This window comes from Polyodon spathula, chromosome 7 (genome assembly GCF_017654505.1).
Source record: "Polyodon spathula isolate WHYD16114869_AA chromosome 7, ASM1765450v1, whole genome shotgun sequence".
NCBI classification, from domain to species: Eukaryota; Metazoa; Chordata; class Actinopteri; order Acipenseriformes; family Polyodontidae; genus Polyodon; species Polyodon spathula.
In genome coordinates, this window is record NC_054540.1 from 45,504,606 (window position 1) to 45,648,784 (window position 144,179).

General features: G+C 39.5%; 3 protein-coding genes across 11 annotated transcripts in view; all 3 read right to left on the reverse strand.

The window, feature by feature from the left end:
* Window positions 1-8,082: 8,082 nt before the first annotated feature.
* LOC121318659 (myotubularin-related protein 1-like) lies at window positions 8,083-35,909 on the reverse strand. Of its 8 annotated transcripts, XM_041255566.1 has the most exons (19): window positions 35,562-35,909; window positions 33,400-33,505; window positions 32,785-32,808; window positions 31,264-31,287; window positions 28,412-28,435; window positions 27,112-27,177; window positions 25,553-25,628; window positions 24,640-24,734; window positions 23,791-23,898; window positions 22,568-22,669; window positions 21,807-21,890; window positions 18,461-18,610; window positions 15,034-15,222; window positions 14,450-14,635; window positions 12,399-12,605; window positions 11,869-11,961; window positions 11,079-11,192; window positions 10,131-10,307; window positions 8,083-9,753 (listed from the first exon to the last, which is right to left on the reverse strand). In XM_041255566.1, exons 1-19 carry the CDS (start codon window positions 35,705-35,707, stop codon window positions 9,589-9,591), a joined length of 2,136 nt encoding a protein of 711 aa, XP_041111500.1. In that variant the 5' UTR covers window positions 35,708-35,909; the 3' UTR covers window positions 8,083-9,588. The 8 variants fall into 8 exon arrangements, with proteins under 8 accessions (XP_041111500.1, XP_041111501.1, XP_041111504.1 ...); XM_041255567.1 differs by lacking the exon at window positions 32,785-32,808; XM_041255570.1 differs by lacking the exon at window positions 27,112-27,177.
* Window positions 35,910-43,646: 7,737 nt separating this feature from the next.
* On the reverse strand, window positions 43,647-94,989 carry LOC121318660 (myotubularin-like). 2 transcript variants are annotated; one of them, XM_041255575.1, is made up of 16 exons: window positions 94,913-94,961; window positions 77,182-77,258; window positions 75,251-75,336; window positions 72,238-72,310; window positions 69,667-69,761; window positions 65,736-65,846; window positions 64,769-64,870; window positions 56,435-56,518; window positions 53,832-53,981; window positions 53,060-53,248; window positions 49,931-50,116; window positions 49,286-49,489; window positions 48,389-48,481; window positions 47,479-47,592; window positions 46,346-46,522; window positions 43,647-45,799 (listed from the first exon to the last, which is right to left on the reverse strand). In XM_041255575.1, exons 2-16 carry the CDS (start codon window positions 77,195-77,197, stop codon window positions 45,632-45,634), a joined length of 1,848 nt encoding a protein of 615 aa, XP_041111509.1. In that variant the 5' UTR covers window positions 77,198-77,258; window positions 94,913-94,961; the 3' UTR covers window positions 43,647-45,631. The 2 variants fall into 2 exon arrangements, with proteins under 2 accessions (XP_041111509.1, XP_041111510.1); XM_041255576.1 differs by lacking the exon at window positions 77,182-77,258 and having other exon boundaries at window positions 94,913-94,989.
* A 15,722-nt stretch (window positions 94,990-110,711) lies between these two features.
* LOC121318661 (mastermind-like domain-containing protein 1) overlaps window positions 110,712-144,179 on the reverse strand; it is an 88,715-nt gene continuing 55,247 nt past the window's right edge. The window contains exons 3-5 of the mRNA XM_041255577.1: window positions 116,285-116,431; window positions 115,666-115,756; window positions 110,712-115,330 (exon numbers count right to left, since the gene is read on the reverse strand). Coding sequence (XP_041111511.1) covers window positions 114,390-115,330; window positions 115,666-115,756; window positions 116,285-116,431 — 1,179 coding nt within the window. The 3' untranslated portion in view covers window positions 110,712-114,389. The remainder of the gene's footprint in view (window positions 115,331-115,665; window positions 115,757-116,284; window positions 116,432-144,179) is intronic.

Genomic DNA, 144,179 nt, shown 5'->3' on the forward strand with positions numbered 1-144,179 from the left:
GTTTAAAGCATTTTTTTTTATTAATATTTTTCTTTTAGTGAGTGAACATGGCCACATGATGGCTGCTTGCTGTAAATATGTTATTTCAGTTTTTTTTTTCTTTTAATTTCTCTGCCTCCCCTCCCTAGTGAGAAAACAGCAGAATCCACAGGTTTTTTGAGGGGGCACAGTCTGGTAATTTTAAATGTAAATATTTTATTTTGAGAAAAGGTGGTGATGTTAATTGTAAGATTTAGACAGTTGGAGCTGAATAACACCAGTCAATGTACAGCATTGTTTTATCATTGCCTGCACGCTGCAGTCTGTCCTATGGGATCTGCCAGTGAAGTTGGTTTAGTTTGTGCATATTACTTGTTATAAACCCAGTGTGTTAGTGTCATGTTTGCCTAGAATAGTATGCTACTGCCACTGAGGATTTGTTTTTAATGCATTCAGTTGCGATTTCTCTGCCAGTAATTGAACACATTTTGAATGGCATCCACTTGACTTGGGGTTTGCAGCCCATTAAAACCACTGTGTTCCTGGCTTACCTTTGATTTAATTTTAGCAGGATGCATTTAGGAAGCTGAAAGAATTGTACACTGCTGTTCAAGTGCTTCATGCAACCTGTTTTGAATCTTGAGCTTAACGGAGAGTGTAGATAACATTTATAACCACCTACTTCTGCAGAAAAGAATTTTAAAGCTGTTCCCCCTGCAGCTAAACAAATTGTAATGAAAATTGGTGTTGAGCATGTGTACACAGAAGGCTAAGCAGATACCCTGAATCCATTGTAGCTGTCTTTCAAAGTGCTACATGGTTAAGCCCTTTAGAGTTTTCTTCTAGGGTGAAGCCCTGATAATGAAGATGGTATCGTTGTTTGCTTTGTTAAAGACAGCAAAGATAGGGCAGCTTGTTGCACCAAGGCTTTTAATCAGCAGCTTGTGTTTTGTTTTGGGGTCTTGTCCTGTGTGTTTCCCCAGCAATACAACTACCCCTTATTGTAATATGCAGTAGAAATGAACTGCGGCAAATATATATATATATATATATATATATATATATATATATATATATATATATATATATGACACACACACACACACACACACAGTGCCTATAGTAAGTATTCACCCCTCTTGGACGTTTATGTTTTTTTTTTCCTTTGATTTACACAACCTGCTCAACACTTTGAGGAGGCAAGAGAATTTTTATTGTGAAACAACAGTTAATGAAAAACTAAAAAAAAAACTAACTGAAATGTCTTGGTTAGATAAGTATTGAACCCCCTGAGTCAATACTTGATAGAAACACCTTTGGAAACAATTACAGCTGTGAGTCTTTTGGGGTAAGTCTCTGCCAGGTTTGCACATCTGAACTCTGCAATATTCACCTATTCTTCTTGGAAAAATTGTTCAAGCTCTGTCAAGTTGGATGGGGATCGTTGCCACAGATTCTCAATCGGATTCAAGTCCGGGCTTTGACTGGGCCACTCTAGGACATTCACTTTCTTGTTTTTAAGCCACTCCAGTGTCGCTTTGGCTGTGTGCTTGGGGTCATTGTCCTGCTGAAAGGTGAATCTCTGTCCCAGTCTTTTGCAGACTGAAGCAGGTTTTCCTCAAGGATTTGCCTATATTAAGCTTCATCCATTTTGCCCCGTACCCTGACAAGCTTCCCAGTCCCTGCCGATGAAAAGCATCCCCATAGCATGATGCTGCCACCACCATGCTTCACAGTAGGGATGGTGTTACCTGGGTGATGTGCTGTGTTGGGTTTGGACCAGACATGGCGATTTGCACTTAGGCCAAATAGTTAAATTTTTGTTTCATCAGACTACAGAATCTTTTGCCACATCTTTTCAGAGTCTCCCACATGCCTTTTTGAAATTCCAAGTGGGATTTTACATGGGCATTTTCAGAAATGGCTTCCATCTTGGCACTCTTTCACACAGGCCAGATTTGTGGAGTACCTCAGCTATTGTTAACACATGGACAGTTTCTCACATCTCAGCCATGGAACGCTGTAAGTCTTTCAGAGTTATCATTGGCCTCTTGGTGGCTTCTCTGACCTATGCCCTTCTTACCCGGCTGCTCAGTTTGGGAGGATGGCCTGCTCTAAGCAGATTCTGGGTGGTGCCGTATACCTTCCAATCTTATTGATCGACTTAACTGTGCTCCAAGGGATAGTGAATGCCTTTGAAATCTTTGTATACCTCTGATCTGTGCCTTTCCACAACTTTATCCCGGAGTTGTTTTGAAAGCTCCTTGGTCTTCATGGTAGTACCTTTGCTTTGAATGCACTACCCAACTGTGGGACCTTACAGACAGGTGTATATAATCTGAAATCAGGTGAACCACTTTTTTTGCACACAAATGGCCTCCTTTTAACTGGCCTAACATTTAACTGTAATGTTGTTGAAGCTGACACCCTGGGATCCTTCAGGAAGCTGCTTGATGAGATTTTGGGATCAATAAGCTACTAACAACCAAACGAGCAAGATGGGCCGAATGGCCTCCTCTCGTTTGTAAACTTTCATATGTTCTTATGTTCTTATTGTGTGAATTCTGTGTGAAAGTGTTGAGTAGGTTGTGTAAATCAAAGAAAAAAAACATTTAAATGCATCAAGATTTCAGGTTGTAACACCACAAACTGAAAAAGTCCAAGGGGGGTGGTTTACTTCCTATAGGCAGTGGTGTGTGTGTGTGAAATCATGTGGAATATTTATTTTCCTTTGCGGCTCAGAGAAATGTAAATGCAGCACATCTGATTACTGCAAAGTGAGCTACGCTGGCTAGGACTGCTGTCAGGTCATGTATCAATGCCCCTTGCATATTTAAATACATCTTACAAGACAGAGCAGGATTTGAATGTCAGCTCAGCTAATGAGTGACTGCTTTGCTTTTTTGCAAGATGAAGTAGCATTGTATTAAAGTGGATCACATCCACTGACAAAGCCTTACAACTGAGGGAGGTTTTTCTGTCTTTGGTAATCACTGACCCTTAGCCTGTTTCGAAAAGATTTTCTCCACAGCCGTGTTTAAAAAAAAAATCTGCCTCTTTATATAAACAGATTCTTGAGTTGCATTCAGTGCGAGTTTTCATCTGACTCTATTCAGGGACTTAAGAGCTGTGCAGCGCTGAATGAAAAGGCCCTGTCTTTCCTGCCACTCTCAGTCGCATTGAAGTCAAACTGCAGGAATGATGAAGCAGACTGACCTTCTACAGCAGCGAATATTTACATGAAAACGTGTTTCTGGACTCCAGTGTGAATATTCAAACAACTTTCCTGAATTAGCTTTGCTGAGCCTATTCTGCGTATTTCAGTTAATTTAGTAAGATCTTGTGTGACTTACTGATTGCCCCAGTGTTCTAATAAATACCAGTTTGGATCTATTAAGTGGCACTACTCAACTCCACTCCTGCTAAACCACCACCACTAGAGTATGTAAACCTCAGGAATTTGTGGTGAAGAGTGTTTGCAAAGTTTCAAGACAATTCAACAAGCAGTACTTCAGTTATATTTAGAAGTGTGAGGAATGAAGGTATCCCTGTTGCTGGGGATAGTGAATTTGGGTCACAATAGGGTAGGGGGCTATGACACAAACAGTAGGTTTGACAAAGGGGTCACTCCATGGTAATTACTGACTTGAAACCAGCGCTGCTTTCTTGTGCACATAAAACAGAACTCGCAAACACCCTCTGACTTGTGGTAATTAATTATGAGAGGAATTAATTCTTCCACTGATCTAGCAGCAGCGGATATACACTTAAGCAATACACCAAATTCCTCCTATTAAAAGGAGTATATTGTTGTAATGCGTTTTTGAAGTTACAAATATATAAATGTGAGGTTCACTATGTTAGATTTTGAGGGACAGAATTATGTTTTGCTTTCTGTTTTGCTCAGCGGGAAGCTAGATGACATGATATTGTAGTTCTATAAAAAAAAAAAAACTAATGATCTGTTGGGGGGTCATTTTTCTCTTTTAAGATTAATTTATTTTCCCTGAAGACTTGTACTAACTACATAATTTACAGCTGACTTTTTCTAACACTCCACTTGGTGCCTTTCTTATTAAATAACACCATATTTTGTGCTACACTTAACCTAGATAGTTAGCTAGTGCCTGCTTTGATTGTGTTTCCAGTTGGCCTCTTAATACTTATGATGTTAAAAAAAAAAAAAAAAAAAAAAAAAACCTCCACTGTGTGATGTGATAATAAAAACAAAAGCATGAGCTGTCTTTGAGATTGTAAGCACGGTACGGTTTTGTGGTATTTCTGAAAGCATCCAGTGACCTGAGTTTCAGACATCATACAGGTTATCTGGGTGAAGTAGCAGAGGGCCTCAGCAGGCAGCATCCCCTGTCTGTCTGTAGAAGTATTGCACTGTTACTGGATGGACCGGGCCAAAATAGTTCATATTCCTGAGGCAGGCCTTTTCATAGAGAGCTAGTCGCTCACAAATTCTCATATAATTCCTTGTTAGAATAAAACTAACATTGAGCAACATAGAGGTCCACCTAACACTGTTAATGCTGAGATTATAATTGACGTTCATGTGTCTAATACCCATATCCACATCATGTAAATAATGAACGATCAGCGCGCACTAGCAAAATAAACGGCAAGTTCAGATGTTTTGTGTCACTATGCCTTGATGGTAACTCGCAAGTCGCTGTCAATTCGTAGTAAGATTGGAAGTTGCAGTAAGACACGATCCTAAATGACTGCCTTTGTCAGTTTGTGTTTGACTGTTCCTTTTGTCTCTTGTATTTAGTGACGTTAATAAAGCACCCCAAAGGCATTGCTAAAAGTTGCCACTGTATTTAAATCATTAACATAGACCCCAATCTGTTCTGAACGTGGTTTATACTGGGAGACTATAGAAACACACCCCACTGCCTCCCCCCCGTCATGCTGCCAGTCTCTGCAGACCAGTGCTGTGAATCAGGTTGATAAATAGGAGGGACATTGTAATTCAGCAGCAGATCTAGCTGTGGTCGTTTGAGGAAAGTCATTAGTTTGGCTGCAGTTTTCCATTGTCTTGCATGTTGAGTCTGTAAACAGCTTGTTTGTACTCATTCCATCTTGCTTTTAATTTTTGTTAAAATGATTAATTGAATTACACATCACCTGTCACTGATGTATCACTGGAATGCATTGAATAAAAGGAGTCTTGCTAAACCAGACGCTCAAGCGGTTCTGTGGAATTCATTTCTCAGATACAGTGCAGTTGATCCTGTACTGATGGACCCCCCTGTCTGTACAGACCCCTGGTAATTACCTGTACGATACAGGAGATTCATCAGCGCTGGATATGTTCATGTCTGCCTTCACTGCCTGCTTGTAAAACCCAAACCAAAAAGACATGCTCTGCAATGTTTCTTCCTATGATGGGGTGTCAATACATCCCCCAGTACATTTCCCCAATGTAAAACAGCTTTGGGCCATTCAGAGTATTTGTCTGCATGTGACAATGTTCACACACAATTCACCAACAAGCTGAAAAAGTGTCCCTTTAGCTTAACAGCCCCATTGCAGACAGATCCCTAACAGTTCTGTTTATAAGACAGCATCTTTAAGCAGGACAGCATTCATATGTATCTATCTTTAAATACTTAATAGAACATCTATAGTACTACTAAATGGAATACAGTAAATGTAATGTTATAAATTGGCATTTAGTACTACCATATTTTTTACAAGCTGACCCAACAGTACCATGCTTGTAAAGCCTAATTTTAAAAACTGGCTCTACCTGATTTACGGTATGCCCTCCTGGGGAAGTTGCCACAGCTTCAGTTCCAGCTTGGGGAGAATGAACTGAGTGTGAAGAGGAGGGCCCTGCTTGTAAAGGCAAGTACCATTAGAGCCACACAATGTCCCTGTTTTGTGATTTTCATCAAGAAATAGTTATCCTGATACCCACGCAGGTACATACCTTTTTTTATATCAAATGCAATAGATACAGCAGTTCAGTCCCAAAGATATATTCATAGAAAAAGCTGTTTATTAGACTTTACTGGTGGAAAGAGAGAAGCTAAAAGGAATGCTTCAATATAACAGCGCTTTATGATTGAAAGAGCCCCTAACACATCTTCCTTTACTCCCAAGAGCATGAACACGGCCTGGGAGCTGCACTGCCAGCAGCCTTGCGTCTCAGCTGGTGCAAGGCTAATGACCTGAGAACTCATGAGTACACAGGTCAGTCCACGTGTGCAGAGTGAAAGAACAGAGAACTCAGCGTGACCCACACTGTCAGGGAGAACCATGGGATCCGCGCGAGGAAAAGCGCTACAGAAATGTGAATAGTTGTTAAAGTATTACAGTAAAAGCAGAGCAAAGTGTAATAAGGCACAATGACGCATAGGTAAACACTAAATCCCAGAGAGGTATTGCAAAGCATGTTAAAAACCAAAAAAAAAGGGCAACTATTGTAAATGCATAGTATAACCATGGGAAAACTTATAAGGGAAGCACATGGAGTAAATTTTCTATGAAAATAACTTTTCCAGTAGTAAATTCATTTAAACACACTAAAACTGTATCATACAATTCAGTACCAAATGATTTAAAAACATGTTCTTACAAATAACCTGCAAGAGAAAAAAATGAACATGTTTCCAGCAGATTGAGGCCTGTGTGAACAGTGCTGAGGCAGGAACAAAGATTAAGAGGAAAACAATACCTTGTGACACTAATGCTGTGAAAAGGAGCCCAGACTATCACACATTACATTGCGCTTTATCACACAGTAAGCATAAATGGCCACTCATTGCTCAGTCTCTTGTATATAGATAGCTTGCAGAGGAATGTATAGTCTCAGATCGCTTGCAGAAGAATGCATTCTGTCACAAATCCCTTGCAGGAATGTATTCCGTCACAGATCCCTTGCAGAATGTATTCTGTCACAAATCGCTTGCAGAGGAAGGTATTCTATCACAGATCGTTTGCAGAGGAACACATTCTATCACAGATCCCTTGCAGGAATGTATTCTGTCACAGATCCCTTGCAGGAAGGTATTCTGTCACAAATCGCTTGCAGAGGAATGTATTCTGTCACAAATCGCCTGTGGGAATGTATTCTGTCACAGGTTGCTTGCAGAGGTGCATTTTCCGTGTTTTAAGTAGTTGAGTAGACGTGTTACTGTTTGTTACTATTTGATTGTTGACTGTTTCACTGAATGTTGATTGTATTATGATTTGTATTTTATTTTTGTACTGCGTTTTATTGTGTTGCTGCTTTTCTTGGCTAGGTTGCACTTGTAAAAGAGATTTTAATCTAAATGTGCTTACTTAGTGAAATAAAGGTTTAAAAAAAAAAATCTGTCATAGATCATTTGCAGCTGAATGCATTCTATCTCGGATCGCTTGCAGAGCAATGCATTCTGGGTCCTGCGGATGGGTATAGGGAGAGCATTTAGGGGCAGGCTCACTGTTCTGAGCTATTGTTAAAAGTCTGAAATCATGTTGTACAAGTGCTTTTATGAGGCTAATTACAGCTACCACAGGAGATCCTTTGTAAACACGTCACAAATGATGGCTTTTCCAAGTGAACCACTAATCCAACTATCCGCAGGACCAGAAGAACACGGACAGGGGGGACGACCCCTTTGTAAAACAGTTTTGAACTGGGGACTAAAAACTATTCTATTCTATTCTACAAAATAGAAAGACTGCTGCAGTAAAAGCAGATGTCTGATGGACAGCTATACAATTTCCAGCAAACACAAATCGAAGAGCACAGAACATGATGTTAACTGCCAGACTGGCTTGTCAATACACTCCAGCCTATAGGACTGAACAATTCTACTATCCCGGCTGTCGATCAGGCAGATCCGACTGCAGCTTAAGTGTTAAGGTGAATATATTTGAGAATTGCTGTACAACAAAACAGGCTTGCAGTACTTGATTCAGCACACACTTAATATGTCCTTAAAAATAATAAAAAGGAAGACAACGGGTGGTGCAGTAACATACGGGACCCACACTGTTATATGCATCTGATAAATAACCCTGAACCCCAATGGTATCCATACAGTCTACCCGTACATCAACATTAAAAAAACAAAACAAATTGAAATCGCATACAAGAACATGTTTAAAATATCAAGGAATGTCTGAAGTTTTTATAATACTTTCTTAGAGTCTCAAAGATATGGCACATCTTTTTCTTGGGAAGACACACATTGGAAACATATCAGTACACACAGAAATAACACATTGTACATAACACATTAGGTGCAATGTAACAGTTAACTAAATATCATAAATAAAAATGAGCATATATTAGAATTAAAAATAAAAAAAGGAACTTGTCCCTATTTGCCAAGAGGTTCCACTGACAGAACAATTACACATTACAATGTGCTTGATTGACTACAGATAACATTTGTATTTGAATCACAAACACATACTGTTTATAACAATAGCCATAACACCCCTATACATTCCACTAGAACAGCTGCATTTCCATTTGCGTTCACTACAAAAGCGGGTGCTGCTACTGCCTTTAAAAATACTAATATAATATAGGTTTGTTAACCTGCCCTTCACTTCAAATCAAGGGCTCAACTCAGACCTGGAAGCTTCCTGTAGTTCTGGCGTCCACGTCTACTATTTTTGTAAACACTATTTAAACATATAGGCCAATGACCTTTACAATTTATTATTATTATTATTATTATTATTATTATTATTATTAGGCAACAAGTTCAGGGAATACCACTCTGTGTTCTTCAAGACTCTTCTGAACAAAATGCTAAACGAATATTTCGATAGATATTTGTGTGTTTCAAGCTTGACTCCCGATAATAAAAAGAACGGCACATGTGCGCACGTGTGGGAGAGGATACTGTAAAAGCACATCAAAGAAGGTAGATCACCTGCTCAGGTCATCTAGACAGCTGCAGATATAAACATCTTCACCATCAGATCAATAGAACAGTGCCCTTTGAGTCCCACAGTCTTGTGTAAAAGGACAAGGAGGACACTATTCACATGATTTAAAAAGTGGCAGCAACTTAATGCATCCTTTTTTCAAGATAAATACATTAAGAGAGTAGGGCATTTAACCTGTACATCAACAGCAGTGACCTCAACGATAGTGCGCCATGCTTATTCAGTCCAGGACATTTAAAGTCAATGCACTCAATTGCAAGAGCTTTACTAACACAATGCCAGCTGGCCTGTATTTTAAAGAAATGACTGCTAGTCATGACTTTTATCCCTTTGGCACTATCCCTTATTCTCAATAATGACTTCTTATATCCTGTAACAAAATAGAAATAAGCATGACAGAGTGAGCTTGATGAGTCTTGTACACAACACCTACTGCCAACACCCGGACACAAGCTGAATGATGATTTAGATAACAATATACATTTTAAATATACAGCCCACTTTAAAATATCCTCACTGAAGGATGTTACTTTTAAAATCTGTTTCTAGGAATAACTGAGTACTTCTGGCTTCTTTCACAGCAGTTTCATGAATAACCAAAAAAAAAAAAACTACTTTAACTATTTCATGAACCCAGCATGTCTCTTTGTTGGTCCTCTTTGCTATTGGCACAGGTGCGGCGGTGCCTCGGTGTGTCCCTGCCTGTCACACGGTGGTGTGCAAGGGGGTGGCAGAGTGGGAAGGGGATGAGCCCTGGTCGGAGGAGGAGGACAGGGAGCGGGTGCTGGCCTCTCTATGCAGCTCGTCCACCTTCTTCTGCAGCTCCGAGCGGATCGCCAGCAGCTCTTTCAGGTTCTGGTGAACTGGCATCTGTGTAAACCAGCAAAACCATTAGAGACTAAAGCAGGATACACCATGGCATCTGTGTGAACCAGCAAAACTATTACAATCTGCATCCGAGGGAACGTATCGCAGTGTAAAGTAGGGTACACCATGTTATTCTGTGAGTAAACCATGAACTGGTAACATGGTCAGCCCTGATTTACCATTGTTACTTTATGACCAAACAACAATCCATGTTCACACTGTTAGACCATACTGTAGTTAGAATATGGTTGTACAGCATAACTGGCCACTGCTATGCAACCATGGTCACCAATGGTACTGGGTTAAACTACAAATTATAAACATGGTCAGCCCAAACCTTTGTACACTTTGAGACACCCAACCCTGGCACCTCGTCTTACCTGTGGTCTCATGTGTGGATTCCAGCGCACGTAGTAATTGACCCACAGCTCAAGATGCCTCAGGCTGGCCACAGGGTACAGAACATGGTTCTCATAGTTCACATAGAAGGGGTTGGTGAACTCCTCTGGCTGGCTGTTAATGTAGGACCACAGGGACACTGTTTTAGTGTGCAGCTCCTAGAAGAAACATACCAGTGAAGGGAGAGTCAATGGGCAGCAGCAGTGTCACAGAGCTGTCTATCTTACAATGCACTCCTTACATTTCACACTGACTGGGAACGAAAACTTGTATGAAAAATCACAGCTTGACCAACTGAAAATAAACAGCTTCTTAAAATACACTAGGGGTGAGACCAGTTTTGAGTTTAAATGTTAGCCATGTGTTTAAGAGCTGTGCAAATATGCAGGTCAAATACAGTGGCGGCATAAGCCTTAGTGTCTACATTAAGTGTACAGTGTAGGCCAATTTATTCCACATTGAATATTTCTGAACTTTTCCCATATACTATTAAATGCTACACACATACAGGTCAATACATGGTGGATTATTTGTTATGATGGCTTTTCTGACAAGCATTCCCACATAAGTTTAGATGTTTAAATATTTAGAAATGAAACAGCTCTATAATATTCTGCTACGAAACCTACTTAACAAAACATTTAAGAGACACACTATAGGGTCTTAAGGGACATTTGTATTTACCAATATCGGAACCAGAATTCGTTTAATAAACACAATGCCAGGATAACAGAATGCTTGCGGTCTCCTCTGAGATATAACTGAAGTTCTAGAAGCCACAAATTTACTATTCTACTATCAGCTGATATCACATCACTTTAGCTTCTTTTATGTTTCAACTCATGACCCAACTGCTTGGACCCAGGTATTTCATTTGTCAACCGTTATTTCTGTCCATTCTGGTCCCCGTCTGAGAATTTGGTTCGTACCGCCTTAACTCTCTCCTGTTCAGAGTTATACAGGAATGTTCCAAAGAGGCAGCTGTACAGGTGGTCCAGGATAGTGATGAGGAACAGCTCGTTGAATTCAAACGCAGCTGGAAACTAAGAGACAGATTTCATTCAGGACAGTTATTCTAAACGTCAGCAGCTTTATCAACTTTATCATTTTGATGCAGACATTATTATTTTAACTTTCAGAATTCACGAGAGACAGATTTTTCAAGGTCAAAGTTAAACGGCTGTTTCCTGGTACCTCGTGACTTCTTGTGCTGAAGGTCACAGTACACCATTGAAGTAAAATGGACAGTGATAATGTTGCCAGTACCAATAAGAGGTCATTTAACAGTGCAATACATTTCTATAGCAGCTTTCATTACAAGGATCCCACAGCACTTCGCACACAAAAAAAGAACAACTAAACCATTCAATTAAAAACCACCTAATACAAAATTTAATGAATCAGAAATTTGAGACAAAAATGTAGGTTTATTGTAAAGTTAGAAAAACTACAATAAAAAGCTAGTTTGTTAAATAGAAAAATTGAGTCTAAAACCAAAACATAAAATTGGATAATTTTTAAATTTTTTAATTGTAAGATTAAAAAAAATATGATAAAAAGGCAGTTTAAAAAAAAAATAAAACAGTTAAGAGCAGTCTAATAAATAAAACAATTGGAAAATAAGAGAAAGGACAAAAATAAAATGCAGTCTTAATTGGAAAATTGGAAAATTGTCCGTGTATACAGGTACACGCAGGGGCACGAGGGTTAGTCTCTTACCTGCCTCATCATCTGCCAGACACAGTCTATGAACTGCACGAAGATGGGGGATCTCTCAGAGTTCGTGTGGTTCACATCTCCATGGCCGACACGCTGGAAACACAGTTCTGAGCATGAAGGCTGATCAAGCACTGCACACTCCTATCACATGCTTCTTAGTTTTACTAGTGCCAGGCTACTAGATACACAACTTATAACAATTGTGCATTATCCGTGCAGCTTGCCATTTTGTCATTCAGTATTTTATCTGAGACATTTTCATCATAACAGAAACAACAGAGTAACTAGAAACAGTGGTGTTGGAGCATTGTTCTTGATGTGTGGTGTGGAGAATCTGATATTTTCTCACTAAATTAATTAACATTGGAAACCACACGATTTGAATATGAAAAAAAATCCTGGTTTATTTCAGGAACTTGCAGTTTTGTTACTTATTACTTTTGTAATCTTTATGAATTCAGTAAAGCGCAGAAATGTAGTGTCTACACTGTAGTGTCCCCACTGCCTTTAAAAAGGAACCCCTTTCTTACCACTGCAAACCTGTGTCCAAAGCTGATCCACTCCTTCTCAATGAGCACCTCGAAGCCCTTGATGGTCCTATAGTAGCTGTCCAGCATGAGCATGGCCAGGGAGGTGAGCTGTGCCGTGCGGTCCCAGCCATCGCTGCAGTGCACCACCACCGAGGTCTTCCCTGACTCCATCTTATCTGCGATGCGCACAGCGCCCGTCAGAAGCAACTGGGTACAGAGAGAAAACCACAGGCATGTCAGTGATATTCCTCCCCCGCCGTGGCTGCAGACGAAATGATAATCAGTGACAGGAAACATGACATTCATTCAGACAGATAGGCATCTCCTTGCATGCCAAATACCAAGCAACTGCATTTACCACTGTGCTTAATTAACGGCAGCTGTTTTCTGAAAAGAAAGCCAGTGCACGCTCAGAGGTTCTCAGTCGAAACAGGACACAGGGATAGTGTGTGTTGTTAATATTGTTCTAAAATCCACAGTGAGTGTGGGTAGAGTTGAGCCGGTGAAACAGCAGTTTGAATGCAAGCACAAAGGTACAACATAAACATGAAGGAGTGAATGTACAGGTTACAAATATTTGTATGAAATCTTTGGTGAAGTTTCCTGAAGAACAGCAAAATGTTGATGTTAAAAAGCTTCAAATCAATAACCCATCAGGCTCATTTAAGAGGTCCTACATGAGATGTTCTGTGAGAGGTTTTTATGAGTATGAAACGCCAGTGCCACTTTTGCATGCTAACGGGTCCTTCTATTCTCTGAGCAACAGCTGTGTTCGTATTCTCGGCGTGAAGTCGAAATCGTTCAGTGTGGGCGCTGGACTCCGCCAAGGGTGCGTCTTGTCCCCACTCCTGTTCTTGATTTTCATGGCCAGGATATCAAGGCACTGCCGAGGTGTAGGGAGCATCCGGTTTGGGGGTGGCGTCGCTGCTGTTTGCAGACGACGTTGTTCTTATGGCCCCATCTGACTGATCTCCAATGCGCACTTCAGTGGTTCGCTGCTAAGTGTGAAGCGGCTGGGAAGAGGAACAGCACCTCCAAATCAGGTTCTCTCCTGTAAAAGAGCGGACTGCTCTCTCCAGGTTAGTGGAGGAGTTTAAGTACCTCTGGGTCTCGTTTGCGAATGATGGAAAGAGGGAGCGTGAGATCAACCGGCGTATCGATGCAGCATCTGCTGTGCTGCGAGCACTTTATCGGTCTGTGGTTGTGAAGCGGGAGCTGAGTTTTCGGTTTACATTTTGATCTACGTCACCATCCTAACCTACAGTCGTGAACTTTGGGTAATGACCGTAAGGACAAGATTGCAGGTACAAGCGGCTGAAATTAGGTTTCTCAGCAGTGTTGCTGGAGTTACTCTCCATGACAGGGCGAGGACCTTGACACTCCGGGACAGCCTTGGAGTAGAGTTGTTGCTCCTCCGGATCGAGAGGAGCCTGTTGAAGTGGTTCGGGCACCTGGTAAGGATGCCTCCCCCTCCCAGAGAAGCTTCCTTTGGAGATCTTCAAGGCAAGCCTCACTAGGCGGAGACCTTGGGGCCGACCCAGGATCTGCTGGAGGAATTTTTATCTCCCAGTTGGCCTGGGAGAGCTTGTGAATCCCCCAGATGAGCTGGAATCTGAAGCTGAGGAAAGGGAAGGCTGGACCTCCATACTCAGCATGCTGCCGCTGCGACACTTATCAGAAGAAGCGGCTCGATAATGAATGGATGTATAGCAGTTTGTTTTCAGTTTAACAAAAATAAATAGCGCAAATTTAGTGTGGTGGTAAATGCTTTGTGAATCCTGACCAGATACTCTCAGTAGCTTGGTGTAATAATGTTTAATCACACAAGCAGGTATACAGTCTGCTTCTATGTGGAGCTATTTTATAAAGTGGCAGAGACAGACGGATAGGGAAGCCCAACAGAAAGACTTGATGTTGTCTTTGAGGCTTAATTTTCACCGTCACAAATAATCATTCTGTGTTACAATGTCGAACACATTAACCATGTGCTGCATCCGCTCTCATCTTTCTGGATGGCTGCTTGAAAGTGTTGGCCACTAAATCTTGCTCACCCGTATGTACTCCAGCCAGTGGGTTGAATCCACGTTGGAGAGCCACTTGGCCTCGTCGATGACTGGGTAAGTTACTTCCTTCAGCTTGCGAAGGGACTCTCTCATCACGTGGATGTTGGGGATTTCTAAAAAGGTCAGCTCAGCGTTGGTGTAGAAACTCTCACTCTCATACCCGCCCTCTTTAGCCTGAAAAAATAAAACCTCCAATAAGGGAGCTGCAGCGCAAACACATTCTCACTCAGGGACATGCACTGAGCTGGCAGGATATGGGAAGAACTTCTGCAACAGCTAATCATCAAAAAAAAGAAAAGAAAACCTGATTGCCTGACTAACGACTAGCGCGATATATATATATATATATATATATATATATATATATATATATATATATATATATATATATATATATATTTTCTCAGCTATCAGTATTTATATACAGGGTGATTCGTTCTTTTCTGTGCTATTGCATCAGATGCCATGATGGCACTAGCGAGCTCAAAGGTCTGCTCTAATTCTATTCTGTGCTATTGCATCAGATGCCACGATGGCGCTAGCCTGCTCTTAAGCTCTGTTCCGACTCTCACCTTGTTTGTGTCCGCAACGCTGTTCTGCCTGGCATCAAAGATGGTGAGTTTGTGAGACTGGGCGTTAGCATCCATGATGGTCTGCAGGTACTTCTCATCCTCTATGCAGCGCTTGTCGCTGGGCCCCACCAAGGGTTGGCTGCAGCGGGTGATGGTAGCCTGGCTCTCCGGGTGGATCCATGATAAAACCTGCAGGGAGCAGAGCAGCCCTTTATCAGGAACTTCAAACACCCTTCAGAAATACAAAGGCAGACCAGCGAGTCTACACAGTAGGGTCTGTTTTAATGATCTAATAAGACATGAATCCCAAGTGTTCTTCCTTAGCCTGTCTGATTATTTGACCTCCTTATTAAAGGAAATATACAGTAGCTAATAATGCCAATTAAAAGGCTTTTTTCCTTCTCTGTTGCTCTAATTGGCTGCCTTATTGCCTACAGGCCTGTGTGGTTTTTCGCTTCCTGGTCTTGAGGAATCATGTAACATTGTGCTTCAACCTGCTTCTATATTTAACATGCCTCTTGAAAGGTCATAGTATCAAATAAGCAGTAAATACAGTAGTGCCTATAGAAAGTCTACACCCCCTTGAACTTTTTTCACATGTTGTTGTGTCAGTGCCTCAGAGTTTCATGTATTTAAATGAGGATTTTTTTTTCACTTATCTACACACCATACTCCACACTTAAGTTGAAAAAAGTTTTTATTAAGAAAAAAATATATATATTAAAAATACAAAACTGAAAGATCATAATTGGATAACACTCCACCCCCTGAGTTAATACTTGGTGGAAGCACCTTTGGCAGCAATTACAGCTGTGAGTCTGTTGGGATAGGTCTTTACCAACTTTGCACACCTAGATTTGACCATTCTTCTTTACAAAACTGTTCATGCTGTCAAGTTCCTTGGGGAGTGTTGATGGACTCAAATTTTTGATTGTATTTAGGTCAGGGGCTCCGAGTGGGCCACTCAAGGACATTTACCTTTTTGTTCCTTAGCAACTCCAGTGTAGCTTTGGCTGTGTGCTTTGGGTCGTTGTCATGCTGAAAGGCAAACTTCTGTCCCAGTTTCAACTTTCTTGCAGAGAAAGTCCCCTGTACTTTGGTCCATTCATTTTCCCTTCTATCGTGACAAGTGCCCCAGTCCATGCCGATGAGAAACATCCCCATAACATGATGCTGCCATCACCATGCTTCACAGTAGGGATGGTGTTCTTTGGGTGAAGCGCTGTGTTGGGTTTGCACCAAACCTAACGCTTCGCATTTAGGCCGAAAAGTTCCATTTTAGTTTCATCAGACCACAAAACTTTTTGCCACATGTCTACAGAATCTCCCGAGTGTTTTTTTGCATACTTCAAAATTCAAGGTGGGCTTTCTTGAGTAATGGCTTCCTTCTTGTCACTCTACCATACAGGCCAGATTTGAGGAGTGCTTGGGATATTGTTGTCTCATGCACACTTTGACCAATCTTGGCCATAAAAGCCTGTAGCTCTTGAGAGAGGCAATTGGCCTCTTGGCTGCCTCTCTGATCAGTCTCCTTCTTGCTCGGTCATCTAGTCTGGAGGGACGGCCTGATCTATGCAGGGTCTTGGTGGTGCCATACACCTTCCGCTTCTTAATGACCATCTTGACCCTGCTCCAAGGGACATTCAAGGGCTTGATATTTTTTTTTTAATACCCATCCCCTGATCTGTGCCTTTCAACAACTTTGTCCCGGAGTTCATTTAAAAGTGCTATGGTGCTCATGGTTGAGTCTTTGCTTTGTAATGATTTGGATTTTGAAGGAGATTGGATACATCTGAGCTAATTTAGGCTTGCTATTACAAGGGGGGTGTGGACACTTATCCAACCAAGCTATTTCAGTTTTTATTTTTAATTAATTTTCTACAAATCTGTAGAATATTTTTTCACTTGGAAGTTGTGGGGTAGGATGTGTAGATAAATAAAAAAAATATATTTTAATGCATTTTAATTCCAGCCTATAAGGCAACAAAAGGTGAACATTTTGAAAGGGGGTGTAGACTTTCTATAGGCTCTGTATTTAAAAAGGCAACTAAATCAAAACTCCAATGAGATGTTGCTGCCATCTGGGTTTAATGGAGATTATAATATAAATGGACAAGGGGTACACATTTGTCTGTAAACAGCAAGTATAACCCTTAATGTATAAACTCACAAATCATACTTCTTACAATGCTTTGGTGATATGCTTATTTGTAAGTGATCTGGATTCGACAGCCCTGTTTCTGAAACTGCCTCCCACACATTTCTGATTTCCCATCCAAATCTATGTTTCAACTCTGCTCAGGATTGTTTTTTTTATTATAGTAAATTGAAGTTTTTGTGCTTGTAAAATACTTCTGGGATCTGCATAGCATTTCAATCCATTCCTGGTTTTACTACGAGTTTAATAAGACACACCTGATCTTCTTAATTAAACGCTGTGGCTAATCAAACTCATTGTAAAACGTGGAATGGGTGAAATGCTATGCATCCTTGTACTCTGACAAAAGATTTTGTAAAGGCAGGTTAAATGGACTTCACCAGTACAAGTGAAAATAAAGTCTGGAAAACAAAATAATAATAATAATAATAATAATAATAATAATAATAATAATAATAATAATAAGGGTCCTGTAAGGGAGTTATTACCCCTTCACAAGACTCTGAACACAAATATTGTTTTCAGTTCTAATTTTGTCAAAAAATACTGGAGCAAAATGTCCCACATTGCTTTAAATTTACACTGGAAGAGCTGTACTGTGCTTCCATTTGCAAGAGACTGTAGGGTCCTATCACCGACACCTGGTGTCCATTTCTGGAACTACAGTGACTCCACAAACACAAGGAAACAGGTATTCTCAGTAAAGAAAATCAAAAGTGGGAGAATTGTCTCCCCACGGCACCCCACTAAGTACATTTATTCTCACATGGCTCTGAGCTATTTACTTTATTGGCAAATATTAGTCCAATTATGATCTTGTGCACACAACACATCAGAAGCAATGTGTGTAACCCCTTCTAAGGATATCACAAGTCTGACAACTTGTACAAAGTTACAAAATTCACAGCGACACAGCAAGTGGCACTTGAATACTGTGGTCAGTTTTCAATACATTAATAATTGCAATTAGCCCTAAATGTAAACCAGAGTAAGCTGGCACTAACAGACGGCTTTCTGGCAGTAAATCTGCCATTCGACAGCTTTTCAACAGAGCTCTGAACTCTGATTGACATTCTACCGAGTTTCAGGCCATTTTGTGAAAATGTTCTCAAATTATTACTGTGACTGGTGATTGGTGACAAATGATGGATGGATGGAGAAGACAATATAGACCCTCATAGGCGCGAGTGGTTAGTGTACTGTGAGGTTTTTGGATCCCTGGAGACTGTAAACGGACACTGTAAAGACTGCAACGAGCCCCTCACTCACAGGAATGCGATGCTTGGCTCTGAACGCCACCACTCTCCTGAGATCCTCGTCCTTGATGCTGGTGGGGATGACCAGGAGAGCAGGGTAGGTGTCACACAATTCATAGTTGAGGTTCACTTTACTTATTGTCCAGCTCTCATTCGGCAGACCCTGGGGGGGGATATCAGAGCTATGACAAGAACGAATATACAAGGGAGGTTACATAAATATTCTGTTTTTGAATTTTGTTATTTTCCATTTTTTTTCAATCGAGATTACAAAATGATTATAGAAGTAGGTTATTTTTCAAGCTACACAGAGCTGCAGACGTGACTGCCAATATCAAATTGTTAAGTTACACAATTTAAAGTCAAGCTTAAAGTTTAATAAGAAATCAACCAGTCTCACAGATAACGCATACATTCTCAAAGACACAAAACATATATACAAGTAATGAGCACAGAAGAGCATTTACTTTTATTTTGAGAAGATTACTTTTGCGCAGGTTGGGATTATACAAGTGCGTTGTTTTAAAGCTACACAGAGCTGCAGGCCAGACTAGAGTCCTGCGCGGGTCAGATTTTTACGACCCACTTCCGACCCGGACCCGCTACTACAGGGTCCGACTCGAACCCGCAACCCGCTGCAACACTGTCTTCTTACCCGCAACCCGACCCGACCCGTTTTAATCAGACCTGCAACCCAACCTGAACCTGCAAGTGTTTAACCTACTGCCGGCATCAATTGACAACTGACATTCACACAGATATCTCTACCATTCTCCACAGATTGAGTTTATATAATAGGCTATACAGCATTGTAGCTTTCTGTAGTGGTCTGGATATATTTGAACATAGTAACATATTAACTATCTCCACTTACTTTACTATAAAATACCTGTCTATTCCTTTCATGCCACCAGTTGAAAGGGAGCTACACCTGTGCTTTCACAGAGATGAAGTATCAGTTTTGTGGCTGTCGTTCACAAAAACATAATGACAGGTTTTACAAGCAACGGGTCCAGTGACGTGTTTATTATTTTAATTCACTATGATTCTAAAATAATTCCACACTTCTGATTTACCTCTCGAACTACAAGATATAAACCCTGCGCTATCTTTTGATTCACCTCGTTCAAACATTTTTAATATCACCATGCAGATGGGATAAAAAGTTGTTGTAACATATCAAACAAGCGAGAAGAACACTACTTAGTCAGCTGACTCCTCCCTAATCGCCTCCTGTTTTAGTGCAGGAAATATTGGTACATGTACCTTCCAATACATGAATTGGGAAAGGGTTACAGATGAGTTTTTTGGTTGTTTTTTTTCCTGCACCCGAAACGCAAACCACGAAAAAGTTCACATTCTGACCCAAACCCCACCTGCTTTTACAGATCACCCGCAGGCGCTGTGGGAAACCGACCCGATGAAGGACTCTAGGCCAGACCACCATTAACAGACCCGATGAAGGACTCTAGGCCAGACCACCATATCAATGAAACGAATTTAAAGCTGACTGCCTTATACATTTCTTACTTTTAAATAAAACACCTTCATTTTTATTCTATTCTAATTCTTCTAAGATGTAATGCATTGCAAGACAATGGTTTATTTATTTATTTATTTATTTATTTATGTGCTACAATCACTGATCCTGAGGAGATAAATCAAATCAGAGTTTTAGTAGTCTTTCAGCATCCGATGTAGAGATTATATATCTATGTTTTGCAATATTTCTCAGATAACAAAAATACAATTTTGTAATCTGTTTGATATGTTTCTCAAATAAGAGTAGTTGAAGAGTATACCTACATTTCTCATTTCTAGTACAGGTTCAGAAGGCAGTCTGCTGAAAGCCAGGTCAAATGATTCATGCTTATCTAGCTAGTTTGACAAACCCACTAACAAAATCTAATTTTTTTCTGACTTCAACATTAAGAAATCTTGAGACATTCAGCCCTTAATCTCAGTAAGACAGGATACTACACTGGTCCCAAAAGGGGGAACACCAGGTTTTAGAGACAAATGCAGCTGGGTGTCATCTGATAAAAATGGAAATTTACTGTTCATTGATAAGATCACCCAGAGGGAGCATATATATGGAAAATAATAAAATAACCTAAAATAGAGCACTGTGGAACACCACAAACTAATTCAGAGAATGCACATTTTTCATTCCCAATTAAAAGAAATGAGACCTATCAGAAAGATAAGACTTGAACAAGGATAAAACAACTCCTGATAAACCCACAAATTTTTGCAAGCGTAAGAGTGATCCACAGTCTCAATAGCAGCACTTAGCTCTAATAAAATAAAAACTGATAAATAACCCGTCAGTGGCAATTAATAGATCATTTAATACTCTAACAAGAGCTGTCTCAGTACTATGTGCATGGCGAAAACCTCACTGAAATTTTTCATAGATATTGTTTTGTGTCAGAAATGGATGCAGTTGATTTGCAACTACCCTTTCTAATACCTTTGCAAGAAAAGAAAGGTATGAAATAGGCCTACAATTATGTAGAATTGTTGGATCCAAGTTATGTTTCTTGATCATTGGCTTTATAAAGCACAAGGTAACTTTGGAGGTAACCCTGGAGTTCAACTGAAGTGCAAGGCAAAGAAAAAACAACTTGGAGCAATAATTTCACTACTCCTTCCTGCAAACTGTTTCTTGTACTCCCCTCTGAAAATAATGCTTCTATTGCACAGCAGTTTGAACTGTTCCTGGTTTTACTGTGCGTTTAACCAGACACACCCAAGCTTGTTACCTATACTCTGTGGCTAATCAAGCTTGCAGTAAAATCTGAAATGGGTGAAGTTGCTATGCAAAGAGTCTTATTTCCATCACTGCTGCTTCAAATTAGGGCCCTTTGGGTCAAGCAGAAGGTGCAGTGATGGGCAAAAAGCAAAATTACAGAAACAAAAGTGAATAATTTTCAGATTGCGCCTGGCAATAATCCGCTAAACTCTTGATTTTACACAAATCTTTGTAATCTTCAAGGAACTGTTCCCATGCGATTAGGTGCACCATCTGGATGTGTGGCATTGGGTTTCTATGCTAAATTAACATTTTGATGGCTTTTTTAAGTTTTTTCTTATTTATTTTTTTAATGGACCCCCTTGAAAATGAGATGGATCTCTCAATCCTGGTTTAATAAATGCATTGACTAGTCTCGGCACAGCACTTCATCCTCTGCATAGTACAATTCCATTATTATTATCGTCAGGGTCCACGTGGGATTCACACTCACGCTTCGGTCAGAGCCACTGAAGTGGAAAACTGAGAGCCACTCAAATCAAAGCACTCCAAACCCTTGAGAGGTCCCTGAACTTTCATTAAAATTGCTCACTGGATTCTTTACCTGTCTTTTATACTCAGCTACAGGGTCGTACACTTTCCAGCCGTCAACGGGAAACTTCTCCTTATAGAGGAACGCAAAGAGGGGCTAAAAGACAAAAACAAGGGTTGTGTGTGTGTGAGATAACCAACAGGTTACAGTCAGCCAAGAGAGCACTGAAACAAGGTAGTTCTCTACAATATTAATGTTGACTTCAGAAGCAACAAGATTCACACATTTTATACTGATGGGTCTCGATATTCAAGTGAAACGCTAGATGCCATCACAGAGACTGAACAGAAGGCGACATTACTAAAGGAAAACTATCCCAAATGAAGACTGATTGAATCTCATGTAATAGGGTCGTTTCAGCTCAACTGGACCAAATCCTGGAGAGGGTTTTCCTCACTTTAAAGCTTGTTTCAAGAACTTTCCAACAAATCATATTTATTTCCTGCAAGATGTCGAGTAACCCGTTGGCCCACAATTTGCTTGGAAATGTCCAGTTCAATAGTTTCAGAAAAAAGTTACGTGAGTGTTGCTTTAAGTTGCATTACATATCCTCTCCTTGTTTCCTGGGCCATCAGAGATTGCATAACAGCAATAGGGTGACAAGCAGATTACACAGGGAGGAGGAATGGTGGCCCTACCTTTGAGAATGGAAACTGGGTCTGCTACCTCACACAGCACATGAGGAATTGGATTGCAATGTGAGGTGCTCTCTCGAGTTGCTGTTCCGTCTCTGGAATCAACTCCCTTAGTGAAAGAGAGACCCCTGTACTCACTAGGTTACTGGAAACAGGAAACGCATGTTTGTTGAGGTTTTCAAAGATCTCCAGTTTGCACTGCTCTTCCTGTTTGTAAGCGAAGCGTGGGTTTCTCATATCCTGTCAAGGTCAGAAAAGAAAATCAAATGTACAGAGCCATACAGTTTTTACTGTGTGTAACACAGCCCTATGTGAAATGGAAGTAGCACTGATAGTCTGCAGTAAATAGGGTATGCCATATCACACACACATACATGTATGTGTATATATATATATATATATATATATATATATATATATATATATATGTCGTATATATATATATATATAATCTATTATATATAATATATATATATATATATATATATATATATATATATATATATATATTGTTTCTATTACTCCAAAGAGTTGAGGAGGTATTACTCCGGCGCTGCACTACAGGAATACATGCGCATTTCAAAACACATCCTGATATCTGTACAAGTCGTGTTCAAGGTGTTTCTTTAACACATAAAAAGCAAGCCCTATCTGCTATGCACGGGATGACATATGAACACAGCATGGATGGAAAGTGGACTCCCCTTGCATAGCAGTTTGATCCATACCTGGTTCGACTACAAGTTTAATAAAACAACCCTGTTAACTATACACTGCAGCTAATCAAGCTTGTATTAAAATCTGGAGTGGGTGAAACTGCAATGCAATTGGAGTCTCATTTCCATCCCCGACACAGGTGTAATGGAATCCTGACAAAACCTTAACAGCAGTCGTCTGATTTCTGCGATTTATAATAAATATATATAATATTGTATGCACTGGTGAAGCAAAATAATCCCATGTTACTGTTTTCATGATGTTATTGAATGCTATGATGCTTAACTAACCCTGCTGAAAACAAAATGGAAGTGAATCATATATCCAGGTGGCACAGTTGGCTAATTTAATAGCCTTTGATGCTATCAACGTTAAGCCCTCAATGGAATCAACATTACACATTGATCACAATTGCCACAGAGGGCTTGGTCAAAAAGAGAGACCAATGATTGGAGAGGCATGGAGGCTGACCTGCTCCCCCGCCCCTAAGATGACAAGCCCATTGAGGAAACACAATGAACCAGTCAATGTGTAAGGAATACAAGCAGTAGTACTGTAGGGAGAGCTCATATTAACACGAGAGAGCACACGGCCTCCAGCAGCAAGCACAGCACAGTGATTCTTGCTACAGCGCTGTGCTGTACCTTGCACACAATCTCCATCCCACATGAGTTCTCCCCATGGCTCTGGACTCCTATGGTTTCCAGTCGACTTATCACTCCCAGATTAACCTCCAGGATAAACGGTGGCTCCTGCGGGGGAAATGCTTCAGGTTAAGGTTCAAACTGCTTAACACACTGTATATGAATAAGGAATATAGTTCAGTTGTTTTCTATATGGTACATTCTGCAGAATGAAGCTTAAAACAAGCATGACAGTGACTATTATCTACTGTCACTGCTGTACAATCTAGAGCCATCAGCACGACTGATGCTCACTGTACACTACGCATGTGTGAAAGTGTAAGTTTAACAGGGTGCCTCCATCTCCATACAGAGCTATGTCCTTATCCAGTTTCAGCACACTTAGATAAGCGGTTCATCATATAAATATAAAAATGTACAGTACTGTGCAAAAGTTTTAGGCAGGTGTGAAAAAAATGCTGTAAAGTAAGAATGCTTTCAAAAATAGACATGCTAATAGTTTATATTTATCAATTAACAAAATGCAAAGTGAGTGAACATAAGAAAAATCTACATCAAATCAATATTTGGTGTGACCACCCTTTGCCTTCACAGTATATGCATAAATGTGACTAGGTTCCACAACTGCATTACTCGTTCAGTTTTTAGCTTTTTCAATTGTAAATGTTGGTGGCTGTTTCTGTAAAGTGCTTTGAGATTGACAGCGCTGCATGAATGTTATTGATTGTGTGCTGCATGAATGTTACTGATTGCTGTACTGGTATGACGAGGAAATGCATCGCAAAAGTTACTCTATCAATAAAGTAGAGAGGCTGCAGAGGAAAGCTGACTGCTTCACTGGGCGCTTACCCGTTCCAGGCTCTTGAAGTAAAGTTTGTAATCAGTCACAGTGAGTGTCCCACTAACCGCTCCAGTGAAAGGGCAGATATACATCACATCTTTAGCTGTGGAAAGAAAACACATTACCGCTTCCAATATGTTATCAAAGAGAACTTTTCTCCTATGCATATCTTTTAATAAGATCAGCAGATGATTATAAAATACATTAGCTTTCGAGACCACAAGGGGAGTTTCAGGAGAGAAGTGGAAACTCCAGGTTTAAAAACCTCCTCTACAGGTCAGTTTATCCTCAGAAAATAAATGAAAAGGAATATTTAGTTTAACAGATACAACTTTCTGAACTTTATTATTTTTCTATAAATATAAAAGTCATTTTATAAAACATTAGCAAGCTATGTCTCTGCCGCCCCCCCCCCCCTGACCAATTGTTGTGGGGGGGTGGAGTCATGGCTTGCCAATGTTTTATAAAAGAAAGCTTACTCAGAGAATCAAGAGAATCAGAAAATCAAGACAATACTATAAATATGCAAATATAACACCAAGCCTAGGGAGTAATAAGGCCAACAGGACAGTTTTTTGTTTTGTTTTCTGGAACACAAATTAAATTACAATACTACTCTTTTTAATAGAGTCTGACATTGATACAGTAAGGTTTTAAAAAAAAAAAAAAAAAAAGGTTGAAGTCTACTGCAAATTAAACAAAACAGTTATTTAAAATATACTGGCTGATTCACGGATTAGACCTAATTCTAATGGCTGGTTTCCTAGACCCCAAGTATCACTAAAGTTATTTTAAGATAAAAGTAGTCCAAGACTGGTGCTAATCAGTGAAGCCAGGAGTTAGACTCCTAACATGACCTTAGACACAGTAGTCCAATATGAATCCGGGTTTGTGAATCTAGCTGTCAAAGAAGGCACTCACCGATGGCTTTGATGGACTCCCCAGGAAAGCATGGCGCCTCTTCCATTTGTGCCAGTCTGTTCCCGTCCCTCAGAGCCTGACATTGATTTAACCCACAGTTGAATCTCAGTCTTTTATAAATCATCACTACACACACCCCCTGATGTATTCCATTGCCTTTGTATTCTCACAACACAGAACCACGACATGCACACACACAAAAAAACCCTGTTGTTTCTGAACAGCCTTCAGACACGCTTGGTGAACTCAGCAGAGAAACAGCAACAATCAGCTATTGAATAGACAAGCAAATTCTACAGAGCAGTGATCAGTAACCGCAAAGAGGATACTGTCTTGTAGGAAACTGGGAAAGAAACTGAACATAAACAGCTGGTTTCACTGACCCCAAGTGACACTCACACTAAGGTTAGGCAGTCCAAGATAAGTGTGAATTAGGGTCTGTGAAACCAGCCACATAGCACAATATTAATATGTGCACTTAGTTTCACTATGTTTCAGAATATTTAAAAAAAAAAAAATTCAAAATATACTTCATTATTTATTTCTATTTATGTACATAATCCAACAAACTGAACAAAAACAAGATAACAAGGTTCCTAACACTTAATAAAAAGTGCTTTGTGATGGTGATCCACTATGATAGATTGATTGATTGATTGAATATTTAATTTCTTACTGTTTAATAATGGTTTCATAATGGTGTTCTTAATCATTCTCTTCTGTTGTCTCTGCAATGTTCATTATTCTCTATGCTTACTACAGGTAGCTATTCCAGCAAAAACAGCTTCCGAAAATATTTCTTCAAACACATGTTCTGAAGTGAGGCGGGGGAAGCATATCAGTGTAACACCGTTAAAAAGCTTCTCCACTTCACTTCCCCACAATCTGCCTTGAACTGTGACGGCAAACGTTATAGCAAGGCAAGACAAAGGCAAAGACAGTCTGTTGTCTGGCTACATGACAAAGCGCTTGAATACAGTATGTTAGCAGTAACTTGATTAATGAGTTAGTTTTTATGAATAATCATGTGAAATTTCAAAACCAAGGCCGGGTTAAATTTGAAATCATGGCGGTGCTATCACTATATTGACTTGAAATGACTGTGGTAAAGATAAGTGCAAGTGTATAACACAAAGTCTCAGTCTAGTTCCAAATATGGAGAAGTACCTTAGATTGTCATATGACTAAGTAGTAAGTAGCTTCAAATGTCATTTCAATTACTGGTAGTTGGCAATGTGTTCCACTCTTCAGTGCTGAGTTATTATAATGTTTCTGTCTCGGAGCCAATATTCATGTGACAAGGCAGAACTCAAATAAGCTAAAAGCAAACTCAGAATGATAATACTACAGGCCCATAGCTACTGCTGTATATCAAGCAGAAACTGTGGTATCAGTTTCTATTTGTTTTGTTTTGTTGGTACCTCTCAAAATCCACTACAAGGACAGCAGTGCCATATAAATTTAAACTGAACTACAGCCTCAGTCTGCAAGGCACATCACAGCACATGCTGCTCAACCCAAAAGGAGAAGCCAAGCCAAGTAAGGAAGTATCAACTTGCCAAGGTTTGAGTTGCGAGCTCGGGGTCAGTGTCTGAGTGATAGCTGTTGGGTCCATCTGGACAGTCCTGGACAGGGAGGGAAGGAGCACGGCACAGCAGAAACGAAGGAGAAAGGGAAAAGAAAGGAAAGGTAGAGTGGAGTTGAAAGAACACCCAGGACAATTAAAAACATTAAAAAAGGCAGCAACAGAAAACACCAGGTTACAGGAAAGACTGGAGGTTTGGAATGCGATCCCACAAGCACTGCAGCCAGTTTCAAAAAGCCATTCGTTTGTTTGTGTGAAATGAAATGAAGGCAGTTCCAGAGCACAGACCAAAGACTTGTTTTCAAATAAAAAACAATGAGCTTTTTGTTACTTGTCGATGACATTTCTTGTAGTTTCCAAAGATTTCATTCAAATTAAATATATTTATTCACCTGCTCTTCAGTAATTTCTTTGCATTGAATATATAGGTGTGTCTAAAACAATCTGTAGTGCAATGTATTGCCCCACTAAAAGATTACTTATAGTGTGAAAAGAAAGGGAATTATTGTTACAGTAATCACTAAAGCTGACAAGCCCACACGTGTACACATGCTTCAGGTCAGCTATTTCTAATGCCTTGTTTCTACTGCCTTTTCCCAGATATAGCTGAACTGGCCGGTCTGGGCGAGGTGCAGTTAAAGATTGCTGTCTGCGTTCCGATGTCATTCTGTCAGGTATAGTTGACCCAGGAAGTAGTAATGAGGCAGTAAAAGGTCACGTTGGATTGTGGGATTGATTTAAGATATGCAAACATGCGAAGATGGACGAAGTTGAACATGTGTGGCTGTTTTTATATTCAGTCTTTACACAGCCATCACTAGTCTTATTAATTTGGTTTGTGAAAATAAGAGAAAAACATCAGGGCTCAAAACAGTGACAGTTCAGCACACACCTAGCAATGACGTTCTTCCATAAATCAAGGTTTGTCCCCGTTGGGTATGAGATATGAAACTGTGCTGCCAGAGGTGTAGCTAAGGTATAGTTGAGCGTCAGTGGAAACACATGTGAACCATCTGGTAGGCCAACATTTGGTTTATGAGAAGCCTAAAGTGCCCAGAAGGTGAAACTATGGAAGAATGCATACATTACAACTGAACAGGTCTCTAAAGCATTTCATTGATTGATCATCCTATATCATATCTGCAGACAGTGGCAACTCTCACTCAAACGCTGCAATGGCAAACTGAAGTCACTCCCAAAAAACACAAAGCAGACGGTTCAATTTACCACAACAGACAAGACAACAAGGAGCCCAATACTGTTGTCATTCTTACCTGCAGAGGAGGCCTCTTGGGTGCCTGTTTGTTAAAAAGAATCAAACAACTGCATTAATTATTTTAAACTCCTTACAGGAGAATCAGGGAAAATACAGAAGCTCTACTGACAAAAGTGATTATATTGCTGAAAAGACAACAGCATCCATAAGATTGCTACCACTCTGAACAGACTAACAGGTTGATTTGATGAACCTGTACCTTCCTGCTTTTATTAGAGCATTTTACTGCAGAGGATCTTTGGGGTTATCCTGGGTTTAATAATAAAAAATACAGTAGAGGGCTCGTGAAATCCTGGAGGGGTGATACCTGGCAAAATCTAGCTATGGCTAATTATGGCAGTGCTGTAAAATGATCTACTAAAATCCAGGGGTGGCTTATAAATTGATCAAATAAAACCCATAGTTGGAAAACTAAAACAATCTGTAGTGCAATGTATTGCCCCTGTTTCTCCCCAATAAAACTGTATTTACAATGTGAAAAGAAATGATTACTATATTGGTATAGTAATGACTACTGTTGTCAAGTTCACACGTGTCGACACGCTTCAGGGTCAGCTATTTCTAATGCCTCGTTTCCATTGCCTTTTCCCAGGTATAGCTGAGCTGGCCGTTCTGGCAGAGGTGTATTTAAAGATGGCTGTCTGTGTTCCAGTGTCATTTTGTCAGGTACCGCTGACACAGGAAGTAGTAGTGCGACAGTAAAAGGTCTTGTTGGATTGATTTCATATATGCAGAAATGCGAAAATATAATGATCATCTTTATTTTTATGCAGCGCCTTTCATAGTGCACCACCATCACAAAGCGCTTTACAAGATACAAGACTAGGGTGTGTGAACTATACATCAGCTGCAGTGTCACAAGGTTGAACAAACATGTGTGGCTGTTTTTATATTTAGTCTTTACACAGCTGTCACTAGTCTTATTAATTAGGTTTTGTCACATAATGAGACAAAAGTGTCATGACACGTGTGTGTGTGCTGTCGGAGGTGTAGCTGCGGTATAATTGCATGTCAGTGGAAACACCTTCTTAGCTACACCTCACACAGAGCATCCAGCTCAGCTATACCTGGGGAAAGGCACTGGAAACAGGGCATAAATCAGTTACTAAATTTGATGTTAGTTGTTTAAATTCAAAGATTACTGCAAATTCCAATTAGAGCCACAAGTAACATGAAAAAGCAGTTCACCTGTCCTATATCTACATGTAAAATGTGAGTTTGACAGACAGATGTCTTCATACACACTCAGATTCTGATACTCTCAATAACCCTTCCATTTCCTTAAGCACAACCCCCCCCATTCAGAGACATAGAGCCTCAACTGAATTGCAACAAGAATCCTTAGCAGTTTCCATTGCCTGTTTTGTTAAAAGTTCCCTCCAAACACAAGAGACTGCCTCTGCTTCAACCCCTCCCTACAGCAGCGTAGCTGTGGAGTGAATGTGTGACAGCTGGAGCCACTGCCTCCTCTCTACTCTATTCACACCCCCGTGACTGTGCTTGCCAACAGGCTCCATGTGATAGGAAAATGCAACCACATGAATCTGGATAAAAAGAGACGTCTTGACAAAACGGATTTCTACCAGTCTGTGGACCAAAAAATTATTCTAATAAGTAAGGCATTGTTTTTTTTTTTCTTCTTTTTATTTATGTCACAAAGTGTTACATGAACTAAAGAAAAATACTTATCACTAAAGAAAGGACGAGTGTCATTAGAGGTCGTTATACTATCATGCCTGGAAATCAGAAAATGTGTACATCAATGGACAGTCAACAATATGCCCTTGATAGGAAGAGAATCACTTGAAGCTTATTTTTATCATTGCACTAAATAGATTATTTCTGCACAGACGTTTCTGTCCAAACATGACAGGCAAACAATCTCTGTTACTGTAGCCATAGAGGGTGTCTTCAAATCTCAGCTCAGAGAAAAAAAAAAAACAGACTGCCGAGCCGAGCTGTAACAGCAGTGCTGCATTAGTAGAAAAAAGCTAAATTATTATTCTCTATGAAAAAAATATTATCATCAATTTACATACTAATTGACTTTTCCAAGCCAGCCACGGGTTAACCAAGACATTAAATACCTTTAATAGAAGAAGTAACAATGCCTTTGTAAACTACCTCGGAGAAGACTGTGAACCCAGGGATATTCAAGCTGTCAGACCTCTTCACATTCAAGTGAAGCACAGCTGGTGCCTCTTTACCATGCACTGTGACAAATAAAACACACGGGCAGCACAGGGCTGTGTTTCACCTCAGGCCTTGGTGACTCAAGCGTGGCTCTCGTAGCTTATTTAACCAGAATCTCTGAGTCTCACTACTGTAAGTACAGTACAGCTGGGGGAGTATTATTCTTTCAGTAACACACGGCTAGACTGGAATATCTCAGCAGAGCACTGCATTCAGTCCTTCCAGTGCTGTCGGTACTGGGCAGTATGTCTCGATTTCACTGGACACACTATAATCTTTGTCAATCAGTTTCATTGAAGCACTGTGGCACAGCGTATCTTCAGTGGAGTTCTATAGGAAACCTGCAGCTGACACTAGCTGAGTGAACCAATTGGTATGCCAACATTTGGTTTATGAGAAGCCTAAAGTGCCCAGAAGGTGAAATCATGGAAGAATGCATACACTACAACTGAACAGATCTCTAAAGCATTTCATTGATTGATCATCCTGAATGAAACCTATTCATACAGAAGTCTATACCATATCTGCCAACAGGGGTAACTCTCTCTAAAGGCTGCAATGGTAAACTGAAGTCACTCCCAAAAAACACAAAGCAGACAGTTCAATTTAGCACAACAGACAAGACAACAAGGAGCCCAATAGTGTTGTCGCTCTTACCGGCACAGGAGGCCTCTTGGATACCTGTTTGTTAAAAATAATTAAACAATTGCATTAACTCCTTACAGGATAATTGGGAAAGTACAGAAGCTTACAGAAGTGATTATACTGCTGAAAAGACAATAGCATCCCTAAGACTGCCACCACCCTGCACAGACTAACGGGTTGATTTGATGAACCTATATCTTCCTGCTTTTATTAGAGCATTTTACTGCACAGAGGATCTTTGGGGATATCCTGGGTTTAACAATAAAAATACAGTAGAGGTTAATGAAATCCAGGGGGGGGGGGGTGTTATCTGGTTAAATGCTCTTAAAAAAATAATCAAGTTATGGCTAATTATGGCAGTGCTGTAAAATGCTCTACTAAAATCCAGGGGTGGCTTTTAAATTGATCAAATAAAACCCACAGTCGGAAAAAGAATTAGGTCAAAGTGACTGTTGTGTATTTGCTGCATATTTCCATTTCCATGGTCCTCCCTTGAATTCCTGCCTGTTGTTTTTGGTTGTACGTTTACTATAAACAGTGAAACCCAAATATGTATTTCAATTGAATGCAGATTTGAGTGAGGAATCCAAAATAGCACCACTTGATTGGATTACAGAACAGCTCTTTACGCTCGAGTCTCTTGCCCAAATTCAGTCAAAAGCAATTTGTATCAAAATGAATTGTGATTTGATAGCCCTGGAGGTCTTAGCAAGCCCATTTAAACTTGCCTAACAGGAAAAAAAACATGTAAAAACTGAGTTAGTGTATTTGAAACCTGTATTATCCCAACTAGCAATGTAATAGCTAAAATAATGTTCCCGATCTGGAAACGATTGCAATACGAACCCTGCCAACATGTTTAATGTGCTGCACTTCAATGCACCACACGTCTGGTTAACACGTTGTCTTGGATAATCAAGATTTTGCTGTAAAGCATCTGCAAGTCTGGAGCATGTTTAAAGTGTTACTGAAGAGATTGTAGGGTTACATCAACACACATGACTTACTGCTGCTGCATACTCAATGAACAGATGTACTTTTACAACAGATTTTCAATTGGTTTGATATTTTTAAACAGGGACAGGTGGCTCATGCAATGTAAAATGCTCTAATAAAATACTGCTGTGGATTATCACAGAGAAGTTGATCAAAATTACCCCCAATTCACATAACGTTTTGGCGGTCATTGAAATGCACAGCCTATGTAGTGTGAAAAAGATGAAAATGCTGCAGAGAGTTTTGATGACAGTTACGAATACCCATATTGGAGGTACATCCTCTGTACACAGAGTAAGCCACAGTATGTATAGGACGCCAGGTATAAGGTGTATGTATAGGAATACATACAGCACAGCAGGCAGTACAGTAAGTTTTGTTTTAAACCTTACACCCTATTCAGTAACACTTTTAATCAGAGCCTGTTCGCTGGCTTAGAGAAGACTGCAACGAGACAGGAAGGGGAGGCTGCACAGTGGTTAATATACTTTAGCATAAGACAGGAAGCAGCTTGACACACTGCAGCTTTACTCTTACCCTCAGATCAGGCCTCCAACCAACCTGTCAGTTAGAAACACAAACCAATTAGAAATCTCTCCCTGGGCTGCTGGGGGCCCACAGACTCACACAACATCACAGAGAAGGAAAATTCAAATGTCATTTCCATGTCCTCCTTGCTCTGGTGTTTTCAATCATTGTAAGTGACTCTTAGTTACGATGCTACAAAATATTATAATGATGCTGCTGAAATATTATAATATTGCTCTAGTTCTGCCTTTGCCTGAACTTCTCATTCCATTCCAATCATGCGACAGCATGACCCTTCAACTCTGCCAGTCCCAGCTACTTTAACATGCGCTGATGCATCTTGATGCAGTTATACACGACATGGGCTTCAAATGGGAAGAGTTGAAGAATAGAAAATGGTTAAAAAAGTAATGTGGTCTTTTTATCAGTTATCAAACTTCCCATGCTGAACCAAAGAAGGATTGTAAACAGCTTAGAGGAGTAAGGGGAATGTAGAAAAAAGGACATTTAAATGAAATGTGCGCTCCATTTAACGGTGCCCTATTAATCAATCTTTACAAAGAGCATCACTACAGATTGGTAGCTTTAAACTGCCATTTCTGGGGAATAAAATAAGGTACAAACCTTGTAATCCCGGGAGATTGCCTCGGACGACACAGGGCCAGCGATCTGACTGGAGATTGTGGCTGCTATCAGCTGTCTACACCATTCCACATGTGATCCTGGGGGGCTGGAAACAGAGCCATTAGATTCATACCAAGACTTCACAGAGTGTTTAAAAGAATGTGTTTATACCCTCATTCGAGGCTGTAAATCAACATTCAACAGAGGAAACCTTTAACCTGTGTAAATGGTCCTTTACCTTTTAAACCAGGGGTGGGGAACCCTGGTCCTGGAGGGCCGGTGCCCCGCCTGCTTTTTCTTCCAACTGTGCCCTAAATTACTTAACTGGACCAATTATTGGCCTAATTAGGTATTTAGGGCACAGTTGGAGCAAAAACCAGGAGGTGCATTGGCCCGCCAGGAAACATGAATTCCCCACCCCCGTTTTAAACGATCAGGCTCATTTTCAAGGAAAAAGTACTTGATAGTCCTCTTCATATTTTATTGTAGTATTTATTTCAATTATTACAGTGGTTCACAGTGCATCACGACATGGTAATGAAAGTCAATGCACGACTCTCACTAACAGCTTTGGTTAATGTTTTGTAAAATACTATGCAGTTAATCATTTTTATTTATTTTTCCCTTACTTTTCAGTTAGCCTTACTTTCACCCACAACACTCAATCACAACCTCAGAGTAGAAATAAAGAAACATCTTAGTCTAGCACACACAAGCGTGTCTTTTTCAACGTCTGAATTCATCCTGAGGGTATAGGTTTCTGCACTTTCATCCACAATAACAGAGATGTTTACAGGTATTGGGTTACTGAAAAACCAACGTTTCCAAAGCTGGGGGACAAAAATATTACTGTTATGTGCTAGGAGGTATTTTATTCAATAACTTGCTGTTTTATCATCCATTTACAATCTCTCACTAACAGTAGGCTTATGTACACTATACTACAAAATAGGTTGTTGTAAAAGCTAAATTTGACTTTTCTATTGACTCATTGGGTGGGGTTCCTCAGTCAGTATGTAAAATATGACAGGCATGAAAACCTGTACTAGGCTATGAGGTTTTTTTAGTATTATATTTTATCACTACAAAGGCACTGTGACTTTACATAGATCACAGTAAGTGTAAGCATGACAACCCAAGCATGCCTTTTTCCAGCAACAATCTTTCTAGCTAGGTGTCCATAACACCAACCCATCTACCCACAGCAGGAGGTATACCATCAACTTAACAGGACAGACCACATTCAGAATGCCACCTTCTCAAACAAGGCAGAAACAGCATGGTTTTCTTAAGTGTGAGTCCTGGAATAGTTCACTATATCACTATGTAACGAAGTCTACATTTGAATAAAAGTGTCCCTTTTGAATACTCCACAATCATTGTTCAAAACCAGTTTTTAAAAAACAACCTAGTTCCCTATTCCTAAAATTAATGAATTAATCCTTAGAGATGAGTTGGAGTTTACTTCAAAGGTTTATAAACACTCTTCAAAACACAGTCCTTCATTTTTTTGCCCAGTAGAAAATAATTCCGTAAATGAGATGCTCCTCGTTTATTTTGTTGCACTGCTGCCCTGAGCTACAGCAAGCTTGCAAGTGACACTCGTAACCTCCTGCTGCTACAGGTAGACCACGAGCAAACCTGTCCACTGCACAGCGCAACTGAACCGTTTACAGTAACTGCATTTGTGTAAAAATAAGACACTATACATGTCTATCATCACAGTGCACAGGTATGCACTATAAACGAGTGTATATCGTGCAAAGCTAAAACCATCTCAATTGCTACAAAAACACTTTTTTCACAATATGTGGCAATGATGATGGTTTTACAAACTGGTGCAACTCCATAAACAAGTAGTTATATTGCTTACACAGTAAACCCTATTATGTTTGCTATTGTTATAAAATATGCAGCACTGGTAGCGACCTGATTCAAAACTACAACGCAGGTGCATGCATGCAATAATAATATATACAAGTATTAGGCATACAGTATATACCGTGTAGTATTATATGGTATAGTGTACATATTTATTTAATGATGCAATGCAAACATCTCAAGACTAGAATTAATAAGAGACTGCACGGCTTGTTAACTGGAGCACGGTGAGTCCGGATGCAGTATCCGTTCTTCGCGGGTATTGGTCCAGGTTTGTTTACCTCTCCAAGGTCTCCACGCTGGGCTGCCTGGATGACCCCACTCCTGCTCCTCGTGGTCTGGGTGGTTTCCTAGCGACTCCGGTAACAGCTGATCCCTGCTCTGAGCTATAGCCGCCTCCTCCGGCTCCTGCAGTCAGCTTTTCCATGTTGTTTCAGTTTCCTATTTCCTTTTCAGTCTGTTTGGTGGTTAATAGCCCCAGATGTCTTCGGAGAGACGGGCGTTTTAGTTTCCCGGGGCTGGGGCTTCCTGTGTTTGTTTTTTTAACAACGCAAAACGCTTCCGCCGATTACCGTCTGAATAAGGAAGCAGCCGTATCTCCCTCCAGTGTCTCTCCACTGCTGCGATCACCCAGGATGCAACGGCGCTAATAACCTAGCAATGCCTCAAACACACAAAATACTGTAGCTGTGCCAAAAATAATAGCTGTCTATAATCTAAAGAGCAGCTTTCTCTTTTCATTAAATAAAGAATCCATTTTATGAATTTATTATTATTATTATTATTATTATTATTATTATTATTATTATTATTATTATTCAGAGCATGTGCACGGCTGCAAAATGCAGAGCTGTCTGACCATTTTGGCTAAAACCCGAGCCATGCCAATTACGAAGGAGTTCTGAGAGCCCTACAAAACAATGACAGAAAATAAAAAAAACTTTAGTTTACTAAAACGCTGACTAAATAGTAGCAACTACACAATTACACCACTTAATTTTCTGCTTATAAAATTATGCTGCGTTTACCTAACACGACTGACTGTCCTTGCAGTCTTTTCAACCCCATTAAGAACCGTCAAAGTGATGCTTCAAAAGAGTCATACTGCGGAGAGCAATGAGCCATGGTTCAAGATCATCCCTTGAATAGACCCAGGCATTAATCACATGCTGGTATCTTAATAACTGAGCCCAGGAGATATAGTGCAGTCACCAGTGGTCTGTCCCTACCTTATTTTATTACATTTCATTAAATTGAGGTAGGATTGAGTTATTTTGATAGCTGAGTGTAAGAACGACTTTACCCCTCACCTTCAACCTTCTTCACAAATGCAATACAAACTTGACTGTGTTCAATATATATATATATATATATATATATATATATATATATATATATATATATATATATATATTTTTTTTTTTTTTTTTAATAAGTCACTCTCAAATGTCATTCTAATGATGTGGCACTCATAATTGTTACTTATTTTCTAGTTGTAATTTAAAGTTTCACAATACTCCACATTGTTTCATGGATTATTCTACATGCACAAAATGGCAACATTAGTAACTGTTATTACTGTAGTTTGTCTCATTCTGTTTTTCTGTTTTCTCAGAGACTGTGTGCAGGCCTGTCAGCAACATGGTGCTACGGCACACGTGTAGCGACTGCAGCTGCTGGGTTCAGCAGTATTGCGCAGGACCAAGATACTTGCTTCGGTTGTGGTTGCTTGCAATCACTCCCACAGTATCTTGATGCCGTTTTAATAACTGCTTTTGCATCACCATTACAAGGGTTCATTCTAACAAGCAGGCTTCCCTCAGTCTTGTGTTAGTATTGACTGGGTGGTTTTGCCAGTGGCTTGTACAGGTGGGCATCCCTGTACGTTACTACCCACGTGAGACATGCAAGGCCAGTCTGCCTGTTGAAGACAAGCACAGCAAATGTTCTTTCTGCCTGGGGCCAGAGCATGCCAAGGATGCACTGGTAAACTGCATTTTCTGTGAGTTTTATGTACATTTCTCTAAGCACACACTGGAGAAACGTCTCTCCTGCAGCTCTACAGAGCGCTCTTCCCTATCACCCTCTGTTAAAGAGGCGCTGTGTCCTCACCCCATGCAGTGAGTAGCCAGTCCGAACTGAACTTCACTGCACTGCAGGTTCCCCGTCCCTTTCTGGGCGTGATTGTAACATCAGCCATCGACCCACAGAACACTGATGTGGTGTCTCATGAGGTAGCAGGTCTGCTGCAAAAAACGAGCTATTCGCATGTTAGACCCCCTCGAGCTGGAGGTTCTACTCCAGGTACTTCCTGGTGCCCAAGTGGGATTGTGGCCTCAGACTGGTCATCTACCTCAATCACATCAAGCTGTTTCTAAGCTGAAGGAGGTTCATGATGTTGACGATGCAACAGCTGTTGCAGTCAATCAGGCCAGGCGACTGATTCACCATTGTCGACCTCAATAGATGCCTATTTCCACATACCCATAAAACCAGTGCACAGGAAGTATCTGCGGTTTGTTTTTCAGGGAACAGCATATGAGTTCTGTGTCTTGCCATTTGTCTGTCCGGGGTGACAAACTGATGTGTTCGACCCCATGACCTGTCCTGTGGCAGTCATCGACATAACTAGCTATGAGAACACCAAGGTCGTGTCCTTGGTTGTTTTTTGCATCATCAATGTTGATGCTCATGTAAAAATTCCATTAAAGTACAAGAGACTCCTTAATTTTGTCTGTTGGTTTGCCGTGTAACATTGATTTGGAAGTTGAATAGTAAATACCAAGCAGTCATAAATATATAAATACTGCCAGCTATAGCTTGAAACCTAAGTTTGTCAGCTCTGGTTACAACACTGGTGGCAGTTAGACTGCAGTTTTTGCAGGACCTGTTTGATGAGGGGAACTCTCCCTCTACATTAAAGGTCTATCTGGCAGCTATTTCAGCTTGCCATGTCAAAATACTTGGTCTCCGCAGGAGCTCTCTTCCTAGCAGGGCAATTTTTGAAAATGGCCCGACTGCTTCAGCCACCTATGAATGACTTTGTTCCTCACTGGAGGCTAAACGTGGTGCTACACTCATGAACCCTCCATTTTAGCACATGCATTCAGCTGAGCTGATATATTTATCGCTCAAAGTGGCTTTTTCACCTCCACAAAGCAGAGGCCAGGACAAAGGTTATGCTCCGTACCAATTCTGCCAAAGATGATCTCAGCATTTCATGTCAACAAGTCTGTCCACCTCCTTTCCAGTCTGACAGAGTGACAGCTCCCTACACTCTGCCCAGTGCGGGCCCTGCCCAAGGACATTTGTAATGCAGCATTGTGGGCTATTTCCCATACCTTTATTAGGTTCTATAGATTTAATGTATAGATGAAACTAGAGTGTTAAAGGTAGCTTCTCAGTTGAACCTTACAGCACAGACAAAGGTGAGTTTCTCCCTCATTTTTTTAGCCTAGCTACTTGTTACTGGGGTTCTGCCTAATAACGTACAAGGCAGTCTCTCGGCATAGCCTTAAAGCATTCTCGTCATTCTGCAATATTGCCCTTGCGAGAGCTTTGGTATACTCACCTGTGCGGTAATGGTTACATTTCGTACTTGAAAGGGAACGTTAGGTTACTATCATAACCCTGGTTCCCTGAAATAGAAATGTAACCATTAACCTTCAAGGTTGCTGAGTCCATGATTATAGCAGGCTTGAAGGAAAAATTACATTCAGGTCTGTGAGCGCAGTATATTTACAGTGAACAAAAATATAAATGCAACATGCAACAATTTCAAAGATTTTAGTTATAGTTCATACAAGGAAATCAGTCAATTGAAATAAATTCATTAGGCCCTAATCTATGGATTTCACATGACTGGGAATACAGATATGCATCTCTTGGTCAGATACCTTAAAAAAAAAAAAAAAAGGTGGGGGCGTGGATCAGAAAACCAGTCAGTGTGACCACCATTTGCCTCATGCAGCACGACACATCTCCTTCGCATAGAGTTGATCAGGCTGTTGATTGTGGCCTGTGGAATGTTGTCCCGCTCCTCTTCAATGGCTGTGCGAAGTTGCTGGATATTGGCAGGAACTGGAACACGCTGTCGTACATGTCGATCCAGAGCATCCCAAACATGCTCAATGGGTGACATGTCTGGTGAGTGGAAGAACTGGGATATTTTCAGCTTCCAGGAATTGTGTACAAATCCTTGCGACATGGAGCTGTTTCAGCATGATAATGCACATGAGATGATGGCGGCGGATGAATGGCACGACAATGGGCCTCAGGATCTCGTCACGGTATCTCTGTGCATTCAAATTGCCATCTGTAGCTTATGCCTGCCCATACCATAACCCCACCGCTACCATGGGGCACTCTGTTCACAATGTTGACATCAGCAAACCGCTCGCCCACACGACACCATACACGCTGTCTGCCATCTGCCTGGTACAGTTGAAACCAGGATTCATCCGTGAAGAGCACACTTCTCCAGCATGCCAGTGACTATCCAAGGTGAGCATTTGCCCACTGAAGTTGGTTATGACGCCGAACTGCAGTCAGGTCAAGACCCTGGTGAGGACGACGAGCACGCAGATGAGCTTTCCTGAGACTGTTTCTGACAGTTTGTGCAAAAAATCTTCGGTTGTGCAAACTCACAGTTTCATCAGCTGTCCGAGTGGCTGGTCTCAAATGATCACGCAGCCGGATGTGGAGGTCCTGGGCTGGTGTGGTTGTGAGGCTGGTTGGACGTACTGCCAATTTCTCTAAAATCAGCATGCCAATTGCACTCTCCCTCACAACTTAAGACATCTGTGGCATTGTGTTGTGAAACAAAACTGCATATTTTAGAGTGGCCTTTTATTGTCCCCAGCACAAGGTGCACCTGTGAAATGATCATGCTGTTTAATCAGCTTCTTGATATGCCACACCTGTCAGGTGGATGGATTATCTTGGCAAAGGAGAAATGCTCACTAACAGGGATGTAAAGAAATTTGTGCACAAAATTTGAGAGAAATAAACTTTTTGTGTGTGTGGAAAATTTCTGGGATCTTTTATTTCAGCTCATGAAACATGGGACCAACACTTTACATGCTGTGTTTATATTTTTTATTCAGTGTATTTCATGCATCACAGGCTCATCGAACGGCTTTGATATATCTTATCCAGGTTTTGGTTACACGTGGTAATGGTTACATTTCTGTTTCAGGGAACCAGGGTTATGATAATAACCTAACAATCTGTAGAATAAATATGCTAAATTTTTCATGAATTTAACTGTTCCCCATAGAAAATGCTAATAGTTTTTGCTTTTGTTTTTAACAGTGAAAAATATGAAAAGCAGTAAAGATTACTTGAGTAGTTTCTAAAAATGCGTTTTCAGTACATAAAATCAGAGCCAGGGTTAGACTCGTGGGCCTCTCCCTCCTCCAACCCACACTTTGGTTGATTTCCATTGCTACTTTGCTTGGAAAAGAACTCCTAAAACCGTCTCTGTATAAAATTAGATTCATCGATTCATCTCAAATGTTAGCTTGGGTTTTTCTGCGTTGTGGGATTTTCACTTATTTTAAATGGGACTACATTTGTAAATAAATCATTTTAAAATTCTTAATAGGACTAACAGTCTTGTTTTATGTAAGGGAAATGTTTTCCTATAGACTATCACAGCATGGAGATCCCAAGTTTGTTTTACAGTAATGCAAATGAAATATCATCATGGAAATGATAAACTGGGGCAGACCACTTTCAAGTCAACACTTGTCATATTACATATAGGCAGTTAAAGAAACAAAGGATAAAAAGAAACTAGAGATGCTAGTTAAGCGCCACAACTGAGACGCTAGGCTTGCAGCTCCCCAGTATCCAGGATTCCGTTCTCTAATTTACAAAAAGGAAGAACTGGTTGCAAGTAGTCCATGATAATGGATAAAATAAAACTCAACACGCAGGGACATGCGATTTGTTCATTATTATGATTTTTTTTATTTTCAACAATTATCATACAAAATTGAGCCAACATTTGCCACAAGTAAAATGTATTTTTATGTAGCGTAAAATATCTGCATGTATACAGTACACTACAAAACACATTATTTAAGCATCTGCGATTGCAATGGGAAATACTACATTCTTTCCGATAGTGATACATTGCAATGGCCAATAAGTCAAATGTCTTAGTTAAGCATAGCATGGGGATTATATGTTCTCTCATGCTCTGTACTGAATTTAAAAAATGTATTCTGAAATGGTTTGAAACCCATTTCCATTTTTTTGCATCAATAAATCCATGTTCACTGTTTCACTCATCATCATGGATTAATTTCTATTTTAAATGGTTTTATCTAACTAAACAGTTACATTAATCTCAACTGTCGCCATGTAGGTCTGAAATGTTCAGTTTTTAAATGAACTAATTTTACATCAGACATGTATTTTCATTTTTAAACATGATCTCTGGTGCTACAAAAAATAAAATATGTTAATCAGTTTGCTTGTCTTATTTTGGTAGTTTTGCACTTCTTTGGTCCTGTCACCAGGACGCAAACCAGCCTGCAGCTTCCCTTATTGACTGGCATGCTTTACACCAGCCTGCAGCTTCCCTTATTGACTGGCATGCTTTAGACCAGCCTGCAGCTTCCCTTATTGACTACCATGCTTTACACCAGCCTGCTGCTTCTCCTATTGACTAGCATGCTTTACAGCCACTAACATGCTTTCACCTTGAAGAAGTCCACGATGGGTAAGGTTTATGGGATTCTTTTGTTAAGTACCCCTACTTTAAACAAGGATACAGGGGCAGTGAAAAGGGGTATACTGCTCAACTTAGAGCAGGATTTTAAAATCTTAAGGCCTACACATTGAGGTTAAAGAAGCAAAGAATATTAACAAATACCAATGCTGTTTATCATATTCACCCGATCACACCCACAATCCCCCTCCAGTGAAACGTACTCACCTGATCACACCCACAATCCCTCTCCAATGAAACATATTCACCTGATCACACCCACAATCCCCCTCCAATGAAACATATTCACCTGATCACACCCACAAACCCCCTCCCCTCCAATGAAACATATTCACCTGATCACACCTACCCTGAACACCTTGCTTTTTGGATTCGGTTAGAGGACCCACTTTAAGGTCAAGGCTGTACTTTATCAGTTGTCTAAATTAAGCTGTTTTCTACCATCTAAAAGCTCGCAAGAGCACATGCAAGCTTTAAAATCCACTTTCTTACTTTTAACATTAGTAACATCAGCATTGGTTCCCTCGTCATGCTGAAGAACCTTTTCTTTTTTTTTAATTTGCATCAAAAGGCGCAGGGATTGTCCACAGACTCAGTCATCACATTAGTTCCTAATAAAATTTTGGCTACAGAAGCACCTGTCAGTCAAGTGCATCCCACCAGCCATCAGATCTGTTGGGAGATGATGCAAGTATCCGTTTGTAGGACATATGAATCCGTCATGTGAGGGACTGGGCAGTATGTGCTTTACATTGTATTATACAATTTTATTATATTGCAGGTGTGTAACCCCTGCTAATGCTGCCACCATTAAAACCAGTCCCTCCATGGTTTTGCACATACTTGCAATCGTGGTATAGAAAGAGGGCTGTGTGATTTAAACTGTGGCGGAATCTACAGCAGCCACTGTTAAGAGCCCTTTTTTAAAAAAAAATTGTAAAAGACAGATTTACAGACGAAAAATTTTTCCAGCCGAAAGCCTAATGGAAAAAATCAACGCAGCTCCAAAATAGGAACCTGAACCGCTCACGCTGACAATGTGACTGAAAAAATAAAAGCCACAACTTTCAGTATGCTTACAACTTTATATAAAATAAATAAATAAATAAATAAAATTCGCGGAAGACAATATTTAGACTTGGTTAAATTAAAAAAAAAAAAAGACGCTGGGGTTTATCAAAATGGTGTTTACTAATTCTCCCCAACAATTTCGCCCACTCCTAAAAAAAAAAAAAAAAAAAAAAAAAAAAACATTCCTAATAAAGCAAACAATCAATGCTTTTGAAAAGTAACATTAAGTGGACAATTTAGATGAAGGGCTAAAAAACAGATTTGTTTTAATGGTTTGTATTATAGCGTAAAGCAACTGTTTGTTCTGCTGTCATAATTACAAAACAAACACAGCCATTGGATAGCTTATGTCTCTGCTTTGTTCTTCATAGTTCATAAACACAGATTTAGGATTTGGATATACATATATGTCAAGTATCAACGGCCACTCCTAACCATGTAATCAGGCACTTTATACCACCCCTGGTAATAAGGACTGTCCATTTCATTTTTCTTACGTATGTAACACAAAACAATAGTAAAAAAAAAACATAACTAAAAAGCCGTGACTAGTATGCAAGTTCAATAGCAGGCTTTTAATGAAAATGTGTTAAAGGCCAGAGAGAATTCTCTGTAGTAGCACAGTTAGTGCTTGGCAGAGACCAAGATCCACTTAACAGCATATGCAGTCACACACTGAAACTACTTTTTGGCACACACTCATGCTCATTTACTGTACACTGCTTTTGAAAAGCTACCTTAACCAGTGAGGACTATGAATAATTAATGCTGGCACAGATGTTCAAACTAACATTTATTGAAAGGTCTTCAGTAAGAAAAAAAATACTGTTCTACAGTAATGCACCAGAGGGAAAAAATTTAAATAATATGCTTGGCTTGACCACTTTGACTTGCTTAAATTGCTTAAATATTACAGGACTGTGTGAATAAAAAGTCCACTTGTTCATCAAGATTGTACAGTACATGTGCCATGACTGTACTCTTCCTGTGGTGCATTGTTTCTGAAACACCCTGTATACTGGTAAAACAAAAACACTTTCTAAAACCTTCAACTCTTGCGTTAACTGACAGCTGAAATAAACACACATTGTACTGTATGGAACAGTGTTCGTCACTTGCTTTGTCAGGTAATTTGGTGGGTTTATTTTACTGCTGATATATGGTACTGTTAGAATTAAGAAGAAGCATTAGAATGCCACTAAACATGACATGCATCAAGCCTAGTGTTGGCTATATCTAAAATTGTAGTTTTCATTCAAACAGGTTTATATCAACGGCCACTCCTAACCATGTAAGGCAATACCAGTGTGTGCCCAGTGTGTGGTTCTGCAACTCCTAAAAGTTCATTTGTTTTTTGGTTAAGGTGGCTGGAATTTAGGTGCCATTTTCAGGAACAACTCCAGTGAGGCCCACAAAGACAGTGAATTGAATTGCATATATTTTCAACTACAAACCTTAACAATATTTGAATATTCTCTAGTTTGTCCCTTCATTAAATGACCTTTGTTTTTTTGTTTTAAAAGCTGCAATCCACGCCACATTATGCACTTATGTTTTTCACCCCAAACACAAAGATCATGTTCACACAAACCTACCATCTCATTCAACATTAGGAGCTGAATGCACTGCAGCAGAATGAGGCTCTGGCTTCTCCAAAATTTTCATACCAAAGCTTTAGATCTCATTACAGGCCTCTTCAAAACAAACTAATCCTTCGTACTTTTAAATTAACTTCAATCAGAATTATTTACAACATCCAGGACCGCCTAACAATATAGTACTTCTAGTTTCATTTTACTATAACGCAGAATATACTCTCATTAAATGGTAATCTTACGTAAATATACAATTTTTTAAATTCCACAATCCCACCCCCCCCCAGAAAATAAATGAACTAAATAGCTACTGTTGAACCTGCTGCCCCCCTCAATTGAAATCACCAGGGTCCAGCAGCACTTACACAATCCATTAACCATCTATCATTTTAATAGGGGTATTGGTTCTATAACAGTACATTTACAAAAAATGAATTATATTTTATGCCTATTTTTTAAAGAACCTAATATTTTTTTTTTTTTTTTTTACAAAACTATTGAGCTTTACACTTGACACTAAATAAAATACCTAAAATTTACAAACTACAGAACTTAACAGTAAATTACTGAGGTAAATACAAAATTATTGTAAAAAAAAACAGTTTCCCTATCTCACCACTCTGCCTAAAACAGCTTTCCAATTTATAATAAAGAATTAACCTTGGGCTACAGTTATATTGTGCAGGGGGATCTACCTAAAATGTAAATTCTTCTCTATATTACTGACAGCCCCTCACTCCCATTATATTTAAATACAACTTTAAATAACCCATTAAAAAGGTGGAACTGAGTGAAATCAAGATCAAGGCACAGACAATCTAGTGCAACTCAAGGTCCTTCTTAAGTGAAGAAGACAATGTTTTTTGTTTTAAGGCTTTTTCTTTTTGTCTAGATGTGAAGGCGTATAGAGTGATGTATTGCATGTTATTTACAGGTTTGCACTTTTTCAGAGCTGAGTCTGCACGTGGTGGACCAGCTGTGTTGGGGATGCAGGTGAGCTGGAGTTGTTGGCAATGCGGGGGGAGTCTGAGGTCTGGAGCTCCTCCAGCTTCTTCAAATACTGATCTCGGAGAGCCAGCATTTCCATGTAGCGCTGCTCCACTGGGTTCTGTTGCTTTAAAAAACAAAAGACAGACAGGCATACTGAAATGATTTCCACCAGCGCACCCAGGCTTGGAACCAATTCAAACTAGTCCCTTAACTATAATCACTACAGACTTCTTCCATTCCTTTCTCAAGTAGCGAATAACAATATTTAAAATCAGGGGCGGGCAGCTCTGACCCCTTCAGGTGTTTGATCCAACCCTGTTCTTAATGGTTTAATTGGACCACTCAATCCTCCACACAGGGAATTGTTCCATTATACGTGTTAACCCTGGAGAAGATCGGCCCTCCAGAACTGGAGTTGTCCAATAAAAATGTTACTCACCGGTGACCTCCCTTCCCACTGTCAAGCCCATTACCTCTTTCACCCGCCCCACTTAAGGAATGGATGTTACCAAGCTAATTAACTTGTCCAGTTCTTGACCAGCAGGGGTCACTGATGCGCAATGAGGTCAATTATCCCCAGTTTTCCTTACATACCAGTAAGCGTGCATACCTGCAGGCACCTAGCCATCATTGGCAACTTTAAGACAAATCAGGGAGGCGCTGTTCTTACCTGCTGTCTGATCCTTGGGTTCCACCGGATGTAGTAGTTTACCCAGAGCTCTAGGTGGCGCATGCTGGCTACAGGGTACAGCACCCGGCTCGATTCCTTGGTATAGAAGGGGTTAATGTACTTTCCGTTTTCACTGTTGATCATAGACCACAAAGAAACGGTCTTCTCTTTCACCTCCTGAGAGCAAACAAAAGATGTGTGTCAGAAACACGTCTTTTTGCAGACAAAATCAAATCGAAGCTAATCAGTCTTAGCCCCAGCACTCCCAGCAGGACTCTCTGAAAGCGAGTTGCCTCCATCAGTAGCAGGTTTGAATTAAGGCAATGTCACTCCTAGTTAGGGGTGTGAGTTGGCCAAAACAGTTTTCTCCTTATCACGTTAAAAGGAGGAAGTGAACATGTTTAACATTACAATTCCAAGCAATGGTATGTACAATTCCTAAGACATATTTAATGGTTTTTGAAAATGAATACAAGCCTTCCTGATTATACAGATACTGGGCAGGTCCCAAACTGGTGTTGCAGGGAAGATGGCACTACAGTTAGGGTTATTAAAAAAAAAACAAAAAAAAAAAAAAACCAGCAAAATCAGGAATAAACTTATTTTACAGTACAAAAACTTAGCTATTTTACAGAACAATAATAAGTAAACAATTTGATAAACAACACAAAGAAAAAGTAGTTGAGTGCACTGGCAGATGTCGGACAACAAGAATGGTGGTATGGTGTTGGTTACTCAAAACTAAAGAAGTTGATTTGATTAATCTACAACACCAAGATAAGCCAGATAAGAGAGCTGCACAGCATGGGGAAATCACCCGAATAAAACTCAATACAACAGTCAATGCTATTGGTGACAATATACTGCAATGACACACAGAGAAGAGAAAAACACAGGAAAAAAAACAATTCATACTGAAAAACAAAGCAAATGTTTACCAGACCTACAAGCCTCTAAAATTGAATGTTTGATATGTATTATATATAATATTATGTAACTGGCTGTTTCCCCAACGTGTTACTGGAACAAGAGGATACAGTGATTAAAGCAGCACAAGAATTAATCAAAACCTGGGCAGAGCCATCAGCATGCACCCACACTCATGGCAACTATAAAGGGATATTCATCCTTACCATGTTGTCTCTGACACTTTCACAGTTGTACAGGAATGTCCCAAACCGACAGCTGTACAGGTTATCCAGAATTGTCATCAAGAATAGTTCATTGAACTCGAACGCTGTAGGAAACTAAAAAGAAAGGATATGGAAATCAGAACCCATACTGTGGCACAGCAGGCCAATTCACTAGCCTCTCATTCCTGGAGGCCATTTCAATAACCTCTCATTCCCTGAGGCCAATTTAAGAGCCTCTCATTCCTGGAGGCCTGGGGTTGAATCCAGCGAAGGTCACAAGTGGAATGAGTTCTCCAGACAGGTGCCATGGTTTCATGTCTAGTCAGGCTGTACACGTAACTTTCATGATTTACAACCATGTTCTGAAACTTCATGGTCTGACAATGGCAATGTGTATGGTAGCAATGATAAATCAGGGCTGACTATTAATAGTTATTGTTTAATCTTAGATAAAAAATATATATAAAAGACACGGTGCAAATATGGTTTAAAAATGTGTTTGTTTTATATTTACAAATATCTGTGTAGGTGTTCTCAATCTACCCCCAGTAGACATCAGTGTATACCAAATACCATACCAATGGTTACTGGCAGTTTCTGCTTGGGAGAGGCCAGGGTGGCCTTTGTAGCCTTGCTGTGTAAATGTTTTGTTAAGAAAGTAAATCAGAATTAAGAAGTCGGAAACAAACATTTCTCCTTCAGTGTCCTGCAATCATTCAAATTCTACACTAATATTAAATTCTGTGTGCTACATTCTTTCAAAATGTTCGCTTTCTATCCACTGTACTTCACAGTGACAAGTGAATGAACTGTTCACCAATGTCTGATCAAAGTACCTGCACGCTTTCTCTCCCTTGAAGCCTGTAACTTGACAAAAGGGGATCGCTTTTTTCTCCCTTGTTTTTGTTACCTGTTTTGTCATCTGCCACACACAGTCAATAAACTGCACGAAAATCGGAGACCGATCTGCATCGGTGTGATTCTTGTCCCCATGACCAATTCTCTGTAGAGAAATCAAACAAATGCTTTATTTCTCCATCAAAACAAAGTTTTTTTTCAAAGTATCCCATAAAGTTTCTGTGAACTCAACAGTGCTCCATTAATCATTCTTAGATACAGCATTAAAACAATATCTCATAAATAACCAGCTTGGGTCAGTGCAGATACTCGGAACAGGTTATTCCCTTTAACACGTTTAAAGTTGTTAAGTATTCATTAAGAAATACTAAAAGAAACAAAAATTCAATGACACATGTTTTGACTAGAAGTCAACCTTCTAGTCAAGATGTTTGTCATTTAATTGTAGTTTTCTTTAGTATTTATTAATTCAGAACTATTGAGTGTTTCACAGTTATTGATGGGTATTACTTAAATTGAATAATGACAACACAAAACAAAGCATTCCCTTAGTTTGCTCTTGTTACGCAAGTATTGAGTACCAATCAATCAGTCCAACAGAATTATTTGTTATAGAACCTGTCATGATCAAACTAACTAAAATCACATTTTATCTGAGATTATTTGCCTTTAACCAGTTTGACACAAAATAACTGATTGTAGTCATGGGCAAGATTCAACCTCTGATTAAACAACAAAAAAATGAATGAGTTGCATTTGTTTTCTTTGCTTGTTTTGCTGTTGACCGGATTGGAACAGAAACCCAGCCTGCACTAGATCTCGATGGCCAGTGTTGTGCACCGCTGCAGTATCCAGTGTCATTGTCCCTCACCTTTCACAAGGACTACATAACAAGCTTGAACAAATCACAACATTGTTAGATTGATTCCATTTTAGAAATCCTTCTTACAGAAGAAAATTTGTGTCCAAAGCTGATCCACTCCTTCTGCACAAGCACTTGGAAGCCAATCATGGTCCTGTAGTAGCTGTCCAGCATGAGCATGGAGAGGGAGGTGAGCTGTGCAGTGCGGTCCCAGCCATCGCTGCAGTGTACCACCACCGAGTTACCAGACGAGATCTTGTCTGCCACCTGGATAGCCCCTGCCAAGACCAGCTGGAGAAAAAACAAACAAATTAAAACAACAAAAAGGAGAAAAAAAAACAACATTCAGTAACGTTTAAAAAATCAAAACAAACATTGGCGAGAATACTGCCATCCTAAATTGTGAGGAAAAATAAAATACCTTTTTTTCTATAAAGATCTGTTTAGTAGTTAGTGCCCTCAAAAATCACGTTTCAGTTCAGTATTAAAACTATTTATTTACGGGGCAGTTTCACTTAAGTAGTCCAAGATTAGTGCTAATTGGGATCTTTGAAAACTTAGGTACAAGTACAATTTGCCATATACATTCACACATACATATTACCTATGCCCTCCAGTTTCTCTACAGCCAAACAGAAGATATTTTCCATGGAAAATGACAGACCAATGCACATGATCACTGCAATGGAGTGTAACATGAATGCTATGGATTGAGCTGTTGAGCAGGTGCACCTTGATGTGTTCTAGCCAGTGCGTGGACTCCAGGCTGGAAAGCCAGTGTGCCTCTTCCACCTGTGGGTAGACAATGTCCTTGAGCTTCTTCAGCGACTCCCTCATGACGTGAATGTTGTGGATATCCAGGAAGACCAGCTCTGCGTTCTGATAGGCGTCATCCCCTTCATACCCGCCCCCTGTGGCCTGGCACACAAGACAAGCACTGCCGTTACTTACTGAGCACGTCTACAGTACATTACACTGACTGGAAAAAACAGGTATGCACATAAAATCTGCACTGGATCCAAATAAATGTATTCATATAAAGACATTTACAACAGGGGTTCCCAAACTTTTTTTTTTACCTGAGGCCCATCTGTTCAGCTGCATTAGGCACTGTGGCCCACTATTAGCACTCCTTGGGGAAAATGTCAAATTAAAAACATTTTATATGTTTAAACCTGTAAAATTAGAAATAAACCTACTCTAAACTGTCCTTTATTATTATTTTTTGTAAACACTTTAATTCTAGTAAATAAATTGCAAAAGCTAAACAGGTGTTTTTTTGTCAAATCCTTTAAGTTCTTTGTATCTTGTACAACTGAAAATTTTAGAAATGCAGTTTTTTTTTTCTTGGTCATCAAACATGAAACAAGTGCATGTCTCTTATTATTCCCATTCATAAACACCTGAACGGGGAAAACTTGAGTGTAAAACCAGTACAACGTGTACAAAAACATAACTCTGAAATCCGAATTTCTGAACACAGTGTAACTAAAACGTCCAGCTATTACCTCTCATGCTGTCACTGTCATGCACAGAAAAGAAGCACAATACGGAAGGAAACAAGAGCCTTGCATAAGTTACTTTTTTCGCCGCTACTCTGTACAACCAAATACAACTTGCAAAATCACATTCAGTTGGCTTGCAACACCCCCCAGACCTAAAAATTAAAAAAAATTAAAAAATCGATGGCCAGCTGCGCCACTTAACCAAAAGAAAACTTATGAAAATAAATCCATCTACTGCGTAATTTGAATCAATCAAAAAATGTTTTTATTATTATTATTTTCCATCAAAACATATTCTAGCATTATTTTAAGATGACTGTGAACAAGCCAGTAATCAATAAAATAGCAGCATATCCAAACATCTTAATAAATCAATTACCGGTATGTAATAAGATTTATCAGGGTATGATTAATAACTTGATTTAGTTAATATTGAAACATACATCAAAGTACTCAATATTTTAAATGTTAACAGCTAATTAGTCACAAAAACATATTCATCATAGACATCAATTGAATTTTTAAATGAATGTTATCAAGTACAAACGTTAGTAGGAAAACGTCTCTACAAAAGAAAAAAACCCATTCCAGCACCTCAAAGCTGAGCCCACGGTACAAATGCATTCAAACTCCTGTAGCTGCCTTTTTTGTTCTTTATACTTTGCAAAATGTATTAGTGGATTAACGTTAGCGGATTTGACATACTGTAATTTTATTAATACTAAACTCACTTTTTACATCTGTCAACAGAGAAATCACATGACCTTGCCCTATTGTCAGAGCTCTCACTCTACATCCCACCTACAGGTAGGCAATCTGAGCTCTGATTTGTGACTTTCTGTTTTGATTGACAGTTCGCCAATACTGCCTTGCTACACTTTATTTTTCTATAGTTACAGCTGCTGTCGACGCCTGTTTTTCACTACTAATAGAAAAAAATACATAGAATGTCATTGCTCCTCCGGGACTGTGTGGGCCGCAGACCACAGTTTGGGAACCCCTGATCTACCAAATCTGTATACAAGCTGTGTGACCAACTATTCAGCAATAATATGGGAAGCAGAAAGATCTCAGGGGCATGATAGTGGGAGCCAGTGAAGCTACATTAAAATTGACCCTACTTTTTAAATTGATACACATATATATTTGGACACTGATTTGCTTTGATATTGGCCTGCAATTGTCTGCACCACCAGGAAGAACAGTCAGTACGAAGGAAAATTAGGTCACCCTGACAAATATCCACAGTATGTAGAAACGGTTTTGAAAGGCGTCTAGAAACAAATGTCTATGCCAAGTTCAATCAATTTCAGACAAGTGGCTCTGAAGTCAGAGCCATTCTAGCCCATTCAGAGAACAGATTACTAGGGGGAAAAAAAATTAAAAAAAAGTATAAAACATCACTCTTGGATCTTAACGCACTTGTGCTTAGGAATGTCCTTACCAAGTTTCCTCACAATTAGATGAGCCACTGTCAATATGTAACAAAGTAGAAGTACTCTATATCCAAGCGAATAATAAAGGTCCGTTTGTTTTACTGCTTGGTAAGTATTTCAATAACTCAGCCTTATTAGATGCTGTACATTTAAAAATACACTTTATAAATTAATGATTATTAAACAGCAACATGTGCACTGCAGGTCTGAATTTAGTGTAAGGTCTTCCAACCTTCTGTTAATCACTCCACATTGTCCATTTCCCTTTACATTAGCACAGCAAAGCAAACCATTCAGATTTACACCCAGCTGGCCTTGCTCCAGGTACTGTATTCTCTGTTAAGTCAACATGACCAGAAACCCTACTTATTAAGAAAGTGGTTATGTGTGTAGAATTCCATCACTCCTTGCCACTGTCCCTTATTTACTTGTCCTAGATGTCTGGGATGCACGTAAGGAATATATTCTAAAACGTCTGTAAATTGGTGCTGTGAAGGTTTACAATAAATATATAGATTGTTTCAATGAAAATCAACTGTTAATCAACAGCTGTTGGATGACTGATACAATAAATAAAATAAAATACTAAAATGAGAAATGTATTGTCGAAATCAAAGAAACAGCTTTCTATAAAAGCAGTTGTCATAATAAGGTATTGAGGGCTGCACATGTGGACTGTAACTAAATTCAGGTTACCGATGGGTGAACATACAGATGCTTAATTACTTGCATAAGGATAGAAGGTTGACAGTATGAAAAAAGCAAGGAGTGACAACAAAGGCATATACTTTACAGCCAGCCAGACAAACACATCGATATTTCTCCCCAGATTGTGATACTCTCAATAACTTGTGCTAGACCATTTCCATTTAACACAAGCACGTGTTTCTCCACTGTATCCAGACTCTCTCCTGTGTTACCTTATTGGCGACTGCGTTGACATTGGGCCTTGCATCGTAGATGGTGAGTTTGGTGGTCTGTCCGTTGGCCTCTCTGATGATATCCAGGTAGCGCTCATCGTCTTTGTTGCGCTTCCCACTCATCCCCACCAGGGGCTGGCTGCAGCGCATGATAACCGCCTGGTTCACAGGGTGAATCCACGACACCACCTACAAGCAGGAGAGCAGACACATCATAAAACAACTACCAAGGAAGGGATGCTAAATACAGAAATACTAAAAATGGAATATGTTCAATGCCAAACAATTTGACAAGAAGTCTTACTCAATGTCTGATGTTTCTTTTGCTATTTCTAGATAAAGCACCAAGAGCAACTCGGCTTACCCTATAGGCAAACCCTGTATGTTTAATGATTTTTACAGTGAAATTCCTAAGGTTTGCAAAAGCTATCTGTTTATAATGATTCTTTCCCAAAATGTATCCTATCAAGCATGTGATTAATCCATGACTTCACATTCAATTGATAAATTAATAGAACAACAAATCATAGCATTTCTTTTAATATAAGCCTGTTTAATAAGGTCTGTGTATTGAGAGCTACACACTAACCCAATATTATTTTGCAAAACTGGGAAATTATTATTGTTACTATTTACTACTACTACTACTAGTAATAATAATAATAATAATAATAGTTTTTTTAAATAATAATATGCAAAACTATGAAAAACTAAGTTTGCAGGAGGTTGTAGTGTTTAATTATTGTATGTTTTGTGTTTGTTTCATACTCACAGGGATCCGGTTTCTGGACCTGAAGGCTGACACTTTCCTTAGGTCTTCATCAGTGGCTTTGAAAGGCACCATGAGGACGGTAGGGTAGGTGTCACACAGCTCATACCGCTCATTCACAAAGGTTATTCTCCATTTGTTGTTGGGTAAGCCCTGTCACAAAGAAATTAGGGGGAAATTTAAATTAATTTAGGAGAAATTATGTTAAGAATTATGTTAAGAAGAGCCTTTTAACAGTGTTTTTGTTATAATGCAGTACCAATATTGTAACAAAGTGTCCACCAAGCCCTGCTTGTTATGACTTGTTATGACCACAGTGGGGTGCTAAAATGCCTTTAATAGATGGAGCCTATCTATTAAAGGCTGGAGCAATCAGAGCCTAGATGTGAACAACAGTTAATTGTTACAATAGTAAAGAGTCCTAATTCTAACTACTGCTATACATCACATACAGGAAATCAACCCAGGGATGTAGTGCTGTTATCCTGTGCACTCAACACACAATGCTAGTTAAAAAGCTAAACACCACCACCACCTGTTATACTCAAAATCACTTCCCGATTGTGACGTTTGCTTTAGTGATTTATAAGAAGTTACTGTTTAGTTACTATAAGTAGACATAGGACTGTACAAATGACTGTTATACACTAAGAAATACCCTACACTTGATCAAGAAGAAGTACTCAACAAGAAGAGACAAGGAAGAGACACATGTTCTCACCAAGGCACCCCAAGCACATGTTATAGTTCATCATTAAATATTTAGGATGTGACTCACACGAAAAAAAACAAAAACAAAACCATACAATATGCTATCACCAAGCACCAAATCTGAGATGCAAAGTAAGGATGTACAAAAACAGGCAGAGGTTCCCAAAACATACAGTATGGAAAAACCTGAACTCACTATGAGGGCTATCCAATTGACAAAAGAAATGCTGTCATTTAACCTCATTTAAATAGGACAGGAATAAACTAAAGAGCCGTTTGAGTTTAATAACCTTGGGCCCTTTATTACCTATATAATGTTTCAATAACACCTCTTAAAGTACTGGTGTTATTTAGCTCCACTGCCGGGTTTAAATAAATCCAATATAGCTCACTGTGTACTCAAGCGGCTGGTTTCCCAGACCCCAATCAGCACTAATCTTGGACTACCTTACCCAAGCTAACATTAAAAGTAGTCCAATATTAATTTTAATCTGATCTGTTTCAGTGAAGCCAGCTGTAGGTGGTGCAATAGTTTAGATGGAAACTGCCTATCCACCTAGGGCTACAAAGTCAGGAAACTGCTTTTATGCTAAACTGGGTCTCCTGTGAAAATCAATCATATGGACTTTCAAACAAGAGATGCCAGTTGAGTTACTGCATTCATGCATATATAAATTTTATGGGAACAAGCACAACTTTACTCCAACGAACCCCACTAGCCAAACTAAAACTGGCATCGACATGACTCACAGAGCCTTTACCAAGAAATAAAAAAAAAAAAAAAAAACAAGAAATAACCAAACTAAAGCATGGTAAAGTAGTGCTATTCCTTTAAGAAAACAGTCCTGTTTAGAAGTCTCTTGCAAGATCACTGAAGGTGCACTTCAAGCTGTCACAGTACTTTGTAATAGTTAGCAGATAATGTTAATCCTTAACTTGAAGTACAAGGCAGCAATCATGCTTGTGCAGCATTACTAGAAACAGATGGACTTTGGGCTACACTAAAGGAATACTTTCCCAATGTCATTCTCTTCTATAAAAACAAAAGGGCAGTCAGTGTCCACATCAGTTACTAAACCTGTAACCTGATCACTGCCCAGATATAAACAATGCAGCTCTCCTTGTTTAGATACATCATTGAAACTGCGCCGGTGCCAGGAGTTGGATGCCCCTGGTAACCCTGCCTGAGCAGCTGACACTTCTCACAGCAATTAATATGATTCACCTGCGTCTGTATGCTTGCTATTAGAAGCTGTTCACATGGGAACAATTATGAAGCAGGGACCACATTGCTTCTTCGTTCTGAAAGCCAGGACAGGTTGCATGCCTAGTTTGAGTTTCCCTGAATATATAAATGCATCCATTCATTTCACTACATTAACAACTGCATTCCAGATTTGGTTTAATTTCCCCTCTTTCTGTCGTAGTAGTCTGAAGTTTTGAGCATTTATTTTGCTTCATTTCAGTCCACAAACTGCCAACAATGAACCATACTAAAGCACATTTAAATGTATCTCAATAGCTGCTGATGTATATACCATTACTGTTTAAATCATGAATATGGCACAGGACCCTTTCTGGCACATTTCTACAAACTGCAATGCACTGAAGAGACTCAAATGACCGGTTTGACGTCTGATTATCAGAAACTTGGTTCAGAAATGGCTTTAATGATTTAAACAAGGACAGGATTTAGATCTATTATATTAATAAAACACTGCAGGGAATTTGCATCAGCCAGTGCATGGCCCTTATTCATGCAAACATTCAAACCAGTTCATAGCAGATATAGCTGGAGCAAGATTAAATCAGATTGATAGCACCAGATCCTTTTGGTTAGAAACCTCAGTAATGGAAAGCAAAAAATTAAATCTCAAAAAAGCAAAAACACCCACCTGTCTCTTATACTCCAGAACAGCGCTGTAAACTTTCCAGCCATTTTCAGAGAACTTCTCCTGGCTTAAAAAGGCAAACAATTGCTGTAAAAAACAGAAGGCAAAAAAAAATAAAATAATTTAAAGTGTTGCATCAAGCACTTTTTATACATCATGCAGTAAAACTCGAGTAACATGGGCTGCAGTTTGACAGGTCAGACTCAGCTATTGCAAGTAACACTGAGGGAACAGCTCTGGAGCCTGTACTTGTGTACTAGTCCAAATACATTCTTGCAAGATATGCTAATATCTCATTCCATCATTTACATTTTTCTAAATAGTTAGGGGATATATTGTGAACTTGCATCTCACTTTCACCAAGATCCCATGGTTTGCATTTTTTGTGATAAGTTACTGAAAAACTCCTGGATTTATGAACAGTTTATAAAATCAGTTCCCTCCCACAATTTGGGCCACTGAAAACATGAGACAATTATTTAGTTATACCAAAAATATACAGATGTAGACCTGTGACAGAAAGACAATGATTCTTGGTGGTAAATCTCCCTCTCGACTTGCGAGGGCACTAGATAACAGGAAGAGAATACTCTGGACTGCTTGACCTGACACTTCGTTCTGAGAGTTAAAAGGAAGTCGGTCATGTAGAAAAGAGACAGAGCTTCGGCACACTAATTCATTTACCCCGAAGGTAAATAATGTGGATTGTATAATAAAAGTACTTTTCTAACAATTACAAATCTGTCTGTTCATTGCGCAATGCATCACTCCTGCACCTGTACACAATCAGCCACTTTGCCACAAGACCTTAATCACTTTTTTTTTTTTTTTTTAAATATATAGCTTGCAACACATGTACATTCTGTTGCTGTTTGGTAGCATTAATAACTACAATTTAAAAGGTCCCACTAAAATGTGCCAGCTGCAAATACTTTATAAAGAGGCTTGTGTCTTTTCAGGGACTCTGGTTCTTTATCGAAACATCATGAAACCTGTTCATTGTGCAGCGAGTTGCAGGGACTTTGCTACTTAATGCTGACCAAAGTCAGCCAGGGCAGAGATATCCAAGCTAAGAAAAATCACAGCACATGAAACAGCTTCCTATTGACTCTGGATGCCTGCATCACCACCCCTCTCAATCACGGTGTGTCATCAGCTCAGCTGGTCAGACAGGACTCAAACTGAAAGTGGTGAAACTCGTTGTATAATTAACAGATTTCATGGTGCCATTCTGTCATCTTCCCCCAAATAACTACCAGACAAGGTATCAATTGATATGTCAAATTGTGCAAGGAATTACTGTCCTGTAGGTATCTATTGATTTATGAAACACCAATTTAATTTAATCAATCAAAACACTGATCAATCATTAATGACACTGAAGGAACAATTCAATAATTGATAATATCTGGGTTGATTAGTTCTGTCAATAATAATATTTAAATTGACGTGTTGCAAAGATTGAGGATTTACTATGAGCACACATTCACGCGCAGACACAAGGAATGGTTAATCAATAGTAGTATTTTATTAAGTACACAAATAATAAACAGAAATCAGAAATGTCAGAAAGTAAATCTCTTAGGCATAAAACACAATTCCAAAGCTCTCACTACATTGATACTTGACTAGAAGGCAGTTGAAATATGACACCGCCTGTCTCCACACAAACATCAGCAGCATGTGACATAGCTTGTCTCTCGCACGCACACACACACGCCCACAACAATGTACAGAGTACCTCTGAGATAATGCAGACAATCTTAAGAATATATCACATTAAGCTTATTAATGTTGTATAGATTAAGCATATGGCAAGTTTACTTTTAAAGGAATTCTTTATATAACAATATGAGGTAGATTACTTATAGTTACTTCATCAAGTTTCACTAAAAGTTATTTCACACACAAAGTGCAAACTAAATAATTAATAGTTCAATTCTATGTGAATGTGTTACAATTAATTAATTTAGTTCCATGAAAGGAAAATGCAACTGGAATTATAATCAACGGTTCCTTGAAGCTTAGACTTCTGGTCCGCTGGTTTGGAATCTGTTGAAGTGTCCAGTACAAACTCTCCTCTCAGCAACAAGTCTTCAATCCCACTTTTAGTTCAAACTCTGCAACAAAGTTTCAATTCCCGATAGAATCAACAAACATCTGCAACAAAGGCTCCAGTCCTCGGTATAGGATTCAAAGCAGCGCCCGAATGTTCTGTCCTCTTCGTTGAATGTTTAGCTGCGCAGATAGTGGTTTTTAGGTGTACAGCAGACCCAGACTGGTTTGTCTGATAACAGGTCAGCAGTCTTCTTGCCGGACCTCAGTCTCATTGCTTGTAGCAGTTGACTCACTTGCAGTTTGCTTCCTCGTCTTGGGTCCGTTCTTAGGCAGAGTCCCGTCTTGGTTCCGTTTTTAGTCCCGGAGTTGCAGCTTGCTTAGCAGAGTGACAGCATCTGGTTCAGCATTTGATGTGGAGTGCAAATTGTTCAGTTTCTCTTTAATATTTATAGTCTTTTTCACTCTGCTGAGTAGCCTCTTTCATGAGGTCATTTGTGTACCCTGCCTCTTTAAACTCCCAGTCCAGTCATATTTTAATGTCCTTTTCCACGGGGACATCGCTAGTTTATGTGTTGCTTGCGTCAAAACAATTATTGTTGCACATGTGAATTATCTATACATAATTCAACTGTCCGCTCAGCCTAATCCAGTTTAGGTGCCCGTCCTCTAATCAGTAGGTCATATATTTCAGTCTGTCTGCAAACCAGAGGCCCCTTTCAAGACACAGCAGTTTGCCCTGTTTCTCAAGACACACGGTTTCATTAATGAATCCAGTTACATTTCTAATACACGTTCATGTCTTATCATATTCAGGGAATATGTCCTACAACACATTGGGCCAAGGACTGTAATTTATTTTCCATTTCCAAAGACTATGCTACTATTTTCTAAACAAAACTAACCATATTGTTTGTGGAGCTCCAGGCAAGTTCAGCATCTGAATTATTATTCTATATGTATTAGAAGAACACATATATAAAGTCATTGCATCTGCCTTTTTAAAGTGACACCAGCCCAGCAATAATGTGCTATATTCAAAGCATTACACTTTATACCGATTATTTTAAATGCTTGTGAAATTTTATATCAGTAGATAATGGCATGATACATAAACTTTAAACAAAATGTCTTCAAAACAGTGAATATTGTCCATAAGGCACTACCTGGGCTTATCAGTGATATCCTTCATAATTGCCCGTACTTACACTGTGCTGTTATTTCCAACATGAGATTTTAAATCAAACTGTGTTTATGGGTATATTTCTATATCAATAAACTGTTCATCTTTCCATATCCCTCAAATGAGTTCTGCCATTACTTGGAATTCACAAATTCAAACGGCTTCACAGCTTCATGAAACATTTCCAAAAAAAGCACATTCCAATTGCCACTGAAATACACTTTGTCAGTTTAACACAAAAATAAAACTAATTCTAGCACTGCCTTTCTAGCTTGAAGCAATGGTGTACAATGTGCTATGCCTGGACCCCCGCCTCCCTATGCTGTGAGCTTGGTATACAGCCCCAGCGGGAGGGAAGGGAACACAATACCCAGCACTGATGAACACCTGCCCCGCGCTAATCTTAGCGCTCACAATGTTAACATTGCAAATTCATCTTGTCTGTCACCACAAAGCATGAATCTGCTGCCTGGAATCAAAAGGCAAAGGCAATGTGGAAGTTCCATGTCCTGCTGTAAGCAGCAATGTACACAACAACGATCACACATTCTCCAAATTACAAAACATACCTAACAACTAGAAGAGCATCTCCGGTGGGCACAATGTACGGGAATGGAATCTCTATTGGAACAGTTGTAACTAGAAAGTACTTTGTTTCTTGAAGTTTTAACTTAGAATTGTGATTGAGTGCCTTGAGGTTATGGATGTTAAGATGAATACAAATTAATATGTGAAAAAATATTTATCACTAATATGGCCAGCTCACTAATATGTTACAAGCTCAGATGGTCTCTGAGCCTTACCCTAGCATCCATGGGAAACTGCTGTACACTGGAAACAGTGGAGTCAGTATTACTTGTAACACAGGAAGTGGATGTTTTAGAGCAAAAAGAGGCAGTTCTAGGACAATTTAAATACAGTAAATCTGCCCAGGGGCTAATCATCTTTACTTATTCATGACGTAATCACATTTCCAGACTGTTTGTTTGTGTCTTTCTTGGTTCTAAGATCTCTTGAGGCATTGGAAATTGTGTATGATTACAATTTGTGTGTACTTTTTATGCATCTATGTTCCAGGCAGCCCTTAAAAAAAAAAAAAAAGAAAAAAAAAAACACACAACAACGAAAAACAGTATGTTATTAACATACAATCCCTGTGCAAAAACTGAACTCCAGCTGCTATGTCAGTATCAAAAACGATATCAAGGGGACCTACATACACTGCATTGTACATGGAAAAATGAAAGTGGGATATTCGTACATACACAAACACAGGAACTTCCTTATATAGCCAGAATGACATACTCACAAGTTAAGCTAAAGAATACCCCAATCAAGTTTAACCACAACTGGAAAAGCTTTTCTCTCAATTTTAAGTAAAACACAAGTGAAACATACAGGTGTGTGGTCTACTTCAGAAATACATATACACACACACACTGTAAAGCCATAAATATTTGCGAGCCTTGTATTATGCGTTTTTCGCATATGAAAAAAAACTGCAAACATTTTTGCCATGAATATCAAATTCCACTAACAATACACACTTCGTACATTGCAACAGGTCACCAACATTTCTGCAGAAAAACAGGTTTTATGGGTGTGAACAGCCAAATATTTTGGGTTCAAATATTTATAGCTTTACAGTACATAAGTTTAATCACAATTGGATAAGCGCGTCACTATTTTATACATACAGGTGTACGGTCAACTTCACTAAGCACTGTGTGCATCTCCAGCAGAAGAGACATTTAGAAGGACTACAGAACAAACAAAAAATTCTCACAAACAGAAAAAGCCCTTTTCTAAAATAGTTTTTCCCGCCACCCTTAAAACTGGCTGGACAACAAAGAAAAAAAAACAACAAAAAAACACCCACAACTGTGAAGGAAATGCTTGGTCCCACCATTAACCCATATTACACATTCTCGCATACTTCAGAAACTATGAACTGATTCATAAAAAAAGACACTTGAGGAGAACTCCCTTCATTCCAGGTTTAACTGGATTACAAGTGAAAAATAGCATGCATCAGAAAACCAGTTGTGAATACTTTTAGCAAGTTGCACTGCAATACACGCCACCTAGCCTCATGACTGAGTCTGATCATTTCCTCCAACCTCTATTGACTGAAGGAATGCCCACTGCATTGTTACAATTAAGGTGTGGATTCTAAAACAATGTGAGCTTCTTAACCAGCTGTCCTAAAAGTGTAAGTAGATTGCCTTCTCTTAGCTACCATTATCTTTTTATGATATTTGCAATTATTCTATACAGTTTTTATCGCAATTAAACAAAAAAAAAATTTGAGTATTATTATTTTCGAGAAGTCTGCGGTAAAGTGACTAGGCGTTCAGGATTTCAGTTCTGCCTGCCATAGACATTGTCTCGATCAGTCACATTGTCTTTATATTTGTAAGCACCAGCACCATCTAGAGCACAGCTGGGTACTTCCAGCAAAGCAAAAAGAAACATATTCAAAGTGCTAGTGCTGGCTCTTGCTTCTACAAGAGACAATTGGTCTGAACTAGCCTATGTTACATGTATCTATATCAGTCAACTAGAACTGAATAGCAGCTGCTAAACTCAGTATGCAAGTGCTTCCAATCGGAACCACCATGCAAACATCATCCTAAAAGAAAAACAAATGTAAAGCCAATTGCCTTTTAGTCTCTCACAAAGTTTCAATTCTTGTAATCTGCACTCATGTGCAAGCATGCAGATGACTTGTATATTATTGCATGTGGAGGGGGGGTCAGGAAGCAAAACAAAAAAACAGAAGCTTGTGGTTTTGTAGGTATTGTTTTTGGCAGACTGATTATGTCTTGTACTACTGTAAAAATAAAGTAATACAGCCCTGTTACGGATTTTGTTTTTCTCTCAGTCATTTAATTAAAGTAAAAAAAAGGTAAAACTCGAAATGCGAGTTCTTGGAAACAAAAAACAAGCATCCCTGAATGGCACAGCATCTAATGAAGAATGTCAAATTAGATCAAATGGTCTGTAAACCTGAAGAAAAATGCACATGTGAAAAAGATATGGACACCTGGTCTGTCCAGAGGTTGAAACATTGAGGCCATTTCAACTGAACACCACCTGTAATGAAACTTTACTGGGAGAATCAAGGAACACAGCTGTGTACCAAAACAAGAACTCAACGTTCCCATGTCACATGGAAGGAACTGAACTTACTGTGCTGTGGAAGAAAAAAATAAACCTTTTATGAAAAAATCTACAGCAGAACAACGGCCATGTGAGGAGGTTATTATGGTAATGTTTTTAAACATCCTTGGTTATTTCAACTTTAACATCTTAAAAAAGGTGTCACAGATGCTTCCAGGTGTAAGATGTGAAACTTGTCAAAGGGCTGTGCTACATTAATGCTGCACCTTAAACTAAGGGAGGTAGGTATTTATTGTAAAGGACAGATTTAATGAGACTGTAGCACCCATAACAATCTGCCACTACCCTCTGTTATTGCAAGTCTGTGAAGGACCCTCTTGTGGTGCTTTAACAGCCAGAAGGCATTGCCAGCTGGTAACTCACTGCATCTACACGGCTTAAAAGCAAAACGTGTTGATGCTCTACATGTCTAAAAACTGTGCCGGAAGGACTCAGAAATGGGAAGTTTAAAATTTACATCTAACTGGAAGTATTTATAAAAAAAAAAAGAATAAATAATAATTTTTTAACTTAATGCGATAGCAGCTGTAAAACTAAAATAAATAATCCACATTTTTTATATATATATATATATATATATATATATATATATATATATATATATATATATATATATATATATATATTCCATTTATCTACACATCCTACCCCACAAATTCCAAGAAAAATAAATACTAAAAAATTTTAGAAAAATAAAAAATAAAAAATAAATAAAAAATTTGTAGAAAATTAATTAAAAATAAAAACCGAAATAGCTTGGTTGGATAAGTGTCCACAGCCCTTGTAATAGCTCTCCTACATTAGCTCAGGTGTAACCAATCTCCTTCAAAATCACACAGCAAGTTAAGTGATTCACATAATTTCAGGATAAATTCAGCAGTTCCTGTAGGTTCCCTCTGCTGGGTAGTGCATTTTAAAGCAAAGACTTAACCCTGAGCACCCAGGCACTTTCAAATGAACTATGGGACAAAGTTGTTGAAAGACACAGCTCGGGGAATAGGTCTAAAAAAAATATCAAAAGGCCTTCAATATCACTTGCAGCAAAAAAAAAAGTTCAAGGGGGTATAGACTCTATAGGCACTATATATATACACACACACACACACACATATATATATATATATATATATATATATATATATATATATATATATATATATATATATATATATATAGACACACACTTACAGTGAACTCCAAAAGTATTTGGACAGTGACACATTTTTGTTGTTTTGGCTCTGTATTCCAGCACTCTGTATTCCATATTTGAAATGATACAATGACTATGGGGTTAAAGTGCAGACTGTCAGCTTTAATTTGAGGGTATTCTTATCCATATCGGATGACCCGTTTAGAAATTACAGCACGTTTTGTGCACAACATGTGTGTGAGTGTGTGTGTGTGTGTGTGTGTGTGTGTCTATATATATATATATATTTGCATTTTCATTTGTATCACATACACAGCTTGGAAAGAAACATGTCAAAGCAAGCTGTATTTTCATTTAAAAAAATAATACTAAGAGTTTTGATTTTTCCATGCCTTACTCGCAGGAAATCTGTTAATCTGTTAAACCTAGGTCATTTTACCTAAGCACAATAGCTTTAAGGAATTTTTTTTTTTTGTTTTTTTTTTTTATTAGCTACAGTCACTTTGAGCATACAGCCTAAAGCCTAACAAAACAGTATTTTTCATATAATAAATGTAGTATTTCTTTTGTCAAATGAAGATGCACATAATTGTGGCAGCAACAGTGATTTTGGACAAATAAAAAGCACAATAAATACAAATTCTTACATTTGTTTATGTTGGGAGCCTCGTTCTTTATATAAAAAAAAACACACATAAAAAGAACGAATGGGGACACTACAGTACACTTTACTGTATAATAAGTGGTTTTACTTAAAGGGACTCACCAAACCATGTGACAGAGGAAAGGCGTATTTGAAGAGGATCTCAAAAATGTCTCTCCTGCTGTGTCCTTCTTGTTTCAAGGCAAACCTCAGGTTCCTCATATCCTATCAGACACACACATTAGAGCCGTGGTTAATCACGTGTAGATTACGCACATACACATACATGAGCACATACAGACACACTGCAAGCACCTGTCCTCAGAATATACAAATCATTTGGAAAAGACGACATTAGTTATTGAACTGCTTCTTCCTGCAACTGGTTTCATACCGGTATAATTCAGTTCCTTCCAGAAAACAAGCATTAGTTTAAAAATAGGCCTGAATTGTTTTCATTCAAATTATTCTTGGTGGGATGACTAGGTGTCACAGCAGCCCTTCACCTTTGATTCTGAATTCAAGTTTGTTCGTTTCAAACTAGTCCTCAGTGTACAGTAGGTCACACCACAAAACCACCAAGCAAATCAACACAACCAGCATAGAGGGCATGAAGATGGAGAAGCCATCATTTCATACATCGTACTCAAAGCAGATTGTGGACAAGCATTGTGTGGATTCAGAGTGTTTTTAAACCGTTTATTTTAGAAGACTAAAGCCTTGACAAAGAGATGCAGTGGCATTTTACAGACCTTTAAGAGTTCAGATTGTCCTGTGATTCTAAAGCTCACGTACCACCAGGCAACATCAAGCAGCTAGTCATGTGGTGCATGAGCTTCACCAAGAAGCTCAGATCAAGATTGTTTGAATATTCCCTCATGTTTCAGATGCTTGAGTGTTTTGTATTAATGACAAGTGCCAGGTATTCTTTTTACTCGATCCTAGTAGGCTGGAACGATGAAATTCGATAAAATTCGATAGAAATGTAATGAAATACTGGCAATGTCTTTTGATGGCAGTGTGTTGGAGTTGAATTGGCTACATAGCCATTAGCTGGAGCACAGTAACGAACACACACAAACTGCAGTACCTTGCAGGTGATGTCCAACCCGTAAGAATTCTCCCCTCGACTGGAGGCCCCGCCCATCTTCTCAATCCGGCTGATGACTCCAAGAGGCACGTCAAAGGTCACGGCGGGATCCTGATGTTCGGAGAACAAACCGTCAGAAGGAAACATGCTAACAGTATTACGAAGAAGAGCACCACGACCACTAGTGCTAACAGCTGATCAATACTCGGTTACATTCTACACACATACAATATTCTACACACACATGTAGCAGTAATTAATTTAAAAAAATATGGTTTTTCTGATTGGTTATAAACATTCCCAATATGTTTAACGGTTAGTTTCAGAGAGGCTGATTAGTACTAATTTTGGATATCTTTACCTAAAATAACATTATGTAGCCCGGGATTAGCACTTAACAGTCTGTGAAACTAGCCATTAAATGTTCAAAGTGTTTAATCCTGAATTTGAAACACTTAGGAAATTAGGTAACATTAGGTAACTCCCCTGATCACCAGCATCTACATCAGTGTAAACATGTACTGTATTACCTTGACTCCAAGACAAAATTTTTTATAGTGATGCTTTTGCCAAACCCTCTGGGGATTTCAAAATAATAGTTCATACTGGCACCTTGCAAAACTGGCATTTAGGCAATAATACCTGTTTTGATTAAGGGTTGAATGTGACTTGCAGTAAAAATGTGTTACAATTTACTGTGTCTTGAAAGGTGTTTATATTTTTTGTGTCCATGTCTAGTCTAGCTTTGATTTTGCAGACAGCTACATAAATAAATCCATAGATACTCCATCTCTGTCAATTGAAAACTTAAGATCTAAAAGTTGTGCATTTAAAATTATTTTAAAAAATAAATAATTCCTGCTTTAAAATTTAAAAGTGCCAAAATGCAAAAATGACATTAAAAGACCCTGACAATAATGAGCATGCTTTACAGTAAGTAAATAGGAAACTGGAAACATGTGGGTTAGGGCTAGGGTGTGGGTGCTGCCCCAATTTCATGTAATGTGTATTAAACAGAACAAGCACAAGTAAAGGACTAGGCAACTACACGACAGTCACAGTGTTGTTGCTCCTGTTCAATGTCACAGTAAATGAAGGCTGTGCCACCTGGTTGTCCATTGTTAAAAGGGCAATGATTACATCTATTACAACAAGTACAGCCTGTGGATAAAAAAAAAAAAAGGAATCCATAACCAAAAACACTGTGCGGTAGGGCACATGGACCGTCAGAGTGAAACCTATTCATCTAATTCATCTTTCATGTTTTGCTGCGTTTTAAATCCTTAAAAACAGAGCTCATTATGGTGCCCCTGCAAAGCCTGATAAGATGATGCCTCCTTCAAAATGGAGATTGAAAGTACCTTGAACTCCCGCCCGTCCCCAGCGCCGTCTCGCACTGTAACCACTCCACTCTTAAGGGACTCATGGAGACGAATATCAGAATGGAGAAGGATACAGACTAGTGTGAACTGTTGTACACTGAGGGCCAATGCAAAAATCAATGTATTCTAATTCTGTCAGACAGATATCAGTGTAATCTGATATTAATGGAAAGTAGTCTGAAGGTACAGCAGCACAACTACCTGAAGGGATCCTAAGCTGTTCAGAAGAAGTTAGTTGGATATAAATCGTTAAAAACGGTAGTTAGAGTTAGACCACTAGACAGAAATTGAAAGTCCACACAAGACGTGATCAGGTACAGGAAGACATAGCTAGCAATTCATTTCTGTAGAGCTTTATTTGAAATACCTACACGTCTTGAATTAAAGACAAAGGACCAAAAAGATTTTCAATACAAGAAAAAGGTGGGAAACTGTGAATGTCTCCAGCGCTAATATGAGAAGAAAATGGATTTTAAAATGTTGCTTCAAAATGGTATTCCTTATATCCCTTATAAGCCCATATTGAAAATAGTCTTTTCACATAAACAGTAGGGTTGATTGGATCACCCTATACCCTGCTGGGATAGTGGGATTTTGTTTGGGAACCTTACAGATCCAGGAAATCCCCCTAGATTACAGGGGTAAAATGGTTAATGTAATCCAGGGAGATTCCCCAGTCCTGTCAAAATATGACTGGGGCTTAGTCCCACCAGGGTATAGAGACATCAAATCAATCCCCAACCCAAGCTGACAAAAGTTCAGCTCATGACTTCACTGATGAACGTCTGTCTGCTGGACTGGAGTAGCTTTAGTCTTGATATTTATATGTGTGTAGTAAGATAAAAGATCATTACATGATGTTTCTAGCATTTGCACAAAACAGAAGAGTGTGTGTATGTGTATGTATGGGGGGTGGGGGTGTTAAGTGCCACGTAATAATGACTAATGACTCAGAATTCAAATGCTTGTAAACCAAGACTAAAAAAAAAGCCATGAAATGACATTTGAATTACTCCAACACTAACAGCATCCAAGCAGTATCTAGTACAAAATGGTATTGTACTTTGTAAGGCAACTTGATCTACAAAACAGAAACCACCTATTCGGTAAATATGTCACATCTTCACATGCTTTTTGCACCTCTCCTATGAGGGATGTATGAAATGACACTCCTTGTGTTTCCCTTGTATATACTGCATTGTCATGGCAATGAACTTTAAAACCTAAAGAACAGAAGTATCCTCCTGTTTGGAAGGCACATTGCCAAAGTCAGAGATGCCAGCTCATGAGATGAGTGTTCTTGAGGTGAGACCAAAATGATCTCACTTACTATTAAAAAGGAGTTAGTTTAATAAGGCCTCATCTGTGTAGAAACAAGATTACAGTATTATCTTGTTGCTAGGAAGACAAACAATTTATATTGAAATGAGACCCAACTTTGGTGGAACTGCATTTTCTCACAAATGAGCTGATAAAGTTTGAAAAGGTTTTTTTGGTTTGTTTTAGTTTTTTAAACAAACGTGTTAGTAAAATTAGAGCAATCACCATGACTGCCAGGGATATTGATCACTTTTTTTTTTTTTAACAGTCTGAAACAAAATATTTTGTGCATGTAAAAAAAAAAAAGACGCGAGCACGTCCAATTGTTGTGATATTTAGGAGAAGAAATTGGAGAAATTGGATAGACTAATTAAGTTTAAATTTTCAAGCACGGCATTCACTTCTGCCCACACTATACTTTCACAGTTTCTGCATCATTTTTCAGCCGCATGATACAAAATAGATCAACGGACAAAATTCTCTAGGTGTTTACAGTACAACCGGTGAAAGGGAAAGTAATTACATTATAAAACTGCCAAATTGCCAAACTTTTTTTAGAACTTATTTAATCACTCTGAGTTGCTAGTTTTGTAACATAACACTGAAGGACACGTGCCTACTTTATTTTATTTCCATCTTTAGCTTTGTAACAAAAAATTGTGCAAAACAGCACTAAGTAAACAAGTGTTTTGATAAATCTGGCCATAGTTAAGAGTCCTGAGCACCTAACAGGACAGTGAGCTGCAGCAGCTGCTCTAAATGCTTCAGCCTCCAGCCCTGAATACTGGGCACATTAATGGAATGTAAGAAAATTACAGCCAAAGTAACCAGATCCTTCAAATAAAGAATCCAAGTGTTCCTGAAACAGCATACCAGCATTTAAATAGGGGACTTTGCTTGAGAAAACAACGCTAGCTGTTATTACTTTTCAGGGTAAAAGAGAAATGTCTGATGGATTAATATATTAGTACACCGAACTGTTTACTACTGGTGTGCTGTGTGACACTATCTAAACTGCAAGGCGAAAGTTATTTTTAATTCATTTTTTCACAAGACATTTATTGATTTTTCTAGTTTTTAATAGATTAAACAAGGGAGAATTTGGCTGGAAACAGCTCACATCAAAATTAAATCCTATTTACATCAGAAATTTCACAGTAATATTTACTGTCTTACATAATAAAATAATCTACTGTAAACTATCTCCAGAGGTCCCCTGTGCAACTTACCACTTCAAAACTCTTGAAGAAAAGCCTATAATTTGTAATGGACACTTTCCCTTTGACAGCACCATTAAATGGACAAATGTAGATGATGTCTTTATCTGTGAAGAAATTAGAAAAACAACAAGTTAGAATGTGCTGGAGAGGGGACAAATCTCGTAGCCCGAAACGCAGGATGAAAACACACAAAATCAGCACAGTCCCAGTCTGGACAGCCCTCAGTGGATGAACACGTTGGAGTGGTTCAATGACTGTACTGGAAAGACCAGGCATAGTAAGCTGTTGTAGACAAAATGTTTCTCACATAGTTTCAAATTGGGGATGAGGCAGAAGGTTGACAGGCTGTTTCCCTCTGAAGCAGCTATGCTTGACTGCTTCGGTTAAAACGACACCCAAGTGGGTCTCTAGTTAACTTGGTAATAATTAGTGAACCTGAACTCTACACTCAATATACAGGTTGCACACAAAGTAACTAAGTACAATTTGTTCCACTTTGTCACAACCTCCACTGCATCACACAGGAGGCGCTGATGGAAAATCAGCCCCTGCAATGGTCTGCGTCAATGCAGACCACATCATGTGGAAACTCTACTATCAATTTTCAGTGCTTTGTGACCTTTCCTCCACCAGTGAGTTTTAGTCCCAAGTCATTGTAATCAGTCTGTAGGCAGGGAGATATTTTGGGAGACTGGAGAATGATGCTCATGGATCTCTACTGCCCTGTATACTTTGTGTAACACCTCACAGCAGTGTGCCTCTATATTAACACTCTGCTGGGGGTATTAAGCTCTGGCACTGAACCAACAACACTAACTCACTAGTCCTGCATACAAGACCTGACCAGGCCCAGCCTTGCTCAACTCAAGATCAGCCCCCACCTTTGGTTAGTGTGGCATTCATAGATCTCCAACTATAGAACCATTTAGAGTTCTTAGTTGAGGTCACGGTATACAAAGTTGTGGACGTTACTGAAAAAAAGCAACTTATTACTCGCTACTCATTTCTTCAGAAAAATCACACAATGCCCTTATTACTTAATAAAAAAGTAGCAAGTTGTATTACTCTATACTTCTTTCTCTCGTCTTGTCCTGTGAAACAGTTGCTATACTATTGTTTATTTTATAACTACAGCATGGGTCTGGTAATTCATTTATTAAATGTGTTAAACAGGTTTAAATTTTTTATAGTATAAATACATTGAATTTTTGGCAAACAAAACAATGTACTGTGTATTTCCTATTTGCATTATGAACAGAAAATCACACAAACGTTCCAATTCAATAAAACCACTAATAGCAAATCAACAACAACAAAAAAGTCTACAGAAAAAAAAAACAAAAAAAACTATATGGTGATAAAGCAGTAAATGTAAAAATGATGGGGTGATGCAAGAAATGTGGCCACCCCTGTGTAAGCAAGCAAACAAGTAAAAGTGGTGCGTACAGTCCAGTGAGCCTCCTCTCGATCATCCTATACACTTCAGAACACACAGTGGCAGATGCGTTTCCTGTGTTTTTGAAGGGTATCATCAAAACTGACTTATTCAGTGACAAGGCTACAAATACTCATTTGATTGCCCCACAGCTGCTTATTGCCGCAAGACATCCTGGAAGAGATCATGTCATTGGTGGTGAGGCACCAATATTAGAGAAGCCTGCCTTGTCAGGGTTAAAAATGAAAAGACCACCAATGAAGGTGTACAATGAGACAAACTAGTTACTTTTTTGTGAAAAATAACTAATGTTATTACTTGGGTTACAAATCTAACGCGCTATATTACCTCCTTATTGACAAAAGTAATATTACAGTAACACTTTACTTACATAGCTAGTTACACCAACACTGACTCTAACATGGGTAAAAAAAAAATATGAAAACCACACATGCATGTTGACAAGCAGTAAAGAACTGATAAAAACAGAAATCACATCCACACATAGCTAGTGCATTCCCAGTGGGGGATAAGCTCATGTTCCTGCAGTGCTAAAAATACTGCTTAAAAATAAACCACATAGGATTTATTTTATGAGACTCCTTCCCTTATCATTTCTTCTCCCTGAACTGCAACGCATTAACAGTAGAGAAGTGGCATTACAGCATTCAGGCTACTACAGTACTCTATTTTGGCCAAATTGACCAAATACTGGTACAGCAGCTGCTTTCACATATCATTATTTAACTGCAGTCAAAGTACAGTAAAAACAGGTGATGTGTGCATCTTAACCGCCATCATACCTGTGCTGACAGTGACACTGTGCCTCGATCTCCTCTATTCCACTCCAGGTTCTATAGGTGAAACTATATAATGGAACTACTTCAGGGTCTGGATGAGGATTTACTTGGTTCAATTAAACAATTTAGAACAGGATTGAAACAAAGACCAGATGGGGAATGGCCCCCGTTAGCTACCTCTGATATAAAGGTTGACCCATAAAAAGTCTGGCATCATAGACATAATTATTAATATTGGTTGTCCCTCTTTCTTTGAGGTGTGAATATTATTTACCAGTCAAAGTGAAAATAATGTTTGGAAAATAAAATAAAAGCAAAACAGTGGTAATGAGACACAGTGCTTACCTGTTACTCTTTCTTCCCCTGGTAACTGTGGCACGTCCACTAGATGTTCCATTCTGAGACTCTCTCTTGATGCCTAAAGAGCAGCCAGGAACACAAGCACACCGAGGGGGAAAGGTACAGAGCTGGATAAACTGGTTGTTCACATGCAGCAAATTCCAGGATTATCATTCAGACTAGTTTCTATATAAGGATCTTCAAGTTCAGTGTGTTCATAACGATAATAATAAAAACTCTGTTTTCCTTTTGTAATCCTCCCCACCTTGCAAAGACCAGCCCTTGATAGCTGTGTTTCAGCAGCTCTGCCCAGGTCACTGGAACACTCCCTCTGTGGTTACTAAGGCAGCCAACACCCTTTCAAGTTCTGTAACTTATGCAGTAAATATGGCTTCACACAATGGTACAGCATTGTTTAAAATACTTTATATAATCTGCATTTTCCAAACACTGAATTTCGTACCTTTTTAAAAGTGCATAGAAATAAAAGAATTGTGATAAATCTTACATAATACGTATTATCATAATTTTGCTGCTGTATATACAAGTTAAATTGCACATTTCCGCCATTTACTGTTGGAGGCCCAACGTTTCTGACAAAAAGCCAACATCATCATACTACACTACTGTGTCACAGGAAACTGAGAACACAGACACTAAACAGAAGGCATTTAAAATGGCAGAATACTGCATTTCACTCATACAGTATTAACTGTATTGATTGTGGGTTAGTGTCAGTCATTAGTATTGATGGTGGGAGAGTCACGATTGCCAGGTTTGCGCCAAGTTGCTAATCCTGGCTGGGGGCCAAAAGGGAGCGCTGTTCAGCTTGCTTTGGTTCAGTGAGCAACTGGCTGTCAGGTCGCCCTCCATAAGGGTGGCAGTGGAGAGATGACAATCGAAATTTCAAATTGAAAAACAGGAATAAGACAACATCTAAAAAATGTGGATTAAAAAAATTAAATAAATAAAAATTTAATGCTGTTTTGTGTTTTTTTTGCGTCGTGACAACTCAAATATATTTATTTGTGGTGTCCCAGACCCGGAGTGGGGAGTCGTCCTTTGCACACGTCATTTTTACTTTCGGAAGTTTTGGTGTTCACTACTATATATATATATATATATATATATATATATATATATATATATATATATATATATATATATATATATATATATATAGTGGCTTGCAAAAGTATTCAGACCCCTGACCAATTCTCTCATATTACCGAATTACAAATGGTACATTGAAATTTCGTTCTGTTTGATATTTTATTTTTAAACACTGAAACTCCAAATCAATTATTGTAAGGTGACATTGGTTTTATGTTGGGAAATATTTAAGAAAAATAAAAAACTGAAATATCTTGCTTGCATAAGTATTCAACCCCTGTGCTGTGGAAGCTCCCAGTTTGCACCGATGAAAGAAATTGCCCAAACGAGGACACAATTACCTTACCATTGGCCTCCACCTGTGAACCATTAAAGTTGCTGTCACATTTTCTGGATAAAAACCCCACTGTTGAAGGATCATTGGTAAGGCTGTGAATCTGAAGGAAAATGAAGACCAAAGAGCATTCTACAGAAGTTAGAGATAAAGTAATACAAAGGCATAGATTAGGGAAAGGGTACAAAATAATATCCAAGTGTTTGGATATCCCAGTGAGCACAGTTGGATCAATAATCAGGAAGTGGCAGCTGCATCACACCACCCAGGCACTGCCAAGAAAAGGCCGCCCCTCAAAACTCAGCGCTCAAACAAGAAGGAGACTTGTGAGAGAAGCCACAGAGAGGCCAACAATCACTTTGAAGGAGCTACAGAGTTCAGTGGCTGGGAGTGGAGTAATGGTGCACCAGCCAACCATATCAAGAGCTCTGCATAACACTGGCCTGTATGGGAGGGTGGCAAGAAAGAAGCCGTTACTCAAAAAGTACCATCTGAAAGCACGTCTGGAGTTTGCCAGAAAGCATGAGAGTGACCCAGCTGCGATACGGGAAAATGTTTTGTGGTCAGATGAGACTAAGATAGAGCTTTTTGGCCAAAACTCAAAGCGCTATGTGTGGCGCAAACCTAACACTGCCCATACCTCAAGACACACCATCCCGACTGTGAAGTACGGTGGTGGTAGCATCATGCTGTGGGGATGCTTCTCATCAGCAGGGACTGGGCATCTTGTTACAATTGAAGGAAGAATGGATGGAGCAAAATACAGGAAAATACTGCAAGAGAATCTGCTTCAGTCCGCTAAAAAACTGAAGCTTGGGAGGAAATTCACCTTTCAGCAGGACAATGATCCCAAGCACAAGGCCAAAGCAACATTGGAATGGCTCAAGAACAAAAAGGTGAATGTCCTACAGTGGCCCAGTCAAAGTCCTGATCTCAATCCCATTGAGAATCTGTGGCACTATTTGAAAATTGCGGTCCACAAGCGTCGTCCCACCAACCTAAACAACCTGGAGCAAATCTGCCAAGAAGAATGGGCCAAAATCACTCTGACACTGTGTGCAAAGCTGGTATATACTTACCCCAAAAGACTTAAAGCTGTTATTGCAGCAAAAGGTGGCTCTACCAAATATTAATGTGTGGGGATTGAATACTTATGCAAGCAAGATATTTCAGTTTTTTATTTTTCTTAAAAATATTTCCCAACATAGAACCAATGTCACCTTACAATAATTGATTTTGAGTTTCAGTGTTCTAAAATAAAATGTCTAACAGAACGAAATTTCAAATGTACCATTTGTAATTCAGTAATATGAGAGAATTGGTCAAGGGTCTGAATACTTTTGCAAGGCACTGTGTATGTATGTATGATATATATATATATAGATATATATATATATATATATATATATATATATATAGATAGATAGATAGATAGATAGATAGATAGATAGATAGATAGATAGATAGATAGATAGATAGAGTAGTTCTTCTGAGTGCAGGTACGGGTTTGGGGTTCTCTGTCCACCCCTAGTCAGAAAAAATAAATAAAATTATATATAAGTTCTCACTTACATTCTTACTGCTGTTGTTTTCCAAGGAGTTGGAATTATTATATGTCGGTGTTGAAGTCGAAGCCATTATTTCAGTTTTAGACGGAACTGAAAATGTCAAGAAAAGAGTAATTAACAGCTGATTAAAATGCAAAAGATAGACAAAAAAAAAAGTGAAACATTTATCGATTCAGGTTTTTTTTTTTTTTTAAATCAACTCTTTCAGCTGTTTTTGAAGTCCAGTCTGTTTTCAGTAAAACCAAAAAAACAGAGGGAACGTGTGCAGACAATCAAACAGGATTCCATTAGTGCACACGTTATTTTGTTTTTTAAACTGTGGCAAATAAGCTCAATAGAGTGTGATTGCATCACTCATACAAATGTACTGTACAATTAGACACAATGTAGAAAGAATAAAATAATGCAGCTCATAATGGTTTTCGAAATTGAAATGATTTAATCACCATGCTGGCTTTAAAGTGACTGTGATGGTTGGCAGCATTTTAAAATAGTTTCAGATGAGGAAACACTTCTATTTTAAAATGTCATCTAGATCTCTGTCAGCAAAAACACTGAAGCTAGAACTCAGGCAGCCTTCAGCCTATTACTATAATACACATGCCTAACGATACAGATAAGGCCCTGGCACTTGAATTTAATCAATATGTAGATAGAATGCACAACAATGTAATCAGACAAACAAAAACTAGGTTCAGTACATGCAGAGTAAATGAAGCTACCTTAATGAAGACCTTATTTAAAGCAGCTTCCAGATATTTGCACCGACCCCATGCGTTAGGCTACAGTGCCCATTTGAATCCAGGTGCTTAGTACAGAGTGAGCTTGATACTCCTCAAATTACTATCAAGCATTCCTTTTGCTTGTTTTGCCATTTCTCCCAGTTCAGTGCTTATCCATTTTCACTATGGTTCGGGAACATTTCATTTTCTTTCACTACTTTTGTATTTGCTGTTTTAGGCAGTCTAATGTTACTATAAAAAGTCCAAATTATGTCTACAAAGAGCAATTGAACAGACTCAACAACTAAATTATTATTATTATTTTTAAACTCAAACTTCCATCTTCAGTTTTTCACTTCTTAGCATTTAAAGGAGGATCTGATTAGGGTACCCAGGCTGAGTGCTTGCATATGCCTGTTAGTACTAGCTCCTAGGGCTGTGTCTGAACGTTCGTTCATTAGCCAGGGATTCGAAGATTGTTTTAAACCTTCGAAGGTTCGTCAGACAGGTTCACTCACTGTATTATTATTATTATTATTATTATTATTATTATTATTATTATTTATTATTTATTTTTTTACTGTTAACAGAAACTGTTAGAAAATGCATGAATACTATAAATCACACACTAAATGTCACTCACATGCAAGATTCGATATTTTGATTTGTACAGTGCACATTAAGTAGTCAAAAGTTATTAAAATCCACTACCAATCGTTATACATTACATACAACTCTACTCATCGCCACTGCAGTGTGTAGAGCAGGGCATAGTATCCAAAGCAATGGGCTCATACCACTAGTGCCTTCAATCTTGCTGCATTATTTAGAAGTATTGTAGCGATCTCGGTTCCCGCAGGCAGCCGCATCACACAGGACGAGGCAATCCACACACAGGCTGAGGGTAGGGTGTGAACCCAGGACCTCTCGCACTGAAGCATAGTGCCGATACCACTGTACAAAAGAGCCAGCTCCTTTGCAAGTAGCGTATATCGGGCTTATGTCTTTGTATGCGATTATGTCACCTACCAGCCCTGCTGCTGCCTTCCCCCATGCACACTACAGTATAAATACTGCGGTAAACATACATAACAATCACAATACTCACACTTTGACAGTTTTTGTTTTATTTCCCTTTTAAAAAACAACCATTTCAGAAATCACCTCAAGCGAAAATACACATTTAAGTGTATAGTAATTGAAGAAGACATACCATGTCCATTATACATTTTTTACGAGTGTATTCATCATGACTTCACTCCACATCTCTGCTGAAACTCAACATGGCGACTGCACTGACGAAGAAAGAAAAGCAATGTTTTAGTAAGACAGAGCTAAAATAAATCTGATTATCTATATGTGGACGGTGCAATAGCATTCTTAAAGTTTTGCTGTATTTCGCGTGATCATGTATGAGTCAATACCATTAAATATCAGAATGCCAGTAGTAAACACATAGACAATAAGAAAGCAAATAAGACAGCAACAATGGCAAAGCACTGTATTCTTGAGCCAAGTGATGTCTATAAACATAATGACAGGTTTGAAGTGCCTTCAGGTGCTTTACTTACTATTACAGCAACAAGAGACTGATTGAACAATAATTGTGGTAATATTTATTAAATGTATCTGTTTTAAATATCAACATTAAATTTATGTTCATATGCCATGTTTAATTATTAATATGTTGATAAAAAGTGGGAAAAAATGGAATTGGCCATTTTTGAAAAACAGAATTTGGTATTCCCAAGAATGGATCGATTAGTAGCCCTAAAGATGGTTACAACTGAAGGCAGTGCAGACGCCAGTGTTTAATGCAGGCCACCAGTTAAGCATGCAGTCTATATCTATAACAACCGACAGGGCTGCATAGGATCAGAGGATGATTCAAAATCACAGTCTGAGCCACAACAAATATCTTGTTTAAATTGAAAGTAAATTATAAAATTGTTGAGATACTTGTGTCGGAATATTGTTTTTTTCGAAATTGTATAATGCAACAAAAATATATTAAAAGGGTTAATGCATGGCCGAAGGTTTCTCACTGATACTGTACCCTTTCTCAGTCAAAACGGCAAGTTTCTCAGTACTTGTATATAAAAAGTTTAGAGGGAACACTGCAAACGAGCAAAAAAAAAAAATAATTAATGCAAACTGTGCAAGCGACTTAAAAATAAACAAGTAGCTATGGTGATGTCACCAATAAATTATGCAAATGAGTACCATCAAAGGTTCAAAACTCCCTTCGGTAATGTGTTTGGAACCTTCGAAGGTCAAAATGTACCCGTCATTGCAGCCCTAAGTAGCTCCAGCACCTTTCATCAACAAACCTAAAAAGAAAACAGCCCTAGTCATTTGAGCACCAAGGCTAAGTATAAAGCTGTGGTTATCCCTACTGAGGGCTTTCAGAATCAAATCAGGTACAGTAAGCCTGGTCATAACTTGATTGATGCTACTACTGTATATTATTTATGCTGCTGGCTTACTGTTGAGACTGCCAACGCTTTCTCATTGTAAAAAAAAGGTCAGGTTTCGGGGGCTTTTGAGTGGCGCATCCGGTAAAGGCAAGCCGCCCTATTGCTTGGAGAGCGTTAGTTCGAATCCAAGCTATGCCACTGCCAACAGTGGACGGACGGAGTATGGGTTAGGTCGGCTGGGCAGTCACCACACAGCAGCGACCTCTGTGGCTGGCCGGGCGCCTGCAGGCCGGCCTGTACACAGTTCAGAACTGCACGGTCCTCCGATGCTGTAATTTCTGATTATGGCTGCTCAGTTTCAAGGATGCGAGTGCTCCCGGTGAGCCAGATTTTATAATAATTGGACTTTCCAAACTGGGGAGAAAATTGGAAAATGAATAAAAATAATTGTTGCAAAAAAAAAAAAAAAAAAAAAAAAAAAAGAAGTCAGCTTCAGTTTTATCTTTTGTCAGTATTGTTTGGTTTGGAATAATGACAATTTCCATTTGAGAAAATCATAACTGCTGCATCAGTTCATTGTAGCAAAAAAGATATGGACAGCACTTTAAACAAGGAAAACATTTTGTGAATGAATGGCACCATATGTAACAAAAATTGAATATTTGAGAAAGATCTGTATCATGACATAGACAGAGGTTCAAGCAATGGGGCTATGTGTTTTTACTGGACTTTACTGAGAGAATCATAGACTACAGCTGTGTACCGACTGTGAAGTAGTGCACTGTCTCTATACTGAAGAAACTTAATAATCATTACAACAGCCATATTAAGAAAGAGGTCAATGTCAAGGCCAATTTTAACACACATTTACAGAGGAGTTAACGCAAAATAAATCCATTGGACAGAAAAATCCTGTCTCTTGCGTTCACTGGACGCACCGAATGGAAAGGGACGCAGGCGTGCACATTCATGGTAATCTATGCACCAATGACTGTAAACTACTTCCTTGTTAAAAAAAAACAAAAAACACAAAAAACTGTTCTGCAATATTACAGCATTGATTAAGGTACACTCCAGTCCTGTAGGTGGCAGCAATAAGCCTCATATTACATAACCGATCTCGAGAACACACTACATAACCGATCAAGAACCATACTCAAAAATGTTTTAATTAATCCAGCTCAAACTTTAGTACTGAAGTACGGTTTCATGTTTAGTCGGGCGTAATGTGTACACACACTAATACTATTGAAATAGTTTGGTTAGCAGCCAATGAACATTGAAAATTAATACGATAGTATCCCACCATGCACTGCATTTTATTTTAAAATAATGTGTTATGCCCCATATTAACAGAGGTACACATTGCTATGAAATAAAACAAGTATTTTGGAAAAGTGCAAACTCACACACAAGTAGGGCTTGACGTTTTCTGGTTTTATTTGTCAGGTGACAAATTGAGCTGATTCTGCCTAATAAACTCAGAAAAAGCTATTACTTGCACAACAATCTTTGCTTTTACCTTCATATCTTGACTGAGCCCAATGCCGGTCCCTTTCATTTTATTTCAAACAGAGCAGACAAATTAAGTGAATTGTTCATCCCCGAGCCTACTTTTAACTCGCATTTCATTGCAGTCAACTAATTTAACGTTGTGCTTTTGTTATTTTCCACACTAGTTTAACAGGAGTTCCCTTAAGAAAAAAATGAATACCTAGTGCAGAGTGTACACTGACAGCAAGTCAGTTGTCAATCAGAAGTTTTTTTGCTAGAAGTTTTTTTGCTAAGCAGTCAGCATCTTCAGGGGATTCTTATGAAGAAGATTGCTCATCTGCATCTCAGCCATCTGCTTCTGACTACGAGTACTACAGTGACCGAAGCAGTTGCAAGCAGTAGTAATGCACAAAAACGCAAACGAAAAATACATTCTTATAATTTTGAATGGGAGATGAAGTAGCCATGGTTTATCAAGACAGCAAGATGTACTGTGTGTGAAAGAGCTGCTGGGCAAAAAACATAGGCACGGATGCACAGTTTTTTCAAGAATCTTTGCTTAAAAGACATGGTGATGCTGTTACAGGAATATTACAACACACATAGATGAAGGCAACAAGCAGTGCTTAGAATCCTATCCAGTAGTCATGTGAACGGTCTACTATTAGTATATATAACAAAGAAAAAAGTGTGTCTGTCTTTTTATATATATATATATATATATATATATATATATATATATATATATATATATATATATATATATATATACACACACACACACACACACACACACACACACACACACACACACACACAGAGACAGATTTTTTTTTTTTTTTTAAAACTACTACATGCCACAGTTCAAAAGTTCATAAAAATTCACTAAAATGCACAGTCATGGAGTTTCTTAGCCTTTGTGTTAAAATGTATATTTGATAGATGGAACGCAAAATTTTGGGTATGTGCATTTCAGGAACGCATGAACAGAAAAGCTAGCGCTACCTCTGCATTTAGCATACAGTATTTGAAGTCTATGAATTCACTACCTCAAATAGTGTCCAAAACATTTAATACAGGGCAGTGGAAACTTTGTAAAATTATTGATCATAATATACAGTAGCACCTTCGAGCTACTATACTGTTGTATAAAAACTTAACTAAAACACACGCATAGAAATGTATAGGTCCTTCTATCCTTCTATCCTGGAAGACAAGACTAAGCATAAACCTGTCCTACTGCCACTCCCATGGCTGATTAAATAGCAGGCTGCTTTGATTTTTCTGTCCACAAATTAAATTTTGCTTGCATGCAGACTGAAAGATCATGGAATTTAAAAAAAACAAAAACAAATGACAGATCTGCAGTTACGGTAAATTTCCCCTTGGCTTTTTATCCCTTTCTAATAAACAGTCTCTCTGCTTAATAAACAGGCCCTGTACCCGACACTGCACAGAACACCACAGTAAGCTTCACAGTGAAAAAGGCAAAGCTGCTTTAATTAGTTCCACATGTGATTTAAAAAAATAAATTAATAAATAAATAAAGAACCCTTTGTCTTAGCAAACTCAGGGCAAAAAGTCAAAGGCAACAAGCACAGTACTGTTTGGTTAATCAAGGGGTACAGGTGATGGATTAAGTGCACACAAAAGGTAGGACAGACTCTACTATAAATTCTTTACATATCCAAAGGTCAGCTACAGAACTGTACACATCCCAGGCTCAAAGTACCCATAATTCACCCAGGTGCATAAGTTCATACTGCAGTAGGTACTATTTCCTCACTGAACACCACAAGGAGACAGGGTACAAAGCAGGCAGCAGTGGCGTCAATAGAATTTCTCAGCAATCAGCTTTATCTCATTTGTAAAATGAAAACCTTCAAGCCATGTCAGATTTGGAAATGTTCTTTAGCTAAGGCATGAGACATTATGGCATTGCTGCCAACAGCCTACAGGAAGAGTCTAATTTACAATCCTTGTCAGACAGACCATCAAGCTACAGATCTTTATCAGTATCACAAAAAAGCAGTTAATCTTACCTACAGTACATGCACATTTTATAAAATAACAACCTGACTGAACTGCACCAAAATAAAGCCAAACTATTATCTACATATAGGCCTATGGTATGTATAAATAATAATACTGAGAGTCATGGTATAACAGGAACAGTGTGCCCTGGACTGGATGGTTTGACAGTTCATTCCAGGATCAGTAGGAAGTCGGCCTTCCAGAAAGGGGGTGGAGCCACAATACTAGAAGTTATCGCCTTAATGCAGTAGGTGATGTGTCTGTCACGGATTCGAGGATACGTGATTGGACTCGCCACTGAAGGAGGCATGACTAAGGGCATTTCAGGGGATGAGGCCAAGCAATCTGTTCCTTTGTTATGGTTACGCACGGAGCTGTAAGGAGTACAGAGATAAGATAACCATGAGTGCTTTCACTGTCAAGCCAGCATTAAAACCCAGATTAGAACTACTGCACCAAGTCACTAATCACTGTGTATTCACCACCAGCATGGGAGCACTGTGAAAGGGCACGGAGCCCTGCCGAGAGATTACCTTTGTTTATTATTGTTTCGGGACTGAAAAGCAGTATTGTTTCGCTGTGCAAACTACACACTGCTGTGTAGTTGCCAGCGCTATTACTGAATGGTGCAAAACCGGGAAAAATAAAAATAAAATAACTGTTTGCTCCGTGAACACTGTGTGTGTTATTGTTGGAGCACAGCATCAGCTCTGCACTATAAATCACTTTGCCACACGGACATGCAATATGAACTCTACATATGGATGAATGCTGTACATCCCATCACTGGAAATATACTGTACTGTAAACTCCTGCAGAGGAAAAAAATCTGTTTATTAATTTCTCAAATACCATATGCTATTGTAGGCTAAAGATAGTATTTTTTATGTGGTGGCAGATTTGTATGTTATTAATACAAGAACTTTCATAGCCATCATTCTGTATGTGTGTAGTACAGTGTGCCTGTTTCTTCACTAGGCAGAAAAGGCGAAGTTCCAGGCTATAAATACATTGTATGTGACCTTAACTAACACTGCACATTAACAGCTTTGAATGAATTTCTCCAGTCTGGAGTTCATAAGTTTACTCAACTTTCTGACCAATAGCTGTTTGCTACGGATCCCAGGAGTGGGTTCAGTCTGAATGTTGACAAATCAATGGCTCGGAAGGGTTGGAACAAGGAAATTCCTAGAGATGGACAGCTATTGTGTTAACAATGAAGCAGTATAGCTGTGATGTGTTCATATTCCGAAGGTTGATAACTTCAATCACTATATTCCACCTCGCGTCTGGGTCGATAGGCGTTCCAAAAGTCAGAAAGCTTGAGTTTATCATTCAAGATAACTAATGGTGTTACGATAACCAATTAACTTTTAATTCGAACAATGTTTTTGTGTTTCTACCTAGCAACACGACCTGAATGTCGTAGATCCTGAAAGAAATAAATCGGGTTGTCGACAGTTCAGTTTGTGTGAGCCATAACGTCTGAAAAGAACGTTCCCTGAAAAGAAGACAACCATTACCGAATGGGAAGAGCCTCTCTGACCTGTCAATTACTGAGCATATATAAAAAAGCTGCCCTATTAGGGCCATGCTGTGAGAAGGAAGTCCCTCCCACCTCCTGCTGAAGAGGAGCACCCTCACAGTAGCATTTCTCCATTTTTGAAATCGAAGGTCAGCTGGGGACACGACCTTAAATGGTAATGGTTGCCATTCTTTTCAGGGAACCAGGGTTATGGTAATAACCGTTACGGTAATAAAAAAAAAAAAAACATTCCCTTTCAAGAGGAATGACAACCATTACCGAATGGGAAGCTGTACCAAAGCTGTCGTGACTCCAGATTACTGACAGCCCAGCCCCACGGCAAGATTCTCAGAGCCCTCATGATGGCTAAGGGCATGCCACCTGCAACACCCTAGAACCCAGAGAGGGCCTTGCTCAGTTTGCAACATCAAGGCGGTAAAAACGCACAAATCTCTGAATACCTGTCCATGTAGCAGCACTGCAAAGCTCATCCAAGGAGGCGCCATGAAAGAGAGCCCACGAAGTCGCTTGGTCCTTGGAGGAATGGGCCATAACGTCCCCCGGCATGGGGGAGACCGTCTGTTCATACGCCAAGCGTATGGCATTTGCCACCCAGTGTGCTAGACATTGCTTCAACAGGGCTTGACCTCTACAGCGGGAACCATAGCAGACAAACAGCTGGTTGGACTGCCTCCAGGACGCTGTCCTATCCAGGTAACAGCGCACAGCCCGGACCAGGCAAAGCGTGTGCTGTCTACGGTCCTCCTCTGACTCATGCGGGGGAGCTCAAAGCTTCCAAAACCACTGGTTGATTAATATGAAATGAGGAGACCACTTTTGGCAAAAAGGCTTGGTGTGTTCTTAACATTACCTGCGAGTCATTACCAGTGAAGGCCATACATGTGTCATCGATGGACAGCGCATGAAGCTCACTTACTCTTCTGGCAGACGTAATGGCTAATAAAAACACCACTTTGAGGGAAACAGGGTGCAGCTCTGCTGCCATGGGCTTAAATGGGGGACCCACAAGGACCCCCAGCAACAGCTCCAGATCCCACATAGGGACCATGCTTTTCATCGGAGGACGAAGCCTCCGGGCCCCTTTAAGAAATTGCACTGCCAGAAAGTGTGCCACAGGGGACACAGTGTCAATTTTGTCATGGCATTCTGATATTGCTGCCAAGCAGACCTTCAGAGTAGATGCAGATTGTCCCGCATTAAACAGGTGTTGTAAGAAGGTTAGAATTGTCTCGGTAGGGCAGGTCACAGGATCGTGACCCTCAGCAATGCACCATGGATCTTGGAAAACCTTTCATTTATATGAATACTGGGCTCTAGTGCTAGGCGCCTTAGCAGACTGTAATGTCTCCACCACTGCATCTGGCAAACCTCGGCTAGACAGATGGCTCAGTTCAACCGCCAGACCCAGAGTTGTAGCTGGGCTGGGTTTAGCTGCCATAATAACCCCTCCACTAGGCTCAGGAGGTCCCTGTGGAGCGGGAGCTGCCACGGTTGGCCCAACAACATGTTGGAGAGGAGAGCAAACCAGGGGCACTTCGGCCATCTGGGTGCAACCAGCTAAACCTGGGCTCTCTCCACCCTGATCCTCTCTAGTGTCAGGGGTAATAGCAGTAGTGGAGGGAACGTATACAAGAGCCCCTGTGACCAGGGGTGAGCCAGCGCGTCTACTCTCAGGGGGCCGCCGTCTCTCCATAGAGAACTATAGGGGGCAATGAGTGGACTCGGCTGTGGCGAAGAAGTCGACTCGTGCTGTACAAAACCTTTCCCAAATGTTTCACAGCCTGAGGGTACAGTCTCTATTCCGAGTTGCCTGGGGCTCCTCTAGACAGAAGGTCTGCTGCTCTGTTATCCACACCGGGGAGGTGGACTGCCCTGATGAAACGTAAGTTTCTGTGCATACAAGACAGAAGTCTGTGCACTGCATGGTGAAGGCCCGGTGAGCGCAAGCCGCCTTGGTGGTTTATGCAGGCTACAACTGTCGTGTTGTCCGTCTGGACCAGCACGTGTGTGTGCGATAGCTGCTGGCGAAAATGAGATAACACCAGGGCTACTGCTTGCAGTTCTTGGGCATTTATATGCGCTTGCTGCCAAGGTCCCTTCCACTGACCTCTTATTCCTCTCCCATTCCAGACCACTCCCCAGATCAGGCTGTAGGCATCCGTAGTGACAATTGCCCTTCTGCGAGCGGAGCCGAGGGGAGATCTAAGACACAGATTGCCAGGGCGGAGCCACCACTCCAATGTCTTCCAGGATTGTCTGGACACTCGCACCAGCCGGTACCAATCACGGATCGGGTGCACATTGAGGGTATATACCAAGACTTAAAGCAGGCGCATTCTCAGCAGCCCTAGGGGAAGGATTCTCGAGGCGGCTGCCATCAGCCCCAACAACCTTTGAAACATTATGACCTGCAGAAGAGCGTCCTTTCTGAATTGGGAGAGCGTGACCGAATCCTGTCTTCTGACAGTGAGGCAAGCATGCTCACAAAGTTCAATTTGACCTGCACAAATACTGTGGACTGAGGCGGTACGAAGTTGCTCTTCTGTTGATGTATGGAGAGCCCTAACTTCGTCACATGATCTATGACCTGTCTGGTATGCACCTCGGCGCGAGCTTTGAATGCGCACAAACTAGCCAATCGTCCAGGTAGTTCAAGCGAGCACCAGCGAGAGGCCAAACGGAAGCACAAAGAATTTGTACGTGTTGCCTTGAAAGGCGAAGCAGAGATATTTTCTGTGAGTGGGACAGTAGGAAATGAAAGTAGGCTGGTCGATCAGTGTGAACCAGTCGCCCGGCTGGACGGACTGGAGGATACGCTGTGCGGTCAACATGTTGAACTTCTTTCGTTTCAGGAACATGTTGAGGACCCCGAGGTCCAGAATAGGTCTGAAACCACCGTCCCTCTTGGACACCAGGAAGTACGTGGAGTAGAAGCCGCTGAGGGCATCACTTGGGTTTACCAAGTGCACAGCGCTCTTCTGTTGAAGACTGGCAATCTCCTGTTGAAGGAGTATCACGCTCGCTGGTTCGACGGTGGTAAGGAGCACACCCTTGAAGGGTGGCGGACCTAAGCAGAATTGTAGAGCTGTGTCTCACTGTCGATAGCACCCAGGAGTCCTGGGTGCAGCCTTGCCATAGGTCGTGTCCGTTGGTCAGTCCGGTTGTGAAGGGGGTTGGTGGCAACCAGGGCCCTGGCCTGCGGTGGTCCCTTGCCGCCGGCTCTTCCTCTGCTTGCTTGTTTGTTCTGGGGTGGTAGGCGGCATTCAGGCCCAGTTGCCCCTGCAGGCTGTGAAGACCACCTTGGTCACTGGCGGTAGGCAGGAAGGCGCGAGAATTTCGAATTGACCTCAGTGGCCTTGTGGGACCTCTCAAAGCTCACATCAATGATCGCTCCGAATGTCTGCCCTGGTGTAATGGGTGCATCTAATAGCGCTACCTTCTCGGCATCCACAACCTTGGCCTGGGTTAACCAAAGGTTCCTTCGAGCGGCTACCAGCGCTGCTAGAGACCTGCCTGATGCCTTTTTCAGCATGGCGTCAGCCGTTTTGCACGGCTTGGACAGGCAGGTCGGGTCTTTGTCCCCTCTGGTGAAGGTAGATCCCTACACCAGTACTGTGACCATGTCCCTGATGGTGGGGAATGTGCCTAGACCCGCTTCTTGGGTTCCTGCAGTGTGTAGCAGAGCCTCTGCATTCTAGAGGCTGAGGGGGCGGATGCTGGGTTGCTCCAGGATGAGCGAACCAGCTCAAGAAAATCCTGGCACAAGGGGAGGGCATGCTGTAGGTGCCCTTTCTGTTTCAAAAAGCGGTTCCCCTTTCCCTCCTGTCCTGCCGCCCAGAGAGCGTCCGTGGTAGCAGCTGCACACTGCCTCAGGGACCAGAACTCCTCCCTCTGTGATACATGCGACAAGGACAGTATGGAGCCCCCCGCTGTGGCCTGACCAAATGACTTGGCGGGTTCAGACAGATCCAACCTCAAGGCTGTAAAAGACAGCTCGCCTGGGCTTGGAGGTCTAGGTGCTGGGGATGGAGAGCGTGAATAGGGGGGGCTGGGGCTGCCCGGTAGTAGGGGGCACTCAACCCTGAGACTTAAGCAGGGTCTCCAGCATGGTCTGCTGGGCCCTCACCGTCTCTGCCAGCTCTCAAACGCCGCGGTCGGTGCCGAGCTGTAGTCAGCGCCGACCGCGCTCCTTATCGGCACAGATTGACTCGGCACCGACCGCGCTCTACGTGGCATCGACTCGACGCCAACCACGCTTTCTCGGCGCAGACGCCGATACACTCAACACCAATCCCGCCTGTGCTAATTGAAGCTCGGTACTGACGCCCGCACTATGTCAGTGAAGATGTTCTCACCGGGGGCTGAGTCAATCGGAGCCGGGGTCAGCACTTGAAGGGTGTTCCAAGCCGGTGCCAAATAATCAGAGTCGGGGTCTCTGCTGAAGACAAACAGTCGATGCCGAGCTGGTGTTGCCGAGTCAATTGGCGTCAGCGCCGTGGGCAAGCGCAGCCGTGCTAGGAGAGCCAAAGGCTTGAGAGGGGCGAGTAGTCCCAAGCTGGAAGGTCACTGAGGTAAATCGGCGTAGAGGACGATGCCGCAAGCCTTTGGGGTCACCCTACAGCACCACAACAGCTCAAACAACGGTAAAAAAAACTAGACAAAGTTGTGAAAGAGAGAGTAATGGCTGTTTGCCAATCTCAAAGAGGGGTCAAAACCAGCTCTAATCAGTAAACTGACGTGAGACTAAGGCAAGAGCACTCTCAACAAAAGCTCAAAAGTGTAATTTTGCTGTGTATTTATCAGATTTGTAGGTTTAGAACCAATAAATCAGACAATTTTGGACAAAGACCCACGAGGCAATCTGTGACCTGTCTTAGTGAAGTGAGAGAGAAAATGGAGATATGCTACTGTGAGGATGACCCTCTTCAGTAGGAGGTGGGAGGGACTTCCTCCTCACAGCAGGGTCCTGATAGGGCAGATTTTTTTTTTTCAGTTCCAGGGTAGGTGTTGAGTGCATACAAAAAGAGAAGTGTGAATGGTCATAATGCATTTAAAGTTTGTAAAAATGCCAATTCTGATTACTTGTTGCTCCATAACATCAGTGTCATTTTAAAGCCTGTTCCAACAAAAACAAATGAGTAACTAGAATAACCCCATACAGTAACTACATATGCACTACCAAGAAATATTTACTGTGCCACTCTGCAGATCAGTCTGATAAATTGTGAATGGAAGAGAAATCTAGATTGTCAAGTTTAAACCGTTCTGAAGAGCCCTCTGTAGAACAGTAATCAGGTGCTTGGGAATGCCCTGTACTGTATGCCCATGACAGAGCCAATGGCACTAATTAGGCAGAGACCAACAGTGGCAATTAGTGTGGAATCCACTACACAAGTGAGGAAAAACGCAGCATGTGTGAGAGACTACTATACCTTAGTGCTTGTTTCTTTCTGTGGTTCAAGTAATGGCTCAGGTTTTTATTTAGTTGTTTCTTTGTCTCTTGTATTGCATATTACCCTGCTCTAGAACAAACACTACAGCTGCACAATGTTTAAACTCTTGGAGGCTGTCCATCTGTAAGTATGGTAGTACAATAAAAAAGCACATACACTGTAACCCTGCAATGTGTATTCACAGCCATCTCATGCTTTAATTATCACAATGTGTTGTACATGTACATATTGTGGACTGTGTATGGAAAACACATTTTATTCATTAACACTATTGTAATCTATTTAATGCTATGCTTAGTGCTTATTTTGTCAGGGTATTGGTGAATTCCTGAGAAGTCCGTTTTGTGTCCCTATTGATCAGTCCCTCTGAAGTTATATTAAAACTGTCTGACTGTACTACTGAATACATTATAACAGTACTCCTGTTCTGTGCAACCAGCTTTGTGAAACACAAACGTGGCCATTCATACAGCACCACAAAGCCACAAGCTCTTTAAATTACAGTACTAGTACAACTATAATTGGAACAACCACAAGGCTCCAAAAAGAGTCAGAGCGAATGTCAACAGTGTGTGCTGCACCCTTCTTCCTAAAATGCATCCTTCTGCTTAATATTTCCTTTTATACTGAGAAGTGATATGAAATGTTTCTGTTACATACTGTAGCAATCAATACAATTGGAGTTCAGACCCACCAGAGAGCAAAGACAGAAATAACATCAGCCTGGTCAAATAAGAGGGACACTATTTATAACTTTGACAACTCTAGCTCGGTAATAGAGCACTGCTTACAGACTCATCACTTGCTGGTTTAAAAAGGACCCCTTTGCTTTCTGAGCTTACCTTGGCTCAGACTCAAACTTTGATGAGTCAAATGTTGATGCTTTTGAGCGAGAACAATACATTTCACTTTGCCAAATATTTAATTAGCAACACGTTGAGAACATTGCCAGTCTCTTGCTTCTTCCTCGTCATATCCTCGAATTAGTTTTTCTAGCAACACCTTTTCCTTGCGTTGAATGGAATCCTATTAACTTCAAATGAAAAACAATGTTGATTTTTCTTTGAAAAACCCAGAGCTTTGAAGTTAAATGTCCAACAACAACCACATCTAAAAACCAACCAGAAAACAAATGAACTGAAACAATAAAACTAAGCAAATCTAATAAACTTAAATTTAGCCAACAAGTTACTGTACACAATGAACTTCAGAAAAGCTGTGATCACCACATCAGATTGATAAAAGCTTGAACTAAAACACTTTTTATTTTGCTACTGTCTGTATGCAGTCAAGCAGTAAAATATCATTGACAAGTGAGCATTGACAAGTTTTCATTCTTGCGTGTTTTTTTTGGGGGGGGGGTTTAAAAAAATTAAAAAATTTAAAAATTAAAAAATAATAAATACTGTGACATTTACTGTCATTAAAACCGGCAAAGTACACATGGATTTTATATATATATATATATATATATATATATATATATATATATATATATATATATATATATAGTGGCTTGCAAAAGTATGTAGACCCCTGACCAATTCTCTCATATTACCGAATTACAAATGGTACATTGAAATTTCGTTCTGTTTGATATTTTATTTTTAAACACTGAAATTGTAAGGTGACATTGGTTTTATGTTGGGAAATATTTTTAAGAAAAATAAAAAACTGAAATATCTTGCTTGCAGAAGTATTCAACCCCTGTGCTGAGGAAGCTCCCAGTTTGCACCGATGAAAGAAATTGCCCAAACAAGGACACAATTACCTAACCATTGGCCTCCACCTGTGAACCATTAAAGTTGCTGTCACATTTTCTGGATAAAAACCCCATGTTGAAGGATCATTGGTAAGGCTGTGAATCTGAAGGAAAATGAAGACCAAAGAGCATTCTACAGAAGTTAGAGATAAAGTAATACAAATGCATAGATTAGGGAAAGGGTACAAAATAATATCCAAGTGTTTGGATATCCCAGTGAGCACAGTTGGATCAATAATCAGGAAGTGGAAGCTGCATCACACCACCCAGGCACTGCCAAGAAAAGGCCGTCCCTCAAAACTCAGCGCTCAAACAAGAAGGAGACTTGTGAGAGAAGCCACAGAGAGGCCAGCAATCACTTTGAAGGAGCTACAGAGTTCAGTGGCTGGGAGTGGAGTAATGGTGCACCAGCCAACCATATCAAGAGCTCTGCATAACACTGGCCTGTATGGGAGGGTGGCAAGAAAGAAGCCGTTACTCAAAAAGTACCATCTGAACGCACATCTAGAGTTTGCCAGAAAGAATGAGAGTGACCCAGCTGTGATGTGGGAAAAGGTTTTGTGGTCAGGTGAGACTAAGATAGAGTTTTTTGGCCAAAACTCAAAGCGCTATATGTGGCGCAAACCTAACACTGCCCATGCCTCAAGACACACCATCCCTACCGTGAAGTATGGTGGAGGCAGCATCATGCTGTTGGGATGCTTCTCATCAGTAGGGACTGGGCATCTTGTTACAACTGAAGGAAGAATGGATGGAGAAAAATACAGGAAAATACTACTGCAAGAGAATCTGCTTCAGTCTGCTAAAAAACTGAAGCTTGGGAGGAAATTCACCTTTCAGCAGGACAATGATCCCAAGCACAAGGCCAAAGCAACATTGGAGTGGCACAAGAACAAAAAGGTGAATGTCCTACAGTGGCCAAGTCAAAGTCCTGATCTCAATCCCATTGAGAATCTGTGGCACTATTTGAAAATTGCGGTCCACAAGCGTCGTCCAACCAACCTGAACAACCTGGAGCAAATCTGCCAAGAAGAATGGGCCAAAATCACTCTGACACTGTGTGCAAAGCTGGTACATACTTACCCCAAAAGACTTAAAGCTGTTATTGCAGCGAAAGGTGGCTCTACCAAATATTAATGTGTGGGGGTTGAATACTTATGCAAGCAAGATATTTCAGTTTTTTATTTCTCTTAAAAATATTTCCCAACATAAAACCAATGTCACCTTACAATAATTGATTTTGAGTTTCAGTGTTTTAAAATAAAACATCGAACAGAACAAAATTTCAATGTACCATTTGTAATTCAGTAATATGAGAGAACTGGTCAGGGGTCTGAATACTTTTGCAAGCCACTGTGTATATATAAAATAATTCCATCTAGCATTTCTGTAATGTCATAAATTACCAGAGATGGAATTGTTTTCCTGTAACTCACTGAAGAGGCCCATCTATATATATATATATATATATATATATATATATATATATATATATATATATATTTAGACACACACACACAGTGGCTTGCAAAAGTATTCAGACCCCTGAGTCTAGAGGAATTCACTTTCTGATGTCACTACTGTGGCATTATGCCTTTTTTCCCCTGAATGGCTCAGGATGCAAATATAGCCTTCATTCATGTATTTGTGTGTGGAAAAAATCCTCATTTTAAATGTCTGAAATTCTGAGGCACTGCCACAATAAAATGTGAAAAAAGTTCAAGGGGTCATAGACTTTCTATAGGCACTGTAAATATATATATATCAATTTCAAGCATTTAAAATGATGATTTGTTACACTTATCTACACAACATACTCCACAGTGTTAAGGGAAAAAAAAGGTTTTGAGAAAAAAATTATACATTAAAAATACAAAACTGAAAGATCATAATTGGATAAGTCACGCCCCCCACCCCCCACAGAGTTACAACTTAGTGGAAACACCAATGGCAGCAATTATAGCTGCGAGTGTGTTGGGATAGGTCTCTACCAACTTTGTACACCGATTTAGGTTGGGACTCTGACTGGGCCACTCAAGGACATTTACCTTTTTGTTCCTTAGCCACTCCAGTGTAGCTTTGGCTGTGTGCTTTGGGTCATTGTCATGCTGAAAGGTGAACTTCTGTCACAGTTTCAGCTTTCTTGCAGAGGGCAGCAGGTTTTCCTCAAGGACTTCTCTGTACTTTGCTCCATTCATTTTCCCTTCTGTCCTGACAAGTACCCCAGTCAATGCTGATGATAAACATCCCCATAACATGATGCTGCCACCACGATGCTTCACAGTAGGGATGGTGTTCTTTGGGTGATGCGCTGTGTTGGGTTTGTGCCAAACATAATGATTTGCATTTAGGCCAAAAAGTTCCATTTTAGTTTCTTCAGACCACAAAACTTTTTGCCACAGGGCTACAGAATCTCCCGAGTGTTTGTTTTTGCATACTTCAAAACAGGATTCAAGGTGGGCTTTCTTGAGTAATGGCTTCCTTCTTGCCACACTACCATAAAGGCCATATTTGTGGAGTGCTTGGGATATTGTTGTCACAGGCACACTTTGACCAGTCTTGGCCATAAAAGCCTGTAGCTCTTGCAAAGTTGCCATTGGCCTTTTGGTAGCCTCACTGATCAGTCTCCTTCTTGCTCGGTCATCCAGTCTGGAGGAACGGCTTGATCTAGGCAGGGTCTTGGTAGTGCCATACACCTTCCACTTCTTAATAATCGTCTTGACCATGCTCCAAAGGATATTGAAGGCCTTTGATATCTTTTTAAACCCATCCCCTGATCTGTGCCTTTCAACAACTTTGTCCCGGAGTTCTTTTGAAAGCGCCTTGGTGCTCATGGTTGAGTCTTTGCTTTGTAATGCTCTATCCAGCAGAGAGAACCTACAGGAACTGTCAAATTTATCCTGAAATCATGTGACTCACTACAATTTAACATAGATGGAGGCGACTTAACTTGGTGTGTGATTTTGAAGGCAACTGGTTACACCTGAGCTAATTTATGATTGCTCTTACAAGGGGGTTGGGCACTAATCCAACCAAGCTATTTCAGTTTTTATTTTTAACAAATTTTCTACAAATTTCTATAATATTTTTTTTCACTTGGAAGTTGTGGGGTAGGATGTGTAGATAAATGGAAAAATATATTTTAATTCCAGGCTATAAGGCAACAAAAGGTGAAAATTTTGAAAGGGGATGTAGACTTTCTATAGGCACTGTATATATATATATATATATATATATATATATATAATATATATATATATATATATATATATATATATACACATACACACACACACACACAATCACTTTATTTATGGACACCATACGAGAAAGATGAGGCCTGTACAACACATAATGCAACCGTTGCTCAAGCACTGACAGCTTACTGCTCATATTTAAAACACATGTTAAGACATGCATTTAGAAAAACCACTCAGGCATTAGAATTACTCAAGATGTATCGAGCATTTACTGATTCTGGAAGATCTTTTTATGATCTTTGCTAGCATCAAAGCACAACGATTTTTTGAAAGAAGCCTCGTCCAAGTACCACTGGAAATTCAAACTTTAATTTACGATTTAAGCAAGTAACTCTGCAACTATTTATATTCAGCTTCCCATTGTAGACACAGACCGAAGTCGAAAGATGGTACTACACTACACTTTATATATATATATATACAAATATCTATATATATATATATATATATTTATGTTTTTATAATATCTATATTATATATATTATATATATATATATGTTTATATTATATCTATATATATAATATATATATATAGTATATATTTATAAAGATATATTATATGTATATATATATATATATATATATATATATATATATATATATATATATATATATAATTATAATATATATATATATATATTATATATATAAACATCTATACAAACAGCAATGCGCAACGACATTAACTAACTCTTTGTCAAACGTTAACATTATCATGCAACGGCAACCATGTTTAAATGCTTAATTTAGCCTGTCATAAAAAACTTTAAGAAGTGCTCTCCTGGCTCACACTTCAAAAGCTGCGCCCCATTATGTGTTCCATGAGCTTTTCTCAACCAGGAAATAACACAGGCCCGACTGTGAATCTGTATGCTTCCGAGTTCTCGCTTCAACCAGTAAACCGAAAATAACTGCGGCTGAAACAAAAAAGAACATATATGCAGGCAATTTGCTGTGTACAAAAAATCAGCCACTTACCCCGAACTCTCCCAACCTATGACTCAGTGCAAGGTCTTAGCTTATGCTTTTTTTTTCCACCGCTGAAGGGATTTTACATTGTCATGTGACCTAAAACCTTATGCAGAGATTGGTTCCCAAGGAAGCAGTGCTCTACAATGCACTGTGGGAAAGGTAGTCTTTTATGATTTATATGACCCATTTTTTTTTTTTTTAAATATAATTGAAATTGACGGGAAAAGTTGGTGTGTTTTCTTCAGATTTTAGCTGTTATATGTCGATGGCAGATTGTAAATGGGTAAGGAATAGCTTAAATGTAACAAAAAATTTGTTTAAAACGATAAAACAAATATGTTAGCACTACTATGTTAAAATATTTTATTAAATACATAAACAATCCCATCTGAAACAGTCCTTTCCTAATAGTTACTGCTCTTTCTGTCACTAGGAGTAGCCATTGACTTAAAACATCTACCTTCTTTCTTCTCTCTACAACCACACATCAGTGGTCCCTTTACGTTGTAGCTCTTTGCATCTTTATTTACTTCAATTTGAGACATTCTACAGCAGAGGAACTGATTAATTGAACAGTAACAGCAGCAGGCAATTTCAATCTGAAGCGTTGTACTTGAAACATCTGCATTTCACAAACTTGCTGTTGAAAAATACCAGGTCCAATATGTCACCCATATGTCTCCAGCCCAGGAGATATTTGGCAGGTTGTATCTAGGTTAATAACTGTTGTCTCCTTTGCTTCCTGTTTACCTAGGAAATACTGTAGGGCAATGGAATCATTAAAGGGATGTTCTCTGCGATGATGTAATAGCAGCTTCCAGGAATGCTGGACTGGAAACTCAATGACAGAGAGCTTGCGAGGCATCTCTCATGCAGCAGGGCGGATTCAAACGTCTCCTTGTGTTGTCATGGAGAGATGAGAGCTGTGATAGGGCAGAGGCAGCCAGTAATACAGATGCTGTTTTATGCAAAACTACAGGGTGTTCTCTTATTAATATGTACCAGTTAAAAACTTTATTTAAATGTACTATGTATAATATCTGCGCAGAATCCTTCAGAATCTCTTTGAAATCAAAGATAACATGTAATTATTCAGAACATGTGGTTATAACATTGATATAAACCTGATAAGATATAATCAATAAAGTTCAATAACACTGTGTAACAATTTATTTTATTTTTTTTGAAAAATAATCCAAATCGTAAATCTCAAAAAACTACTCACTTCTAAATCTTTTGTAGTCATTTTTGTATTACTTTAGTATAAATACATGTTAATTTGGATTCATATGTTGTTTTTTTCTGACTTTATGTGAACGAAAAGACACACATTTGTCCGTTTTCCCATTAGAAATAGTGATATTTTGAAATATCACTGTCCTGGTCACAAAAGCAAAGTTTGTGGGGAATAATAGCCATTTTCTATACTTTTGAGGCATAAGCAATTAGGAAATAACACTTACTACCCAGGAACAAAAATTGTGTTACATAGTGTAATTAAAGTAAAAGTATAGACGGCTGCAAGTCACAGCACTTGACCTCAAGAATGTTAAATGTGGCTATATTATAAAGGATTATGCATATAGTTATACACTGTTATGTAGCCTTTATGAGGAAGTTATGAATGGTCAGTAGTGTACAATTCTAATGAAGTGTTCAATATTGTTTACATATAGAAGGTTATGTATATATATAATCTATCTCATGTCAAGTGAGTTACTACAGTTGACTTACTGACTTACTTTCAGGTAGTCTGTTTTACTTGCACTTCCTAGACTAGCTTTAAATAATACATACAAGCTGTTGCAAGTTCTTTAAAAAAGAGATCCATAGCTAGGGCCAAAAGTTTTGCATCATCTAGAATTTTAGGATTGAGACATAATAAACAAAAAAAATCCTGATATGAACGGAATTTAGATCTTTTATTTAACATCATGTAACCAAAGAAACTACAAAATGATTTCGCAAAAGTCTACCGGAAGCCGTAATAGTAGTACTGTACAGTATTTCATGTTGGATTTCAGAATGTCACATTTTTACATTTGTCAGTTTTTCATTAAGTATATGGAAAACTACAAAGTAATTCAATATGTTAATGGAACATTATTCATTTGACTTCATGAAGCTATATTAGTTCCTTCTATACGGTGATGCAAGACCTTTGGCCATAGCTGTATATAGCACCAGTGCACAATTTATAAGAATAACAGAATAATAAGAGACCTTCAATTATATTATACAACAGCTGGACACTGCGCTCCTTTTGTTTTCTGAGGCCGTCAGCATTCTGTTATTACATAATAATAACAGCCCTACTTTTGAAAAATGAATTCCTTCAGGGGGCTGCAATGATGATTTCAGACAAACAGGTAAATACATTTTAAACTGTTGTAGTATAATACATACACTGCTGTGGTGTGTTCCTCTTCAATAATGGAACTCCCTCAGGACTCAGGAGTTCCATTATTAACTTGTAATACGTCATTATCCCTACAAAACCATTATCACTACGTTATTGTATGTTATTTGTTTGGTTCCAGTTTTGATTATATTACACATTATATTATTCATTTTAAGTTCATTTTTTTTTTGTTCTACTCTTTGAAAAGATGCAGCCCCTCTCCCCTCGGTTCCTATGCTGTTCCACTGTAGCTTCTGCATCTGCAATTATTTCAATTTAATTCCATAGAGATGCTGCTCCTCATTCTCTGAGCTGTCATAGCAACAAGAGGGGGAGACAGTGCATCAATCACAGTGGAAACAATAATGACACATTAATCATGTAAAGCTCCAAGCCAGGCGAGTGGAAAGGCCAGTGGGGACAAATTCAAGGCAGACAATTACTCAAGGTGTTTGACTGATAGATGAGATTCTATCATGCTCAAAGACAAATAATGCAATATTAAGATGTGTTTCTAGGAGTGGGATTGTATGTCGCTGCTGTCTTTCAGGCCACAGCAGATAGAACAAAGCTTGTAGAGACTGAAACAAATGGTGAAAACTACCAAAGATTTCCTTCATATGGTTGTCATGCTCACTCTCTGACATGCTTTGGGGTAAGTCACATACTTTAACCCTGCAGACATCGCTATGGTGAAATTACTCTGGACCTGAAACATAACTGAGAGACAGGGAAGTAAACTGACAACTTCCTTCAGAAGTACACAACAGGGATTTAATTAACTTCAATCACTTTAGACTGTGACTGGAAGAAAATTAATAATATTACCAATTTCAGAATCTTTATTGCTATGAGAACCGATTAAACATCTGTTGCTTTCTCTTGTTTTCTTTCAAGCACAGAGAGTGGAAATGAAAGGACTTCTGAACATGTTAGCTTGCAGAACATGAACACAAAACACGGGAAATTGGTGTGAACGTGTTGAACTGTACAGTGTACTTCAGAAACTCGATTTGTTTCTGCATTTCATTTGATTTGTTCTGTTCTGCACAGTTTGATGCAGATGGTTTGTTGGAAGAGATCCCTCTGATGTTATCGTTAGAAGTGTAATGCTCAGTTCACCCAGCTTGCACGTTATCACGTCAGCAACTACTCTGATATGCCAGCTTTGCTCCAATCGAGGCATCAGAACATCAATTGTTCCCTTTATCACAGTCTTCCCAATCCACTGAGCTAGGCAACCAGCAACTAGGAAAAGAGCACCATGACAGTTATTTTAGTGGAAGATACAGTACACACTACAGACACTTTAGTTTCCATAGTTCACCGATACTGATTTTGTAGTGCGTTCCACAAGAAGGTGCTGCATCATTCCAGAGAAAACTATGAAAAAATGTACAGGGGGTCAGAAACACCAATCATATCACTGTCAAAAAGGTGCAACTCTGGCCCTTGAGGCTCATTACAGTCCAGGTCAAGTAAGAAAGTGAGCAAGGGATCTGTGGGGTTAAAACGGGCAGCCCCCAGAAGTTTTCTGCAGGCCAAATGCTTTTCAGAAGTTTACTTTACGGCCAGTATGTCCACCTGAAGCAGGTTCTTTCTAGATTTGTAAAATTACCAGTCGTTTTTCCTCCTCTCAGAGAAAACCACTTTTCAAAAAAGCACAGGCTCAGTAAACCAGTGCCAAAGTGAAAAGTCAGCAAGTGCACCCAAGTAAACATTGTGCTGCCTCATCAGCCTGCTGCAGTAAATCCACTGCCACACTTTATTATTATTATTTTCATCAATGTTTCTGCAAAGTGAGTAATTCAAATAAAAATTAAAAATGACTTAGGGGCCCTTTGAAATGATGTGCATGTGTCTTGACCTCCCTCTAGCCTGTAAGAAAGGAAAAGAGGACATTGCTAATATTTAATGTGACTCAGGAAAACTGAAGGTCAATGGGCATCCTTCGATCCCAGGACCAAGCCAATTGCCTCTTTACACCCAGAGACTGGATGTCAATGAGCTACCGGTCTCTACCAGCCCTGCAGTCACCCACTGGAGCTCACCAAGTGCCTGGCCTATAATGGTCCGCTTTAGTGTAGTGAGAAGAAACAAAGCCAACGAGAAAGTGCCTATGGAATCCCCAGCAAAGACCGGCGACTTAACACAGCCAGGACCCAAACCTGCGCTCCCCTGACTGTATGAGTCACACTGCACACCACACAGCCGTGCCTTCACCAAGTGAGCCACTCAGGGACCCCCTTAAATATGGACACTTGTACCCTATTCACACTACCCATGTAATCTCACCAAATTTTCTAAATAAATGGCATCCATGTGGTTTGTCCACGTTAGGTGGCGCCGCAATAAACAAATGTGCAAGAAAAGAAGAAGTTGCATCACATTCTTTGTTTTTCCTAACCCTAAATTCAGCTTTAATTAGGCAAACTTCAGAACCATTGACTAGCTATTTCAGAAGACCTGTAGAAAGTATAGTTGCCATGAATCCTGAGCTGCTGAATGTGGTGAAGCAGCAGCAGGGAGACTGCACTCTTTCAGGGCAGAGCTGTTGGATTAGTCCTTGAAGTATTAATTGTAGCAGAAATCGATCAGTTAAATTGGGGTCCCAGATAAAGCCAGCCTGGAGAACCCTGCTCTGCATAATCTAATTCATTCTTGTGGACAGGTGGAAGGCTGCAATGCTAAGATCATACAAAGCTTTTAGTTGACAATGCAAATGCTCCATTTTTGAGCTGGCAAACCATTTTAGCAAAAAGAGCCACACTGCTAATCAACTGAATAATAATTACACATTTTCATAAATAAGTTGTAAGTTAAACACAATTTCAACCCACAATGGAATATTTAAAAACATTGCAGGCACATTCAAAGGGTACTCCTCTAATGAAAGCTTACCATAGCAAAGGAATAGCAAAGTGTCACAAAGAAGGCTGTAGTGGGTGACGTCAGACCAGAAACAGGAACCAGGAAATAAACAACAGGGAAGTGGAGTTGGGTGGAACTGAGCGATTGGTTTCACTCAGCATTTAATGAATGAACAGAACAGTAAATAAAAAGGTTGTAACAAACAAAAAACACAGGACATGGCACTTTTGCCAGATTAAAGAGACAAACAAAACTGACTACACAGACAAACACGGTGATCTGATATTTTAACTATTAAACTATTATAATAACTTCCATCTCCAATCCCGTTCTCCACTCATCGAACACTCAACCCTGAGTGGGTGAAAACATGTTGTTTTATGCAGCTGTACCGTGACTCGATTGCTAATCAATCACTCAATTGGAGTCTTGGTACAGCTGCACGTGAATTAATAAAGTGCACTTCCCCGTGCTCACATATTATTACATTTTACTTGCACGTGAAGTGCTGTGCAATCCTCGTGCCTAAATACAAATATACATTTTAAACACTCGTGTTATACAAACCTGTTTATATTCCGTGTACCAATGACTATACACCAACATTAACACACAACATACAACACAAAGTAAAACAATTGGAAAAGCAAGGAAGTCATTAGCTGCCATGCGGAGCAAAAGAAAAATCAGCACATATAACGTTAGAACAAAATAATTATGTTATTACGTGATAATGATGACGGTTTAACAAAATAATGATTATGTTATAACTTACAACGTAATAATTATCTTGTGAAAACAGGAACAAAACTAGTTTTTTATCAGTCTCAAATCTCCACGTGATTGATCCCATTCTTGATTTCACAGCCTCCATAAAATCACTTACGATGACAGCTGGTGTACAGTCACTGTATTCCTGCCCATCAGAATTTGACAGCTATAGATGTCACAATTTGCCTCCCTATCAGAAATTGCTAACCCTGGGTTGTTTTTTGTTTTTTTTACAATGGGTAAAAAGATGGAAATAAAGTCCAATGGATCGTATTGGGGTGTCAGATACTGCTACCCTTGATTATGCAATGAAGAAAGATGGCAATAAATTCCATTGGGTCGTATTATGATGTCAGATACTGCTACCCTTGTTTATGCAATGAAGAAAGATGGTAATAAATTACGTATTTTCATTTAAGTGAAATAATCTTAGGAAGCTAGCATTACCCATGTTGGAAAGATAGTCAACAGTAATAACTGTATCCATTTATACTTAATACCAATAAAGCAGGGAGCTTTTTTCTGACAGTAGGAGAGAAGCGAAGCACAAAAAGAAACAAAAACTGATAAGAAGCAAAAAATGACAGAACACCAGATCACTGATAGTTGCATATGCTTCTGAGCAAATTATGTATCTAGAGTGTTCATCAGCTGCATCGTTAATGCAGATTGCACAGGGTTTCAGTTTATCATAGGAATAAAGGTGCTGTAGAAATCTAGGGCCTGAGCGACCTATGTTCTAATGCTAATAACAATTCCATCCAAATGTGCTAAACATTCCAACATTTCCTTATTGGTTCAAGTCTAATCCACAATAGAATCACATTTTGTTTACTACATCAGCCCAGCGTCCTACCTGATATATGAATTTGTACTGGTGCCAGTGAAATATTGCAGTGGTCTGCGTGATGTTCTGAAGCCTGATAAAATGTGGTTTCTGTTTCCATTTTCAGAGATAATTATCACATTTCAATGTAATAATTATTTTGCTCAAACATTATATGTGCTGATTTTTTGTTTGTTCCTCTACATGGCACTGTGACAGAAATAAAATGATCATTGGTGGTAAATCTCCCTTCTGACCTGTGAGGGCACTAAGTAACGGGAACAGAATACCCTTGACTGTTTGGCCTGGCAATTCATTCCCAGGGTTAAAAGGAAGTCAGTCATTTAGAAAGGGGGCGGAGCTTTGGTGCACTAACTCATTAACCCGGAAGAGAAATGATGTGGCAGCCACAGATTGGAGGAGCGGTTGCAATCGTTTACCAAGGGGACGAAATGACGTAATCTGTTCTTTCGTTTTGGTTAAAGAACAACATGGAGGGACCTGTGCTTTGTGAAATCGTATCACGAGTGTTTGTTTTGTTTTGTCTCTAATTGTTACTTGTTCTTTAGTAGACAGCTAAACACGTCCAGAGATGACACCAGTGGCCAGCACCAACCTGGACAGCACTTCATTTGTTACCAGGATAAACTGTATTATAGCTACAGCACTCATCCAGGACTGGTAAGCATGTTTGTGTATTGTGTGTGTACCATTGATTGTGTTTATTGTTTGGAACTGCAGTTCTGTTATTTAGAACAGTGCAATGCCCATTGCTGGGTATTTCTTGGGAAATATTTACTGTCAGCAGACCTGGATTATAAATAAAATCACTTGCACTTGGATTACCGTTGTCTGCCTTTTCATTTAATCACCACATCACTCCTGCACCTGTATACTGCAAGCCACTTTGCCACAGGCACCTATACACTTCCGTAGAAAAGCAGGAAAAAATGCACAGTACATTGTTAAAGTGATGAGGGTTCTGCAAGTACTGAAAAGGTATAAATATAGCATTGATAAATGACACTCCTGTGTGGAGTCGTGAAGGTTGATGTGGAAACCCTACATACCCTATATATTCTTCATTAGCGATATCAAAGGATCTCATTAAACTAATTAAAGAATTGCCTGAATACCAACACGTGAAGACAATAGCTGGTACGAGTTCACCATGGAAAGGATTAAATGCTGAAGAGGATATTGAGCAGGAAATAGTCGCGTGACATTGTGAGTGAGAAAACGGCCCTCTCAGTGACATTGTAAGTGTACTTTCTAGTCATAGGTTCCAATAGGGACGTAACGTATGATGGTTATTAAAGGTGACGGGGGTCATATAGTTCAAAACATCATACATTGTGGTAATGAGGTCACTGGGGACAGCAATGGTGAAGAGCACTGAAATTTAACTGCAACCTCACAACTGGTCGGGGTATCCCCCTTCCTCGAGAACATTTTAGACAATGGGCAATCGGACCTAAATTATTACAATTACATTTCGAATCAATAAAAGAAAAATCAAAACAACAACATTGGTTAATTTGAAATGATATCATTTGCAACTTGAATTAAGAACCATGAATGGAGTGTACATACAATCATATGTTGATAATGACAAACTTCAGTTTTTTTTACATCACCCAAGCAGTGATCTCACATATAAGTTTAGATTTGTGAGTTGCACAATGACTGCTGCAGGTCTGCAGGGTTTAATGCACATTTACGGGTTACTTGGATGGGCTGTTAGTCGAGTTCAAAGCATACAACATCCTGACCTTGTAACAGTGAATCAGCCTCATACACCATTATTATACCAACAAGAACAATGCTGCTTCAGCTTTAAGAGCTTTTCATGAGGAAACAAGAATTCCACCAGGCTCTTGCAGTGATGATGCTCCAATCAACCAATTAGAACATACTGTCAAAAATGGATGCCGTAATTGAATCAAAACAAATGGCAATCCCAATAAATTATGGGAAATAGCACCCCCTATGGATCACAGTGGAAGTTGTAACAATGTGAATCGCATCCAAATTCCAGTACTCTCTCACAGTGACTTATACCCTTTTCCATCTAGTAACTTTTTCACCTCCTTGTAAATACAATGGCACTGAAAAAAATTCTAACACCATAACAGGGTTTGTGGTAGTGGGAATACTGCAAAGTATTCTGCAGGAAAGTCTAAAAGTTATACAATTAGAAGGAGTACTATATCACAGTCTATCATTCTACCAAATAATACAGTGATACAGTTGCATGTATTTGTCTATAAGTATTCACTTCAAATCAGGCCATTAAGATTTCAATTTACAAAAGCTCCCTTATTTTGTAAACTCAGTGATGACAGGTATGCATTAAATGCATCTTTTTTTTTTTTTTTTTGCTTCCTAAAGCCTGAAAATGTCACCTACAACCTCTAGTAGTCAGTTTTTTTACAATGCAATGTACTGACAAACAAAAGTCCTGGCCAGAATATAATGGGAATAAATAAGGACAAGTACAAAGACTATTGCTTAGGGTATAATCATACTCCAGCATGCTGAATATATAACATTGTATTTATTGTTGTAATCAGTACCTAGTACCATATTTGGCTTGCACAGCGAAACAGGCATATATGTTGTATTTAAACGTTTCATGTGTTCTCCGTGCTTATTTCATGAGGTAATCATGAACTCCTGATAAGTGTATTGTCCCCATTCTTTCTCAGTCCCTTTGGTGTGCTGTTACATGGGTTGAACTTCAACGGAAAGCAGGTTTCAACTGAGGGGGCGGGTTCATATCCACTCTTTTTTTGTCAGATGCAGATTCAAGGATTCCATGCACAACACGAACCAATTAAAACGCTAGAACACACCTGACACTCTCTATGGCACACAGAGAGAGCACATGCCTTGAAGGCTAACTGCCTCATGGCTTATTCATCATCTGTTGTTTTTACAAGCATCTCAGAAGATGTTCAAACTACAGCACTTGCGCTTCAGGCACTAGACAATATGCTGATGCAAGATCAAGGACAAGATCATTAATGATTTTATTTTTTATAATATTTGAATAATGGGATTCAGAACATGCTGCTGTACCCTCCAATGATACATCACCTAGAACTGTAAACAATCCATCATTATATCTTCAATATTTATTAATATAACCTTGACTTGCTTTCTTCTGTTATATCTCCTAGGACAAAAAAAACCCAAACCCTTTTTATAAACTTTTACTGGGCATTCCAGGGTAAAAGTGCCATAAAGCTCAGTGAATATGGTAACCTTATTAAAAATATGGCTTATTTTTTTTTTTTTTTTTTATGGATGGAAAATATGATTTTATAGGAATTTCCTGAAGCATTTTTTTCAGCAGAACAAAAAAAAAAGCAAACACGCTAAACCATAATTTTGTATAATGATGATGCAATTTTTGTGAGCAATTCAGTAACACACAAATAAACCTAAATCAAACTTCAGAGTTGCTTGTTATACAAAAAAGTACTTGACAGATCTGTATCAATTTAAACATTCCATTCCAGATGTGTACGACAATGGCTAGATAGTCTGTAGTGTAGAGACTATTCAAGATTTGGCAGTTACAAAAAATGCTCTGCTTGTAGCTGGCTTCTGGTGTAAATAAACAGCCACAGAAACTATTTTACAGAATATCAAATATGACTCAAAACCTCTAAAGTTTGAAATATATATTGGTATTATTACTCTGAAAAACGCTAAGCAGGGGATGCTCATGAAATATCATAGATGATTGTTTCTTTTAAAATCGACAGCTACCACACTCTATAGTTAATTTACAGTAGTTGTTACGATAAGGAACAAAACAATAATCTCTGCTTGATTTTTATTGACACGTCCAACAGTGAGACTTCTGTAAGTATGCCATAGCTCCTTCAGACCAGAAGCAACTGTGGACAGGTTTATTGACTGACTGATACATACATTGCATTACATCTCCAATATCATGTATTAAAACATTTCTGTGACGTAATCCTTTGAGATTGTGATCGATTTATTCTACGAATCTTCTAACTAAAAGTGGCTGTGTGGCTTTCAAGACACTGGGCAGATATATTTTTAATTAGAAAATCCACAGTTTGTGTTACGAAGCCACAGAAAACTTGAATCGTTAATTAAACCACAGTCACAACAATTCAACAGAAAGGCGAATACCATTTTATTATGCAAAAATCATTTGAATAATTAGTTAATTATAGTATTACACATGATTTGTTAATGTGTTTCACAATAATGACTTTTGTCTCTAAGTGAGAGTTCAAACTCCGAGGAACTCACAACAACACCCCCACTATGTGAGAGACAAACATTTTAACTGTTAGAACTAATTGAACAAAAGAACAAAAAACAAATCCAATGACCAAATTAACAATCAATTGAATCTCATTATCGAGCAAGTAAAATTAGAAAAGTGGCTGAGGCAGGGCTGAGGCCTGCCCCATTAAATAATATATCTGTGTTATAAATAAAATATGTTTTTGTTTTGATTGTAAATAAAATGTATTAAATGCTGTAAAAACAAAGTGTGCCCTGGATGGCTGGGCTGGCAGGTTAGACCTCCCTGCTTGCCTTATTGAAACCCAGTGTGCAGCAGGTGGCCAGGTGTCAATTAACCCTGGTGGTCTACCTTTAAAAAGGGTTAGGAAAGCCAGACTTTTGTTTATCTTTTATTTTGTTCTGTACTTTGTGTACCAGTGTGGAGACGCATGGCTGGGTGGATATCCAGGGGTAGTGAACCAAGACCAAGAACCATCACAACTGTGTGTGGATGCAGGGTGAGCGATCACTGATCACTGTGTGTGTGTGTGGATGCAGGATGAGCGATCATTGATCACTGTGTGGATGCAGGGTGAGCGATCACTGATCACTGTGTGTAAGTGTGGATGCAGAGCGAGCGATCACTGAACACTGTGTGTGGATGCAGGGTGAGCGATCACTGTGTGTGGATGCAGGGTGAGCAATCACTGATCGCTGTGTGTTTAACCAGGATCATAGGTATATAGAAAATTTATTAATTTAGGGAATTAATCCCACAAGTTTATTTAGTTTGTTAGGAAGAAGGTTTTATTGATTAAACACTTTCCGAGTAGTGCACGGCCCGAGTTTGGCCACCTTTTATTTCTTAGTAGTTTTTGAAGTATATTTTGTTTTATATTTTTATAATGTACACTGTGTTTATATCTCCTTGTGCAGTAGGGCTACCACTGCTGGTACCGTAGTGGTGGCCACCAATCACTGCAACTGCCTGCCACCCTTGTGTAAATAATAATAATAATAATAATAATAATAATAATAATAATAATAATAATAATAATAAAAGCCTGAATGCCTGAGTGGTGTTATCAACTGCAAAGCCTCTGGTATTTCTCATCTTTCAGCGGAAACCCACACAGCAACAGAACACCCCCATTTACAGTGGCAAAAACAGCTCAAAGTGTTTAATCAATAAAACAATAATCAACAGTGACTTATTTGTATCCATTAAACATTTACTGTTGTTTATCCCTTAGTGATATCAAACAGAAAAAGAATACAGTAAGAACGAGTCCTGATTTGGGATTTACATTCACAAGCATTAAATCACGCAGTTACACAAATCTAGGTTATCACATATCTAAATCAAATGTATGGAAGCCAATGGAAGGATTTCTCTCTCCTGCACTGTTTTTGTGTGAGATTCCTGTTTGACTTGTTACTGTGTTTAAATTATAATAATTTTACACCACGCTGCACAGTGTGTCAGCCTAGCCCCTGGAGTCTGGAGCTAGAAAGTTTCCTAATGATATTAAGCGAACGTAGATAAACATGACCTGAGCAGCACAAAGCCTTTAATCTCAGGGCTGTTGACGATGGCATGAAGAAAACAGAAAGACACAATTCACAAGCTATTCACAGCACATACTAAATAAAAAAACAAGCTGGTTTAAGCCATTTAAAAATGATATTCTGTCTTACCAACACAGGCTCTCTGGACCACACTGCGAGTTAATCCATCTCTTGTTGTAGGAGAGAAATCACATGCAGTTCAGCAAGTGAAGCTGAGCAAACTCAAATGATGGTTCATGCTTCCAAAGCGTTTTCTCCATTCTTAAATCACTTAATTGAATTTAATGTTATAAAATGAAAAACAAAACACACTGAGGAGAGCTTAAGAGTACTTGAAATATACAACTACAATTATAGTTTGTATAATTATAGTTTTTTTACCTTTTTTAAAAAAAAAATAAAAAAATAATAGGATTTAATACTGGAGTAAACACTTTGAAAATATGGCCCAAAGTCATGTGAGCTGTTGAGAACACCCAACCCCTTTCTGACCAGAGCCGGGCTGTAACCCTGGCCTCCAGGCTGTGAAAGAGCATGCTCTATACTGTGTGTGTGTATTCATTTTCTCCAGCTTGTGACATCACAATAACAGCTTCCATAAACAACAGCTTCCGAGCTCCCAACAGCAACAGCAATGATGAATCTGTAAAATGACCTAATTAAATCTATCTTGAATGGTTAATTAGTAGTTATGCGTGGCATAAACAGAGAACATGATTGTTCCTCCTGGGTAACTCAAAAAGAATCAGTCTGAGTGAATGATTGTCCCTCGCTAGTTATTTTGACCCACTTGGAACCATTCTGTCTTCTCTGTACCACCTGTAAGTAATCTGCTTTCAAATTCAGGCTTGCCAGACTCTTCCAATAGCCAAAAGCAATTTACCTGCTGTCTAATTTGAACTGCTTTGTGCCAATCAGTATTTTTGTTTGTATTGTGATACATCCATTCCTGTGTCAGGGAGAAGTTCTGTGTTTAATACTCTTACCAACTGAGACTTCTGTTCGAAGGTTGGATTCATCTCTCATCAGCTACTGTTTCCTGCTCCCTGTGGTTGTTTTTTTAATACAGTTATTTTTATTTAAGTCTTTCCTGCTTAACCAGGCAGATTGAAGAAATGCAGACTGATTCAATCCTTTGTTTTTCTAGCAGTAACTTACTCCCAATTAAATAAAACCATGGGGCATATTTTTAAAGCTTCCACTACTTTAATGAACTCCTTCTGAAAGGAGGAAATTCCACATTATTGTTACAAAAGCTGAGAAACAAACATCATGAGAGTGTTTATAGGCAAAAACAAAAGGGATTAAAAATTAATTATTCTCTTTACATTTGTTATTTGATTTCCAATTGTTGTCTTGTTTTTAACATATCATTGAAACATTACTATTTTTAAGTTTAGGCTCTGTCTGGTTCATTGCCCCAAATTTAGCTTTTCCACTAGCCTAGCTTCAAAACCTTTCTAGTCATCAATGTGAGATTAAAAGGTGTGACAGCGAGACTAATTTGATTATTAGTCTCACCTACACCTGTGTGAGCTTCCCTGCTGAAAATTGCCCTGTGATGAGCTGGTTAATTGCTGCTGCCAGCACAAAGTCAAGTGGCATAGGGGATGCTTGCACAGGTGTTGAAGGTGAGACTAACACATACATGAGCATCATTAAAGAGGGTAGGAGACGCTTCTTTACACAGTGTTGAGGGGATGCAATAGGTTACCTAGCCCTGTTGTTGATGCTGAATAATTGGGATCCTGTAAGACCCAACCTGACAAAGTGCTGAGATGAATCAGCTGCTAGGAAATGGGTGTGTGTATAGATCGGGTGAAAGCCTCCTCTTGTGTGGAAATGTTCATACCTTTCCATTCTACCTTTATGAGGCCTTCAATTAAATTACTTCATTGTTTTGTTCTAGTTTGGTAAACAAGTGTTTTCTTCCTTCAAAAAAAAAAAAAAAAAAAAAAAAAAAAAAAAAATTATAAATATATAGCTACAAAACAGTTCAGAATAGGGGGGAAAAAAATCAAAAATCCCAAACACATCTTTTTTTTTTCAAGGCAGTTTATTTTGGTATGAAGAAAACAAAATGTTTTATTCTTGTGTTCTTTAAGCCAGGAATACAATACAAAATGTCTGCGGGAAGTACAGGTGTGACTAATTGAATAGAAACACACAAGGATACCACACAAAGAATTGACAGTACAGTGCAGGGTTTTTTTTTTCTTTTTCTTTTTCCTTACAAAATAAAACAATTAATGTACAAACAAGAGAACTGCAGAATTTTCAAATCTGAAAACAAACACATTAAAAACAGTTTAAAAGGAAAATGTTGAGTTGAACCCAACCAGAAAACAAAATCAAATTTGCTGTGGTAGTGAGCTATGAAAGCAGGACTCAGTTACCTATGCAGTACTGATATGCATGGCTGAGGAGTGGCAACAGCTAAAAAGATAGCTGTTCTGGTTTTAAATGTGTTCCAAAGCCATTCAACCAGAGACATTAAGGGTTAATCCTTGCAAAATAGCCCTACTAAATGTGTGCAGTGCATTTCATTTCAAAGCTTTACATCTATACGCAGAGCGAGAGTTGCATGGCAATGGTTTAGCATCGTATTCACCATAGCAACCCCTGCACACAAAGGGCTCTGGTAGTCCATACTCCGAGACAGATCATGGGTGGATATTTTGACTTTGATTGGGTTCCTCCGCAGCAAATTCAGTCAGAGATGTTCTTTACAGCTGTGTCAGGACTGGTTTGAGCTATATGGGTTCATTCCTAGGGTTCCAATTTGCAAACATACTACAGTAAACTGAATATTCCAGAAGTGAAATTTCAATTAAATGACACAAATAGGCCTGAATATTTTCTGCCTTGAAGACAGGTGGCTGATTGCTGTGTCTCAGTTATTTGCATTGGAAAAATGAAATATGCTCCGAAGTTTACTGGCTGAAAAGAGTAGGTAAATATTTGCATATCTAACTTAAAGTTTTACCTCCAATTTTAGAGTGTGTGTGTGTGTGTGTGTGTGTGTGTGTGTGTGTGTGTGTGTGTGTGTGTGTGTGTGTGTGTGTGTGTGTGTGTGTGTGTGTGTGTGTGTGTGTGTGTGTGTGTGTGTGTGTGTGTGTGTGTGTGTGTGTGTGTGTGTGTGTACAAAATAGCCTGTGGATTCAAATGTTTACCACAACCATTGATCTTTCTCAAAGCCCAAAGGAATCCTTCTTGACGCCACTCTGTGCACACGCATTGTGTTATGTCAAAAACATAACAAATATTTTAACATTGTAATACACAGTATTACCAAAACTAACAATATTGTCTGCATATTTTATAACAAATTAAAATAAATGAATTTCCAATTATAAAACTGAGAATTTGTTTTTTAAGCTATAGGTTGTTTTTTTGTTTTTTGTTTTTTTTTTTTTATTTACAAACAATTTCAGCCAAGAAGTATATACACTGTACTTCTTTTACACACATAGCTTAAGAAAAAAACAAACAAACAAAAAAAACAATTTACAAAATAGTTTAATATTTACAATCATCTGTAAAATGTCCACAATAAATGTCGTTGCAGTGGGTAGCACACTTCTATACTGGCTTTGACCAGTCATCTGTGAACTCAAGCATGTCTAGATAACAACGTCTTTGATATAAACAAGTACGTTTAACATGCCATGGTGAATTTGGTGCTGTAGACAAGTTGCTATAGCAACGGTTTCCAAGCACCACCCTTTAATGTCCTTTCCTATTGAATCGCCTGTTTCGACAACTAAAGTGTCCCCCCCGCAACCTACTTTAACTCATACATATTTCAGAAAGTGGTCTTTCTTCACATATATGATATTGTTGTTGTTTAGAGATTAAAAGGATTTAAAAAACTACTTTTAAAAAATCCTTACCGCTCATTAGCATAACCCCCCCCCTTTTTATTTTTATCTATTTTTCCTTGCACAGCACTACAGGTTAACACAAGTACTTGGTTTCCTGTCCCCCATCCGTTTGCTTCCTGTGTAACAAGATATAGGATACCCCTTCTGTCCCTGCTTGTATAGGCAGCAAGTGTAAGGCTCAGGAGGGGGTCCTATTACCTGTAACACAGGATAGAAGTGAAACTTACAGTGCTGTGCAGAGGATGAATGGGCTTTATCTGAAAAACAATAAGGACATGGTGAGCCTATTAATGCTACTGGGAGGTAAGAAGTGTTTTTCTAGGCCTTGTTGTTTTTGCAGATTGAAGAGTTCTGAAATGTTAGGCCTTCACATTGAGATCCAGTCCTCTTTGTTTGCTCTCAAAAAGCGAGATGCTGATCAACAAACAAACATCCCCACTGTGCTCACCTTTCCTATTTAACGGGGGAAGCATTATACAGAACTCTGCTGTAAAAAACTTTAAAAGCCAACGGGGGTCTTATCCTATTCCCTATCCTATCCTATCCCTCACTAAAGAGGAGATCCATTTCAAGGAAATCCATTCTTCTGGTATCAAGCTATCCTGCCAGCGATCTGTGTCTATCTTTGTTTTCTCTTTTATCAGTTTGGCAGCAATCTGTATCATCTTCTCCTAACTTCAGAAAAGCCAGTTCAGTGACTTGCAATGAAACTTCAACGAAGAACCCACCTGCAGCTCATTGGGGTTTCCTGATACAAACCAAAGGGCAGTGAAATGTCACGTCAAACTAGGATTCATACACACAACACAATGAACGGGCTAGTAGTAGCATTAACCCTTTGCTGCTCAGTGTCCAATATATTTGACAGTAGGCAATAAATAGGTATGGAAACATACCTAGGGCAGTAAAGGGTTAATATGCTGCACAGCAGTCACTACTGGTAGAAAACTGACCTTCGGCACGGCACAACTGTCACTGGGCATTAATGCTTAAATAACAGCTTTCAAAACTGGTGGGAGAATTGATAATTTGATTCATTGTGACTTAGATAACTAACTTTTTATATTAATGCCTTTTTAATTATCTTCCTGGGTGCTGAAAAGTGTCCTAAGTGTTAGCTATATGTTACTCTAGTATATCATTCCTTAGTGCCCCACTCAAAGTACACCCTGCATCCTACAGTACATACTTAAAATGACGAAGTAAGCACGGGTGCCCCCATTTCGTTTTCGATCTCTGTCGTGGTATGAACAATAAAATGTCCTTTTCATAAACAAGCATAGAGACTCCCTGTTACTTTGAATTCTTTTTGACAGTAAAGTAAATTAAATATCATCACCAAAATAAAGACACAATACAGCTGTTGTTTTAGTAGTCTTGCTACAGCTATGACTACAACTACTGATTATTACAGCAATCATTTCTGCTGTAGGTATCTCAAAAAACAAGGCTAGATATTCTGTATGGAGGGATGGGGGAGCGTTTCTTAGGTTTCAAATTTTTACTTTTTCAATTTGGGCAGACTGAAAAGGAGGGGGGGATTAAAATAGAAGGTACGCCATTGTCTGTCTTCTGATTTATAATTAATATCACAAGTAAGCACAGGCATATCAATTTTTGTATTTTTTTTTTTACAAAATGTATGTGTTAATATTTTGACATCTGTGAAGTTTGGACTGTGAAGTCACACTGCCCTCTAGGGGTTAGGGTCCTCAAGTAGTTCACTCAAGATATGCACATTTGAATTCAGCACACAGACCTGACATTTGAACTTCTATACTTGTTGTATATACCGCATTGAAGCATATCCAAATGATGCCACTTTCCGATTTAGTTAAATATACACACGAGTTACACTTTTCCCCTTCAGAAAGATCTGACCTCCTCAGTAATCACATATGTTTACAGTTCACAGAGATGCCTGTAATTGTGGCTTGTTTACTAAAAATATTATAAATGTCCTCCTGGGAAACATCACAACATAGTCGGTTAAGGAGGAAAAGTTTCAAGCTCAACCTGAATGTAGCTTAAAAGACAAAACTGAAAAAGATCCCAAAGTCCCAACCCAACCTCCCCCCCTCGCCATTTGTTTTTTACTGACCAACAAGCTTACAAAAACAATTCTTACCTCTTACTGACATAGCATCCTCCCAAATACCATTTTACTGTTTCATCTTTTTTACTTTATTTTCAGACAGAAGCAGATTTCTCCCACCACAACACCACATAGTCACATCCTGTGTTTCACATAATAACAACCCACCTCAGGCTTACAACCAAGGGTCAGAAGGTGGGGACATATTAGCTGTAACACAGGAAGATGAATGGGGTGAGACAACGAAACTCAAGTACTTCTAGTCATAGCGCTATTGCAAGATAAATGCATAAAAATCTGAAAATAAATTACAGAGAAGATCAACAGCATATAATGAACGAGGGTGAATTATATTATATTAATAAGAGGTAAGAACACTTTTGTATTTTTTAAACCCTTGGTTATTACTCCTTTAAAAAAAATCAGGAGGACGACTCCAGCCTAGTATTTCAGTCCAGGTTTAACATGTTAAATTCATGTTTAGTGGCAATAATAAATACTTTAAGACTCTTCCTGGACTGAAGTGGCTATAGAAGTCTGGATCTGCCCGGGAATGATTGAAATGTGGCCATCTGGAAGTCAACCCAGACACTGGTTTTCTTGTTCATACATCTCTTAGTGTACATCCATCAGGATTCAATGATGCCAGGGGAAGATAAGCTCAAACAGGTGAAACATCCATGATACGACTCTGCTGCAGGTTTTTGAATGCTGACCTTCAAAAGCAACGTCTCATTCATGTGGTTCTAAAAATCTCAAAGTACCCCCATCCCGGCCACAGTGCACTGATTTTATGAGTGCTGTCCTAGGTACTCGTCGATCACGTTCAAATGATGCATCCACTCTTCACCCATGAAAGAGTCAATGAAGTCCACCTCCCCGCCTGTGGTTTGCAGGGGCCCGCTGTTCTGCTGCTGAAGAAACTCATAGGGAGGCAGCTTGGGGCTCACCCCGTTGTAGGCTGCTGTGGGTTTCCCCGAGGAAGGGTAGCTAGGGGGTGCTAGTCCTTGGGGAGGGTGATGGACTTGACTCAGGCTGGCCATGCTTGGCGGAATTGGCTTCATCCCAGCCATAGCCGATAATGGTCCTCTGTTCCTTATTGGTTGGTTGGCCAAGGGGTTACCCTGAGCAGGGTTCAGTTTTTGCATGTGCCTGATCAAGCCTGGTGCCATCTGGTTGGGCGGTGCTCCAGTTTGCACAAACTGAGAAGGTAGACCTGGCCTCATGGGTGCCTTGGAGAACATTGGGCTGCCTGGGAACTGCTGCAAGTTTGGGTCCATTTGGCCAGCACTGGGCATCCTGGGAATGCCTTGTTGGGCCGCCCACATTTGAGGTGGCATCCCGGAGATGTTGGTTATCCGTGGCATGCCGCTGGCTTGCTGGCTCAGTGAATGTCTCAAGTGTTGTTGGAGAGCTGGAGCGCTGGCCAGCTGGTTGAAGCTGGAGGATGGCATCCCAGAGCGCACTGCAGGCTGGGTAGGGATGCCCATTCCCAGCATGCCCTGGCTGCGCTGGGGCATGTTGAAGTCGGAGTGGGCAGAGTGGTACAGGCCAGGCTGGCTGCCCGCGTTGCTGGGGAACACACCCATCGTCCGGCTGCTTTGGGGTATGGCGCCCGGAGGAATGCCCAGCCGGTTGGGAAGCATGGCAGGGTTGTGGGGGATCATGGCTGGGCTGGCTGAGGGGTTGGGAATGGGGTGCCCGCAGTCTTGGGGCAGAGGCCTGGCTACTCCTACAAAAACAGAAAAAGAGTTGTAAAAACACACTGCTCCATTTTGTTAGTGCTTTGAAATTTCTTGCAGGCTAAAAATGTTTATTAAATCAACGTATTAAAACTGATGAGTTAAATATAATAAATCTGAGCTCTCATTCAAATTATAAACTTATCAAAAGAAAGGTAGAATATTATTGCAATTCAATTTGATATGTATAAGATATGTGATGAATTGATTCTACACATGCTCTAATTAATCGATTTTCATAAAAAAAAATGGAAAGTTAAATGATGCTCTTCAGACTTGGCGTCAGATTTTAAAATGTGATCTCCAATCAATGGTGTCCTGTTACCTGGAAACTGTGTGAGCTGCTGGCCTCGGAAGCCCTGCTCCTTACACTCCATCCGATTGCCATTCAACTGGTCCAGCTGCCGCTGCTTCTCCTGCAGAGAGACAGGCTCAGCTGAGTTAATTGTGAAAAATACCTGGAGACAGTGCAGCTTATTTGGAGTGTTTCGCTTGCTAGATTACTGACCACAGCAACAAGGAAAAAACTAGTTCTTCTATAAAGAAGGCAATGTGAAATTGAGTGTTTTTTTTTTTTTTCTCAATTAATAGGGGGAAATAATACTGGCTACCATCAGGCAAACTGCCACAAAACATCTTAAAAGCTTGAAAACAGAATTCGTTCATGTAATCCCTTCCTGTGCTGTAGGTCACAAGGCGTGACTGCAGATAGACCGCTAGTGTAAGAATTACCCACAGCACAGGAAGTGGTAGCAACTTTTAATCTGTGATACTACATATAATATAGTGCATCTCCACAATGAAGTGTGTATATATATATATATATATATATATATATATATATATATATATATATATATATATATATATATATATATATATATATACACACATACATACATATACATACAACTTCAACAGAATTTCAAATTTCAGTTACCAACCTGCAGGAGGTGCTGTTGCTGCTTTCTTATGAGCTGCTGTTTGAGCGCAGCATGTTTCATGTATCCGTTCCCCATCCCTGCTCTGGTCCCAGCGCTGGGGATTGAAGAGGGGTCCTGGAGCCGGGGTACCATGCCTGGACTCTGCTCCTGACAGGGACAAGAGAGGGACGCATCACTTAACCAGGGAAACGTATAATGTAACATTGCCTTTATATTAAACATTTTAAATGCTCGTTCACAGCCTTGACATTGTTCTTTCTCATATTGTATGGATTTTTTTGACCTCAAAAAAACATGTAAAACAAACTGTAGAAAAACAGCCAAACCTCCAACGGTTTTCCAGGGGCACATATTGCACGAAATCTCCAGGTGAAAACAGGCCTAAACACCGACAAACAAGCCTGGGGTTGGGAGGGTTCAAAGACCAGCAATAACGCAGCACTCAGAGAGTTTTTCAAATCCTTTTTGTTTGGATTGGCTATGGCTCCTTAACATCTATCCCATCCAACATCCCTACATGGTACAGGCTTCCTTTGTTTTGAAATAAGCTGTACATATCCTCTGTGCTTGGAATCTAGCTGCTATCAGAATACAGATGTACACCAGCAGAAAAAAGTCGCGTTAACACTGCACTGACAACTGTAAACTGTGTGTGTGTGTGGGGGGGGGGTAGATAAAACAGGAAGGGATAGGTAACAGTAAAGGAAACAGCAGAAAACGTTTCTGGGTGTTTGCTAAATTTAAACCCTTATCTCATGACTTGGATTCAGTTTCTACTGACAAACTGCACCGAATCAAAAGCAAATGTACCCTAATGTTGTCTACAATCTAAACTTTTAATATATAGGGTTAGCAGATTTGCAGAGTGAAAGACCAGGATATTTATTTCTGCAATTCATTGTAGGAACTCTGAAGCAGTTAAAATAAGTATATAATAACACAATTGTAATTTTAAAATTAAACATTTTAAAAAGGCCAACTTGGCTGGTGCCACGGTCCAGGAAGATAAGCAGAATATTAATTATTAAATACAAACACAATTATTAAACAAGTAATCCATTAGTTTATTTTATTTGTGCATAAAAATTACAGTACTGTCAAGTTGCTAAGCACACTGCTACAAATTAACAAATTTGCTGTTCCTGACCAAGTCAAAAAATGAAGACTGAAAACTGGGACAATCCCAGCTGTTTTCCCGGGAGTCTGGTAACCCTATTAATACGTTGTTTTAGTGTGTCTCTTATTGTTTGGGTGCTTCTGGCTGCTCAATCTGTGTAAAATGATTATGATAACAGAGGCCCTTACACATGAAATATTAACTTATTATAATCACAAACACTAAGACTACTGTAAAGACCAAAACATGTTGTTGTTTTAACTAAGCAGAGGATGTATACACAGGATAAGATTTACTGGAAATCTGACAAACCCTAAACTGTTTCTGTTTGATTTCTCACAAGTGATTAATGCTGCAAGTAGAAATATCAATAGCCAATCCAGCATAACAAAAACTACAGTTAGAAAACAAACTAAAAAAATTCTCCCCAGCACTTTGGTTTATAGACTCACTTTGTTTTGCTCCCCTAATCTACATAACAGCAGACCTTGCCGTTGATCTTTCAACCCCCAGCTACTGCAGGTTTAACAAGAGAATGCCTGTTTAGATCACAGTGACAGACGTGTGTGCCTCCTGCTGAAACCATATTGAGAGAAACAGAAACAGCACAGCACTATGAAAGAAGGTAAAATACTGCAGAATTATAGATTTCAGAATACACTGTACACAATTATGTGACGATGCAGATTTATAACAAAGCCACTGCAGTTTTCGGACTACAGACTGTGCTGGAGATATTATTGATCAAGATGAAAATCTTTTTAAACTGTACAGGGCAGCTGTAGCACACACACAGTTTTAGAGAAACATGATGTCATAATCTAAATGGGTTAGCTGTCCTCATTACTCACCCTGAAAAAGGGTGTGCCACTTTCTGATAGACTGTCAGTCTTTCCAGTGAGGATACGTTCCAGCTTCTACGTTTCACTCATATTTAATTTCTTACCTGCTTAATAACATAATACACTTGTTTTCATTTAGACAAACTAAGCAAAAAAAATCCTTCTGAAAAGACACTGATTGTGGGGTGATAATGAGGCTGGGATGCTTGTTAGTGCTGCACAGTGCTTCACCCATGAGGAAAAACACAAGCAGTTCCATTTACAATCACAGATTTTTTTTGTAGTTAAATTCTGGACACAAATACAAACAAAAAGGAGGAACTACAAAATAAATTATATAAAATAGAACATACAAAGGCAAGAGCAAGTGCAAAGCACTTCCTGTGTCTCGAACTAGTATCCTTCCCTAAACCTTCTCCACAAGGTCAAGTGTAGTTCTCATTGAAAACACCTAGAGTGAAGCAGGCTATCTTCAGCCACAGGCTTCACAGCACAGCACAATGCTAACAGTCTTACAGGGCTAGATAGCTTGCATTCAAATACAATCGCATGTTCCAAGAGCACCTCTTTTTTAGTAATTAACAATAAACTACATCTAGTGTGATGAGTGGTATGGACGCTCGTTCTCCATAGGCTTGCTTGGCTTACTGTAATGTGCACTGGAGGTGACTCATTTCAGTCAGATTCGAAGGTGAAAAGGTGAAAGGCTGGTGAATTCTCGCTGTCTGTGCATCCAGCCATCTAAAATAAAAAAGATTAACGGAAACTGACACCCAAGGCAGTTAATAAATCCCTGAACTGCACATACACACAAAAAACTGTGTTTTACACTACATACACCTTACCAGGTTTACCTTATCCTTACTAAAACGCTTGGGCAGCTGATTTTAATGGCAGCATGATTGAGAACATGGGGAGTGGGTTCTAACAGCACAGTAGATACAGCCATGTTCACCGCTAAATGTTAACTGGATAGCCATCAGGTACCAGTAACTATCTAATCCAAATAGCGTTATTTATTAAAGGCAAATACAATCTGGAGAACAGGCCGTTCCAAGGTGCCTGTTTTGTTTTCCTGTGGGGTTGGAATGACCATGCTCTACTCTCCCTGATTCCCAGTATAATGAGATGCCCTGGGGTGGGCTCGTTGGAAGTCAGTGTGTTCCGCACGCACAGTGAGGCCCACAGCATTCCTGCCATGAAGATCTCCGGAGCTAGCTTCGCGTGCCACCGCTCTGCTCACTCAAACGAAGGGGGGAGTTTAATGTGACTCTAATTGTTGTGATGTTCGGCTCCAGGCTATTGTTCGGGAGACCAGAACGACAGTGGCTGCAGTTTTCTTCTTCAATAATAAATCACGTTCCAACAGGGTAGAAAAGCAACAGAGTTTGATGAAATTTACAGGCGTTTGGATAAAGCAGTGCCCCGCTGCCTGGTTCAGCATTTCACCTTCAAACCGCTCACAGCTTGGAATATGGTCTTGTTTTTTGCGGTACACCACTCAAGATGCTCAGCTCAGATATGTTGCGTCCATCTCCATCACTCTCTGTTTTTAATCGTGATTTACAGTACCAGGATTACACTGGATTGACTGCTACTGAAAAGACTCCTAAAAAACTGACATTCTGGTGGTTTTCATAAACATCAGGTGCAAATAGCATTTCTGCCCCTTCGGCAAATAAATGCTAGTAAAATGCGATAAAGGGACAGAACTGTGTGAGGGTGTGGTGTTGTAAAATAGGTGGATTTAATTGGGAAATGCAAAGCAATCACGCCTTCGAGTTTATCTTCCATCACCCTGTCTATACAATGTGCCAGCTGTGTCCTGCAGAAAGCAATGGAAGCCGAGAGGTACTAGTCAGTGCACTGTCCTTCAGTGATCTTCAGTTTTACATTAGAATTCCTTGCCATTGGTTCATAGCATACTTACACAACAATCTTGTTGTCTTTCCAGTTGGTTTATATTACCCGACAGCAGTGCTAACTGCAGGGACACAAACTAAAAGACCTGAATTAAATCAAAGTTTATGGTCTTACCTTAGCTATACATTTTGATTTAATCCAGACGTAGTTCTATTTTATGATGAAGTGTTTAAAGAGAGCCATTGTAGCCAGTACCTTTCTTTGTCTTCCTATACAATCAATGTGCACTGCAGAGAAATTGTGTTTTGTAAAGCACTCCTTGTCTCTCCCAGTTATACAGGATCAATCTGGTTGCTATCTGGGGATTACTCTGGCTTGCCAAATATGGCTGGTGCACTCAACAGCACCATTTGGCTTTGCTATTGGGTTACATTATTCTAAGCACAATGCATGGCTTGCTACTGTGAAGTAGATATGATTGCTGCTCCACCCCCAGCACTACCTGCCTGTCAGAATGCACTGCACTCGTGGGAGCAGGATGGGATGAATTCAGTATACCGATACCGTCATCTATCACTGCAAGGTTAAGGAGAATACCACTATAGCTGTGTGCCATGAGTATTTCACTTCTCATTGTTCTAAACAAGATTTGTATTGATTGTTAATATTTTTATAACCACCACCACTATTATTATTATTATTATTATTATTGTTATTAGTAATAGTAGTAGTAGTAGTATTTAATTTCTAGTAGTTTAGTCATTTTTATTATACACAAGCCATTAATAAATCTTTAAAAAAAATTTTTTTATCATGATCCACTTTTTTATAGGGGCGATTTTTTAAAAATATTTTCATTAATACAGGAGTTAAAAGAGCGGCAGTAATAAGATCCACCACTGTTCAGATCATTAAATTAGAGCGCCCTGTTTCATCTTGTAGGATTTCTTGCACACTGCAAACCGTTTAAAATACTAGACTGGACTACAGCTGTGGCTAAAAGTTTTGCATAACCTAGAATTTTAGGGTTGAGATAAAAAAATATATATATATATATATATATATATATATATATATATATATATATATATATATATATATATATATATATATATATGAACATAATTTAGATGTTTTATTTAACATCATGTAATCAAAGAAACTACAAAATGATATTGCAAGTGTCTACTGGAAGCCATAATAGTAGTACTGTTAGATTTTGTCACATTTTTCCATTTTTATCAGTTAACGTAACATTATTCAACAAGTTTCATTCGACTTTATGTTATTTATTTCCATAGTAATGTAAAACTCTTGGCACAGCTGTAGACTGGAATACAAACCGTCAATATGAAAAATGGCGCCAGTGTTTCAATACTACTACTACTACTAATATACTAAGATGCTCAGCACATCTCTTTTGGGGTGCAATAGGTACCAAACTCCACATTCCCATTCACTGCAGCTCTTCCTCTTAATGCTTCTTACAAACCCTCCCACTTGCTCACTGACTAAGGTAACACTGCTGTACAACAGGACCCACCCTGGAAATCCAGCACACTGTAGCTCAAGGTAACACTGCTGTACAACAGGAGCCCATCCTGGAAATCCAGCACACTGTAGCTCAAGGTAATGCTGCTCTACAACAGGAGCCCACCCAGGAAATCCAGCACACTATAGCTCAATTCTTCAATGCAGTGTCAAGTTTCCACACTCGTGCTGTAAATCCTGAATCACAGAGCCTGAATCCTCAGCAGTAACGCAACCAGGACCTGCTTCAGGGCTGCGCTCATCTCAAGGCCTGCCACAACACTATTACTTCACTTCCCAGGACCCTACCTGAGCCTTGCACCCTACTTTCTGTACCGCGTATAAGGAACAATGTGGGATTAGGAGTGTTGTGACAAATGAGCTTCATCCAAGACAGAAAACACAGCAAAATGAATGATAATGATGTAATGCTAATTCGACATGATGCCCTGGCTGTCCCATATTTAAAAACTGCTACAAAAATGAGACCATGGTCGTTGTTTCATTATACAAGCATCTGTAAAATGTGCAATCCCTCTGTACTGAAAAATGACATCACTGGATTCAACTGGGACTTCTAACTAAAACCAAAAGGTCACATTTTATGAGCAACTCTTTACTCACCAGGCAAAATAAAACTTTTTTTTTTCCTTGATTTGTCAACTCAAACTTCACAAACTGTTGAGGTCATAGATTTAGTTTTCTAGTAAGGCACCATCATAGCCTTACTCAGCCACAAGATGGTGCCCATGGCTCCGTTTGACACAAAGGCGTTTTCTAGTGCTTGGTGGCAAGCATTAACCAGGGTGGCACACACACATTGTGCGAGGCCAGGGGCTGGACAGTTCATCTGAGGTTAATGAATAGAAGTCCTTTCATCAGCCCTCTCCCTCCCTTCCTTCAGCACAGGTCCAAAGAAAACAAGGTGTAGCTTTGAAAGTTTCCTCAAAATCAACTGCTTCATTGTAACAAACACTGCCTCCGAACAGCTGCCAGAAAACACTCAACACAAAGACACCCACAATGCTTCAGAGGCTTTGGTTTTTAAAATCCAGCAGGAAAAGGTACCAAACAGTTTACCTTTATCACTGCTCATCTGTAATTTATTCTATTAATTTTTTAATTAATTTATTTCCTCTCCGCAGCAACTCCCCAAAACAGCTAAGGAGTGCTAAACGTCAGTAGGCATCCTCTGACCCCACCTCCAAGCCAATCACCTCTGTACACCCAGGATTCTGACAGCTTCTGGCCCTGCGGGTGTCTGATTGAACACCCCTAACAGCTGGCCAGTAGGTGTGGCTGTAGCATACCGAGGGGACTAACGCAGCACACCAGCAAAATCTTTAGCTACGTTTCCATCTGTGAAACCAGTCTGTAAAACTCATCTTAATCCAATATCGAACTGGGGCTGCACGGTCAAAGATCACCTCATGTTTCTTATTTTTATAATTGACATGTATACCTCAACTCCCATACCTCCTATAGTTCCCTGATATATATACAGTGCCTACAGAAAGTCTATACCCCCTTCAACTTTTCACATTTTGTTGTGTCAGTGCCTCAGAGTTTCATGTATTTAAATGAGGATTTTTTCCCCCACTTATCTACACACCATACTCCACACTGTTAATGGGATAAAAGTTTTTATTGAGAAAAAAATTATATATTAAAAATACAAAACTGAAAGATCATAATTGGATAAGTCTCCACCCCCTGAGTTAAAACTTGGTGGAAGCACCTTTGGCAGCAATTACAGCTGTGAGTCTGTTGGGATAGGTCTTTACCAACTTTGCACACCTAGATTTGGCAATATTTGACCAATCTTCTTTACAAACTGTTCAAGCTGTCAAGTTCCTTGGGGAGTGTTGATGGACAGCAATCTTCAAGTCATGCCACAAATTTTTGATTGGATTTAGGTCGGGGCTCTGACTGGGCCACTCAAAGATATTTGCTTTTTTGTTCCTTAGCCACTCCAGTGTAGCTTTGGCTGTGCACTTTGTGTCGTTGTCATGCTGATAGGTGAACTTCCGTCCCAGTTTCAGCTTTCTTGCAGAGGGCTGCGGGTTTTCCTCAAGGACTTCTCTGTACTTTGCTCCATTCATTTTTTCTTCTACCCTGACAAGTGCCCCAGTCCATGCCGATGAGAAACATCCTCATAGCAAGATGCTGTCACCACCATGCTTCACAGTAGGGATGGTGCTCTTTGGGTGATGTGCTGTGTTGGTGTTTGTGCCAAACATAATGCTCTGCATTTAGGCCAAAAAGTTCCATTTTAGTTTCTTCAGACCACAAAACTTTTTGCTACATGTCTACAGAATCTCCTGAGTGTTTTTTTTGCATACTTCAAATGGGATTCAAGGTCGGCTTTCTTAAGTAATGGCTTCCTTCTTGGCACCTTACCATACAGATCGGATTTGTGGAGTGCTTGGGATATTGTTGTCACATGCACACTTTGACCAGTCTTGGCCATAAAAGCCTGTAGCTCCTGCAAAGTTGCCATTGGCCTCTTGATAGCCTCTCTGATCAGTTTCCTTCTTGCTTGGTCATCTAGTGTGGAGGGACAGCCTGATCTAGGCAGGGTCTTGGTGATGCCATACACTTTCCATTTCTTAATAATCGTCTTGACCGTGCTTCAAGGGATATTCAAGGCCTTTGATATTTTTTTATACCCATCCCCTGATCTGTGTCTTTCAACAACTTTGTTCCAGAGTTCTTTTGAAAGCACTTTGGTGCTCATGGTTGAGTCTTTGCTTTGAAATGCACTACCCAGCAGAGGGAAACTACAGCAACTGCTGAATTGATCCTGAAATCATGTGAATCACTACAATTTAACCCAGGTGGAGGCCACTTTACCTGGTGTGTGATTTTGAAGGTTACACCTGAGCTAATTTAGGATTGTTATTACAAGGGGGGTGGACACTTATCCAACCAAGCTATTTCAGTTTTTATTTTTAATTAATTTTCTACAAAGTAGAATGAGTGTCTGCAGGCAACAGTGAAGCATGGTGGAGGTTCCTTGTAAGTTTGGGGCTGCATTTCTGCAAATGGAGTTGGGGATTTGGTCAGAATTAATGGTCTCCTCTATGCTGAGAATTACAGGCAGATACTTATCCATCATGCAATACCATCAAGGAGGCATCTGATTGATCCCAAATTTATTCTGCAGCATGACAACGACCCCAAACATACGGCGAAAGTCATTAAGAACTATCTTCAGCTTAAAGAAGAACAAGGAGTCCTGGAAGTGATGGTATGGCCCCCACAGAGCCCTGATCTCAACATCATCGAGTCTGTCTGGGATTACATGAAGAGAGAGAAGCAACTGAGGCTGCCTAAATCCACAGAAGAACTGTGGTTAGTTCTCCAAGATGTTTGGGCCAACCTACCTGCCAAGTTCCTTCAAAAACTGTGTGCAAGTGTACCTAGAAGAATTGATGCTGTTTTGAAGGCAAAGGGTGGTCACACCAAATATTGATTTGATGTAGATTTTTCTTCTGTTCACTCACTTTGCATCAATATAAACTATTAACATGTCTATTTTTGAAAGCATTGTTACTTTACAGCATTTTTTCACACCTGCCTAAAATTTTTGCACAGTATTGTGTGTCCACTTTAACACACCACACCACACACATATATATATTATCTATATATAATATATATATATATAGATATATATATATATATACGTCACTGCAGTTTAAAATTAGCATCCTTCACATTTAGCATGACTGGGCCATAGCAAATTCACTCAGTAAGCATCTCAAACTCTTACTGTCTGAATCCCAGTTCAGAACGTATTGGTATTGTTCCAGTTCCAAAGGAAGCAACCAGGACACATTTCACAGCGCTTTCAACTCAGTCCCAGTGGGCATGAGGTATCATATAGGGCTGAGCTCTTCCAGTCCAGGTGTTTGTTCCAACCACATTACCAGCTGTTTAGTTGAACCAATTAAACGCACATCCTGAAGCAGTTTATTCTTCCATTATACCTGTTAATCCTGGTGTACTAGCTATAGGACTGCATCTGAGTAACTATGTTATTTGAATACTCTGCTTTCTCTTAGGATACAGCATCAGGCATCAGTCTCTATCTCTATGACATACAGGACATATTTTCTCATCCTCACAAGACAGAATAGTTGATGTGTTGCTTCCTCCGCTACACTTACTGGTATTTGCAGATATGCACTTTTCCGCGATGCAGCCAGTTTGCCGGCTTTCTTATGGAAATTGGTCACAGTTAAGAGCAGAAGCAGGATTCAAGTTATACATACACACATACCATTAGCAGGCACTTTAGATTTGTGTAATCAAACCAAGTAATCTTACATAGCCAGCTTCTGCTCGAAATCCTCTTTAAAAAGACGCGTGTGCAGCTGCTGTATTCACACTTTCCATTGTGAGGAATGCCTTGCACTGCAGATATAGAGATTGTATAAGTTAGCACATCGAGAAGCTTTGAGCATGCAGGCTCTAAGCAGCTATTATGCTGAACTGTCCGGGTGATCTGAATGCTGAATGTGTTTGGAATTTCATCCTGCGTGCTAAAATATTAAGGAGCTCACTCCGAATTTCACAGCAATTGCTTCTTTACCAACCAGGGAGTTGGGGGGGGGGCGGGGGCATGATGTCTGCTCTAGCTTCGGTTTACATAAGTTTTATTTGATTAGGCCTGTGCCAACAGCTTATACCACCATGAATATAAGGACATTTCTCACTTGGACTCACTAGGTGAGCGTCCTCAGTTAGAATACCTAATGTCATTGGGGTTTTGAGCCATAAAGGTTTGGGAATTCCTGCCTTAGATGACTGGTTATATTGCAAAAAGTACCCCAGTCATACTCTGTGATATATAAGAGCTGCATTTCCCTGTTGCTAGCTAGTCAGGTAAGGCAAGCAGCAGATAGACAAGTTGACCACCAAACACATCTGAAAAGCTACCTAGCCACCCAGCCTCTTGTATAAACGACTCTTACACACAGGTTCAGGTTCATCAATTGCAAGACTACATTCTCACCACTGGTACCTGTTGCATTCAAGACAGTGTTTCTGCATCTAATAAATGCAACAATGACCACGAATAATCTTGCAGACGACATCAGTCATGAGGGGAGGGGCAGCTCAGTATTGCAAACTTCTCTGAGACAAAGACGCACAGATTTAATGATAACAATACGATATATCTGCAAACACTGGCTTGTCATGTCTGAGACAATGTGCAGTAGATCAGCTAGCTAATAATGTCAGAAACAAATATGTCAGTGCCAAGGAAGCAATGGGTCTACAGCACTGCAGGCTGGGATAAAGATTTGGGGTAAGATTATTAGAGTGATGGATCATTGGGTAGGTTCAGCTCGGGATATCATCACCTGTTAGCACTGTAGCAAGGAGTCGCTATGTCCTAATGGAGTCCTGTGTGAAGCAGGGGTACTGAAAATCTCATAGAAGAATAGGTGTCGTTTGGTCAAATGTTATACTTAGAAACTGCAGGATATACATTTCTTAAGTATGTTTGTAACAAGCCATCCTCCGCCATGAGTACACTGCTAAAAATATTTACTTAGGAGCCATGCACATTTCTCAAGATCAAATCTTAAGATGAATTTTCTTTATTGCCTCAATATTTCTAAAGACATATACAGTAAATGCTAAAAAAGAATAATTAGAATAATGCAATGCTGAAAGCAGGTTTCATCCATGTTGACATGTGGTTCTCTTGACAGAAGTATGACATACATATACATGTATCAAAGGCAGCTCCTTACATTCCTAGATTCTAAGAATCTCAATTCATTGCGCTAAAGAATATTCTACGAAAGTGATTTCACAATCTGAAAAGCAGTTCTCTTGACACATGCAAAATTCAAAGACATAACATGTCTGCCATCTGCATCCCTTGGGGAGCAATGCCCTAATTGTTAGCCTAATCCTGACTGATATACTGTATATAAAGCTCTGAGGTGTAACCCACTTATGTTTAAACATGCCAGTGCCTCTACTATATTCCTGTAGACTTACAGGGCCATATTAAAATTACTGTAATATTTTTTGTCCAAAGCCATCAGAAGAAGAAAAAGCTGAGTTTGGTAAAAACAACCCCTTCCAATGTGTTTATATTGGTGTTTCGCTTCCCTAAGCTGCAGTACAGACGAGTCTGCAGAAAGCAGCAGCAGCATGTCTGTTTCAATCAGTAACAATTAAAAGCATGGAGGAGGCTTGTGTGTCTACAGCTGAAATAACCTTGAGGGATTGTAAACAAACTGGATAGCCAACAAGGCTTAGTTGCCGGGGAAGTCCACAGAAAGCTGTGGAAGAGCTCAGGCACAAGCAAGTCATTGAGTGTAAAACAAAACACTAACCTGCTGGTTTAAAGGATCAGACTAGGACATCATTGAAAATAGACACTAAACGTTTAAACAAGAGACCCAACAAAACAATAAAAAGGTGAACCAGTGATAAGGGATGATAATTAGTAGAAAGAAAATGTATTTTAACTTCAGTGATGCACAACGGCTTGCCATCCTCCTCACCCAAGACTCCCGTCCAACTAATCCAATCTGTAAGGCCAGAATGAATTCAACATGCTGTGCGTGTAAACGAGCAGGACTATAATCTGATGTTACTAAGGCGGCTGTCTTTTCCACAGGACCACAGTAATTGGGTTACTGCTGCAGTTCAGTGCTTTTTAATCAGCATCAATCAATTTAATACAAACTATTCTTGAGATGCATGAAACAGAGTGAGGGGGAGGAGGATTACAAAAAACAAATACTAAATCCTAGATCCAAGCTGTCATTATTAGTGCCTAAAATACAGTACTAATAGGTACATTAACTACTAACTAACCTCTAACTGCCAACGGCCAACACCTCCCATTGTTCATATGAACCCCCTATCTTCATTGGAATATTCCATTCTCCAACCCCCATCCCTTATAAAACACATCAGGAAATAAAATGTTAAATAAATTGCACATATAAAGAAAATGAAAGAAAGTGTGTTGGGCTTAATTGAGTGACAAAAATTGGAATTTGTATAAATAGAGGTGCTCTCTTTGTATTGGGTCCAATCTGCAACAGCTGCCTCTTTCACTGCTGAACAGACATGTGCCCAGGCAATATTACCAGAGTCGGGCTACGGTGTTGCTTCTAAGGGCTGCCAGTCAGGCCAGCGTTTGAAGACTGCAATGGATCCATGAGCATTTTCCATTGTAGGACTGGCACGCACACACACACACACACACACACACACACACACACACACACACACTACAAGCGTCTCTCTTTGATGACATGATAACACCTGGCTGGAGCCTCTCTGCACCAGTTCTGAGTCATACTGTGAGAATGACTGAAGGCGATGGTTCAAAGTAGATAATGCAAAAATAACCAGAGAAGACTTGACACAGTGATGACTTCCTCAGCTGGTCACGTAATTCCTAGCAGATTCCTCACAAATTACTTAATAGTTTTAAAAATCTTAAAACAAATTGCATGAACTCTATGGTGTTCAAGAAGCTGTAGTGTCAAAACTTTACAAAACAACATTATGCATTATAAAACAGATACATAGGTAGGAAACACAGTACAATCATACATGCAGTGACTGAAGGATATAGAGATATACAGTGCCTTGCAAAAGTATTCAGACCCCTGACCAATTCTCTCATATTACTGAATTACAAATGGTACATTGAAATTTCGTTCTGTTCGATATTTTATTTTAAAACACTGAAACTCAAAATCAATTATTGTAAGGTGACATTGGTTCTATGTTGGGAAATATTTTTAAGAAAAATAAAAAACTGAAATATCTTGCTTGCATAAGTATTCAATCCCCACACATTAATATTCGGTAGAGCCACCTTTTGCTGCAATAACAGCTTTAAGTCTTTTGGGGTAAGTATGTACCAGCTTTGCACACAGTGTCGGAGTGATTTTGGCCCATTCTTCTTGGCAGATTTGCTCCAGGTTGTTCAGGTTGGTTGGACGACGCTTGTGGACCGCAATTTTCAAATAGTACCACAGATTCTCAATGGGATTGAGATCAGGACTTTGACTTGGCCACTGTAGGACATTCACCTTTTTGTTCTTGAGCCACTCCAATGTTGCTTTGGCCTTGTGCTTGGGATCATTGTCCTGCTGAAAGGTGAATTTCCTCCCAAGCTTCAGTTTTTTAGCAGACTGAAGCAGATTCTCTTGCAGTATTTTCCTGTATTTTGCTCCATCCATTCTTCCTTCAATTGTAACAAGATGCCCAGTCCCTGCTGTTGAGAAGCATCCCCACAGCATGATGCTGCCACCACCATACTTCACTGTAGGGATGGTGTGTCTTGAGGCATGGGCAGTGTTAGGTTTGCGCCACACATAGCGCTTTGAGTTTTGGCCAAAAAGCTCTAACTTGGTCTCATCTGACCACAAAACCTTTTCCCACATCGCAGCTGGGTCACTCTCATGCTTTCTGGCAAACTCCAGACCTGCTTTCATGTGGTACTTTTTGAGTAACAGCTTCTTTCTTGCCACCCTCCCATACAGGCCAGTGTTATGCAGAGCTCTTGATATGGTTGACTGGTGCACCATTACTCCACTCCCAGCCACTGAACTCTGTAGCTCCTTCAAAGTGATTGTTGGCCTCTCTGTGGCTTCTCTCACAAGTCTCCTTCTTGTTTGAGCGCTGAGTTTTGAGGGGCGGCCTTTTCTTGGCAGTGCCTGGGTGGTGTGATGCAGCTTCCACTTCCTGATTATTGATCCAACTGTGCTCACTGGGATATCCAAACACTTGGATATTATTTTGTACCCTTTCCTTAATCTATGCATTTGTATGACTTTATCTCTAACTTCTTTAGTATGCTCTTTGGTCTTCATTTTCCTTCAGATTCAGAGCCTTACCAATGATCCTTCAACAGTGGGTTTTTTACCCAGAAAATGTGACAGCAACTTTAATGGTTCAAAGGTGGAAGCCAATGGTAAGGTAATTGCATCCTCGTTAGGGCAATTTCTTTCATCGGTGCAAACTGGGAGCTTCCACAGCACAGGGGTTGAATACTTATGCAAGCAAGATATTTCAGTTTTTTATTTTTCTTAAAAATATTTCCCAACATAAAACCAATGTCACCTTACAATAACTGATTCTGAGTTTCAGTGTTTAAAAATAAAATATCAAACAGAATGAAATTTCAATGCACCATTTGTAATTCAGTAATATGAGAGAATTGGTCAGGGGTCTGAATACTTTTGCAAGGCACTGTGTGTGTGTGTGTGTGTGTGTGTGTGTGTGTGTTGTGTGTGTGTGTGTGTTTATTGATGTAAATAGAAACTACTGAAATGTCTGAACTGAACTAAACGCACAGGAAATAACGAGATGGCATTATCAGTATATACAGAATCAATGTTAAAAACAAACAAAGATCCATTACACAAGACAGCAGGGATCAGTGATAATGTTGCTATTGCTTCAGAGAGGTAAGAACATATATGTTTGGTATTCTATTAAAAGGGTCCACAATCCCAACCTCAATTAACAAAAAATGCATTGTAAAAGAGTATGCCATTTAGCAAAAAAGCCTTGAGTATCAAACTGTGCATCCGCTCACTATGCAGAAAAACAAAGGAAATAGACACTTTAAAACATTTATGTAGTAAAACTGAAAGAAACTTCTTTGGCAAATGTTTAGACTAGAACCAGAAGTTTTTCTCAATGTCACATTCTTATACCACAGGGCTTGGGGGTGAAGTGTGAAAATCTCCCAATGGTCCAGTTAGAAGAAACAAGCATGTGCTCCCTTATAAAAGTTTATCACAGCATTTTTGCAGTTTTCCTGTGGTTATACTAGGATTATGCATTGACAATGTACCCTAGTACAGGTTTGCCATATTTATTAATATCCTTCACCATACCTCGCTGTTCTTTACAATGCTTACCTATCAGGGATGCAAATTGTTTTGAAAATTGGTGCAAAACTGTTTTGGAAGTTTAGCACCAGAGAGCCAACTTTTTACCCCACTACTCAGATCCCCCTTCACCACTAATTATCTTCCCTGCATAGAAAATCACCTTAAATTATTTTCAATGAGCAATACATCCCACAAATGCCCCAAATATCAATTTACTTCCAATGCAGTCTTCATTTTACCCCCAGAATGCATTTCTGCAATGGTGACTGCCAAAACTAGTGGCGACTTCAATAAAGAAATCTTATTCTGACAATTTTATTTAGGCCCAAGCAGTGCTGGTATAGTACACCTTGCTATATGGCAGGCCATTTATACCGTGGAGCAGGTTATAAGGCTGGAAGGACAGGGTCCCATTTGCCCCACACTAGCCCTTGTGTTGTAATTGTAACCCAAATTGCACAGCCTCTTACCTCTGGCTCCTGGCTAGCGTTATACAGATGGAGCCCGTTATTGGGGCCCACTGTACACTCATATGCTCACCTAGACAATCCTGATTTGTGGACTCTAATATTCCTTTTCACGCTCTCTAAATATTGGATCTCAATATGAATGCAGAATGAAGGTGTTCTTCTCCGTGCTGTTCCAGGGGTTTAGCACTGAGCTGAGATCACTTGCCATCTGCAGCTCCTTCCCTCCCGTCCTTGGGACAAGGTCGTCGTGGACCAGATAATAAAACACTGTCCACCAATGGCAATTCCCTCTGTCTCCTTTAAAAACACTGCTCCCTCAGACTCAGTCTGCCAGCTCAAAAACTAGCAAATCATCTGCCAACTTCAAATATATGCCTCACATCTTTCCTTTAGCCATGTAGCCAATATCTTAGGTTTATACCTTTCCAAAGAAACAGCATTTATAAAGCCTGCAGAGCACAAATAGTGGAATTCTGTATTTACAGTTATAACCAAGGCATTCAAATACTTTCTATTTTCTTAGTAGAAATATTAGCACTGTGTTTGGGTATTATTATTATTATTTTTTAAATAGTTAAATGCAATACAACATAATAAAGCTTTTGCAGCTTCCTGGTTAATCTCCTGTATTGTAATATACCTCCAATGATCTAGCTGCATTGAGTCCATGTGACCTACAGCAAAGAAGTGTGTTCAGAAACCACGCTACACTAAACTATGTGACTGCAAGCAAACAAGCCATCTAAGTACATCTCAGTTGCTATTTATACCAAAACTAGTACTTCACAAGCGAGAATGAATCAATCACAATTGAGTAATCACAGAGTAATTGTTATGTATCCCCCAGAACACCTTGCAGCCTCGCTGTTACATTCATGTCCTTCTGGCTGCCTATAGTGGCCCTACACCCTGTTGACAGGCAGTGTTATGGCATGCAATTATGGATCAAAGCACACACACACACACACCTGTCATGTGCAGAAGCAAAGCTGCTGTTACTCCCGTGTCAGCCAGGGTCAGTTTATACAACATTTAACAACAGAAAACACCACACAGTTTTATACAAGACGTGTTGTCAAATACAGCTGCTTTTTATTAGGGCATTAAGGCATTCTTTTTATTTTTTGCAGGTTTGTCCTGTTGCCTAGTATAGTCAAAAAACAAAAACAGTTGAAATGTCATTTCATCTACTGACTATATTTCACTCTTCTATTGAAGCTGGGTGCCACTATTGTGTTTAAAACCTTGGTGATTTACTATAACATAATGCTTACTGCATCTGTCTGTTCCCAGCTACTCTAATCAGAAACCAGGCAGTGTGTGCTTTCTAGTTTGTTTACATTACCTAAGGGTTGCTGCAGATTGTACACAAACTGCCTTCAACAACTGAAGTTGAAGTCCAATTATCCTGCCATAACACTGTCAAGTAACCCTCTTTGTAGCCAGTATCAGGACCCTATCTGAGCCTTCTCTCTGTGCTGTGCAGATGGTGGATTCCTTGTTCCTGCAGCACATGAAGTTGTGTGGTGGCAGGAAATGAAGTCCAAGTGAAAAGAAAACAAACTGATTACAGATCTATAGAAAAATGATCAAGGCTTGTAGGAATGTTTTGCAAATGAGATGTAAGGAATTTTTTTTGAAGGCTAGATTATCCCTGTTTAATTGCAGGGAGGAGCCTGGAAATCTCAAGGCTCCAACAAAGGAATCCTGAGCAGCTCCATGTGACTGACGAGGTATTAGCCCAGGGTCAGGAAGCAAGACCCTCCACACCCCCCTCCCCCACATCAGCTTTACCATAATACTGCCAAGAACTTCCCTCTCTCTCAAGCCAAGCAGGTTAAAAAAATCAGCGCACATAAATAATTGCCAGATGCACAATACGTCAATACAGTGACAGTGCAATTGTTTTTTTTAGGAATTAAAGTTACATACTTAGCTTTACTGAGAGGGACTAGTGGCAGGAACACATTAGCCTATTTACCAGCACGTAACATTTATAAACCTTTCAGTTTCACAAGTCAAGTGTCAATACCTAATCGATCAACATAAACCCAGGTTTATTGACATGATAGACTCAAGGCTCCCCTCGCAGCAAAGGTAGTCCTGACATTCTAAAAACAGCCACCATCCTTGAAGCCTTTATTTTACATAAACTAACAGTGAACTGTTTAGAAAACAGACAGGGAATAGCGGAGACGGTTGCCACCAGCATTTCAAAACACCCACAACAATACTGACCAAGCAACAGTCCATCCCTCAGATAGAATACCACTGAGCACAGTAACTCACCAATCAGGACAAGACAAACAAATTGCACACAACTCAGCACAGCTGTCTGTCTCTGCTGGAGAGAGGCCCAGGACTGAACAGCAGTCAGGGGGTGTTCAGGTGAACATTCCCTCAGCTTTCATGAGCATTAAAATTCATAAGTGAAAGAGTACAGTGCTTAGGGCATAGAATAGTACCGTAATTCCACTTTAATGCGACCTCTCAGCCTGCCAATGTAGATATCTTTATCCATGTCGTCGCGCTCCCACTCTTTGTATGTTAGGACTAAGACACAGAGTGGGGTCTTGTATAAAGCAAGCTCAGAGGCAGTCCTGGAGTTCACATTAATATATTTCAGGACATGTTGAGACAAAAGAACTCTACAAAAGCCCCTAGCTATTCTTGACTGAAGTTACTAGAAGAATAATTAAGATAATAATCAGTTTTATGAAAAGTTAGTTGTTTATATTCTCCCGTTTTTGTTACCAGTACGACATGGAATTGTATGTTCATAATTTAATTATTTATGCACAAGACAGCACTCAACACATTTAGAAGTGTAGTTGCTACAGATTCTGGTTCTAATTGGGACATGACTAATCAACTTCAACCAGCAACCCCGCTAGCTGATTTTAAGAGACATCCCTCTTTCATCCGGTAACCAACCATCCAGACAAACACTCACACAATGACAGCGATTTCACAAAGATAGCAAACTACTATTATCCTGCAATGTTGCGACTATAGCATTTAGACAGGACTTCACAAAAGGGTACACCCCAAGAGCAAAGGTTACAGGGGACTAAACCTTTAACATCAACCCCAAAATATTACCTAAAGAGTAGAAACAAAAACATGTCAGACAAGATGTCCGAGTCACTGAGTGATACAGATATGAGGGTTCATGGTGGGATGGAGCAGGTGTCCCTCATGCTACATTTAAACAAATTAAACTGTCAATGTCTTTGGTGACGAAGTAGCAAGCACAGAAGACTGGACCATGGAAGCCTGTACCGTAGCAAACAGCAAGGAATGAGATTTTAGTGCAAAAACTGATCAGCAGATACTCAGACCCCACTGCAATTATGTGCTGTTCAACACAGCTTTATACAACAGCTAGAGTTCATTTTATTACTCATACTTAAAAGTACAATTCGGCTCACTCAAGCTTAAGAAAATACTGTTTAATCACCACCCTTCCAGTATTAAATGGACACAATTTAGATTCTTATGTAAATATTCATACTAACTTATAGAACTGATCCCGCATTTGTTCTGCTATAGTTGTTACCACAGTTCAATGAAGGAGTTGAAATACACGAGCACTGCTTATGAAAACCCTATATAGATCAGAGTTGAGGGGGATTTCAGATGTGAAGGTAAGGGGTGGGTTTGCAGTGTTCAGAATGCAAACGGTAAACCCACCCCAGCTTGCTAATAGAACCAGCACTGTGATATCCATACAGGAAACCAATTCCATTGATTTCTATAAACGGCAGACAGGTTTACAACCAGGCACGATCATCGAGAAGAACTCTGAATGGTTGTTTTTTTACCTTCACTATTTGCAGTTCACTATTTCACACAGATTTCTTGGGATTCAGGATGGATTTTGACAAAGACGAGTCATCTAATATTCAGCTTTAAACAGTTTCACAACATAAGCAGCTAATTATGGGATGTAGCGTCTAATTACGAGGTACACAGATACACGCACACACCCAGAGCAATATCATAAGCACTGTCTGTTCTGTCTCAGTTCCTGTGTGAATATTTGTGGTACTGGGAAGCATAATTACACAATACAGAGTGAGTTTAACAAACGGGCTTACTGTGTCTGTGTCATGTGATGGAGGTGTAGCTGCAGGGTCATTGAGCTTACATTGAAGACAGTGAAAAAGACAAATTGTTTGTTGTTGGATGCATGTTTACTATTACTTAAATTTGCACTGCTGAGTGATTTATAGCTAGGGATGAGTTTGTATCGGAAATCCAGGTTTCAGCAGTGCTATCAGTCCATCACTTCTGTGCTAAAAGTTATTTTCACACACTTAATCATGCAGTATCTGTTACTTATATCATGGGTAGCCATTAAACGTTTAAATGACCACTTTCTGTTACTGTGAAGCAATGCATATCATAGCACTAAGATTTAAAGGACATACAGCTAATTCCAGTAAATGGTATTACCATAATTGTGTACCTTTATATAAAAGACAATGTGGCAAACGTGTATTTGAAATGTACTGATCACTCTCCCCAGATATTTCTGGGTCCTGCCCCCTCTTGCATGAGGAAACAGTGAGACCTATGAATTGATTATTCAATACAATTCACTGGGATTACTCTCTTCTGGACTTTAATAATCTCCACTTATATGACGTATTGATTCCTTTTTTTTTTTTTTTCAAAATTGTGTTTTTCAAATAAACTACTAAATCAATACCCCAAAATTTAACGCATGTCCCCTGGTGTAATGTCTACGTTTGTGGTTCAGATAATTGAAGTGCATGTAATTGTGGGAGAGGAGGGAGGGGGGGCTGATGCTCTCCAATGACAGTCCTGGTAATCTGAGGACCTTGTCAATGCGTTTCCCCTGATTTGACACTTTGTTTTAATTAAGCACAGCTGTGGTCACTCTTGCTTTTTTGCTTTTTCTTGGTATCATAACAACAAAAATCATAGAGTTCCAGGAGCCAGCCTAAAGATCTATTCAAACCAAATGCAGTGCTGGGCTGACCTCTGCAATACGACAGCTGACCTGTCCAAGTACTGACAGGGACGTCAAGCTGCCCGTTTCATTCAAGATGCTGCTGGAAAAAAGAAAACCAAATAATGCACATTTCTGCCTTCTTTTAAATTACATGCAACATGTGTTCGGGGTTTTATGGATACAGTAATAGTTCTTTGTCTTCAAATGATTGATCAATTAATCACACTATTAAACCATATCTTATATTTGTGAGTAACAGAATCTGCCCCAGTTAAATTAAATATAACAAACAAAATACATAAGCACTTTCATTAAAACATCTTAAGATCAGTTTTAAAGTTATGAATGTGTTTACTGAACCTGGTTGACATGACAATCTAGACTGTACAGTGTTGTTAGCAATTATTATACCACATGAAAACAGTAGTTCAATTATTTGAGCATTAGCCTAGCTTTTGGATGGAAATTACTTGAGTATTAGCAGCGTCTCCTTTAAAAATTGAAAGCGGAAACTCATACACCTGAACTTGATACCATACTGCTTAAAAATACATCTTAAAATATTCCACAACAGTCTTATTGTGTCTGTACAATTCCTGCCAAAGGTCTGAGAATCAGGGATCAAGTTGCCTTCTTGATTAATTGAAGGTGCAGCCCAGCACCACAAAGAAACATTTTCAGAGGCCAAATTCAAAGCCTATCACTCCAAAATAAAAATGATTCATTTCAGAAATAACACCCTCTCAATTAAAATAAAAAAATAAACAAACTCCCCTGTCATTTAAATTCAATACCTAGTTTGTTAACTTAAAAACCATTGAAGACAACCTTGTTGTCTTGAGACGCTAGAAAAACATTAAAAAACAAAATAAGAAAAATCTGGTACTATCCCTTGGGCCATATTTACAAAGTATTTATTCCAGTCTTTAATTAACTCCCATTTTTATTAACCTACTGGCTTTACAAAACTCATACAAAACATCAAAAGTAATAGAACTGGAGGTATCTTAAACACTTTCAAGTTGTCTGATTCTCAGTTTGCTACATTACTGGATTTTCAGATAATTAAAGACTGGAGTAAACACTTGGAAAATAAGGCCCTTTCAGAACTTTTTGCCCTCAACAGTCAGAAATCAATTTCCTTCTTTTTGTAAAGCACTCCACAGAAGTTGGTCACCACACTCCAGGTTGTACCGTACTGAAGCATATTTAAAGTGGGCAGGAGGAGAAGGAGAGGGGTTGGGGGTCGATGTACTTGTCCAGTCAGCTCTATCCAGACAGAGTTGCTTACATATCTTTCCCACTCTGTCTCTCCTCCAGTAAGGTGCAGTACTCTGGTCAGGCTGCATTGTGCTGCAACACTTCCTAACCTGCTTTTTGGTTTCCAGTTCAGAGCTGTTGTTGCAGTGCTGAATTGTTAATAAATCTGGCGAGGGTTTTCCAGGGTTTCGGTTGGCTCAGAGCTAGTGAGCACGGACCACATGCAGCCGCCCAACTGGTCGATGACTGAGGCTTCCCCTCCCACCTAAAAACCTGCTCGAGAAATGCCAATTGCAACTTCAGAGCCCGCTAATAAAATACCTGCTGTCAAATAGTTTGCTCAGTTTTGTGTCATGTTAAATATCCCCTGCTTTGTGGTACCTTTTCATTAGACTAATGCAGGAGCGCTCTCTCTCTTTCTCTCTCTCTCTCTCTCTCTCTCTCTCATTAGCACATGTATCTGTTTGTGCACCCATTGACACGTGACATGTTTCAGAAAGTCCTCAGCAAGGTTACCTTTGGAATCGAGCAAGCCTTAGCAAGATGGATGTTCAGCTGATTCGGGTGTGCAACGAACAGTGCCACGGCAAGATGAACAAGCTTCAACTGAGGAAACAACAGAAGCAGCCCTATGAGAATGTGTGCCAAACTCTACCCTCACAGCTCCTTAACAGACTTGCCTTCGAGTCCTTCCTTATCCACTGAAGCACAGTTCAGGGTTTGTGTGATCGTCATAGCAATGGAGGTTTGTTTTGGTCAGTGGGAAGGAGGGAGGAGGGGCAGCTGCAGGCAATGATCCCCTCTCAAACTCCTCAGAAACCTAAGAGTAATTCCACAGCTTCACACCAATTAGCAGCAGTTCTCCCTGCCCCGGCCTGTCCCTCATCCTTCTACTGTTAATGCAGCCTGGTGCCACTCTTCCTTTAGCAGTCTGCAGCCAGGGATGCAGGAAGAGGCCTGTCTGTCTGCATGTCTGCTTGTCTCTGTCTCTCTCTCTCTCTGTCTGTCTCTCTTCCTCCTCAAATCCGCAGTGACTTGTTAAATCACCCTCTTGCAGAATATCACTTGATTCTTCCATTTTTTTCATGTTATTTTATTTTTAAACAAGATGGTTGATTTGGACCCTTTAGAAAAACAGACCAAATTTACTGACAAGTAAACTTGGCTAACAGCTGCATCCGAGGACTCCGACTGTGTCAGGCTGTTTTTACCCCCAACAAACAAACACTGAAAAATGGCCATCCTTATTCTAATGTAGCGCAAATACATTAGTGCTGAAACAAAACTAACTCTAAAAATAAGTTTACTGTGGGGCACAAATAATGTGCAGTTTATATTGCCAGTACTGTGAATTCACTGTGCTTTATTGTTAATCAGGTTGGGTTTTTTTTTGTTTTTTTTTACAAAGCTTTACCATGCTGTCCCTAAACTTTACTGCACTTTGCTTTCACTTGATACCACAGTACATTTGAATTGATGGATCTAAATAGGCCCCTGGCACTGCTGATATGGTGAATCTCCAATTTTGTTACCACAGCAGCATGTAAACAGGAGGGAGGGTGTGTGTGTGTGTGTGTGTGTGTGTGTGTGTGTGTGTGTGTGTGTGTGTGTGTGTGTGTGTGTGTGTGTGTGTGTGTGCGTGCTTAGGCCTGGCCAAAGCTTTAACAGGAAGGAGAGCTTTAGGTGGCCTGTTTCTTCAAGAAAATACTGGCTGGATTCTGTGGCTACAGTTTTATTGGGCCCACCTCCCCCCCTCCCTTTCCTCTGCAAATAAAAGAAAAGGGAGCTAAACTGAGAAGCTGACCATGCCTTCTTCCCTCACTCAGACAGGCAGACAGGCAGTCAGGCCTGGCCTCCATGGTGCCCCTCACCCACAACTTCAACTCCAACAGCTTGGAGGGACAGCACTCGCATATCACATTCACTGTGTTTCACAACAGCTTCTAATTACACATAACGAGAGGCTTGTGCAAAAAAAAAAAAAAAAAAAAAAAAAGTAATTTTAAAACAACTGCTCCGCCAGTCACAAGGACAGCTCTGTAAATAAGCAATTCAGTGCAGGTTTAACGGGGCAAACTCTACACTGTGTGGGTGGGAGAGGAAGTGTAACCTTTTCATTGCCACACTAATGCCTGCCCCTTTAAGATGCCGTTTTCTGCCGCTGAAACGGAAGAAACGGCAGAAACCAATTCTAATAATGTACGGTATTCCACCAAAAGCACAGGCTGGCAGCAGCTGAACATGCTGCGAGTGCCGGCTGGCTCATCCATTCAACATGGAAAAACAGAGAGCTGAGGCACGTGATTACTCCACTGAAGTAGGCACTCTCTTCCCTCTCCCTCTCTCTAGCTGTGGGTTTAAAGCTCCAGTAACAGGCGCTATGAGACCAAAAGGAAAATTAACTCTTTTTCAGCTTTAAAAAAGCGACAGACTGGAAAATTGCAAACGTAATACCGATCCACAAAAAGGGAAACAAAACTGAACCAGGTAACTACAGACCAGTAAGCCTGACTTCTATTATATGCAAACTTATGGAAACTATAATAAGATCCAAAATGGAAAATTACCTATAGGGTAACAGGGTCCTGGGAGACAGTCAACATGGTTTTAGGAAAGGGAGATTGTGCCTAACTAACTTGCTTGATTTTTTTGAGGATGCAACATCGATAATGGATAATTGCAAAGCATATGACATGGTTTATTTAGATTTCCAGAAAGCTTTTGACAAAGTCCCGCACAAAAGATTAATTCTCAAACTGAACGCAGTTGGGATTCAAGGAAACACATGTACATGGATTAGGGAGTGGTTAACATGTAGAAAACAGAAAGTACTGATTAGAGGAAAAACCTCAGAATGGAGTGTGGTAACCAGTGGTGTACCACAGGGATCAGTATTAGGTCCTCTGCTATTGCTAATCTACATTAATGATTTAGATTCTGGTATAGTAAGCAAACTTGTTAAATTTGCAGATGACACAAAAGTAGGAGGAGTGGCAAACACTGTTGCAGCAGCAAAGGTCATTCAAAATGATCTAGACAAGATTCAGAACTGGGCAGACACATGGCAAATGAGAAAAGTAATTGTAATTTAATAGAGAAAAGTGTAAGGTACTACACGCAGGAAATAAAAATGTACATTATAAATATCATATGGGAGATACTGAAATTGGAGAAGGAATCTATGAAAAAGACCTAGGAGTTTTTTTTTTTTTCAGAAATGTCTTCATCTAGACAATGTGGGGAAGCTATAAAAAAGGCTAACAGGATGCTCGGATACATTGTGAAAAGTGTTGAATTTAAATCAAGGGAAGTAATGTTAAAACCGTACAATGCACTAGTAAGACCTCATCTTGAATATTGTGTTCAGTTCTGGTCACCTCGCTATAAAAAAGATATTGCTGCTCTAGAAAGAGTGCAAAGAAGAGCGACCAGAATTATTCCGGGCTTAAAAGGCATGTCATATGCAGACAGGCTAAAAGAACTGAATCTGTTCAGTCTTGAACAAAGAAGACTACGTGGCGACCTAATTCAAGCATTCAAAATTCTAAAAGGTATTGACAGTTTCGACCCAAGGGACTTTTTCAGCCTGAAAAAAGAAACAAGGTCCAGGGGTCACAAATGGAAATTAGACAAAGGGGCATTCAGAACAGAAAATAGGAGGCACTTTTTTACACAGAGAATTGTGAGGGTCTGGAATCAACTCCTCAGTAATGTTGTTGAAGCTGACACCCTGGGATCCTTCAAGAAGCTGCTTGATGAGATTCTGGGATCAATAAGCTACTAACAACCAAACGAGCAAGATGGGCCGAATGGCCTCCTCTCGTTTGTAAACTTTCTTATGTTCTTATGTTCTTCATTCCCCTCTCAATGTTAGATTTAATTTAAGTCATATTCCTAAACTCTTAACATTAAACACTGCTGTGGCTATCATCGTGGTGGACAGACAGGATAGGACACATCCAGAGCCCTACTCATCCATGTTACCATAAATTACGTATAAGTAATCAAGCACAGCTCCAAAAACCAATTACACTTGCAGAACTGTCAATGTTCCAGTGTGCACAGATGTTATCCTGTGCACAAAACACATTGCCCAGTTCTAAGAATAAAGAAGAACCACTCTTTGTGTTCAACAGAGTGCAATCTTGTGGTTTATAATAACAGAATATGTTGTGTGTAGAGTGTCTCACTATTATTATTAACCTTCCTTAGTCTCCACTAAACAGCGTGTTGTTCATGTTACCCTACTAAGATCCCATTGTTCTTGATATCACCGAATAGACAACCGTTGCCTTTTCAATCCACACAAAAGATTTAGAAAGAGATTTTGCAGAAGTGCAGTATCCTTTTACCACCAATGCAGAAGGACATGGTGGGACAATTGTTTTCCTGCCATCGTGACTACCCAAATCTGGTTCTGCATTCAATGTAATACCAGCCACCACTGGAATAAAATGAACACACAGTGACATGGACTGGTGTCTGGGAGGGTAGTCCGCATCATGTGACCAGCTATAGAAGACCCCCAGACTGTCTGTTACAATATTCCAGCAGTTTGCTTGACCTTTGGACCGCCTTCAGTAGAATGCTGCTGTCAGCTCAGCTCTTCATTGACAAACGGGTTGTTGTTTTCCTTAACCTTTGTATTGTGTCACTGTCACCATGGACAACAGAACCAGCATTCTCTTTTTGGGAAATGATTTGTGATTTTTTGAGGTCAAGATCTCGTTCTTCAGAAAAAACCTGGTTTTAAGTTATGAGTTCAACTTAAAAAAAATCTAAAATAATAAATAAAATAAAACAACTCTACAAGTAAGGTAAACGTTAATTTTGTAAATTTTGTAAACAGTTTTTAGTGACTTCGTGTCGAAACATTTGACTAATTTAATAACCAAGTTCCCTTTTTGAAATTACTTGGGTATTATGATTGAGTGTCAATGGTTAAAGATGATACAGACGTAAGATTGTACACTTTTCCTGGTTTGCAGGTAATTTTATATTTAGAAAATGCAATTCACAAGACTACTCATCTGTTACATGTTAAGCTGTCACTTTTATTGCCACTTAATAGAGGCAATAAACTCCCAGCTTGCTTGTCATTTGTGATATTTAAAGAGACACAAGTTATTATTATTCTTAAAAAACCCAAAAGACTATGCATTAGGCCAATTTTTATTCCAAGACTCCTTCTGTTCACTAAACAGACCCAATTAAATCAATCAAATCATCTCCTTTGCAGTATGAAATTATAAATAGCTGGCACCTTCAAAAAGTACAGGAAACAAAAACATGGAAATATGACGTTCGAAATTCCAGAAACCTTTTATACTGCATATAGACAGTTAAAATCCACCATCTTTTCACAGCTTTTCTTTAACCCAAGAAAGACCAATTAAACGACAGCAGTAGACACATTCTACACATTAAGCACGTCTTCACAGGCCCGTTTATTGGTTGCTATGGTTACAGTAACTGGTAGAGCTGCCAGTCAAGGAAAGGCCTAGCCCCAAAACCAGCTCTTTGCACTTTGTGGCAATACCTGTTCCTGTTTAAGTCAAATGAATACGTCAACGGGAGCAGCAGCTCTGAACACTTATGCTCTGGTAATCCTAAGGAGTGCTTAAGCAGTATTTGCAGGCCTGTAGAAGGACTTGGTAAGAAGCTGGGGAAACTCTGTTTATTTACAGGCTTGCGGGCGACGAAAACAACCTTTGAGGGAACGGAGTGGTTTCTTATTCCCACACTCCTCCGAATACCTTGCTGGGCTGTACGAAAGGCAAGTCTGGATTTTGCTGCCAAAAAATGTATATTTACAGACAAACATTGCAAGGCCAGGGATAAAAAAAGGGGGGGCCTCTTAGTTTTAATCATTTTCATTCTGCTTTTTTTTTTTTTTTTTAAATAACAAATGTTAGTGCTTGTCCCCTCATAGCTCT

Excerpts from the sequence above, each read along its gene's own strand:
- LOC121318659 (XM_041255566.1), bottom strand. The coding sequence starts at position 35,707 with ATGGAAAAGCTGACTGCAGGAGCCGGAGGAGGCGGCTATAGCTCAGAG. Across the intron at positions 24,735-25,552 it reads GGAGTCCATCAAAGCCATCG|CTAAAGATGTGATGTATATC; the intron begins GTGAGTGCCTTC and ends TTCTTTCCACAG. Across the intron at positions 22,670-23,790 it reads GGATGGAGATTGTGTGCAAG|GATATGAGAAACCCACGCTT; the intron begins GTACAGCACAGC and ends TGACCTTGACAG.
- LOC121318660 (XM_041255575.1), bottom strand. Across the intron at positions 56,519-64,768 it reads TTCCTCTGTCACATGGTTTG|CAATTGTTTGCCTTTTTAAG; the intron begins GTGAGTCCCTTT and ends TGTTTTTTACAG. Across the intron at positions 50,117-53,059 it reads TCAACGCAGTCGCCAATAAG|GCCACAGGGGGCGGGTATGA; the intron begins GTAACACAGGAG and ends CTTGTGTGCCAG.